Source organism: Rhipicephalus microplus, chromosome 7, assembly GCF_043290135.1.
Source record: "Rhipicephalus microplus isolate Deutch F79 chromosome 7, USDA_Rmic, whole genome shotgun sequence".
Classification (NCBI taxonomy): domain Eukaryota; kingdom Metazoa; phylum Arthropoda; class Arachnida; order Ixodida; family Ixodidae; genus Rhipicephalus; species Rhipicephalus microplus.
Window position 1 is genome coordinate 26,947,246 of NC_134706.1, and position 144,179 is coordinate 27,091,424.

The window sequence follows — 144,179 nt, forward strand, 5'->3', positions numbered from 1 at the left end:
GCTTAACAGCTGGATGGTTTGTGGAAGACGAGCTGCATCGTCGTCTTCTGCGCTGAAGGCTCCAAACAGCACTTGTAGACGTTCTGAACTTGCTTTGAAGACCGCTTCATCGTCCTCACCAACAATGGTGACACTCCACCGCAAAGCCGCACGTAGTGACATCACTTACTTTGCCAGGACAGTCCCACATAAATAAAAAACAGAAATCAATGAGGACTTTTGCAGATCCATCCTTATGTGCCTTGTCATCAAATGGTCTGGAATGGCCAGTGCAACCCTGTAAGTGGCGGATGACGTCGGCAGCAGCTACTACGACAGTGCCCCGAGTTTTGTGACATGCCATCTGGACAGGAAAACGTCTCTCGTTCTGAAAACCAAAATACTGAATGCGGCACGCGATACTAGCGATTAGCACAACTCTTCTTCCTTTTTCTAGATAACTCATCCATGGCTCAACGAAATTCACCGTTGAACTTGTGACCACACATTATTTGCCATCCATGCCGTTGCACGACAAAGGGCCAATGACCGTCTGTTCCCACAAACACACGTTTGCCTGATTTTGCACTTTAAGAATTCTCCATTGCCTCTGTTGCTTTGAGGCCAAGGCACACAGGAGTCATCAGTTAAGTCGTCTGTTCAGTTGTCAGTTCAGCCGTCTGCTTCGCCATTGGAAAGGCTTCAATACTGGTTTGAACAGTCCTAGAGCAATCGTGCAAGAGGCCTGGTACACTGCCTTTGAATTTTAGGTGACCCTCAACTTCAAAGCGAGTTATATCTCGCTTCTTTTAGGAAAACCTCGACTGCATTCCATTTGCGGGCGTAGTTTCGGGTAACACCCTTCCATCTCCATAGTATGCATATACTGTAGCACAATCTCACACAGGTGCAGCCTCAATTGCTGCCGAATGGCTTTGTCATAGGTCTATTTGTCCGAGGCTCATCAGTGCCATCCTACGTTCCCGCGTAGAATGCGTCGATTGCGCTTAACTTCTACAGTAAATACTACCAGAAGTTGCAGCAATGCGCAGTGAAGCCTCCAACGGGGTACCTAAATGTCCCATGACTGTGTAGTTTGACGACCATTTGACAACTGTTTTGTGCAAAACCGACATTCGTCTATCCATGAATAGTAACGACTCATTGGCTTTTGTCACTGCTCCACTGATCTCTCGTGTGCACACAGAGCAAAACTTCAAGCTGCTCCACTTCGCCACTGTCGCTCATGACCTAAGCCTCGCATCTGATTTTCTCTGTTCCTTGAAACGCGCCTCGACATCACGTATTGCTGCGTCCAACGTCTTGCATTAGCAAATTGACGTAACTGCCTTCGCTCTTCAACGCGCATGCATGGTTGCTCGACTGTCACAGGCACTGCTCGGATGTTGAGGCAAGCCTCGCTTCTCAACTTTGTTTCTCTCAAGAACACGTCGGCAACGACGAACGCTCGAGCCACGACATTTTTCGTTGCGGCGGCGGCGACGAAGCCGCGAGGGGTGAGGTGGTCACCGAAAGGGTGGTTGGTGACAACGGGAGGGGAGGAGGGGCCACGATCACGTGTCCTGGCGGGTGATGTTTATGCGGTGGCTATCGCACAGGTCCCGCGTGAGGGGCAGGCAGTTGAGATAGTGGCAGAAGGAGCACTCGTAGATGGGGTGCACGTAAAAGAGCAGCACAAGACCCACGAACAGGGCCACCGACACGATGAGGCAGGCCCAGATGAGGGCCACCTTGGCCGTCCGGTCGTAGCTGCCAAACGAGACGTATGGCAGCAGGGCGTACGACAGCAGGAAGCCGAACACAAAGCCAAACACGTGTGCGTAGTTGTCCACCCACGGCAGCAGGCCTAGCAGGAAGAGCACGGCGGCGCCCGTGCCGAGCTTGAGCAGGGCTGCGCTCGGCCGCTTCAGCATCTGCCAGCAGTGGATCACCTCGACGAACAGGCAGGCCAGCAGGCCGAACTGCGAACCCGCAGGACCCACCTGTGGGTAGGGAGGGGGGGATAAGGGAGAGGAGATATATACATTGTACGTGGAAGCAGTAATGCCAAGGTTCAAAGGGGTACCGACATGAGAACTCTCAATAGTAATTTTTCTTTGGGTCAAATGAAAGGCCAGTAGTCCCTCAGGAGCTCATAAAATGAACTGGTAAGCGTGAGCACACCCTGAAAACTTAATAACAATATGGTGGACTCTTATTAAACTCTTATTAAACGAAGCCTGAAGAGACTGGGAAAATGTATTCTGTTTAAAAGTAGTTTCGTTGACTGAGAGTTGAACAGGGGGGCAGAGTCTAAGCATGAAACTAACAATATCAGAGGCAGTTATTTCATTTAGGCTGCAGTTCCGTTTAAGAGATTTCCGTTTACTGAGAGTCTACTGTATGCTTCTAAAAGCTAGTTTTAATTGCTGCTGAACACTGATGTTATAAACCTGATGAGCTTTTTGTCACATGCTCACACAAGATATTGTGATGGTTCCATGGCCACTCCACTTCAACGCTCTGTTGGTGATGCACAAGAGGCCATTTGGAATGTTTAATTAGCTCATGCCATCATAATTAGGCATACTGACATACTGATGGCTGACACCGTGATAGCGGCGATGTCAGTAGGTGCACCACACACAAGTTAACTTTGATGTTGAAATAAAATGCCTTAGCAGCGTTATCAGCCAGCACATAACTGTCATGTGCAATTTGAGTAGGTCGTCAAATTCAGTTTACGAAGAAATACAACATGACTGACGATAATTACTTACACTGTAATCAGAAATGCTGTAAAACAGCACAGTGGTTTATTCTAACCATTCCACTCGCTTTAAATTTGGTCTACAACCTTATCACCAAATTATGTAAATTTAACACATTTGTAGACAGCCATACGAAGTGCACATGGCGAAGGGAAATGGCTGCTCTAGCTATCGAAGTTTAATTTTTCACTTCATGGGGCATATACAGTCAAACCCGTTCAGAGAAAAGTGCAAGCACTGGTTTTTTTCCTACTCCCCTATTTTCGCACTTGCAAAGCACTGTATTGGACATTGCGAAAATGGAATTCAGATTGATTGATTCCTTCATTCATTGATAAGGGACATACACCAAGAACCCTTCTTGCCTTTTATACGAGGTGGGTACAATATTCTCATTTACTGATAAATTATTTCGATGTGGGCATAACAGGGTCGCTTGTACCCAATTGTCTTTACATCAGTGACTCTTATAAAGGGGTACAACTTAATAAACAAAATCATAATCTTAATTAACAAAAACGTGCCATGACCGTGCTTTCCAAAACAGACGAAACGTATGTACCTCCGCCCTGTACGGAACAAATATGGCGCTGGCCAGGTTTCCAGCCACGCCGGAGCACATGTAGATCACCGCCGTGCGCACGGGACCCGCCAGCTTCTCCAAGTCGCGCATCACAAACAGCTGCACTATCACAGTAATCAACAGGTGGAAGATCCTGCGCAGAAAAGGGCGAGCAAAGGCGACACGCGTCAGTACAAGAACGTTTACGAACACGTTCAATGTGATGAGAAAAGCAAATCGACAAATGCCGACCAAGATGAAAAGGTTTGAAAATGGCAAAATGACATTCCAGCTTCCATATGGAAGCCTTGTTCACACAAAAGTGGCCCAGCTATATGGGCTTACGTCGGTTTTGGTACATGGCCGGGACACCTGGCCTACGCTGGTGAAAGATTGCCATCACTCAAGTTCAGCGGTTCTTTTTTCTTTTGCAGTTTAGATAAAAAGAGATTCCAGGTACTGACAAGAACACCAGTTCCTTTTGCTATCATTCTTTCCTTGGCCCAATCAGTGTCATGATTAGAAGTAGTCATGGGTTCTGCAAGTGCGTAGATGATGACCACATTCAATGTGATCTGACCTGACTTAACTGACCGCACATGTTTAGCCACACCACAATTGTACAATCTTTAGACATGGCTCGACGGTCGAAACAGTTCCAGGAAAAGCAGAAACAAACATTACACAGAGAGTAGTGCCACAGGTGTTTCTGTATTTGCAAAATTGTGAACCGACTGTACCGACACGCAGGAACAGGTGCTGTGGGACGTAACTTTAGTTTGAGGGTTAAGACAGTCCGTTAACTCAAACTTTGATATAACGAACCCAGATTTAAGTCATTATCGGTTATAATGAAGTAAATGAAGAACAGCTCTTTCATAGATACAGTGCTACAAATATATGTTTACAATGAATTTTCAGATATACCAAAGTACTTTCGTGGCTGGTGTGACATTGTTATAATAAGATTTGAGTGTACGTCAAAGCCTTTAGCATTTGTCTCTGGAATAAATATTGCAGAGCTCTAGTCTGCCTATCAACTTCCTGCCATGACAAGCACGCACGTGCACTTGCAGTCTCATTGAAATTAGGCAGTGCATTTGCGAATCAAAATATAAGATAAAGTGGTGAAGGTCGTAACGTGCACTGACAAACGAGTTTAGCTTCTTGCCCCCCCTTGTCATCTCCCTCCCAGCATAGCTTCAAGCACATTCGCTGTTTCGAAAGAATACAGAAAGTGCTTAAAGCGTGCAATAAGTCCCCGTCTCTTCGCCCATAATTAACGGCTTCCAAACATTCTTGCTGCGGTTGATTTCCGAGGCAATAAACTTTTTGAATGAGCCATTCGATGATCACACTCATACCCGATACAAAGCTGCATTTTACACGAAAATAGGTTCGTTACGTCTGAAAATTCGTTGTAAAGGTATGTTTCTAAAACTATATTCACTGCAAGACCACTCTTCATTTACTTCGTTATAACGATTATTTCATTGTATCCAGGTTCGTTATTTAGAGGTTTCAGTGTACTTAAAAAAGTGTTGCAGAGCCCTTTTAACTGCTGGTATACAGTAAAAGCTCGTTAATTCGGATTTCACGGGACAGGAAAAACTGTCCGAATTAACCGAATGCCGGATCAACGAATGAACAGGGAAAACAACATTTAAAATCAAGCTACAGAAGCATACCTTTATTTGTTGAAGTATTTTGTAATTGTCTTCTGCGTTTTCGCGCAGATTCCGGCTGACATCACAATTTTTCTTAACTGTTCCAAATGGCCAACAGCACGCAAGCTGTCGGGAGTGTTCAGGCAAGCGTCCTTTCATATTAACAGTGCCTCCGAGACTTCCCGTGAGGTGCGATGAGGTCCCGGCTGCATGATTCTTCGTCGAAATCGTGGTCTTCATGGGCGCCCGTGACATCATTAATAATCTCTTGATCGGTCAGGAGACCACTCGTGGCGACACCATGATCAATCGCGATGTAGTCCTGAAAGGTCACATCTGTGGGAAGGACAGCATCGAAAGTCAGGCAGTCATCGTCGCTGAACTCTGCTGACACCTCCTCGATGCCATCGTCAGCTACTGCTGCATGCTCGGGCCTCACAAAACCGCTGTGCCGAAAACATGGCGATGACTTGCGGCGGAGTGTTTTTCCACACGTGGGCGATGATGTGCATTGCGCCGAGTAATTGATTGATATGGGGGGTTTAACGTCCCAAAGCTGCGCCGAGTAAGTCCACTTGATACAACTTTCCAGCTTTTGAGCATAGGATCATTCGCTCTAGCAGGTGCTTGCGGTACTTCGACTTCACGTAGTGAACGATACCCTGGTCCATCGGCTGAAGAGCAGACGTAGTGTTGGGCGGCAAAAAAAAACTACTTTGCTGCTGTTCAGTTCGACTGTACAGTTATGGGCACTGCAGTTGTCAACTACCATAATTATCTTGCGGTCCTTCGACGTGAAGTGCCGGTCCAACTGCTGCAGCCAGCCGCGAAAAATGTCCGATGTCATCCATGCCTTTCTGTTCGCTGTGTACTCGACAGGAAGGCTTTTGACGTTCTTAAAACAACGTGGCTTAAGCGCCTTCCCGACGACAAGTAGTGGCAAGCGCTCAGTGCCAGTCACATTGGCGGCAAGAAGCACAGTTATCCTTTGCTTGCACTTCTTGCCACCAATGCACGCGTCCCCTTTGAAAGTCACCATCTTGTCGGGCAGAGCTCTGAAAAATAGAGCACTTTCATCTGCATTGAACACGTCACGTGGTTAATATGCGGCGATGTGCTCCGGCAGCCTCACATTTCTCCACTCGGTGGTCACGCTTTCGTCAACACTGGCCTTTTCGCCGCACACACTCCTGAAGACAAGTTCGTGTCTCTCTCGAAACCTCGCAAACCACCCTTCTGACGCTTTGAACGATTCAATGTTCATTGTGAGGAATAAGAGGGAGTGCCGGTAGGCTGGGTGTGAATCTCTGAGGCTGTGCGTGGTTGACGGTGGAGGAACAAGGTGGCGTGCGCGAGTGTCACGTGAACAGTGAAGGGGTCTCTGAGGCTGTGCGTGGTTGACAGTGGAGGAACGAGGTGGCGTGCGCGATTGTCACGTGAACAGTGAGGGGGCGCACGGAAAGAGGGAGAAGGGGACGGGGCGGTCGAAGTCGGGACGGGTGCGGTCGGAGTATGGCACGAGAAATAAATGGTTGTGTGAGCGTGGTTGCCTGTCGTGAAGTGTATCGTCGTGCGTGATAAGTGGGGGCTCGTCCGGGATCGACATGGCAACCGGAATGGACAGCGTGAATGTGCCGGAAGAGCTGCTGCAGCACTTGCTGGGACAAACAAACGGATCCGCCATACAGCGCGAGCAAATCGCGGCTGCCGTCAGACAAAGGCTTATGACGGCCGAGCCCATGCCTGCAGGCGCCATGACAGCAGCGGCGGCGGCGGCGATCCAGCCGGCGATTGACTGCGCTCCCCGGGCCTCGGGAAGTCAGCCCCCGCGGTTCGCTGGATTCGGTGATGCGCAGTCACCCGAAGAATTCCTGGACCGCCTCGAGACCTTTTGCTTGGTGACTGGTGTCGCCGCCGACAAGAGGCTCACGCATATCGTGCCCGCTGCGCTGGAGGGGAGCGCGAAGTTGTGGCTGCGCTTCGTCAAATCATTTGCATCCTGGGATGACTTCAAGGCGGCGTTCGTTGCGGAATTTTCGTCTATTGATGCGAAGCGGCGCCTGAGGCAGGAGTTGGAGCTCCGCACTCAGCACCCCGAAGAAAATTTAAAAGAATTTATCTACACGATCGCGGAATTCTATGACAGGATCGGCGGCGAAGTGTCGGACACAGAAAAAGTCGACCGTGTGTTGCGGCAGATGCACCCGCAGCTCCAGGATTTGGTGGAGGGCAAGCAGTTTGCAACTCTCGCGGAGCTGGCAAGGGCCGCTGACGGCCTCATGGAGCGGTATTGGAGGCGATTCCAGTACAAACCACCGCCACCCCCAACCGATCAAGTTGCGAGGGACCTTGCCTTCCGGCCTGCTGGGAATACGGCTGGCCTCAGTGGCCTGTCAGGAGCGCAGCCCGGAGTAATGGCGGCGGCTGCGGCGCCGTTCCAGCATCCGTCGGCAGCATCATACTGGCCGTTGCACCCCGCTGCGATACAGCCGTCCTACTACCGGGACCAGCTGCACAGATCACCTGCTCCACATGTTCCCACGCCACCACAGCCGCAGCGATACCAACTGCTCGACGGCGGGGCAATTACGTGCCACCGCTGCGGAGGCATAGGCCACATGGGTCGCGAGTGCCCTTCGGGTCGGCGTAACGGTCCGCCCCGCTGCTATCAGTGCAACAGAATCGGGCATATCCGCTCCCAGTGCCCGGGAAACGGGAGACGGTAGGTGCTACTCCGGCGAGCACCTACGAGACAGCGCTGCGGATAGCGGCTGTGGCCGGCAACAGGGAGCCTCTCCTGGAGGTGCGGATTGGGCGGACCACATTCCTGGCCCTGCTAGATACAGGGTCCAGTGTGAGTTTGCTTGGTACGCCAGCGGCAAGGGTAGCGGAGGCGACGGGCGCCAAACACCGGGTACAAGAAAGAGCTCTTCGACTGGCCACAGGTTGGTCACAGTCAAGCACATCCTTAAAGTGCAAGATACATTGGGCCTCAAGCAACCGCATCCAACGCTTCCTGTGTGTGCCAGATTTGTGTCGGGACATTGTGCTTGGCAGAGACTTTTTGACTGCAACAGGCATGTCCCTACATGTGGCGTTGTCGGGGTGGACTATTGGAACTGATCCGCAGTGCATTGTGCCATTTGCTAAGCGCGACAAGGATATAACCGCCGCGCTCGCGATAGAAAATAGTGAATCTTATTGCTTGCAGGGCCTATTTGAGGAAGTGCTTCTGGTCCCGGGCATTGGGCACACTATTCCAGCTGAAGGCATACCAACCATGAATAAGGTGCTCGATGACTTCTCTCATTTGTTCACTACCATTCCTGGATGTACCGCCCTCGCTCAGCACTGCATTGACACTGGAGATAGTGCACCTGTGAGATGCAAGCTGCGCCCAGTAAATGCAAAAAAGCAGAAGATCATTGAAGACTGCGTAAATGACCTTTTGGAGCAGCGCCTTATAAGACATAGCACCAGCCCTTGGACTAGTGCCCCAGTGCTTGTTGCCAAGAAATCCGGTGGCTACCGGCTTGCTGTGGACTATCGGCCGTTAAATGCACGCACCCGCATACCTGCCTACCCAATGCCACGAACGGACTGGCTGCTAGCACAATTGGGTCGTGCAAGGTGGTTTTCGAGCTTCGACCTTTCCCAGGGTTTCTTTCAGATCCCTGTGTCTGAGGCCGACATAGAAAAAACAGCCTTCATCTGCCACCAGGGCACATATGAGTTCACGAGAATGCCCTTCGGGGTGGCAGGTGGCCCGGCAACTTTTCAAACCCTGATGGACCGGTTGTTGCACGGCATCAATCACAGCTTCGCCATGGCTTTTCTGGATGATGTTCTCGTCTACTCTGAAGATCTGGAGAGTCATGTTGAGCATGTTAGGGAAGTGTTGCAGCGCATTGGCAATGCTGGCCTTACGATTAACCCTGATAAAATGCAAGTCTGCCGTCAGTCCCTTAAGTTCTTGGGCCACGTCATCTCCCCTGGGCAGTGCAGACCAGATGAAGAGAAAGTGCGGGCGGTGCTGGATTATCCGCGACCTAGCACGATTAAACAGTTGCAGGCTTTCCTGGGACTTGCTGGTTATTACCGCAGCTTCATACCGCATTTCTCACTGACGGCACATCCACTCACTGTCCTTCTGAAGAAAAGCGAGCCATGGCGGTGGGATGAGCGTCAAGAGGAAGCCTTCACTGCGCTCAAGCAGTCCTTGGCTCATGATGCAGTTATGAGCCTTCCAGATCTCAATCGACCCTTCGTGGTTGAAACGGATGCAAGCGGCATTGGCATTGCAGCTGTCCTACTGCAGGCTGGCCCCGACGGACTGCAGCCCATTTCCTTCATCAGCAGGGTTCTCACAGAAGCCGAAGGCCACTATACTGTCCAGGAGTGGGAATGCCTTGCAGTGGTGTGGGCTGTGGACAAATTCAGGGCGTATCTCGAGTTTACAAACTTTGAGATACACTGCGACCACTCTTCCCTGTCGTGGATGTTCAGCACCGACCAAGCTTCGCCCAGGGTCAAACGCTGGGTCCTCCGGTTGCAGGGTTTCAACTGCCGAATCAGGCACAGACGGGGGCTGGCAAATATACCTGCAGATGCCCTGAGTAGAGCCCCCCTTCAATGTGAGGACCGTCCCAGCGACAGCTTGCACGAGAAACTGCTTCCTATTGCTGCACAAGAACCTGAAGGGAAAATTACATTTGAGCAAGTGGCAGTTGCCTTGGAAGATGATATGACTGCCTTAAGTGACACCGCGCAACTCGTACAAGAGCAGGCTCGTGACAGTCGTCTGTCAAAACTGAAAACTGTGGTCCAGGGGGTTATGCTTCCAAATTCAGACCCTGATCATCGCCTTCTCCATGATCTGGCGGAAACAACAGAACTAGAGCCAAGTGGCCTGCTTGTTCAGCAAAGAGGCAACAAGAAGGTACCATGGCTGCCCTCTCACCTCCGGCACCTGGCATTGAAAATGGCGCATGACCATCCCACTGCGGCCCACGCTGGATTTTTCAAAACCTTGAGACGTGTAGCAGCACGATTCGTCTGGCTGGGCATGCGGGCGGACATATCAAGGTATGTGCAGGGCTGTGCTATATGTCAGCGCACAAAACCCAGGCGCAAAAAGCCTGAAGGCCTGATGAGCAGTCAGTGGGCAACAGCACCGATGGAGGAGCTTAGCGTTGACATTATTGGACCCTTGCCGCCTACACCTCGTGGCCACAAATACTTGCTCGTAGTCATTGACAAGTTTACTAAATTCCCAGAGCTATTCCCTCTACGAGCAGCCACCAGTGCAAAAGTACTTGAGTGCATGCTTCAGGTCTTCTGCCGCCATGGGACACCAGTGGCAATCACCAGTGACAATGGGAAGCCCTTTGTCAGCACATTATGGCGCAACCTCCTGAAACACTGGGGAATCAGAGATCGGCATACTGTGCCTTACCGGCCGGCTGGACAGATGGTGGAGCGTCATAATGGCACAATTAAGCAATGTCTACGAGCCTACTGCACTAACCACAAAGACTGGGACCGTCATATACCCGAGATCAGCCTTGCCATGCGTACTGCAGAGAGCGTAGTCACCGGATATACTCCGGCATTGCTTTGCTATGGTCGAGAGTTGCGCACTCCGTGGGAACCTGCAGGGGACAAGGAGGACACGGAACCTCCAGAGGCAGCGCACCATGCCCTTGTTGCAGAACTCCAGCAGTGCCTTGGAGAAGCCCTGAAGTACACCAAGAAGCATCAAGCAGCTGCCTGGCAGACCCAGAGGTCAACTTATGACCGTCATCGGCAGTCAACAACCATCAGAGAGGGTGACCTCGTGCTCTTGGACACTCATACCTTGAGTAATGCAGCCAAAGGTGTTTCGGCCAAGTTGGCACCACGGCGAGGTGGACCTTATCGTGTGGTCAGGCAGGTTGGTGAAAATGACTTCATCCTGGGTGACCCAGTTACGAGGCGTCGTCGAACCATTGCCCATGCTGATCAGTTGGTACTGTACCATGAACCACTGCTTCTCCCTTCCGCCCCGAATTCACGATTCGAGGGGGGGGAGAGTTGTGAGGAATAAGAGGGAGTGCCGGTAGGCTGGGTGTGAATCTCTGAGGCTGTGCGTGGTTGACGGTGGAGGAACAAGGTGGCGTGCGCGAGTGTCACGTGAACAGTGAAGGGGTCTCTGAGGCTGTGCGTGGTTGACAGTGGAGGAACGAGGTGGCGTGCGCGATTGTCACGTGAACAGTGAGGGGGCGCACGGAAAGAGGGAGAAGGGGACGGGGCGGTCGAAGTCGGGACGGGTGCGGTCGGAGTATGGCACGAGAAATAAATGGTTGTGTGAGCGTGGTTGCCTGTCGTGAAGTGTATCGTCGTGCGTGATATCATCATTGCAGCGTATTTCTCACCTTGCGCCATGATGAGAGGTCCGTCCAAAGGCAGATGCGCGTTGCGACAGTTAGTAATCCACCGGAGCAAAGCTTCTTCGAGCTGGGGATGAGCTGCGGTTCGCAACTGTTTTCTAGAGGCATGAAACTTCTCGCTTTCGAAGGCTTGTCGAATCTGTTGTTCATTTTTCACGTACGTTCCCAACGTGCTCCGCTTCACGTTGTACTTGGTCATAACCTGCTGTCGCGATTCGCCGTTCTTCAGTGCTTCCAAAATTTCCACTTTAGTCGCCAAGTTCTTCGCGTCGTAGTTCTGCCGCTTTTTCGGCGTTGCCATCACTGTAGCGCACGATGGTGGTGGCATGCAAATACGGTCACAATGGAAGAAAAAGAGAACTCCGCAAGAAGAGATGGTTCCGACACGACAACACAAGGGAAAATGGCGTCGGAGACGCTGAGTGGAGAAGAAAGAAGACGCCGACATTCGGTGACGCTGCGATCGCCCCCACTAGTTCATGATGATGGCGATGCCACTCAGGTTTCGGTTTAACTCCAGTGGTGCCAGCGCTGCTTTATCACTTTTGTGTAGCAGCAGCCGTCAGCATTTGTCCGAATTAAGCGGTGCGGAGCCGAATCGCGACGAAATAACGAAGGTTTGGTCCCATAGATTAACATGCACTTTGGCCGGGACCAATAGAGCGGTCCAAATTATCCGAATTTCTGAATTAACTTGTGTCGAATTAACGAGCTTTTACTGCATAAAGCTGCTAGCTGTGAGATAATCAATAATGCATAGCATGGTGACGACTTTTCATGACACAAAATTATTGCCTTCAAACACAGCAGGAAAAACGCCTATGAGATGCCGTCGCCACCTCAACATGGGTCTCGGTGACTTCGTTAACCTGGTAATCCACGACCGACAAGAAGTTCACAGACAAACTGGTAGAATTCTGCTGCAAAAGGGAGAGTTGGGGGAGGAGTTGGTTTACGTTCATTTTGAAACAGCGCAAAAGATGAAAGACACAGAAAGACATGATGCACTGCCACATTTTTTCGTGTTCTCTGTCTTTTGCCCTGTTTCAAAATGGTAGAATTCTCTAGCCCTGTACTAGGTACTCCTAGCATCAAACATTTGCGAAATGTGCAGGTTATTTCTTGTTTTCATTGCAAGCCTGTCCACTGCTCCGCCAGGACGCGAAATGCCTTGACGAGAAAAAACACACTGCAGGTATACAGTTCCAGTCGTCAATATAATATATAACGTCAATATAACAGACATCGATACAACAAAATATTGGTTATAACAAAGTAAATAAAAATAGTGTTGCAATAAATACAGTTAGGAATAATCTTTATAATGAATTCTTGGATACAAATTACTTATTTGCTTATAAGATGCAACTTCTTTATAGCGAAGTTTGAGCATAATTTCTGTGACATAGACGGAAGGGAGCAACCTCCGCAAAGAGGCAGGCAAAGGGCGACGAACAAGAGTGCCTACCCTGCGTGCAGGAACAGCGAAGTCCACAACCGGTAGAACTGGTCAGGCACTTCAGGGTTGACAAATGGAATCATGCCGCACACGTCGTTTAGGCAGGAGACCTGCAAACGAACAACCTTATAAACACAAACACGAGTGACCCGTACGAATACATAAGACTTGGGTCTATGCAGCGCAGTGCATGTGAAAACCTAGTCTAAAAAGTATGACACGTTGCAATAAAACTGAATTCTGCAGTTCTACAAGTGCAAATGACAAGAATACGAAGCACGCTACAATGGAGGGTTCCATATTAGTTTCTGACAACTTGGAGATTCTTCGATGTACAACTAAATCTAAATATAAATGTTTTTGTGCGCCATGCTCTCGTCGCATTAATAGCCACTAGGTTTCATGTGGAAAAAATCGCGAGGTTATTACAAGGCGTGTCATAACGAGGGGACTCCCCAACAATTTCGACCACTTAAGAATTCTTAAACATGTACCGGGCCACTCAAACGGGAACACCGACGCCGGCTCCTCGCAGTACCTGTGCCAGAAGTGAAATCTCTGTGTAACAGCCTTCAATGACATGAAATTGAAGCAAAACTGTGATTCGGCCTAGTTGGAACATATTCATCTTAGCACATATCTAAGCACAAAGGCATTCTTTTCATTTCGATCAAGGCAAAACGCAGGGGACACCGCAGGGAATCAAACTCGCATCTTGGAGCTCATTAACATGTCACCTAATACGCTATTTCGATCAAGGCAAAACACAGAGGACACCACAGGGAATCAAACTCGCATCTTGGAGCACATTAACGCGTCACCTAATACGCTATGCGAGTGACCGACCAGCAGTGACTGCTGCAAACGATTCCAACTCAGAGGAGGAGTTACTATACTTTCTTTTTCTAGAAATAGTTCGATGGTCAGTTGAGTGATCCCTCAGCAAAGCTAATAAAGTTAACAGAAGAAGCGCTACGATGTGCTCAATCAAGCTGTTTTGAGCTTAGTCAAGGTGCTACACTCTGAGAAAAAATATGGTATTTGACGAGTGTTTCTGCCACACAGCTACAATAGTCATCAACCTCGTGCACTTGCATTATCACCGCCGTCCCAGCACGCACCGATAGTGACCGGTGTGCGCACTATCAGTGTTACGTGATGTAGCATTATGGGTGGAAAGTGGAGACAGCAGGGTGTTTGAGACACGAAAACCATGCAAGTCAGGCGACGATTTTAGTTGCATGGCAGAAACAGCCCCAAAGCACCAGATTTCCTTCTTAGAATGTAGAGAAAGGTCTCTGAAGAGGGCATGGCCCGACCTGTGAGCAGAGGGCGGCCTCCTCGTGGAAGAACCCGCCGACAAAGTCGCAGTAGTCGCGGGTGGTGATGTGGCACTCGCCGTACACGCCAATGCAGCAGGGACGGCCGACCACCTCGCACGACATGTGCGCGTCGGGCACCTTGCGGCTGGCGTGCGAGCGACGGCACACGGGCCACTTTGTGATGTCGTCGGGCCACTCAAACGGGAACACCGACGCCGGCTCCTCGCAGTACCTGTGCCAGAAGTGAAATCTCTGTGTAACAGCCTTCAATGACATGAAATTGAAGCAAAACTGTCATTCGGCCTAGTTGGAACATATTCATCTTGAAGTTTTTGCGCATGCACACAGGGACAAAGATGAGAAACTTAAATGGGCATCCGTTTGTGTTTCTCATTTTAGTCCGTGTGCTTGCGCAAAAACCTCAAGATGAGCAATTGAATTTTCTATTTAACAAAGCATGCAAATTTTCATAACTTCATCTTCACAGAACGTCACATACTCCTGATGCTAACGAGATGGAGATCATTCACTACCAATAAGAAAAACACAGGCAGTGAACTGAAACCAGTGTTGAGTGGCGCCACCCGTGGATAAACGATAACGCAAAGGTACTTTGATTGATAATTGGTAGCCTAATTTATAGTGCAATGCAGCTAACTTGTAGCACAACTAAAAAACTAATTAGTAGCATACATGGAAACCTGGTTGGTAATGGACGGCTTAATTGATAATGCAATGCAGCTAATTGGCAATGCTTTGAATTATGCACAGAATTACGCCGAGGACAAAGCGTAAATTTCAAAGTGCATAGTGTATGCACTGCCTGCTCGATGCTTTTCACACTGCATTCATCTGAAAGCTGTCTAGGAGTGCTGAATTTCCTTTGTTTTTTTATCTAGTCTTAATTTGGAATTTTGTCCAAATTTAGGAGTGCTGAATTACCTTTATTTTTTTGTGTTGTCTGATTTTGGGATTTCGCCTATAATTATGAGTATTGAATTATTTTTCTTTTGTATGTTGTCTGCTTTCGGCTATTGCCTTCCTTTTCCTGCTTTCTTTAGTTATATTTCTTAAATTGACCTTTTCCCAGCTTGCGATGTATTATTTTGCTTATTTGCTGTACTGCTGTTTTGCTACTTCAGTCATTTTTTTTTCTGTATCCATTGCTCTAGGAGGTCCCAATTCGGTCTCTGACTATGGAACCTCCTTCCGTATACAAACAATTTGTAATGCTCCTAATGACAAAATAAAACCATTTCTGATTCTGAATCTCATCAAATAGAACAGGTAGCACACTGTAGCTAAATGGTAGCACTGATTAAAAATGATTGGCAGTTCAATGGCACGCTTTTTGGTTCATAGATATTCGTTTGGCAGGTGCTTACATCTCACCCACACTGTTCCTCGGAATCTTCTCACAAGAAAGATAACAAATGTGGTGCCACATTACTATAATTGAATGCAGCTTAAGAAGGCAGGAAAGGTGCAAACGGGTGACCGAAGCATGGCAGCTGTTTACCTCCATGAATAAAGAACGTTTCACTCATGTACTCGGCAACTTTTTCCAACGGCAAAGTCACTGACCGTCCAGCTTATTAAGTCGCTCTAGAGTGTATGCCCACTGATGCAGGCTTGTGTGCGTCCACCTTTCAGCTGCAAATGCCACCGCCTTTTAAGGTTGCAGACGACTATCAACTTCGTCAAACCTTACACAGGCTCGTTGTCCCCCAAAGAGTGAGGAAGAGGTCACCGTCTTTTTCTTCCAGATATACTGACCTTGGGTCTTGACCGCAGACTGAGCCTGACAGGCGGCGCTGAGTCATGCCCCGGTCCTGACCGACAGCCGACGGGTCGGCGACCCATCGCGGTGGTCCCGGTTGGCTCACGTTCCATTTCCTCCACGTCGAGATGACCTCCTAACCGGCCGGAAGGCAAGCGCCAACTCCAAAGTGTTATTGAGGCACGTATCGTATCAACCACACTCACTCACGCAAAGAAGAAATGTGCTCGCGTGGTCATCGTTTTACACGGACCACATGATGCTGTTCAAATTCTGTATTCTGTATTGTTGGGCTAGAAAGAGTAATTCAGAGGATGCATGAATTCGGATTATGCCGAGGACAAAGTGCAACTTACAAAGTGCTCAGTGTATGCGCTGACTGCACGACGCAGTTCCGGGTTCATTTTCTGAAGTGCCCATGCAAGAGTGTAAATGCAAACCTACAAATTTGGAGCCCTTTTAATGAAAACGGCTAATAAAGTTAAACTTCATCGGTTCAGTGCTTGATCAGTCTCCTGGAAACTGAGTCAAAGCATGGCTAGACAAGATGACTACCAGCACTTCCGGCAACTTCAATCGGGTGGCCAATAGCAACGAAGGCTCACAGCTCCCTTTCTAAGTTTCACTGTCAATAAAAGTCAAACCAGACATAGCTGGCAATGCTTGAAATTAGGTCAGGTTGCACCTCACATGGCCAAGGTGGCCCTAGTGATAACATTAAGTATAGATAATGACTATTGTCATACAGAATTTGCAGTGCCAATTCAAAAGCTTACAGGCTAAAGTATGTGCAACCAGAATTGTCGTTGCACCTTGCTGATATAAAAGCTTGCAGGCTAAAGAATGTGCGACCAAAACTGTAGCCAGGTCTTAGGCTCATTCAAAAGCTACACGACTAAAGCATGTTCAACCAGAACTATTACTGACCTTATGTTAATTCAAATGCTCACAGGCTAAAGCAAGTGCAACCAAACTGTCAATAAGCCTTACGATGATTAAAAAGCTTACAGGCTAAAGAATGAGCAACGAGAACTGTTATGGAGCCCTACACTGATTTAAAAGCCTGTATGCCAATCAGAACTGTTGCTGGGCCTAATGCTGATCCAAATGATTGCAGGCCACAGCACCTGCAATTAAATTTGTTGCTGAACTTAATGCTGTAGTGTATTCTAGGTTAGCTGCATTTTGAAGCTTTGTTAGCGAGAGCCCTGTGCTTATTACACAGCCTGTCAACAAATGAGATCGTGTACAAAGAACAAATGATAAATTCAGAAATAGACAGCGACAAAAAAGTACACCCACACCTCATTATAACAAAGTTGAATTTTACGCGAAAATAAGTTCCTCATATCCGAAAATTTATTATAAATATTTATTCTCAACACTATATTTATTGCAAGACTATTTTTCACTTACTTCATTAAAACAGTTATTTCATCATATCCGGGTTCGTTATAATGCGGTTTGAGTGTACTATTATCACATACCCCTGCTACACCAGCAAAAAAAATGATGTCAAGTATCCCTAACATCGCATAAACATCACTTTTTTACGCATGTGCGGCAGGGGCGTGACAACGCATGTTCATATTATGTTGATCATGCTTCAACATCAAACACTGAACTATCATTCAACAAGCAAAACTCTCGGCCAATGCACGTTTGCTGTCGCACTGAAAAAAAAGAAAGAAAAAAAAAGCAAGCACATCTAAGCAGCCAAATAACACATCACACCATGTTCATACAGCTTGCTACACCAGAAAGGTGCTTCATGCTAACAATATAACAATACGGAAAAGACAAACACGAGATCTTCCAAGCAGCTTCAGCAAGCGCAGCACGCAAGTCAGTCTTTGTAGCAGTCGTGCAAGGACACGGCACACACGTCGACGCAAACCAAATTGCACGCAGTCAAATCGCACGGTTGGAAAAGTTGCCTTGTGCTATTGATTCAACACAAGGAACCAAACAGAAAGGTCAAATAAATGGGTCAGTGATCAGGAACCACGACAAAAAAAAAAAAAGTGAAACGAACAAGTTGTTTCTTGAAAAACATAAATACAATGACTCTAACAGCCATAAATTGAATGAGCATATTCAAGAACACAGAAAACTCAACCTGTGCCTTGGCAAAGTGAGACTCACAAATATGTGAAAATTTTTTAATATTAAAGACATAACTGAGAATGCAAAATGGTGAAGATGGCGCATGAAGAAGGGGTCTCTCAGAATACCGCCTAATGCTTTAATTTTTTGCGCACAAGCCTGAAAAGGAAAAAAAAAATCCCCACAGAAGATAGCACGCACCTCCCTAAATGCAGTTGAACTACTACTCCTTTGAGAGTTAGAACTTACCTACAACCAATGAAAACTTATTGCTACTATAAAACGATGAAATCGTTACCACGCACGGTTACAATGTGCGGATAAACTTAAGCCATCGCCAACATATAGTTTCCTAATATTAACTTGAGGGGACTGCGGTGCTACGATCGTTCAGCGACCATGGGAATGATGGTAGTACATGGATTTGCCCAGTCTTCGTACTAAAGGGCCTCGAACGCACTTGTGGCTTCGTTAATTGCTGTGTTTTGGTTTTCTTTCGAATGAGAGAACGGACAGTTATAAGCTTCGTGAGCCGATTCAAAATGGTGAACCTAAAAGGTTAAAGTAGTGGAGTGCAACTGCTGAGTACTTTATGACTGTCGTTTCGTGACAAAGGAACTACAAGTCATGCAAAGCCAACCGGAGCCGGAAGTACGAAAATTAGACAAATCTGTGTACCACCCATCATTACCATGCTCGCTGAAGTGATGCGCATTGCAGCTCCCATAGACACTAGCGCCAGGGCCCCTTCTAGTGTACTTATAGGAAACTATGAACGCCATGGCCTGAGAACTAAGATTCGCACTGCGATTTCCACACATTTTTGGATTCTTCAGATAAAATTATTTAGGTGTAGCCCATGTGATAATCTATTAATAGATTTCAGAAATGCAGCAAATCTGAGGAAGCATTTATATGGTCAGACATAAAAATATGACCTAGAGCTTATTCTCTTAATTCCATGTTAAATAATCCACAACCCACCTAAGCTACAATCTGATTTGAGAACCCCTAAATTTATTCTTTAACATTTAGGTTGCCTCAAAACAAGACTGCGCATGGTGCTTCAGCCACTGTAGATACTGTAACAAGCTAACCCCGCTTGGACCGGGACATAAGCGTAAGTATGACGCGAAAAATATCGGTATTGGCAAATCATGTCGACTTGTACGTACTGGCTCTTGCTTAGTGGCATCAAGACAAAGCAGGACAGTCAAGTAAATCAGAGCATGTGCGCAAGCGCCAGTGCAACACCACTACAAGCACATGCGAGTAAGTGAACGCCGGTGTTAGTACAAAAACGCGTGCAGAAGAAAGGCAGGCAGGTTCGGAATCACACACCACGGCAGCCATGTTTTGAACTGTCAACGCGGAGGTAACAACACGACCGAGGGAAGCCCACAAAAGTGCACAGATGCTGTATGAAAGCTCACCACCTAAGCTGAAGCAAGGCTGAAGCTGAGCTAAAGCTAAGCAGGTAAAGCAACGAGATTTTAAATACTGTAGTATAGATTGCGGAAACTGCGTGCACTGCTCTCAACGGTGGGCCACATGTTAATGACAGCAGTCATAACCTTATCATAATTTCATGAATAATTTGATTCACGCAGCTGAGTTTTGAAATAGAGTGATGTCGCATGTTACCACTTCCACCCCTGTTGCGATTGAGTGCACATTATGCAATAGAATGTTTGTTCTCGCTGCACGTGATCAGTTGGGACCGATGTGAACGTCATGAATGGGGGATGTAGTACGTGTGAGCCTAGGTGAATCGCGTGCAGCAAGGATGAACGTTCTATTATGAAACACGTACAAGATCATGCCCCGGCTGTGAAGGTTATATATCTGTTTCAAATACTAGACAGGTCTCGCGTAACTCGTGTGATATTCTTGAAGTTTCTTGTACCGCAACCAAGAAACAGAAGGCTTGCAAACGCATCTGTGCAACCTTTGGAGCTATGTAAGAGAGGGGCCAAACTGAGCCAGACAATAAAGAAAAAAGGTTTGCGTACCCCAGCCATAATTCCTCGTGTCTTTGTGACCAGCAGCGTGGGAGAGATTTAATGAGTGGGAAGGGTGTCAGCGAGTTTGGCGGGAAAGGTGAGAGAGAGAGAGAGAAAAAAACAGAGATGCACAGTGAGTTGACACAACATTAAATGCCACACTAAAAAAGTATTCGCGCGACAGGACCAATCACGATCCGAACCTATGGATTGCATAGCATATGACTACATGCCACCACTTCGCACCGTCTATAGGGCAGTGCGAAGTGGTGAAGTAGCTTATATTGTCTATAGGGCATGGGGATCATCGGCCATAAGCAGGCGTATGAGCGGAAATTGGCTGGTTGACACAAATAGCGATAAGAATAAAATGAGAAGAAAAGGAATCTTTGCAAGAGGTGCCCACAGAGATTACACTCGAACCTCATTATAACTGGCATCTTGCATGAAAATAAGTTCTTTATATCCGAAAACTCGTTATAATGGTTCATTAGTAACACTAAATTTATTGCGAGACTATTTTTCATTTACTTCGTTATATCTGGATTCATTATACCAAGGCTTGGGTGTATTTCAGAATCCTTTGCAAATGATTATTGCAGCTTTGTCTGCCAGGCCACGCCGTTTGAAAGGCAGCCATTTATTGTCACAATGTCTAAAAACAATCAGAAGGGTGTTCACTTCTAACATCGAATCAAATGAATCAAGTGTCAATTAAACCGAACCAATTTCTACACAGCACATCTCATCGAGATGCTGAAATGCTAGTCCTGGGAGATAAGAGCGAGCTCTGGTACTTGGTACAGAAGCGTTCACAATGACTTTGCACGCACAAAAATGCTGTGCATTGGGAAGCTGTTCTCGATGCGTCCACCTCATGGACTGTCCCTCCTGATTGGTTGGAGCTCAGCGAGTGGCGCGTCTCCTATTTGCAGTTCTTCTACTGCAATGTCGCTTTGACATCACTGAGCTTTCACAACTTTAAACATTATTGACAGGGACAGAATGCACTTCCGATGCAATGAACGCAGTCCCCAGGCGTCCACTTCTGGAGGCACAAATTTCGGAGCCCCTGCCAGAACTCCCAACTCTGTGATTGCGTTAGCCCTCGAATTAGGTTTAATTCTGCCACCCATGCATCTGTCAAGATCAGTACGGATACATGCAAAGGGACCTGTCAAGTTTGTTTCATGTTCTGTTACTGCAGATTTCGCCTCCTTTCTTCTTACACTGGAAATGTGCTCTGCGCGTTCCGTGTGCTGACACGGTCAAGAAAGAGCACAGTGATGTCACGGCTCGTAGATTTTTCAACTAAGCACGCTCTGCTGCGATGCACATGTCCATTAGATGGGCACACCAAGAATAGCTTCCTTGTAAAACGTGCACAGCCAAAGTTTCGTGCATGCCGCAACATACAAACACAGCATCGAAACTCGCTAATGGCTCTGCCAGCATCTCTACTGCTCCTCAGACGACCACCACTTGTCAAGGTGGCTCTGCACTTATCTGCTGAATGGGTTAGTCTACAGCATGCACTAGAGCACAGCCATATGTAAGAATAGGACTCTTTTCATTTTCTTGATGTACGAATGTATTTCTGCATTACAAGGTTCTCAATTATGAACTGAACAGCATTAAAATTTAATTAAAAAAAGAGACATTTTGCTCTCAACATGTTTTTAGACTAAAGGTCTAGCACTTCTATAGTACCATGACTGCAAGAGACATCAAAATGACCCGATTACGCCTCACGAAGCAGTCATGCAGCCCTTGCTAAACGAAGTTAACGGATTTAAAAGCCCTGCTTTTGATTAGAATTTGTTTATTTGCTTTCATTAAGCCTACCCGAACATTTAGACATGCCAGCCTACATGTGCTCCCAAGTCAACTACTCCTACAAAGCAAAAAGCACAGGATAAAAAAAGAGGAAAAAGAGGGAAAAGAAAGAGTCATTGCTGTGACCTTCAGTTTTTGACCTTTCTGTTGGGTGCCCGAGCTGCTTCTCGCAGAATGTGTTGCTTATGTTACAAAGATGAGTTCAATTTAAAAAAATAAGTGAACAAAGCAAAAAACAAACAGAAACCGCAGGTATACACCTCAGAGGTTTTCCCCTTGCGAGCGAGATCTTTCCAAGTAAAAAGCATATACCATGTATCAATACAGGGATTTAGGCCACTGGCAAAGCAATAATCAATCTATGGAATAAAGAAATACAGAAGGAATAAATGCGGAAATTAAAGATGGCAATTCCATCACGCGACGCTTACGTTAACCAGAGCTGCAGGACTGCAGCGGTCATTATACTGTCCTGTACTGCTGCGTGTGTTACTGGACTGCTGTACATGTTACTGCACTGCTGGTGAAAAGCCTTAGGCAGTAACAGTCACTACAGTTTAACATATTTAACTTTGTAGCTGTTTTTACTTGCTTGCACCACAAAAAATCAATAACAAAATAAATGTTCATAACAGGGTGTGTGGTTGAAACAAATTATCACAAGGTGGTCCCTGCTCACACCAATGCGACCGTTGACGCCTCCCGTGTTGCAGTGTCATTCCGTAAACTACAATAGTGCACTGTATTCTGTGAATGATGATACAAGAACGAAATATCGTTAGAACAATCTTGCTCTAGAATCAGTGCTATGGTAGCGTTTCCTTCCTCTGATCTTCTGGTATTATTCCGTTAGGTGCAGCAGTTCATGGACAGTCTATGTGGCAGGCAGGAAATTGGATGCCTTTAACGTGTCAGACTTCACACAACCATTACGAAAGACTAGAGCCTTGAAAAAAAAAAATTAACGTAAGCCACGGCGCTCATCGAGCCATCTTGTAAGGCTGAGCTGAGCTGTAACAGTGGTACTCACATGACAACTTATACAGTACCAAGCTACTGTTTCGAGCGGTTAGTTCGTAACAATCACCAATACATGAAGCACATCTTCTATAACCTCTATAATGATGGGTCATGCAGCATGAGAACACTTACATTGAGTTAGGATTGACAATATATGGTGTAAGATGGTGCCACAAATGCTAAATAACTTCACCTCTGGTCTCCTGTGTTCCAGTATTCCATAAACTGCTATGTGTTTCACACTTTGCTGGTTCTGTTTCAACACACAAACTGCAACTTCCAGGAAAGCAGCAATCTTAAAATAGGCGGAGCAGGAATTGAACGTTCACTTGAACAAGAAAAGCAAAAGCACCAGGAAGAAATGAAGACAGTACGCTCACTTCAAAGTCCGGAAAAATGTACGACTTGGGTGCGGCAGTGAAAAGCGAAAAGCACCAGCACGGAGAAAAGAGAGCGATGGCACACGCAGCAAGGAATTCGAGTCGGCGACTCACCGAGCATTTGTCGCGCGAAGTCTGCACGCAACCCGACCGGTCGTTGCGTACGCAACAGGCCGTGTTGCGTTCTTTCCGCCGGTCCTTTGCTATACTGTCGTGTATCCGACGGTCTCTCCTCATGCACGGCGTGAACTTGGCCCCTAAGTGGACCAGGTCCGCCTGCACATGGCAAAAAAAAAAAGAACATTTTATATTTGCAAGACGTTACAGGACTGTCTATGCCTTCGCATGGAGCCGTATTCCAAGACGATCACTTTTAAAGACTGCGTCACCTTACGTGACGTACAATCTCATGTATCCGGCAATTGGGGCGACTCCTAGCGTGCCTTACCTTAACTAGCTGATCAACAAGCGTTATATTATGTTAACGTCTCTAAAAGTGATCATCTCATAATACGTTTTACGCTTCATCATAATGATGATGCTTACTTCTTATGAAGCTTATGCTGGCTAGACTGGTATTCCCCAATGTGTCCCTGTTCGAGCCACAGACCTTCCAGCAGCTGTCATCGCAATTAGAAACGCTTTGAACTGCGCTACCTTGTACTTATTGAATAATCAGTCCACTATTATTAAGTCAGTTCATATTTCATAATTATCACATCATAATCAGCACACATCATAATTCATATTTATCATCATATTCTCTCATACTTCCTTACCACACAGTTACTTTTCACGCAGCTTGATTAGAATGCATGTCGTACACGTGCCCCTAAATGTTGCGTAACTTACGAGATGAAAAATGCAGCTCAATTAAAGTTAGTTCATTTAGGGGGTCTTACGTGCCAAAACCACAATACATTTGTCAGGGTGCACTGTAGTGAAAAACTCCAGACCAATTCTGACCATCTGCATCAAATTCTGATCACCTGCACCAATTCTGAAGATCAACAACAAAATTTGGAAACTCGAGACCTTAGTGTAGTTTGATACCATGTGTGGGCCCTTCTGACCGATTATGACTAATGGATGTTGCCTTTAATTTTGGCCTTGAAGTAAGCATCAGGGCTCATTAGTTTTCAGCATCTTGTGACATCGCCGCTGATATGACGTAGATGAAGGCCCCGTGTGACGTTCCACACACAACAGCAAGTATTGTCGTCACTGCAAAACATTCACAGGGCGCACACGAAACCCCGACTGGCACCCGAGGACTATTGCATGTTGCCCCTCTCGTTCTGTTGTCCGGCTGCTCTCAAGGCAAGGTTTTGGCTGCTTACACCAGCAATGCTTTTCTTTTTCCCAACGAGGGCACGCTCAAAGCATCCCACATCATTTCGTTTTTCACAGCACGTGGGTCTCCCGATTTCAAAACTGTGTGTTGAGCATAACCGAAGCTTGAGCACATGTGGTCTCAGGCGCTCACCCGTAGTGGGGTGCTAGTTTCTTACGATTTTAGGCGGACGTTTCGAAGAGACGCTAAAATTGGTCACAACTAACGGTACCAGCATTAATTACATGATAAATTAGAACATTTACGATGCAATTCTGGCACTACCATATGCAACGCTACAAATTACAGTAAAAATAGTAACAAACAAAAATTTCGCTGTCAGGGGTTCTTCAAGCTTGCATTGAAATATGAACCTACATGGGTGCTTTTGCATTTCGTCCCGATTGAAATGCAGCTGCTGCGAAAAGTAATCAAACCCGCATCCTCAGTCTAAGCAGAATGACATTTTGGTTTTTTAACAAGACAACATTTTACATTTTAACAAGACAACATTTTAACAAGACCGGTGCATGTTGTGACAATGAGCGTAAAGCAGAAGTTCGTTTGCTCACCGCTCTGGGCCCGATCCAGAAGTTGTCCGGTTCGTAGAAGTCTACCTGCTGTAGCGTTAGCGTCGTCACCATTACCTGCGGAGGAAAACAGACCAAGGGAGTCAGTCGATGACAGCTACAGACATCGTAAAAACGTGATTCCCTTCGCCGCAAAGCAGCCAACAGGACAACAAAAATACTTCATCCACACAAGCACTTCCAAGGATGATCGCGCATGATATAGATCGAATTAATTGATTGTGACTGGCTTTCATCCAAAACTTGAGCCAAAGAGCCAATGGCGGGCGATAAGTTTTAACTGGAATGGGGTCCTTTACAATTGAAAGTAGCTCAGTCAACGCCGGTACAAGGTGCACGAACATCCATCGGGAAGTGAGAGCGCATGGTTGTGGACATGTACAAAGTTATTTTTATCTTTGTCAATATGCATACTGTTAGTATGGTCTCAGCAAGCAGGCTTAGTGCTGTGATGTGATGTGATAATTATGATTAATAATTAGCCACTGCATGATTATGGCACGAGACTGCGATGTCTAGTTACAGCTGGTGAAGGATGTTGTGCTTTACAATGTCCTGTGTGCTTATCATTTCTCCGAGACTTCAGAGTGCACTGAATCTTGAAAGGCAAAATGAAACGTGAAGAAGTTTAGTTTGACAAAGTGCTTTTTGAGTCTCGTGCATAAGCATGTTTGTCGATTCAGGTGCGAGTTAACGCTTGTTCTTTGAGTCCCGCAGTCTATCGTATTGTGGTGATGTTTATATGCAATGATGGACTCTAATCCAGCAACACATTCTGCTTGACAGCACGATGGCATGCGCGTGTGCCCGAGGCGGATTGTCTCACCAGGCTTGTCCTCTGCGTCTTGTGAAATCCGACGGGCCCGAAGCCGTACACGGCCAGGGAGATGATGGTGATCAGCACCTGGACCGTGGTCACCCAGTAAGTGAAGTACGGCCTGCACGACAAGTAGAGACGTGAATGTCACACGAATGCAAGTTTGTTCTTTCGGGGGGACAAGAAACGTACGCGCCACCTTTCACAGTCAAGCGCGCAGGTTTCGGAGGAGATTGCAGCCAGATCGCCACAGAGTTTTTTAGACAGCGATGTGCAATATAACAATATCCGGGGTTTTACGTCCCAAAACCACAATGCGGTAATGTGAGACGTTACAGTGGAGGGCTCTGGCAATTTTCACCATCCGATGGTGATGATGAGTGGTATTGGCGCAAGGGCCAATTGATAGCCAATTTTTGACCATCTGGTGTTCTTTAAAGCGCGCCGGCATCACACTGTAAATGGGCCTTTATCGCTTTACACCCATCAAAACCCAACCACTGTGGCGAGGATTGAACCCACGACCTTCGGGTAAGTTATAGATAGTGACTGGCTACTTCAACTAGGCTGTTGAAAGGGGGTTCAACGGGTACTAAGAAATTCAGTCCCAATTAAATCACAACGATCATGATCGAAACTGCTCATGGGGAAGGTGGTACTAGAGAGGAGTGGAGACAAAAGGTAACATGCCCTTCACATGCACAAGGAAAGAAAAATCTGGAAGGGGGTAGCGTGAAGTACGAAAAGTAAAAAAAAAAAGAAATGATTATCAGCCCAACACGTGATCTTTACGTCAGGGCAAATACAGCGCAGGCAAAGTTATGGCAGTGTACATACGCTAACGTACTGGCTTGCTAACGTCTCGTACTACATACATGCGCTGCGTCTTACAAGCCACGTATTAGACTGATGTAGCAAGAAAAAGAGGCGTTGTAGAGCATTCGCTTGCCAAGGCAGCACTCTCTTCTAGTTCATTCCTTCCTTACACTCTCACATTTCAGTCAGGGGGAGGGGGGACATGCATGAACGCGCACATCAGTGAGGAGGAAGGAAGTACAACAGACTGGTAGAAGTGCAGGGTAACACTGATCTAAGTGACCTGTCGCGTGGATAAATAGCGAAATGATGAAATAATAAAGAATAGAAATGAAAGACGAAAAGAGAGCATGAACGAAGAGATGCACGCACCTGTGGTCCTCAATGTCGTCCAGCTGCTGGCGCACGTCGTGCGTGATGCGGTCGCGCCGGAAGCTCCTCTGCAGCACCTTGCCCACCAGGCCCATCCCGTACTGGCGCCTGTTGGAGTTCTCCAGGCACCAGTCCAGCACCTGGGGTGACGACAGCAGCATTATAAGAACGCGGCAAAATTTCGACCATCATACCGTATACGGGTGCAAGAATATTCAAAAGTTTCAAATAATGGTTCGAATAGTATTCGACCAAGTTGTCAAACCGAATAGCGTATACTCCAATTACCACATACTTTTCGAAAGGTTTTCCAGTAACAAAAAGCCCAAAGGAACAACACGTTGAAAGAGCAAAGTATTATTCCTTTCTCTTTTTTAAATAAGTGGATTGCCGAAATGCATGTAGTTTAATATCTAACCTTTACTTATCCCACGATAAAGAAATTTCGAATGAACAGTTAATCGAACTTTCAAATAAAATGTTACTCAATATCACGCAATACTTCTTGAACTTCCCAAATTACACATATGCACTGTACTAAACTTTTGTCACGAGCACCAGCAAAATGAAGCGAGCACTTGTTTATTAGGAAGCAGGTCTAGATTTGCGATTACTTCTGTGCAATAATCACTTTTGCAACATAAAAGAAGAGACCTGACCTTACATCCGCTTACATAATAAACTTATCACTTGTAGGTAGTTAGTTTTCTCTTGCACACGACACAATTTCTCGGTTATAAATGTAAGCAGTAAGCAAAACTACCCCAGCGCTAGAAGCATCACCCACTAAATAAGGAATAGTGACGGTGGTAGAGTCATCATAGGTTGGCCGATGCTCTCACGAATTGATTCACTCAGACGTGGACTGAGCTTCACAAAATTTTTTTCTAGGGCTAGTTTGTTCAAGGCTTCTCGAAGGAAAAATATTTTAGCACAAAGCAAAAACACAGACAGACAAAGGGGATGGGACTGGCAGTTGCACAGACAAAGGATATGAGATAGCACCAGTCTTGTCCTCTTTGTACGTCCATGTGTTGCTTTGTGCTAAAATATTTTTCCTTCAACTACACTGAGCCTTGTGTCTGAGTGAGTCCATTTGAGAAAAATTTTAGTCTGATGAAAGTATACGGTACGGTAAGTATGGTAAATACGAAAAGAACTGTAGATGAAAATATCCGTGAGGATGAGCCTGAGTGGGCCCAGGCGAGTAATATTTTCACGAGTTTGAGCTCGAACGAGTGTGGTTCAGAATAATTTTAGTTAATGAGCCCAAACGAGCTCCACTTTCTTTGTCGACCTACGCATGTCGTACCTTATCACCGATGCGGTTCATGCCTACGGAGAGGCGGCCGTCCGTGACATCATCGTGGACAGAGGCAGGCCTCTTCCACCTGGTGGACTCCTTCCGCTGACCGTGCAATGACGTCGCGGCTGCGGTTCGGTGCATCGCGGAATGTGGAGCCGGCTCCACGGGGGTGCGAGGCATCGGCCAGACAGGCGCTGCCGCCGCCGCCAGTACAGATGGCGTGGCGCTCGGCGTGTTGTCAAAGAACACGTCGTCCACCAGCATATCGGAGGCGGGCAGCTGCAATGAGGGTGGGGGGAAGTTTTTTTTAGGTGAATCCTGTCAACAAACGGTCAAGGGTGGCGAGCTACTATAATTCGAAACGGAAGTAACAACATTTGGATAGTATAACCTATTAACTACCTGCCCCACAATCGTGGACATGATTTCCTAAGTGAACTAAACAAAGCAAACTGCTTGGTATCATTGAAAACTTGCGCCTTCATCATCAGAGTATCCCTTACCCACACTCCTAGAGAGCGAGCAATGAGCTTTGACGTCTGGTGTTAGGCCTAAGCAGCACACGGCTGCTTAGGCCTAACAAGGCAAAATTTTGCAATTCATACTTCATACAAAGCAATGCGAACAAAAGTTATGCTATCGGTCGCTGGAAATTGTATAAAAAAAGTATATAAAGATTCCAGAAGCCAGAATCCGCACTTATCGGGATTGCTCTTGTCATTTTTTGTAACTAATGTCCTCGTTCGTTCACCCTGTTTTTGCTTCTTTGAAAATCGAATTTCTGCCGCACTGTTTTTTTTTTCTTTGCAGTTATGAAACAATATGAAATGATGTTATGCAAACTATGTTTGGCCTTTGCCTGCTTAGTGTGAACAAAGATAGCGTATGGGTTCTAAAACGTCTCCGTTTCTTTTTCACCTTGAGTTGATCAGCGACCGCGTCTGTACCCTCGTGAAGTGCAATGAGCAGGAGAACAAAAGAAGAGGCACACAGGTCAAAGCGCTTCGTCCCGTGTGTCTCTCCTTTTGTTGTCCCGCTCATTCCACTTCTTTCGTCAAGTGCGCACGCACCACCAACTGGCCCGAACAGCCAGTCTTTAAGGGGGGATTCCGCCCTTGAAAACCGAAAAATCGCGAAAAAGTCTGTTTTTGAAAAACTAAATTGTAAGGTTGTATGTCACATAAACAACCTATTCTGTACATATCGGCGCCTAATTCAACCTCGAAGTGCAAAAAAAGAAATGCTATTTTCGAGGCCGCCGCAGCACCCAAAACACGCTCAAAAGCCAAAATCAAACCTAACTTCGCGCACGCCATTCCGAGACCATGCGGCCATCCCGCACCATCTTGGTCTTGTTTTGACCGTGAATTCTTTCTCTTTCGTTTGCCACCTTTTAAAATGGTGTCAATGGCACGGTAGAGATGCTATCGGCATTTCCCCAAGATGCAATGGGGAGCGCTGATTGGCCAGAGTAGCTCATTCAAGCAGGGGCGGTCCCTCACGGCGATAACACGTGCGACGCGCTCGTCTCGCTTTCGCACTCTGCTTTGTCAGCCTCGATAGACATTTGCTTACGAGCCGCTTTTTGCCTTGCTCTGTATTTTCAATCAGTTTCTTTTCTTTTTTTTCTTTTCACACAAGTTTTGCGCCCCTTATCTTTGTTGCTGTGCGTGATGCCGGCAACGAAGCCAAAGACGGTGCACTAATTCGAAGCACAGAAACGCGTTACGTGGCTTCTACAAGAACGAACTTCCACTTTTCTGCTGCAAGTGCTCAGTCCTTAGATGCTTGCGGCCGCGAAACTGTGCTGTCGGCTGCCACCAGTCCAGAATACGACAAACCGTGTGTACCTGGAGCCACGCATGCATTGAGCGTGTCCGAGATCGCCGGATCCAGCACGTGCTCTGAATCGGTGCCGTCGAGCGTGACACCGAGTGTTGCTAAGATCGCCAGACGCAGCACTTTGTCTGAATCGGGTCTAATAGCGTGCATGGGCCGTCGACCCTTCATCTGCAGACGCATCTCCTAACTAAAAGAAATTGATGCGAGTCGTCGAGAGCCGTTCGCGCTGAACTCACATCTACGCCAGCGATGCAGAAAAAATTTCAACCAATGCAGCCAGCTCTTGAGAGAGATGCCCTACGCCTGAAAAAAATTCCCAACGGCACTTAGAGAAGATGGAGGGAAGCCAAAAGAGGAAAAAAGTGCACAAGGTCATTTCAAGCTACTCTGCTGGAGCTTTTTGGAGAAAACACATGTGCTGAACATTCAAAGCCCGTTTTCTCAAAATTGATTTTTTTATCTAGTTGTGGTGCCGAGGAAAGCGATTTCTCAAGAACTGCTTATCAGATTTATGTGCCGCTTCTTTCATTTTCCCCTGGATGATTTTGCCGGGGTATAACAAGCTTGTTTTTTTGAATATTGGTGCCAATAGTTATTATAAACAATTAATTTTCGATAAATGTCATACCTTCTGGCTACATCAAATTCAAAGTTGCATAAAATTTTTTGGAGGGTAAATAGAAAAAAGCGGCTCTTTAGTGCCCTAGGATATCTATCCATGCATGACCACAAACAATTTCAGCTTTCTGGTATGTCCTGGGATTTCTTTCAGGTATTCCTCAGGCACACAAGTGAACCACTCAGTGAGACCTCAGTAACTCTAGAACCCCTGAACATAATTGCATGAAACTTAGCAGTTTTTTTTAATTTAATATAGAGAATATATCTTGAAGTTTCATTAAGATATCTTAAAAAATAAAAAAATTTGGTTTCTGGGGTAGCCTCCCTCCTTAAGCAAGAAGCAGACAGTGTTCAATGCCTGGTACGGTTTCGTTTGGTGTGCCCTTCGAGTGCACTGCTTGTAAAGACAATATCACACTCACCTGAGAGATGCTGCCGAGGCTGCTGCCCTCGGGCACGGCCTCAGGGACGTTGACGTCTTCCGCCGAAGGCATGAAGCTGCGGCGGAGGGAACCCCGCCTGGCCAGCTGTGCACTTCCCGACAGCCGCTTCCGCACCTCCTGATAAAACGGGAATTGTGCCGTTTTAGGGGATTCCGCGACAAATCGCCCAACACCCGGCAAGCACACGGAGACTGAGCTTTTGGAAACGTACACACACGAAGCAGAAAAAATAGTTGGACGACAGACACTGTTTCTTTTGATGTTTACTATGAGCTCACACCTGGGCGTTGAATAAGCATTTAATTAAATAACCACTTAATTGGAACTGATTAAGCTTTAGTGCTGCTTCAACACTGAAAAAAAAAAAACAATGTTTACCCTGAGCTCGTACGTCCTGGGCGATACATATCCCCTATCAGCAACATTGCATGCAACTGTACACATCAACTCTAGGGGCACATTGTGCACCGCGCGAGTCTTCAAATGGCTTGGAACACAGTGCACACATTTCTGCAGGCTTCCTGAGTAAAGAACTAGCCTCATTTGACCTTGTTGTGCTGCGTATTGCTGCAGAGGATCACTTTGCTGGAGACACTACCATGTTTTACAATCGTTCGACATGCCGTGCTCTAAGACCGATGTCCACAGTATTATTTTTCTTTGCTTGAAACGAATGCAACCGAAAAACAAACAGGGCATTTGTCTTGAACCTAACACTCATTCTTTTTTGGTGAAAAAAGTAAATCTGACTGCTTGCAGAGTAAATATATAATTAATTGCTGGCTAATTACAATTACTGAAACTTGTACAAAACAAAATATTATCTAATTATCTTTTTCTTGTGGACCTCATTTGAATGCCTTGGAAATGTGTTTTAGGAGTTTGATGCATTTCTAGATAGTCAATCAATTAATCAATCAATCATTTTATTTCCTTTAGATAAGGTGGAGTACAGGACTAAAAGCTCAAGAGCTTGACGAGGTCCTGACCCCGTTCACAAGTTGACAAAGCAGCAGGAATGGCAGTCAATCATGTACAACAAATATGAAATAAACATACAGGTATAACATCACAAAAAAGTAATACAAAAAGTTTATGAAAATAGTGCTAAGATAAAAGAGAGTCGATCATAATTAGCACACAAAGTAGATATGCACCTAATTAAGAATCTCTTAATTAATACTGATTTAGCTTTGGTGCCCATCATGATATGTTGGTGAAGCAGCAAACAAGAGGCAAGAAAACAGTGGAACACATAGATGTCACAGAGCTGTTGTGTGCAGTGCCTTGCCCTACCACAGGAGGGAGATGCGCATTACTGCACTTAAACCTTGATATAAAAAACCATATATAACAAAATATCGGCTATAACGAAGCGAATCAAGAATAGTCTTGCAACAAATATAGCGCTAGGAATACACCTTTATGGCAAATTTTTAGATATGACAAAGTTATTTTTGCGACATATGCATCTTTGTTATAGTGGGATCTGAATGTATTTCAAGTATTGGTGCAAGGCTTTTTTCAGCAATGTTCAATCACCAAATTACCTATCGAACATCCAAAAATAGATGCCCATTACATCGAACAAACTGCATCACACCAGTGAATCAACGTTTTCCTTCCCATGGTACGTCTGTACATCATGTTCACCTGGTGACTCACCAAAAACAATGAAAAATAAAAGTCTCGAGTAAAGGTGTGCTACACCGTTGCTTGCTAATTAATAAGTACTACAGTGATTCAGTCTCTAAACGAACTTGGGAGTAGTTATTTCAACGCTACGTGATTTTATTCTGATGAGTGTTTCAGTGCAAGATTTTATAACACATTGTATAATGTGCCGCATGTTGTTGTATAACACTGTACAATACTTGTGTAATTTTACGCTGCAAACGCAGATGTCTGAACTACCGTCTTTACCAGGTGTATCGAAACACCTTTATACCGATTTTCCTCGGTTCGCAGTGCACTCTGTAAACCCAATCAAGCTTTCTGTATTTTGTGATTGCCCGAATGAATGGCCACTGTTGCCTTCTTCACCGGCCAAATCTCTACAAGGTAGATCATTTACGAGTAATTAAGAACCACTGATGATGTCTCATCCTCTCAAAAAACAAGATAGTGGGAAAAAAAACAGACTTTCGACTCATCTCAAACTCATTAAGCTAAAAGCGGGTACTAACACCGAAACTGCTCACCCGCACTGGAAAGTATTCAACATATTGTCTAGCCAAGTCTGTATCTGCCAAAGCGTGGTTCCCCTCACCGTCGTGAGAAAGGTAAGGCCATCCCAGGTCATCTTGTAGACGGGGTCCCGGTGAAACGGCTCAGCCGCGGTCTCCCTCGCAGAGACGGACCTCCGCACGACCGCGTCCTGGGTGTCGTCCGCGCGGAGAGGTTGAAGGTGCGATAGGTGCCAGTCTTTGGATCGCATGTACTGCTCCTGTGATAGTCATTGGAAAAAAAAAAAAGAATTAATACGACCCCATTTAGAAAATACCGCAAAACTTTGCTAATCCACACTCATTTTGAATTAACAAATGCCTAAAACATGTATGCAAAGCAAAAAAGCCCCAGGACAATGTTCATAAAGCACAATAATTTGGCACGCCACTTCAGGTCATGCTGGCTAGTCGTGTGCACACCGGTTAGCTTCTACTGTAGCTTATTTATTTATTTAGTTATTTAGTTAGTTACATACTGCCGGACTTCTATGGAGGCCTAGGCAAGAGTAGGGCATAAATACACAACACAGCAACACAACACAAGCGCGAAGTTACGAATGACATTACACATAAAAAGAGAGAGAGAAAAAAAGAAAGAAATAATATGAAGTAACATTCAATGCAACAAGCAATGAAATTTGCAATAATGTGCACGCAAAGAAAGGGAACAAATTCTGCGGCAGTCACTACTCACGACCATAGTACAAATATGCGGAAGATAACAATGTTCACCACATTCACTTCTTAAACGTACATGTGCATAGTGTGAAATCCACCAGTTCAGCAAGCTTAAAGAAAAGGAGATAAACGATTCTTTACCTGCCACACCGTGTACTTCTTTAAACTTGCAAGCATTGTCATGCTACACCAAAAACTGCGCTCCTTCACATCAACAGCTAGTTCAAATTAAAAGCCGAGAAGCCGGAAAATCACTTCAAAGTGCCACAGCACGCCTTGAAAGATAGACTTAATCGAACAACAGCGGTCAACACAGCCGAACGAGTCTTCATAATATCCAAGATTGGCAAGTTGCGAGAGCGAATATTGCGAAGAAGAATAAACGGCAATTTCGCCTAGCTCGAGGCACCGACGCGAGCTTGCCATACCAACAAAGCGACCATGCAGCTGTAAGAGCGACATGTGTGCTAGCTTTCCGGAAATAAAGTGCGGGCCCCCATGACCCAGATGCATGGTGCATCACAAACCAAAACAAGAAAAAAACATCGGCCTAGAGCAAAAGCCCAGTGACGCATAAAACACAGATGTGCGTGCGAAACACAGCAACAAATGTTTTTTTTTTTAAATCCCAGGCCACTTGCTGATTTCAACATAACGATTTACATCCTGCAATAGCCTACTGTGGACAGAATTATCATTGCTATAATTATGATTACTAGTTAGTATTTGTATTTACTCTGTTGTAACAAACCCTGGATTAAACCATGAATCAGGCTTTTCAGTGTTCTGGAGATTCCGGAGCAGGAAAAATGGTGCTTTGGAGCAGCCTATATTGTTTTTTGGCGCCAAAAAAAATCATTACCTGGAGCAGCTATAGGCGTTTTCGGAGCAGATAGCAAAATATTCCTAACGACTCCTGGACTTTAATGCATCAGTTCAGTCTCCTATATATTATTATTTATTATTAAACATATTGCAGATATAATAACCACTGCAAATCACAAGAATCAGTTACGTGATGGATGAACTACCAACACCAAGTAAGCGTTCTTTTCGTATTTTGCAAAAGTAGCCAGCATTTAAAATTTCAAGAATCAAATAAGCTAAATGAATTAACATTTAAAACGCTTGTTCTTGTGACATAAACAAGGTCAAAGCTGATGAAAGAGTTAAATTTAATCAGTCACATATCAAAGTTTTTACCGCAGGGACAAGTACGGCTCAGAAATCTTGCACGCATTTCCCCAAAATATGTAGTATGCTTGCAAGGTACAAATTATGCCTCTATTAGATATATAGAGTAAATGCAAGTATGTGTAGCATTGTCAATATTTAGTATACAGTTATTATACAAGCTGCATACTCGATGACAGTATGCAGCTTCTTGTTTTCATTCAGGCTTGCTGGCTGGTCACACGGTTCAATCTCACTGTTTTTAGTTTCGCGAACGCCATTTCGGAGCTGTTTACAAGCAGTTTCAAAAAAATGCAGCACTTTGGAGCAATTGGAGCAGCACTTTCATCACCGCATCCCAACACACATTCGCTTTACAAACAGCAGACAGTGAATCTGCAAGGCATAATGAAGTAGGATGATTTCTGAGAATGGCACCAGCGTCAAGATGTGAGCATCATGCTTTCAGCAAAGCTGCCCTGCGGTTCCCCTTGCTTTGTAAACAAAACTGGCGTTGAAGTTAATGCTGAAGGTCCGGCTAGTTGGTTTTGACTGCAGTGCATTTTAGCAGCAAGAATAAGACAAAGACGAAAGAAGATGCACGCGGGACGACCTCTAGGCTTCAACTGGTGTTGGATTTACTTTTCAGCCGGGTACAGTAAAGTAACAAGTCTGAAATATAATCTCAGCATTACATCACTATCACTAGTTTCACACCGTGTGCCATGGTTACCACTTTACGCCAAACCTAAAATTGCACGCTAAAGTTATGGAAGCAGACTCACCTTGATCTCGCCGTAGCGTTTGCTTAGCAGTCTCTTTCGCCGCAGCGTCCATCGTTGGCAGCTCTCGGGTGCCGACTCCTCATCGAGACCGAAAAACGAAGCAGTGTTTTTCCTCACGTATCTGCGAATGTGGAAAAGTAGAGAGGAAGATGAAAACTTTCACTTAAACATATTGTAAAAGTGTTGGACTAGAGCCAGAGCGAATCCCTAATCCACTACGCCACCATCAATAACTCATGCACTGGCAAGACATTTCACCAAAGGAAACAAAAAAGTTTTTGAAGGGATCTTAATGTAACCAATGAATAACATCGGTATTGAAGTTTTATCGACTCACAAATAGATTGCTGCTAATATTTTGTGAGCCCGCCAAGTACAAGCAAAGTTGCAGGAATTTGTTATACGTTCCAAACACTTTGTTTTTTTCTTGCACCCTGATGGGCGGAAGATACTTTCACACATGCTATTTTCATTCTCTTTTCACGTTAGCACCCCATTACAATGTAACTTTTCTGTAGCACAAAGCGCACCCAAATGACAGGGAACTAGCAAGATAATCTTAGAACCTTCTGAAGAGATTATGTGATCAACACAAACTTTAGAGTTAGTTCTAGAACTTGAGCAGCCGCTAGCGACAACGCTGCAGTCTTCGATGATACGTGTATAAAAGCCGGCACGCTTGGCTGCTCATAGAATTAATCGACGGCCAACGCTCTCTTCGTCGTTATCAGTGTACAGTGTGTACTGCAGTTTTCTTTCTATTTCCCGGCCACAAGTTCGGCCAAATAAAAAGTTTCAATTCAAACCCACCAACTTCTGCTTTCTTTAACCTAACGATTCTATTTCTATACAAAGGAAGAGATGACATAGCGGAAAGAAGCTAATTTATGTGCCTATCATGAAATACGTTCACTTACTCCCAGTGTAAATCCTACGTGTTCTAATGTTGCTCCAGTGTAAATCAGTGTTGCTACTGTGTAGTGTAAAAGAGAAGGCAGGATAGGGCACCAGCTCCGTAGTACTATATCATGATAGCTGGCACCATATCCAGTCTTTTCAGTGTTTTCTTTTTCTTCCTTGTTCTCAGTTTGCCCGACAAATCTTTCATTAAAAGGGTACTGACACAGAAATTTTCAGTGTTTTGTTTTGTCAAATGAAAGGAAGCCATCAATACCCTTGATAATGTACTAGTAAGGGTGAGCGCAGACTGAGTAATTATCTACAACACGTATTTAAAAGCTAGTTTCGCTTACTACAGTGCCTTGCACTCGCAACACAGCGTGAGCTACTCGCCACATGCTTGTGCAAAGTTTTGCGAAGTTTCCACGGTGGCTACGCTGCACGACTCCATTGATGGTGCATAAGTGGCCATTTTCAATGTTTTTGGTGATGTGCGAATGCCCACTGTGCATGTTTTCATACCTGACAACATCACAACCACTGATGTCGGTTACCAGAATCAACACTGTAGCCTGACGTCATGCTAGTTTCGACACCAGTAAAAGAACCATGCGAACATCGACTTCAATTCCGAAATTAAATCCCTCATCAGCATTCACTGAGCATCAAACTTGCTCAGAGTGATTTTTGTATGCAGCAGATTTGGGAATAGGTGTACACCCACTATCGGATATTGGTGCCAGCACCCCTTTAAGCCACGCACCAACTTGCCCAACATAACACTCTATCAGATGCAATTACGCATTGTCTCACAGCGACATGTGAAATTTGGCTCTTTAACATGACAGGCACAGCGGTGATCGAATGTTCAACTCACCTCTTGATGGTCTCACTTCGCGACAGCTTGGGCCTTCGTCGGACTTCGACGTCATCGTCTGCCGGCGCTACGGCCGTCGGCACCACGGCAGACGACAGTGAAGACTGCGCAGACGACCCCCGCGGGCCACCGTATGGCTGCTGCGATGTTGGCGGGTAGGTATGATGCATGGCTGCTGGTTGATGAGTCTTCTTTGGCTGTTGCTGTTGTTGCTGCTGCTGCTGCTGTGTCCGCGCCGGTGGAAGTGTACGCGGTGCGGGTACGGGAGACTGTCCTTCGGCCTCGTACAGCGGGTTCTCTATGAGGTCTAGCGTCGGCGGTCGGCCCCCTAGAACGAGACGGCCCCTCCGGAGGCCCCGCGGGGGGCACTCCATGTCAAGGGGACCGCGCAAGTCGCCGCGCCGTCAATGGTGACCCCGGATTCCTGGCCTCCTGATCAGTCAACAGGCAAGAGAGCGAAATAAGAAAGAAATGAGCAATCAGAAGATTCAGCAGCTGAATCATCATTGGAATAGCAAAAAAAATTGTCAAGCACGCGCAATAGAAGTCTCAATTACTAAACTCCATCGTCAAACTACACATCTAAATTTTTACTTACACAGAGAAGGTCTGGCAGCTTCTGCCGATAGTGGCTTTTGCAGAGTCCATCATACAACATAGTATTACCTCATTTCCTGTAATAGGCACTACTGCCAAGTCTTACTACTACCGCTATAACTAGTATTGCTGCTGGTACTAATGCTACAACTGCTATTGTTACCACTGACTACTACTACTACTACTACTACTACTACTACTACTACTACTACTACTACTACTACTACTACTACTACTACTACCACTTCTACTACTACTACTACTGAGATAAACTTCCAATAGAAATTTATCTCACTAGAGCAGCACTCACAGTGGGGTGTCACAGTACGAGAGCTCGAGAAACACTCTGCCCAAAAAAGGCAGTGCCGTACACGTATCTCCTTCAAGAGCACCGGCAGTGTCACAAGCGAGTGGCAACCTCCAAAGTCGCACTGATAAAATGCGCAGATAAGAAGAGCGGATGATTGTATGCCGCCAGCCGCCACCTATTCGAAGAGCAGCCTTTAGAAGTGTGTCAACGTGTGCACAACTTCCTTGTTGAGTACTAAAATGGTCAAACGCATTGTGACACAATGTGAAGCAACTCTGCAGCTTTCCCTTCTTACCACAAAGCTGTGCTTAGTCAGCCTTGTCCTGTCACTGTTGTCGACATGAGTAGTAGTAGTAGTAGTAGTAGTAGTAGTAGTAGTAGTAGTAGTAGTAGTAGTAGTAGTAGTAGTGGTAGTAGTAGTAGTGGTAGTAGTGGTAGTAGTAGTAGTAGTAGTTGTAGTAGTTGTAGTAGTAGTAGTAGTAGTAGTAGTAGTAGTAGTAGTAGTAGTAGTAGTAGTAGTAGTAGTTCGTAGCAAGCATTATGTAGGTCACGTGACCAGAGGAGGGAGTTAATAAATAAATAAATAAAACGAAATCAATTTCCTTCACAAGGCAGGGTATGAATCCGGGCCCAAACAGTCCAAAGAAAGGTCTCTTGATCACTGGAGGTCTTAACCACAGAAGACATACTTGCAGAATCAAGGTAAGCGCACATATTAAAAATCTAACAACGAATTTAAGACCCCACATGATTTCATTGGCGAATTGCATGCACTCAACTACGTATGGCATCTGTCTGGCACTTTTCTAGTTTCTTTTTCTTGGGGGAGGGGGGGATCCTACTACGGTATGAAAATTGCCCTAGGCTCGATCTCCGACACGTTTCAATGAAGCAAAATGCGAGAGACCCATGTAAACGCGAGAGGCCCAGATTTTTCTAAAGCGTTTGATGTAGTACCACACGATTTAATTACGAAACTGTCAACTATTGGTGTTGATCAGAACATTGTCCATTAGGTTGCATGCTATTTGTCATCACAGAAACAATATGTGATGGTCAATGACGGCATTTCTGACTCGTTAGATGTACACTCAGGAGTGCAGCAAGGATCCGTGCTTGCACCATTATTGTTTTTAGTGTACATAAATGATATTTATTTCTCAGTTCAATCACGTGTGAAAATCCGACTTTTTGCGGACAATTGTGTTATTTATGCCGACATTGTTCAGCATTCTGATCAAGCCAGATTCAATGATGCATTGCAATCCATCTGCACCTGGTGTGATAAGTGGGGCTTGAAGCTCAACGCATCAAAAACGGCATCCATCACAGTTACGAACAAACAAAACCCATTAGCATTCCAATATACCATTCATAACGGTTATGTTAAAAAGGCTACGCGAGTGAAATATCTAGGTGTCACGCTTACAAGCAATTTAAATTGGGAAACTCATATAGATAACATCTTTAGCAATGCGCTAAAGAAGTTAGCATTTTTAAAATGTAAACTGCGTCGCACTTCACCTTCTATAAAACTAACCGCTTACAAAGCGCTTATCATGCCTAAGTTAGAATAGGCAGACCTGGTCTAGGCACCGTATCAAAAATACTTAATTAAAAAATACAGAGGATCCAAAACCTGGCTCTGAGGTTCATTTATTCTAGCTACTCTCATTTTGCAAGCGTCTCTGCCCTTCATGAGAAGGCAAATCTGAAAAAACTCGCTCATCGTAGAATAATCTCTCGAATAAAATTCATCTATCAATTGTACCATGGTCCCTTCTAAATTCTAAATAGTATTTTCTAAAAATGGTCACTTCTAAATAGTATTTGTAAATAAATAAATAAATAGATAAATAAATAAATAGATTTAGGTGCATGTTAAAAAACCTTTGGCGATCGAAATTTCTGTAACCCTCCACTGTGGTATGCCCCACAATGATCGCATAATTTTAGCATGCAAAACCCCAGAAATTCCCCATAGCAAGAACAGAGTGAGCTGCCTTCCTATATTGGAGGTGAGTTGAATCAAAGATCAAATGCCAAAATCAACTAAGTCAATCAAATAATGAAATGCACTACATCTGCATCGCCCTTTCTTTTGTACCCCATCTGTCAAGTGTGTATATATTTGTGCAATACTAAGTCGCGTCCTCCATATAACTGTGCTGATCTATTGATGCCTGAAAAAATGTTGACAGAGCTGTATGTTCCCACCAAATTCACGCGAGGGTGCTTATTGCTACACATCCACTGCTGTGAAGCCAGCTCTAGTCGCTTAAAACACTATCCTCAAAAAAATAATTAGAATGCGCCCACCATTTAACAATACGGCACTTGCGATGAATTAAATGCCTTTTAAACCTTCCATAACCGAAAGGAAAGAAGAAAAATGTGGCAGAATTACCAAAACATTGTTAGCTTTCAACTTGTAGATCTGCTTTTTTTTCCTGAATAAAATGGTATCCTAATTTCAATGAAATAATGTTGCCTTATTTCGAGAATTGCGTCAAGTGGTGTTGCATGTGTGGTATCAGAGGTGGCAACGCAGTGAAAGCCAAGACACAGCTGGACTAGGAGAAAGAATACACTAAAAAGAATGGACAAGTGAGACAACTTAGCTTTGAAAATTACAACAGCAGTGGGTATAATCGTCATTGATTGATTGGGCTAAGGACATCTTGGTTCAAATAAAAAAAAAATGGGCCTGGACAGAGCATCTAGAGAGAAGGCAAGACAGCTGCTGCATAGAGTTTCCTAAATCTAGCTAAAAGGGGACTCTGGCACCACGATCGTTCAGCGACGGTGGGAACGATGGGTAGTAGACGGATTTGCCTAGTCTTCGTACTTGGGGGTGGCAAATCGCACTTGTTGCTTTGTTTATTGCTGTGCTTCGGTCTTGTTTCGAACTAAAGAATGAACTCTTTTGAACATTGTGGCCCGACTTGAAACGGTAAGCCTAAAGGATTAAGGCGGTGAAGCACAACTGCAAAACATTTGCCGGTTGTTGTTTCGTGACAAAGCAGCTTCGAGCCACGTGAAGCCAAAAGGAACGTAAAGTATGAGGACTAGGCAGATCCGTGTAATACCCATAATTCCTATGCTTGCTGAAGCGCTATGCGCTGCAGCTCCCATAGACACTAGCACCAGTGTTCCCTCTAGTGTATACTTAGGAAACTCTATGAGCTACGGGTCATTAACCTTTTGTGACACCGCATCCTCGTTTGGAGATGCGACTTACTCTTGCCATTTCTGTGCACTTTCGTCATGGAAGAGACTGCAAACGCCAAGTGAACGAAAGATTAGGCGTCCTTGTTATTTAGAGTTCCTTTATATCACTTCTGGTTGAATACCTTGCCACAAATGACCACTTTAGCGAAGACCATATTGCGCTTGGCCAGACATTGGATGTAGGAGTGTTTCCGCAGGATTTCAAAATGTTTCTTTCCCCTACCTTTGTGGAAGTGCTCGCGGCCCACCGATAACTGTAGCGTGTAATTCAGGTGGGTTGTTTAATTAGGTTAGCGAAGAAATATAGCATTAGTGATTGCACAAGACTTAGATAATTGTGTGTTACCATTTCAAGTAACCGCTGTAAAATACACTCTAAATTATTCTGACACTTCCACTTGCTTTAAGATTTTGTCTTTGAATTTTGGCATCAAATTATGCAAATTTCACACATTTATGGACAATCATAACTTACTCGTGTCCTTAAGTGTAAAGAGTAATCAGTGGATTCGAAGAGAAGCCAAGTGTGTGAGGGGGGAGACAAGATTAGGCGGGCAGATGAGATTAGGTTGTAATCTGTGGCAATAATGTGGCTGCTGCACCCACAGGACCGGGCAGATTGGTAAGATGGAAGAGATCTTTTCCTTGCTGTGGGTCTAGTCAGAATGACGAGGCTTCTGATGGCCGTGGCCTCGGCACCTTATTCTAATATAAGAGTGTGACTTGTTCTGTGCCGGTGTGGAAAAGTGGCGCCCGTGTGGCTGCCTGGTGTCGCAAGAGAGCTGATAAGAAACAGAGGCGTGCATTGATGACCTGCCTCCTTGGCTGCGACATTTCAAATGTTATCATCGGTCTGGAGGGGGGAAGTTGTCTGTTCACACCCACCCCGCTGCAAGCTGCTCTTTCATCTGTCTTCGTTGTCCGCTATCACGTAATAACTATGTCTTAAACGGACCTGTGCGAATAGTGAATCTGAGGCTCAAAGGAAATTTAAAGCCAATATTGATTTTAGTCAAATAAATTTCAAATGGAACTTGAATAGTATATTTGACATTCAAAGAAAAACGACCATATTAATCATTACCTAACTCACCTGCACAATATTTTTTTAAATTGAAATAGAGCCTCTATGTAAATTCCATTTTTTTTTTTTGTTTCCAAAGGAAGTCAAAACAACTTTGAGTAGTGGCAGAATCGCATTTTCGATAGTATGTGAGCGATAACCTGTAAAATACATAACATTTTAAAATTTATTACACTTATAGCATATAAGCAGTCATACCAATCTTTTAAGCTGAAAAAAATGATGAACTGATTTGAGGGCAATACATTCACTTAAAGGGGCCCAGAAACACTTTTTGAAATAGCCATGGAATGCATTCACTAGGAAGCTTATTGCCTCATGAATTCACTGCCGCAAAACTTTTTACAAGCCATCCAGTACGAGCGGAGTTGGAAAGATTTCTTGCACGCTGCAATTGCATCCTCTCTTCTCGTCCTCATAAAGGCTCTGGAAGCTAAGGAGGGAGAGATGGCATGGGCAAAGAAAATACGTCACCCTCACTTCGTGATGTTGAGCTTTTTTTTTTTCCTTATAATACGCGGGTTTCTAGTGCGATTGAGTGCTTATGCGTGAACAAGTGGTGGCCCCAGTAACGACTGAGCGCGCCATGCTCAAATCGGCCCATCACTTGATACATTGGCTGTGACGAGTGATTTTAGAGCTTGTCTAATTCTCGGTATGGAGGAAGGAAAAAAATAGGAAGGGGCGTTGTTCAGTGTGAACGAGAGAAAGAAATAAAGAAAAAAAACTAGAAGGTCTAACACGCGTGTGCCATGCTTAACTCATTCGCCCCAGAAAGCATTAAACTTATCGTCAGCTTACTCACACACACAAAAAAAAGAAATAAACACATACGACTTTACTCAACTACCAACTAGATTTGGTTGCAACTTAGAAGCACTCTTTACAAAGGCTTTAATGGTGTGGGTGACAGGCAAGTGAACAGACGGCACAATGCATGTGTCAACCGTACATTACTGCGTGTGTGTTGTGCTGCTCAGTGTACAATAAAACATTACATGAACCATCAATTGAAATGCAAACCAGTAACTCACTCCAAAGTTCAAGAGCATGGTGACCCAAAAGCATCACTGTTATTTGAGTCATTCTGCAACGTGTGCCCCGCCTGTAGCGGTGCCTGCCCAATTAGCACATTAAAAGGACACTTAAATCAAAACCGATCTGTATTGTTGAAACAGCCCGACAAAAACGTAGCAGTCTAGCTCCCTTGCCAGGACAATGCCTAGCTTGAAAGAAAATCACATTTTTAGTGGTCTGCATGTTGTGAGTATAATTCGAGCTGCTGGTTTATGGGAACGGCCTTCTGATGTAGCCATTTCCTCCTCTTTACTGCCCGAAAGCCAGCACAGCAGTGAAATGGAACAAGGGGCTTCAACAATGCACAGTCTGGAGAAAACGAAACTTTTGTTCGTCTGAAGAATAACGCTAACTTCTTTTCTGCATAAAACTTGAATGCACTAGTTGCATTTTATTTTACATAGTAATGGACTGAAGTGTTCTGTTTAGTAATGGAAGATTTGAGTACTTGTGACGAATGGTGCTGAGTTTCTACAATACTATCAGGCTTGTGTTCATAAGTGTCCCACTGGTGGGGCCATTCGTGTGCCACACTTACTGTAATTTCTCGAATGCCAAAGCAGCGCTGCGTATAATATCCGCATTTTAGACATTCTCAAGACGTTTCACTGCAACGTACATAGTTATATAGACTTAGCATCTCTATAAGGAATGCATTTATTTACTGACTCTCTTGTATCTGTGACAGATATTTGTTAAGTGTGTCAGTTTATGCTCGCAAGGAAGAATAATAACATCTGGGGGTTAAACATCCCTCACTCACGGTACGATTAAGAGGGAGGCCGTTGTGGAGGGCTTTGGAAATCTCGACCATCTCGTGTTTCTTTAACGTGCGCCGAAATCTCACAGCACACGGGCTGATAGCGTTTTGTCTCCACTGAAGTGAGAGTGGCATGGCCGAGACTCAACTCGCGACCTCCGAATTGGCAGCTAAGAGTCATAACCACTACAGAGCAAACAATTCTCTGTAGGGGTTATGACAGTTATAGCGGTAACAAAGCAAACAATTCCTGTTTCCCTTCAATGCCTTTCATCGTTTTTCATTCACTTCTTGTTGCAATTTGCAAGTAATGAATTGTAGACTTCAACAAGCAGCTCAGGCTTTCTAGGTTGTTTTTCTCTCTACCGAGAAGAATCGAAAACAAATGAAAAAATATATTAAAAGCGGTGTTTACGGTGCAAGTAAGCAGAATGAAACAATGTAAATCTAAAATAGAACATATTATGTCACATACGTACCCGTACAGCCACTTGCTTTCGTGATGAATAAGCCGATACAAAATGACGTTAGGCGAATTAAGTGTTTTGAAACAGTGAGTTATCACCTGCCTGTTGCTTGCCCTACCAGACAATCTCACTTAGTCAATGATAGGATGAAGAACAAAAATAGTAAATATCAGCCACGGTGCCGGATTTAAAAGGCGCAACAGTACCACCTTTGCACCTTGGAAACTTGAAAAAAAAAATAATAAGGCAGCAACACTAATCTTAAAATTTCGCATATGACATGACAGTAGTGTAAAAAAAATTTAGGGACCCTTAAACTTCATCTTTAAGAAGCGATATCCTGTCCCGAGTGCTTCAAACACTTAGTGTATGAAATCTTTTCGAACTTGCTACGCACCCACTATGTGGCCTTAAAGGGACACTAAAGTCAAAGAACAATTATGTCAGAGTAAAATCTAATTGTATGACAACATCTAAAACGACAATATTATCAACAGCAGTGCCCTACTGACTGAGAAATTAAGTTAAATGCACAAGAACCCATGCGCTACGATAGCATAGAGGTACCGCCTACAATTAATCGCTAGTAATCGAGCTAGCTGCACTAAAGAGCCTTCTGTGCATGAAGAGATGTAATAAAATGCTGCTTGTTCGTTTGTGTTTGACTTATAGAAAAAAGAACCGCGAGCATTACCTTGGGCATGGCGCGAATGGTTCAAAAGTTCATTTTTCACCTGATTAAACTGAACAAGTCGTGCCATCTAGCGGAGCCTGGTTGAACCAAGCAGGTCGGCCACCTCGCAAGCTATAGCAGGACAATTTTTCAATGGCCGTTGTTGCTGCGGTGGCTCCCACTACTTTTGTTCTGCTGCTACTAGTGGCGGCGGCCGCGCAGCAAGTCCGGGCAACGTTACTCACGGCAGCAGTGGCGTGACACGTTCCGCTTGAGGCAGGTAATTTGAATTGCGTTAGCCTAATGCAAACCACTAATATTTGACTTTCCACTAATATTTGACTTTATTTCAATATGAGCACTTCCTTGGCATAAGGGTACAATAACGTGTGTGCCTTTTGTAGTGGGCAACAGCCTTTAAACTGTGAAGCTATTGTGATGACGCCCGACTGCAATGTACACTTGTACCACGCATCATTACTGCAGTATTCCATGTTGTAGTGTGAAGCATGTATACAGGACGTACATGTTTGTAAAGCATGAAAGTTAGTTTCACCGAATTCCAAGCAGAGGAAGTTATGTTCAATGTATTCACAGGCAGAGGTGTGACTGTGCTGTAGGACAACCGCTTGCCATGCAACCGACGCGGGTTCGATCACGCAAAGATGATTTTTCGCTCACAACTAACAACGTCGACACCGACATTTCTGCAAAACGAGCTCCTTAATGCTATTGAATTAAAATACGCGTATTTGCATGCTTATCCCTTAGCTACAATTTCGGCAAACACGTGGCTTTTAAATGCGAAGCATTTCTTAGCGAACTTCGGCGACTTTGAGCGTATCTATCTATCTAGCCGCATACGTTTATAGGCGCTCTCGTGGTCACCCAATTTACTTGGCGTGAACCAAAATTAGCATGAGAGAGTAAGATGGCTTGACAAAGACGACGCCCTTGTCAAGACACGAATAATGTCCTAACCCCATCGTGTACATCGTAAAACACTTCCCGCCAGACAGTGGCACATACCCACGGGCGGGCATGTGCCACTGGTATGCTGGCATGTGCCACAGGTGATTAACACTTGGTATCTACCCAGGAACGACGAGAACACACATGGGCAATTTTAACGCGTGAGTGTTAAGAAAACCCAACGTCGGCAGCGTTGACCCGACGAGTCCCAGCTGGAATTGAACCCAAGAATTCTGGGTGCCAATGAAGCATTTTACCAAAGAGCTACGCCAGGTCTCAGAACTACTTTTCAAATAGACCCTAATCTTCGTGAAACGTCGATAGTGGTTGCAGTGCTGCCTATCCAATTTCATAAACATTACATATGTACCCCTTGATACAGCCGTCAGGTCCGGTTAACATCAGATGCGGTTAGTTGCCATGCGCTGAAGTTGATTTATGTAGCAGTGTCTGGGGCCAGCGTCCTCGCGAGCATCAGCGCTTCATATCAGCCTCTGGTGTTGCTAATGTGCATGTTCCAGTTGACATCGTTGTGCTAGAGCAAACAATTGGTTATATAAACATCTGCAGCTCTTCAACATATGTCCGTGCGTGCAACATTTGTAAAAATATTTAGCGTCGATTCATGACATGTCGCTCAATAAAAAAAAAATGCAACATGGTCACCTTTCCTCCGCATGCTTCGCATAACGTGGATTCCCAGGTAGGTGGGATCTGCCGAATTTTTTTTATTTTAATTTTGTACTTTTTTAAAGCTAGTGAATGAATTATAACGCAGTTGGCTCTAAATTGACAACCGAAAGCGAAAGCGGCAAATGGCGTTGTTCTGACGCAAACTACGAGAAAAGAATTGTTGAACGGAAGAAAAAAAAAGGGGGGTGGTGAAACCGCAAGCTGGCTTCGGTGCTTAGTACGCGCGCCCCGCAACAGAGCTATCTTTACAGGAGAATACTAGCCAGCGTGTCGGAAAGGTCAGGTGTGAGGACAAAAAGGATGAAAGCCACGTTCACGAACAGTCGCGAATGAAATAGACGAGGCAGGCACTTGACTTGAGAACGCTGTGCGATTTGAAAGATCCATATAGCTAACGAATCAATAATTGCGCGAACAAAACTGATACGCTGCACTACAAAAGCGCTTTCCGGGACGCGCATACAATCGCTACTAGAACTCGTCATTTCCATCACTAAATGATAATTCTAACCTTTTACGGTAGTCCGGAACGATCTTCTTGTAACAAAATGCCCCAAGAACCTAAAAGGTTATTTATATAAAAAATATTGCGCGATTATCAAGCCTGCCGCAAAGTCTACGGATTCACCGATAAGCCATTTAGTGAGCCCTTAAACGGTAAGCTCTTATCTGACTCTAAGCCCGAAACGCTCACTCGAAATGCAACGTCACGACGCCCAAAGAAACACAGTTCAACAAGTTATACCGGTACTACAGCTCCCGCGGGAGTATCGGCAATTCTCTTATCAAAGCGACGTTATCGGCTATCAAGTGCTTATAATCGACGAGTCGATAGCGACCCAGATTCACGACTCTCATGCTCCTTCTTTCTAGACTGGTTATCGAATCGGAGAGCTGTGCAAGTTTCCAACGCCGCGTCAAAGAAGATAACTACACGAAAAATAAAACCAAATTAACCCGCGGAACAAAAACTAACGCCGCGGGCCAGCCGCTCCTAAAATTAAACTGCAGACCTTCGCAACAACTTCCTCTAACCACTTCAAACAGTAAAGGACGAATTGGAGAACGGAGAAGCAAGCACGGCCCCAGCACGCACTTTGAAGCTTCGACCCAACACAGCCGAAAGCATAATTAACCGAACCGATCATTGTTCGTTTGTTTCTTTCATCTATCGTCGCGCAGCGTTAAGCAACAACCATAAAGATCTCCCCGCACCACTTTCCGTTTGTCAACAGCGACGAAAGGTGCAAGTAGATTGAAAAAAAAAAAAAATCGGGTCGAAAATATCGTTCCCGCGAACGAATCGACAAACCACCTAGGCCTAAAAGAATGTAGCCACCTCGGCTTCCCGTTACAACGCACCTTGGTAACACCTGTACCGATTAAATATGAAGCAAAAAAAAAGGGGGGGGGGGGGAACAGAGGACTGCCACATCGAAGGCGTGAAGAGCTTAGCTCGGTGTGTGTTTCGTGCAGTCGTCGGTTGTTTTTTCTTTCCTTTGGGCCGATTATGAGGATTTCGGTATCACAGAAAACACTCCGCGCGCAGCACATACCGAAATCCTTTTTCCGCAACCGAAAATGCATCGTTTTCGGGTTTGGATAGATCACGAAATAACGATGTTTCCAAGAGGCGATCGTCGAAACGTTAGGGGGCAAGCATTCCGTCAACGACTTGGCGAAAACGCAAACACGAGTCAGCAAAAAAAAAAAGAAAAAAAATAGCAAATCACGAGTCGTTCGGAGCAGCGTCAGGTGTTTTTTTCTGCATTGCTGACCGAAATGTGTAACGCAAAAACGTAGCATTTCTCGGAATAACGCGGACCGCATAGCTTTTCTACGCGTTAGGGCGAAGGAAGTAAAAAAAAAAGCTGTGATAAGAAAAAAAGAAATCAGGGCAATCTAAACGTCGCCTCGAGAGAAATAACCGTACAAAACTGCGGGACGGCGGAATACATAATCAACACGGTTGACCCTACGGGGCTGGCTTCGCCCGCAAACAGCTCAGCAAAGCCACGCCTCTTCGACGAAAAGAAACACTGTAGTTGCGTTTCACCGCAAGACTAGCATCGACGGTTCCTTTCCTAAACCGTCGACAATTATTAGCTCAGTCAAAAGAGCACGAACGGGGAGCGGGGGGGGGGGGGGGTGAAACGACACGCGAATTTCACGGATCTACAAAACAGGAAGTAAAAAAATAAGGAGGAAGAGGGGTTGCTACTTACCACGTTAGGCTTACGGTCCACGGGTCAGCTTTGGCGCGCTGCATTACTCGTTCGCGAAGCCTCCCAGCTCCGACGTTTTTCGAGTATCTCCTCTCGGCATTCAGGGCGCCAGTGTTTTCCAAAATGTCACCGATTCCACATCCACACACACACACGCACATACACACGGCACAGGAAACCGCGGTCGACGGGCTATTTGCGCCCTTATCCGTACCACCGTCCGTGCATCACCATGGCCACTTTTTTTTTAGAGGCAACGCAGCGGTGAGTTCTTCGTCTTCAACGACGATTCGGGGTGGCCTAGCATCCCGCTACGTCGTCCTTCGCTCGACGATACTCGGTGCATCCGAAAATCGTCCCTAGGCCGCACGGCAGCCATGATATTCCTGACGTTTTCGGATTGAAAAGGGAAACGTCGCGCCCTCTAAACGGATACCGCTGACACTACGCGGAAACCGGAAAATTGGCGTATCCAAGTGGAGCAGCTAGAAACCCGAGCGAGCATACGTTTTCTCGGTTTTTGTGAACTGTCGGAAGCCTGCTGTCATAATTTCAAACATTAATAATATGAAACTTCATGCCTCCTGCCTCTTTAAGCTGTCCCTACACCCGCTAAGGTACTCGGCTGCTGACCCGCAGGTCGCGGTATCGAATCCCAGCCGTTGCGGCTGCATCTTCGATGGAGGCGAAAATGCTGTATGCCCATGCGCTCTTATTTGGGTGCACGTTAAATAATCCCAGATAATCGACATTACCAGAGCCCTGCACTACGGCGTCTGCCATAATCATATGGTGGTTTTGGGACGTTAAACTGAATAAACCCCACATATCATCGTCATTTCCCTACACCCGTAAAATGAGGAGACAAAATGGTTTTCGTGGAAACCCATATGTGCGTGATTTAATTCGCTGCACCACAGATTTATTTTTTCTTCGCTGTTTTGCCATTAGGACATGATCAATCACGGAGGAAATCGTTATTTATTCCATCACGTTTTGAGCTGACAGTTCCTTTTCTGGTGGAATAGAGCTACAGGTCGTTTCTTTCACTTGTGTCAATCTCGCGTTATCTTAAATGTAAAAATAGCAGACTGGGCTTGTTGGTTTAACATATTTGCAGCTTAAGGCGCGAAAACGACACGGACGAAGAGAGACAGTACACACACACGGAGCGCCTTTATTTCGAAAGAGCACAGAACATATAGACACCGCGCGCGCCGTAACCGTGCCTTAATGCGCAGCCGCATTTAAGTAGCGTAACTCCTTTGGCGATAAAGAAATGGAGGCTACGCTGACGCACAGATCACCTAATTCGATTATTCTCTTGGCCTCAATGATTAGTCTTACTGATTTATCAGGGCTTCGGGCGACTACCGCGCAGGCGCTAAAGGTCGACTTTTTTGAGGTCGACTTTTGTAGAGTGGGACGGTAACCTATACCTGCAAAAGAGTGGCGTTTGTATAGGTTCCTGTTTAGCGCCATTTTTAAGTGACCTGTTTTTAGCTCGCGCAGGCAGGACCATTTCTAGCCTTCTCGAAGGTAGCGGTGTCATCAGGGTTTTTAGATTTGTAGATGATTTTTTAGTTCTCATAGACAAAAAGTTCATGGACACCGACCAGGTCGTTACTAACACCTTAACAATTTTTAGGCTTGTTTTATCGCCCTTAATAGTGACACACGAACTTTCGGTCGATTCGACTATAAGGTTTTTAGATCTTAGATTGTTTGTAACAACTGATCATACATGTTGGCAGTATGAGCCTCGTGCTAACAAACCATTACTACCTTTTAGCTCGTCCCATTCTAAGCTTGTCAAACGTAGCATCGCCAACATGTGCCTGCTGAATGCTTTCAAGAAATCCTGCCCACACAGAGCAGCAGACAGTTTCCTCAAGCAGGTTGACCGTCTTGAGCAGGCGGGCTATCCACAGCACACTTTGGTGTCAGTGGCGGAGAAGATTTTGAAGAAGTCGCGGAACTGCCACACAAGCGAAGGGTCACCCCAGGATAATGTTAAGCTTGCTGTGATTCCTTATATACACCGCGTATCCCATAATCTGAAAAAGATTGCCGAACAGGTTGATGTAAAGGTGGTCTTCTCTGCGCCGTTAAAACTTTCCAGGCTCTGCAAGTTGACTAACCCCTTTCTCAGGAAAGCTCCGGCCTGCAATGTGAACCACCAGAACAAGTATGTAATTTGTCAGAAGGGTGTGGTCTACGAGTTCCCCTGTTCGTGTGGTAGATGGTACGTAGGCCATACCGAGCAATGCCTGAATGATAGGCTAAGACAGCATAATAACAACGTCAGAAATGGCAGAGAGGGCCACCTCGCAATTCACTGCCGGGATTGTCATTGCGTTCCTAACTTTAGCGCCTGCGCGGTAGTCGCCCGAAGCCCTGATAAATCAGTAAGACTAATCATTGAGGCCAAGAGAATAATCGAATTAGGTGATCTGTGCGTCAGCGTAGCCTCCATTTCTTTATCGCCAAAGGAGTTACGCTACTTAAATGCGGCTGCGCATTAAGGCACGGTTACGGCGCGCGCGGTGTCTATATATGTTCTGTGCTCTTTCGAAATAAGGCGCTCCGTGTGTGTGTACTGTCTCTCTTCGTCCGTGTCGTTTTCGCGCCTTAAGCTGCAAATATCTTAAATGTAACAATCGGCCTGATCGAAACAACGGGTTCAAGAACAAGCAAGCTGACGCACCTTTATTTCTTTCTTTCTTTCTTTCTTTCTTTCTTTCTTTCTTTCTTTCTTCCTTCCTCTCTTTCTCTCTTTCTTTCTTTTCTTTCTTTCTTTCTGTGCCAGTGCAGAAAATGGGGCGAAATTAAACCTCTAGCCTGCTTTTTTGCTTTTGTGATAGGTGGAGAATAAAATGACGTGTCGAGGTAGTAATTATCGAGAGCGAAAATTCCAAAATAAGGGTGGTCACGACGCCGAATAAATTCAAGGATTTTATTAACACAAGTGTGAACACACGTAAGTTTTTATAGTTTCCCATAGTATGAAACTCTACAGTAAAAAGTTTCAACTGATAAACAACGAAGCTAAAACCGAAACTAATGTTGTTTACACTAAATAACGTTGATTTATACAGCGTTAACAAACAATAACAAATCTCACGTCTTAAACAAAAGCATTAGTATAAAATAGTTATGCTAATGAAGAACATTTAGGTTATTGAAGTGATAGTCTTGTCCGTTATTACTAAACATCACACAAACAGCCAAGCGCAAGGGGCGTTAAACCCTTAAAACTTACGAAACCGCATCGTCGTCAACATCAGCGTGAATCGCGAAAAAATTTTGCTTGTTGTTTTGCGGCGAGCGTGAGAGACAAAATGGCTGCCCCACCGTCGCTGGAAGACAAGTCCCTGTGGCAGGACGAAAATGACACCCTTGGCGAAGAAGTTCTCCGCATGTCCGCGGACGAAATCATCAGTCGCACGCGGCTTCTCGACAACGAGATCAAAATCATGCGGAGCGAGGTGATGCGCATCTCCCACGAACTCCAGGCCCAGAAAGAGAAGATCAAGGAGAACAACGAGAAGATCAAAGTGAACAAGACGCTGCCGTACCTGGTGTCGAACGTCATCGAGCTCCTTGACGTCGACCCTCAGGAGTTGGGTGAAGAGGACGGCGCCAACGTGGACCTCGACTCCCTCCGCAAGGGCAAGTGCGCCGTCATCAAGACCTCGACGCGACAGACCTACTTTCTGCCAGTCATCGGCCTCGTGGACGCCGAGAAACTCCGCCCGGGAGACCTGGTCGGAGTCAACAAGGACTCCTACCTCATCCTGGAGACGTTGCCCCAGGAGTACGACTCCCGCGTCAAGGCGATGGAAGTCGACGAGCGTCCTACCGAGCAGTACAGCGACATCGGAGGCCTCGACAAACAGATTCAAGAGTTGGTAGAGGCGGTGGTGCTGCCAATGACCCACAAGGAGAAGTTCATCAACCTGGGTATAAGTCCTCCCAAGGGAGTCCTCCTCTACGGTCCTCCTGGGACGGGAAAAACCTTAATGGCCAGGGCTTGTGCCGCCCAGACCAAGTCCACCTTCCTGAAGCTGGCGGGCCCTCAACTTGTCCAGATGTTCATCGGAGACGGAGCCAAGCTCGTTCGGGACGCCTTCGCACTGGCCAAGGAGAAAGCGCCCGCCATTATCTTCATCGACGAGTTAGACGCCATTGGTACCAAGCGTTTCGACTCCGAAAAAGCTGGAGACAGGGAAGTCCAGCGTACCATGCTGGAACTCCTAAACCAGCTGGACGGCTTCAGTTCCAGCGCCGACATCAAAGTCATTGCTGCCACCAATCGGGTCGACATCTTGGACCCTGCGTTGCTCAGGTCCGGACGGCTGGACAGGAAGATCGAGTTCCCACATCCCAACGAAGAAGCGCGCGCTCGCATCATGCAGATCCACTCTCGGAAGATGAACTTCCACAAGGACGTCAACTTTGAGGAGCTTGCCAGGTGCACGGACGACTTCAACGGGGCACAGTGCAAGGCCGTGTGCGTCGAAGCTGGCATGATAGCCCTGAGACGTGCTGGCGAAAAAGTCACGCACGAAGACTACATGGACGCCATCATGGAAGTGCAGGCCAAGAAGAAGGCAAACCTCAACTACTATGCATAGACTGGGGAGGGGGCTCAGAGATGATGGTTGCCGTTTTGTTTTTCTGGGCTTCATTAAAGCCACTTCTTTCATCCTACGTTCTGCTTCTGCTCCTTGTAATTGGGTGTTTTTGTGGATTCGTACACAAGTTCTGCAGGCTTGCATTGCTGTTGCGTTGCTGCGTGCATCTCGATTCAGGGCGTTTGCGGTTTTGGTGCATTTCTTGGAAACATTGCAAGGCCATACTTGTTTTTATGCCACTGCCTTATGAAGTCAAAATTTTGCTTTCTACGTTCATGAAACGGAGCCCCATCAACCTTACGCAAGTTCTTGAGTGCCATTAGCATCATGCTTGGCATTTATTTTGCAGCTCTACACAAATAGCCGTGATGCGTTTACAGAAATTCACGTTTCATGAATAAATTTATGTTTTATTTTGTTTATGAATGGAACATGCAGTTTCATCTACCTCGAGTGGGGTTCGATACACACGTATGTATTAACGATACTGGAACTTACAGTAAATCATTGGACACTGGAGTGTTGCTGGAGCAAACACATTAAAAAGTCGGCTTGTCTTCACTGGTTGCAGACCTAACAAAGACAACTCCGCTCCCTGTTCATTTTCAATCTTTTCGAGCCTCCATGTTCCCCTGAACTTTTGCCTTGTTCAGGTCAACACATGAACAGCAATGCATGTATTTCATATATCTGAATGAGTTACGGACACATCTTCATTTCATGCAGGTGTTCCGTGTTTGATAGTAAAACTTGCCATCAAATCAACCTTTGGAACCTTATTTTTATTGCACACCGAGTAATTGGTAACGTCTGTTCTGCAAAACTGCGATGTGTGCATCATTGATACTGAACTTCAGTATGTCTCTTTATAACATCCCTCACAGTTAAAGTATAACAAAGTGTTCCATGTGGGGGTAATTCTTGGCCTTGACGCAAATGGTATTGCGCACATTTCAGTGCTGTTTATATCCTCGACACATCAGAGTTGATTGACAAACATGCCTACAAGGAAGCGTAGTTCATAGCTTAATCAGCTTTACTTTAGTCATACGGTCAGATATCTAAGGTTAACTTTATTTATATTCCAACAGGCAGTGATCATTCTTAAACAAAAAAGTAAGTGGTTAATGTAGTGCTATTGTAGTTATTTTGTAGGTCGTGCTGTAGTTTAAACCCTGCTTTTAATGCAGGTCCAATACCACGAAACCTGTGGACGAGCGCAGCATGGGCAAACCAGCGATTTCCTTGGCAATAGCGCACTTGCCGAGGTGGTGGCGCCCACTATTGGCCGGCGCGAGAACAATTACTTACTTACTCCAAGGTGCATGTTTATTATGCAGAGGTTCTCGGCATTGTTAGCCTTGTTTGCGTGAACAAGGGACAAGAGGCGACGAATGGACGAAAATCCGGGTCCCTAAAGTGCTTCGCGCTTAGAACAATTCATTTTAATATGGTCCATGGTAAGATTTATGCGTCTAAGTCACACGACCATGGAGGAAGGAAACAAAGGACGCCCTGCGAAGCTAGCTACACCGCAGAGCTCCAGAGCGGACGTCGATATATTTTTTCCCCAATTATGACGTCACTCATTAGCGCGATTTTGGTTGCCGCGGTTTCCGAAGGCTTGTTGCGGCATAAAATGGCGTGGCTGTAAGTGACCCACGACTTGTAGATGTTCTCCCGCGCCTCAAGTCTTCAGCGATTCCTGTGAATGCCCGCCCGACACGATCCGAGATGAGCTCCTCGGACGCCTTCAAAATCCTCGTCGCCACCGATCTGCATCTCGGCTTCGAAGCGAAGGACGCCGAGAGAAGTAAGCGCGCGAAAGCCTGTGTCATCTTTGGCGACTCGTCGTGAACAAGCGGGCGACAGCTTTTCGACGCGCGTCTGATTACTTCGCAAGGCTGCGATCTTTTAGTAAAGAGTGTTAACATCAAGTGACGATGTCTCATCTCTGTGTGCTCGATTACCACGGACGGTGTTCTCGCGTCAGGCTTTTCAATGTCCATGTCGTTATGTTTTAATTATTACGGAGTGTTAACTTGAACGCACTTAAGTCATCACGCTTATAGTTTGCCTTCGTGTTCTGCGTGGCAAAAAAAAAAGGGAAGGGGGGTAAGCTATAACATGTGCTCTTCAACTGGAATGCGATCGTACTGGCGTTGTTGCGTGTTGACGAATGCATGACGTCCACTCGTCCCGGTTGGGACTGTCAAGGTGACTGCTCTGGGCATTGCGAAACCGAAAACGCGCAATCTTTACTCAAATTGCGCCTCACTGTACATTATGTGTGAGTGCAGTGATGGTCAATGAGTAGCGGTGAGCGATTCTAAACCATCGCGCTGCCACCGCGTATTTTCACGCACTTCTATTGTTATTTTTACTATCACTTATTGCAGAACAAGACTCGATCAGGACGTTCGAGGAGATACTGCAGATCGCGACGCAGCAGAATGTCGACTTCATACTCCTCGGCGGTGACATGTTCCACGAGAACAGGCCGCCGCGTTGGGTCGAGCACGAGACCTTACGGTAGGTTCACTTCTAGCCGGACTCGCAAAGCGCGAGTAAAGGTTTTAGAATCGCGCGTGTAATCAGCTTGAGCTTTGCACTAGCCGTGGCAGTAGTTTTGCCTTTACGAAAGGACTTCTTTTTCGGGTCACTCCTCTCCTCTTTGGGACCTCCCCTTTTTCACAAAATGTAATTTGCACCGCAGCCAAGCGTTGCGTAGCTAAGCAAAGTTCTGCCATTGACTGCCTGAAAAGTAGCCTTCAAAAGATTGCTTCAGGACATCGGGCCAAACGATCGGGTGTCCTGTGTGTATCATACCATGTAGAATGGACACGTATTAGCCTAGACTAGGAAACGAAGACTTTGAAGGCTCAAGAACCTAGAAAATGTTCCACTAACCGTGAAGGCAGCCTTAAAAAAAATTACAACTCGTTTCTGAAAGCTAGTTAAGTTACTATTGTATCGAGATGCACAACAGAGAACGGTTAGGTCCCTACTGTATTGTAACGTCACAACAGAGCCTCTTGTCATGGCCACTCCACAGCTCTGGCAGCGACGTGCAAGCAGCCAACTTGAGTGTTTTTGTACCTGATATCATCACAACCAGCCGTGCTGATGCTCGAAGTTTCCAGAATTTACACCGTAGCCTGACTTCACGCTTTTGTAGATGTTAGTAGGTTTCCCAACTGAAAATTGATTTTAATGTTAAAAGTAAAATATACATCTGCCTTGGTGGATTAGTAGCTAGGGTGCTTGGCTGCTGACCTGCAGGTTGCAGTATCGATCCCTGTCCCGGCTGTCGCATTTCGATGGAGGTGAAGTAGAGGGCCCACGTACTGTGCGATGGTAGTGCACGTTGAATAACACCAAATGGTGAAAACTTCTAGAGCCCTTCTCTACGGTGTCCCTCAAAATAATATTGTGGTTTTGGGACGTGGAAGCCCACATATTATATATTAAAGTGCAGCATATTTCAAGTTTCAAGTGTATCTCAAATATTAGCACAAAAGTAGAACATCGTACAGTATGAATATTCAGAAGGAGGTTTCTCCAAGCTCTATTTAGGCTTCAGGGCCACCTCTTGTCAGAGCTTGCAAAATAAAAATACCTAGTTAGCAGAAACAGCAATATTACAAGAAAACGTGTGATTTGATAGAACAACAGAGAGGGATAGAGCACCAAAAAAAGCTATGACAAACAATATTATTGAAGCAAAAAAATATACATCTGGTAGTTAAACAAATAGAAGTATAATTTTTTTTTTATTAGACTGATTGTAAAGGATTGTTTGATGTGACATGGTAATGAATTCCATAAAGATAAAGCAAAAAAAAAGCAGTGTGATGACCTTAAGTGGTAGACCATTTCCATTTGAAGCAAATCTAGTGGGGTTATGATTACTTATCAGCATTAACTGAGCCTCCAACTTGCTCTGGGCTATCCTGTGTTCAGGAGCCTTGTACGGCAGTGCGAACTCGACTTCAAAAGTTAGCCTAAGCACGCCCTTGGGGACGCTTTCGTTTGCTCGCCTCAGGTTGCTGCGTCAGTACTGTCTGGGCGACAAGCCAGTGCAGTTTGAGATCCTGAGTGACCAGGCAGAAAACTTTGGCTTCTGCGCTTTCCCCAACGTCAACTACGAGGACGCCAACCTCAACGTCTCGCTGCCTGTGTTCACCATTCACGGGAATCATGACGACCCGACTGGAAGCGAAAACCTCAGCATCATCGACGTACTCGCAACGTCGGGGCTCGTGAACTACTTTGGAAAGGTGGTCGCTCCTGTTTTTATTTATTTATTCTTGTCACAGTTTCGTGTTCTTTAAAGGAAATGCCAACCGTCGACTGCCCGTTTGTCAAACAACACTGCTTGGAATTCCGCACTTATTTTTCGAAAGAGAGCCATCCTGCCTGTCGAAAAATTCATCTTTGTCGTAAACGTGAATTGTGCTACATGAATAGATACAGTGATATGAATAACCTTTATAAGAAATTTTCGGATATAACGAATTTATTTTCTTCTAAGATGCAAGTTTGTTATGATGAAGTTTGAGTGCATAACTGCCCGTCGAGAATTTCTCTTTTTGGTGACCGTCATCGAGATTAAAAAGGGGAGGTGCGCTTGTCTGTTTGTTTCTATGCATCCTCTAACTTCTTCCATTTTCTTACAACTGACAAGTGTTTTCTGCTAACTTGTCTTCCATTTAGAAGCATTATGCCAACTTTATGTTTGCCGCATGGCAGGTGACAGACTTGACAAATGTGCGGCTGTCACCCGTGCTCCTCCGCAAGGGACGGCTGCTCCTGGCGCTCTATGGCTTGGGATGGATCCGAGACGAGCGACTGCATCGGCTGTTTCGCGAAAGCAAGGTCAGCATTTAGACTCGTTACAGCGTGGAGCATGATTGACCACGTAGAACAGTCAGTGATTCAATAGTTTCATATTGTTTGGTCAAATTCGCAGTGAGGGTGTTCATCCTGGCAGGTTTAACGCCTGTATTATTGTTTGGCTGCCAGTTCGTCAAAGGTCATGTGCTGTAGGATGTCATCTGGCCGAAACAAATGTTTCATGTCACCGCGGCATGCCTGCCAACTATCCCGAATTGTCCGGGAGATTCCCGAATTTCGACCTTATCTCCCGATTGTATGAGTGCTATTTCGAATCTGCCGAGAAGTCAACGTCATTGCAGAGCCGTTTAATTTTTATTCACGCTAGTAAGTCAGCCTTTACTGCTACGATAGTTGCGCTGCTGCTGAAGAGTACTCGCCTCTAAACTTATACTTCATTGTAATCATATCGTAGAGCACCGCTAAGTATATTTAGGCACTGTAGTACTGCACATCTGGGCGAAGGCCGGCGGCCGTGAGACCCTCTCACCAACCTACCGAAAGAAGGCGATCACAACTTTTGCATCTGTCTGCCTTGCCGGGTACGCTAGGCCTATGCCGCTTCTCTAGGTGTCAGTTCTGTTTGTTACGTGTTTTCGGGAGTTGCGTGTTTCCCCAAGTTCTGTTAGAAGGTCGATGGTGGTTTAAAAAGTAGAGGTATTTGCAAGTCTATCTGGACTCTCACACAGCTGGGTTTCAGCGCTTTGTGACTTGACGGAAAGGCGGCAAGTATGTATTCTGTATACCACAAGCGCGTGTGATGTAAGCGTTTGGCACAGTGGCAAGGTTGACAGATCGCTTCACAGAAGCATCAGAGGTATGTTGGTGGTACGGAAGGCCAGGCCACCATCATAAGTTTCTTCCAAAAGAGCTGCAAAAACAGTGCGATCAGCATAGAATGCTTATTCACAGGATTTCTTGTGGAACACAACTTTCCGCTGAGTGTGTGCAATCATGCAGGACCATTGTTTCGAGAAATTTTCCCGAAGTGCGAGGGTGTGGACGCACGAGAACAACTACCGTCGCCGGGCAAATGGCTGCAGGTGCCGAAAACACACTGCGTGAAGGTCCAGGCTGAACCATTGCGCTTCCGTAGTCGCAGCAGCGACAGCGCGTCGCAAATGTCTCAGTCCCAATAATGTCAGACATGCAAAAAAATATCACTCTTCCCTCACTGCGGTGTCCCAAATTTTCATTCTGGTAGGTTGGCAGGTATGCCATGGCAGTGTGTTATACTGGTGTCACACAGTCACTGTTGATCACCGTGGCAAACGCTTGTTTGAATACTTCATTGTAACTGGATTCTTCAAGCCAAGCCGCAGATGGTCATCAATCACTGCTAAGATATTTGAACCCTGTTGAAGTGTATTGTGACCTTATTCATGAAAAATATGAATGGGAGAAACGTTTAGATTGTTTAGTAGGCATTTTAGTGTCATATTACAAGTATATTTTCTTGGATAACCACACGGCGTGTTTGCTTCGACATGCTCACCCACTACATCATGGACGCTATGTTTACTTTAAAAAACAGGTGTGTTAAAATGGCTGTGTCGTCTAAGAAATGAAAAAAAAAAGGAAGGCGTTCTTGCAAAGTGAACGAGAACTGTATTGTACCTACGAATTCCCGCAAATTTTTTAAGTCTTATAATGAATGAAGCGAGATTTATTTCAGCAAGGCAATAGGGGAAACAACTTATGTTCACAGTCTCGTTAATTTCGACGTGGGGCTGCGTCTTTGCACTGCATGCGACGCAGGTGAAGATGCTGCGCCCCCGCGAGTGGACCGAGAAGTGGTTCAACCTGCTGGTGCTCCACCAGAACCGGGCCAAGCACGGCCTGACTGACTACATCCCCGAGGACTTCCTGGACGAGTTCCTCGACCTCGTCGTGTGGGGTCATGAGCACGAGTGCCTTATCGACCCAGAGTTCAATGGCAGGTGCGTGAAGTGTCTGTACTTTGTTTAAACAATTGTAAGTAGACTCAAATGTGTGTCAACCTTTATAAAATATCTTGGGGAAAAAGAAAAAGATAGGAACCGTGAGTGCCTTTGATAAACAAAACTAATTAACGCCTCAAAACTCAAAAAAAGAAAAAGGTACAGGGGTACTGGCTACAGGCCTTGTACATACCACAGTGTGAAGTTTGTGTATGCTTACCCATGCGGCTCTCCCTCATCTGGTTTGGCACAAAAAACTGCATCCCAGGGACTTACTGCCGAAAATTGTTAACTACTTTGTAATAATAGTAATAGTGTAGCGCCTTCATTTTCATCAACAATGGAAGATTCTGTGGGTAAAGGTCGCGTGAGGCACAAGCAACTTGATAGTTGCTCACAGCCATCTGTACAATGCAGCAGGCGACAGCCCACATATTCGGAGTATAAAATATCTAAAAGATTTAATGCATTTTCATTAAAAAACAATCCCTCAAAAAAGGCGCGACTGTCTTGCTAGCCGGGAGATTGTAGAAAGCTGCGTGAGGGTGCATTCCTCAGCAGAAGACGCAGACAAGTCTCCATTCGTGCAGCGCCTTATTTCCATATATGTTATCAGTGAATGCCCACGCTGCATACCTTATGTTGAATTCCAATGGCGGATTCAAAGCAGCCGGCTGACTCTGCGAGCGAGCACTCGACTATGGCGTAGAGCAACGCCTCCAAATCCACGATTGAAACACAATTTGCGCTATTCGAGCAAGTATGGGGAACAAGGTAGAAGCGGAAGGCCTTGAGTTACCCGAGTACCTTGCGTGTAGTATTTCATTCTGCAAATTCTACTGTCAAATTCTATTGAATTACTGCTCGTACGTAGTTGTTTCAGTGTGGCTGTCGCTCTGCGACGAACTAGTTTGGCCAGTGGGCCATGTCGTCCGTCCACCATTACTGTCAAAACACACCACAGCGGCGTCACCCTCAAGCGGGCAAACGTATTAGGGGTCATTCACAGAGCGGTCAAACAACCCGTCCCATCACCGTCACGGGAGTACGGCGCGCCGAGTTCCGGTCCACTAAGCCGATTTCAACGGAGCAACTTTTCATGCTCCTCGGAGTAACTACCACTCCGAATTTGCTCCAATTCTCTCATTGGAACACTTGACTCCGGTCCCAACTCTGCCATTGGAACCACTTGCTCAGACTCCACCATAGGAGTTCAACATTATTAATGACGTCATTGGCGACCTCACTACTGGGGCGCCGCAGAATCTGTAATCTCGTCACTGCCGTTCACTCCTTTTTGTGCTTTGTTTGCTGTGTGTCTGTTTTGCATCCTTTGCTGTGTTCTGTTTTGCATCCTTTGCTGTGCACCCTCTTTCGTCCTCATTCGCTCTGCTGGTTATGCCGATGTCGTTGAACGCAGGAACGGCCTTCTAAGAGCTGTGCTCTAAAGAGTCTACACTTGTACCTCTGTATATCGAAGTTGCACCTTATGCCAAAATAAGATTTATATCCAAAAATTTGTTATAAAAGTATATTCCTAATGCTATATATTTCTATAGTATTCTTCATTTCTTTGTTTAACCCATATTTTTTTTTATATCTAGGTTTGAGTTATTGCATTTTCTCTCCTGTAGGTTCCATGTGACTCAGCCCGGCAGCCCCGTAGCCACATCGCTGTGCCCGGGTGAGGCGGCTCCCAAGCACGTCGGCATCCTGGAGATAGCCATGGCTGACGGCAAGAAGTCTCACAAGCTCACCAAGGTACGACCCCGTCGCGGCATTGCCCGAGTGCTCGTTAACTGATGCACCACGCGTTGAAAAGAGTTGACTGTTGAGCGAGTTGGTGCTCTGACATAGAAACCGTCGTGAGAGCGCAACAAAACATGACACACAGGAAGAGACATACGTGGACAGGCGCAAACTACCAACCGCCAGTCCTCGTCTGTCTCTTGCTGTGTGTCGTGTTTTGCTGCGCTCTCGCGATGGTTTTTATGACAACAGGCTGTGATTGGTAGTTTCACAAATCCTGGCTTGCGGCATGTTTTTATGGGAACGATGTTAGACATGTTGAAGGCAGGGTGAGTCGGCCTGGCATGCTTCATGTAACATACAGAAGGCCCGCACTAGTCACCTAAATGGGGAGGGGCGTAAATTCAGCCCCACACATTGACATAATAGGGGGGGAGGGGCAAAGTTGCTCCATACATTGACATAATAGGAAGGGGGGCGCTGCAATGAACCTTCGTCCCCCTTGAAAAAGAAGCACGCTCACTACAGATCTGGTGTGACGTCACTACAACTTTCGCTGCCCTTCGTAGAGAGCTACGTCAGTGTTGGCTGTGCTAGCGATGGGCCTCGATCGTGAGGATGGGAATTCAGGCGCACTTTGGAAGGGAATCAAAGTAGGCTCTAAACGTTTGCTTTGTCCGACCGTTCGCGTGGAGTGTCCTTGCATACAGAGGAAACCAACAACAGGCTTGTTGTCGCCATGAAATTCAGTGGCACCACCCTAAATGGAACAACTGCCGCTGATATGACTGCTTTTGTACTTAAACTCTGCAACCCTGTTTGTCTCTCAGTAAACGAAACTCCTGTTAAATAAAACACATTTTTCTGGTCCTTTCATTTTTCGTTTAACCGGAGTCTACCTCCATCCGATTAGTTAGTTTGGCATACTTGAAGATCTATCTTGCTAAACTAAAGCGTCGTTGTCCATAAACCACACACTTAATCCGGGATGACTGCCTGCATTTTTCAGATCCCCTTGAAGACTGTGCGGCCCTTTTACATCAAGACGGTGTCGTTGTTTGACCTCGAGGAGAAGATTGCAGCCATGGGAAAACGGGCCAACATCAAGACCTTTTCAGAGCACGCTCTTGACTTCTGCACACGGCACATTGAGGACATGATTGAGGAGAGCATTCGGGATCACCCCTGTGAGTGCAGTGCATAGCTTATGTGTGCAAATATGCCATGTTTAGTATGTTTACATATGTGTTTACTATCTTTACTTGTGTGGTCATTATTGTTACATCATTTACATATGTGGTTACCATGGTTACTATGTTTAGGTATGTGCCGCCTGTGTAATAAATGTCACCTACCCTGTATTGGCCACTGAAAAGTGAAGTGTAACGGCCTTGTCCAATGCTACCAGATATGGTGAACAATGTCTGTATGCGGTGTTATTATTTTCGCAATCTTATAAGCTCATGGAAAGTCTTATAGAAGTTTACATCCTCATTGAACTGATAGACATAGAGGCTAGTAGCGTACTTACTTGCATAATTTGTGCACTTTTTTTTTCTCGGTTTCAAATCTTCGATAAGGGAGTGCACAAATTATGTGGAGATTTTGTGAATGCATACGGAATAGTGTGCAATAGTATATAGCCCTACCATGCGCAGTATATGCATTGAAAAGAAGAAAAAAAGCGAGTGCTTTAGAGCACAAGCAAAGTATACTTGATTTAATATTTAAGAGTATTAGTGCATGCTTCTCTCAAGCCTCATTATAACAAACTTGCATTTTACATGAAAATAAGTTAGTTTTATCTGAAAATTTGTTATAAAGGTTTTTTTTTTACACTATATCCATTGCAACACTATTTTTCATTTATTTCATTATAACCGATATTTTGTTATACCCGGTTTTGTTATAACGAGGTTTGAGTGTATCACCAGCCAGATCCAATCGTGCACGGTCCAGTTGGAATCACTGGCCGAGAGGTTCGCTTGGGAATCATCATCGGGGCAGCTGTCGACGCCCTCTTAAAGGGTGTCATCCTCTGTGCCGCCGAGCGCATTCGAATGCCCCATTTGCTTGAAGCTCTTCTCGGCAGTGCTGGCAGAAACCAGGTTTCACGACATGATGATACCGGAGGACCTAAGCTTTTGCACAGACAGTCAAACTTCCTTATAAAAAACACTAGTTTAAGAAACAAACGGGTATAATAGACACAAGTGTGCCTACAGTAAATTCGGGTTGATAAGAAAATGCGTACAAGGTACCCTACTTACAAGAGACATCTGAGAGACAAGAATTGCTGCCCGGAGCATGCATTTCATAAAGGGGTCCAACTGTAATTGAAAGAGTCTTTATCGATGGCGGGAAACTTGTATTAACAAGGGTACACTCTTCTGCTTTCTTCCGTACCAAATGTTACGTGTTGAAGAACTTCACGCCGGAGTGCTTCGCAGGGGAATGGTTCCCGTTTTCGTCGGCAAACATTATAACAGAGAGCTTAAATTTCGCACTATGTGTAATGATCGTAGCCCATCAGAAGGGAACAGAGACAAACACAATGGACGGCTGGGGAAACGGAAACTTTTGAAATCAACCAACGGTGCATTACAGCGCCAAGAGGGGGAGGGGGGGGGGGGGGGGTGCTCAGAGAATTTTCGTCGCAACTGGGCGTGTGACTTGCGGCGTTTGTTTTCCAACTCCTGTTTATCTTTGGAAAATATTGCTTTTGTACTGTTTGCCCGAGCCAAGAAGAGACGGGTCGTGTGACAAATGTGTCATATCTACGTATCCCTTGTCCTTCCAATAAAGAAATGAGGGGTAGTTTCGAGTGCTTCATGCCTTCAGCTTGTAGGCGAGGGATTATTGTTGGGCTGCCAGAAGAGTGGCTACGAGCGGCTACGAGCGGCCGAGTGGCTACGAGCGAGGCTGACTAACACTCCAGGGTTCACATGCATATATGTATAGTGAGTACCCCATAAAGTGCATGGAGGGGGACAAGCGCCACCGTTCCTCAGTTGACGAAGCATCAGACGCGTCATTCAAAGGTCGGAGGCTCAGTGCCTGCCGGCGGCTAATGCTATTTTCGTCCACTTTCTTTTTCTCACATTTATACAATGATTACGACAAATAACAACCCCTTTCTTGTCTGTTGGTTCTCATTGAATTTTTTCGTTCCAATGAATCATAGTTGCGAGTTAGTGCCTGGGTTCTTCTTTCTTTTTCCAGAGTCTGCGTTCGGGTGCGTGCCGTATTCTGTCAAATATTAACAAGCACCGACTAGCCCAACTATCGACGCTTCGTCATCATATGCGCTTGCATTTTACAATTTCTCGCAGGCGATGGGCCGCAGCCCAAGCTGCCTCTCATCCGTCTCCGCGTTGAGCACGGTGCCGAGCACGAGACGTTCAGTTCGCACCTGGTGGCCCGCATGTTTCCCGAACGCGTGGCCAACCCGCGGGACATCGTGTTGTTCACCAAGCGGCGTGGTGTCACTAAGAAGAACGACGGCGCACTCGACATGAACTTCCTGCGCGAGATTGCCAGCGCCGAGGCGTTGGCCCGGTCGCGCGTCGAAGACCTGGTGCGCGAGTACTTTGAGAAGGTGGACGACTCGATGCACATGACCGTCCTCACTGACGAAGCGATGCAGCAGGCCATGAACCTCTTTGTGGACAAGGACTGCACCGACGCCATCATGGGGGCAGTCAGGATGCAGGAGGTGAGCGAGAGTGTCGCGATCGGTCGCTCGGCCTCGCGGCTAATCTCAAGACATGTTTCAGTTCTCGCTGTAGACGGGGTAACGGACGAGATAGGTAGACAATGCGACAAGATGTTTTAAAGGCGTCCGGCCCCATTTTCGGAAGGCGAGTTTACTCTGCCATACAGATATCCTGTATATGAGACGACTCCGAGCAAGTGTGAAGCTGAGCAAATGCCGATAAGATATATTATTTTTATATTAAAATAATTTTTCCCGTGGCACATCTTCCGGAATTGAGACTAGCTCGACGTTGGACTACAGTACTGATTCTGGTGACTTCACGCAGCCATCTGGCTAGTTGCCATGACGTCAGGTACCGAAACTTCCAATGTGGCTGCTCGTCCGTCACCCACGGAGCCACCGTGCAGAGCAGCTGTGAAAATGTCATGATAACTTGTGCGTGCACGTGACTGGGAGCTCATATTATGTCGTTACGTCAGGATACAGTACGAACTGAAACTATCTTTTGGAGACACACCGTAATTGCGAATGAGTTCTGAGGAAACCCGCAAGGTGGTGCAAGGGTTAAAAAATAAAGAAAGAAGACAACCACCGTGTGGTTGTCTTCTTTTTCTTTCTTAACCCTTCTGCCACCCTGCGGGTTTGCACAGAACTCATTTGTAATACTTGTGTTCGTGTGCTTTGAGTTGTTGACGAATTCGCCCTCGCGCTGTCAATTTATAGCCTTCTGGTTAGGTCATTTGGTAGAGCAACTTCCCCAGAAAGGCATTGGTCCTGGGAGGATGAATTTTTTGGCTACTAAGAAGCTTTTATTTCTGAGAAATCCGTGCAGATTTTCTTGTGGCTTCGTGCTACATTCAGGTGGTTGTCTTTCTTAATTAACACACTGCAAATAGTAATTGCTTTTTCCAGGTACACTCATTCTTGGGGGTATCTTTTTAGGCTCTTAAGAACTGGCCTTTAATACGACGTAAAAAAAAACAAAAAAACGACAACTGAATATTTTCGTGTCAATATTTAAACACAGAGCCAATCGTAAGCGTGCTTCAATATCAGTAGATAATTGCATGCCGAATCTTACGATGGAACTGACTGAAAGAGACGGTCGATGTGATGAGTGTTTTTAGCTCACGGTAAACCTTGGGGTGTGTTTCAGTATCAATTTGATTTGCTTAATGGAGAGCTGGATGGGGAGGGAAATCAAAAGTCTCATTCTAGTTGTGACGAAGCATACAATGTTCCATAACAAGCGTATGACACCTTGAAACGATCTTAACTACCTTACTGTTCAAGCAACACGACTGCCTAAGCTACCTGCTTGTAAGCATGCTAGCGATTTCGACAGTGGACCAGAAAGTGTACTCAGTCTTTTTTTACTACATACAGTGTAGAACGCCTATTACGTACGTTGCCAGGGTCGTGAATGTCCTCACTATAACCAAAACGACCTTTTTCAAAGGCTGCGCTTGCGCAGTACGTGCTGAGCATGCAGCTGCTAATGTCCAAGAATAGAAGCATGCGGTGTGGGGTGCTTACAACCATTTACATTTTCGTTGTTAAAAAATTAACGCTCAAAAGACCTGTGTTGCCAATAAAATGGATGCTGGAAAAAAAAAAGATTACAGAAGAAAGTGCCGTCGCTGAAATTCGCAGACTACGTCTCTGACCACCTTGTTTATGCCCATTACGCAGAAACTATTCGTCGAATCAAGATCGCAATTCCGCACGCTGAACGGTATCGATTGATTTCATGTGTGTGCACCCGCTGTTCAATAAATTGAAATCTAATTGGAAGTCATCATACAAGTGTAAGGCGTGCCGCCCAAGCTCCCATTTTCAATAACAATGTGAGTCCTCTTCCCTTAACAAGAGTTTCGTTGATTCCGCACTAAACAGCAACGTTGATTGCCCACTACCGCTACCAAAACTCTATCCAATGATGCTTAGGCCTAGCCTGCAGGTTAGCGTGTTGCGGGAAGTTAGTCCGACACATCACGAAAATCGAGCGTCGAAAAGATCGCATTCGAGCACTGACCCGAACACAGCGCACATGATGCAGAGTTTTGGTTTGTGGCCAGCAGATCAACTTTGACGAAAGCCCACCAAGCCCGTTTACTGGCAACAAAGGCAAAAGCGTGCATTATAAAGCCATAAGTGCTTTTGAATTTGCGGACGAGGTAACAAGCACGATATTTGTTGCACTCTACGACGACGCTTTTTGCGACAGGAAACGATCGCACGTTCCATGTGGAAAAAATGCTGCTGCCAAGAAGCCAGCGCTGGTGCAAAGGCTTCTTCGTTGCCTAGGCAACCGCTCTCCTTCCTCACTCGACGCACCCGCAGAACCGCGCAGTGCTGCTGCTGTGGTTCTCTTAGAGAGCAGCTCTAAGGCGTCGATTACTGCATTGAGCAGTGTCATTGCAGTGGCATGATCGATAGACATGAAAAAGTAACCGACCGAGTTGAAGAAATAAAATGAGAAAAAAATCTCTAGGAGTGAATGAGCCTTGAGCTTAGACTATTCGCCCATCTCTTATTGTTCCAGCCTAAAACTCTGTTAAAATAAGTGCTAAATGAAGTTTAAGCACCTTAGTTCAATGCTTATACTTAGCTGTTTCGCACTGGCAGTGCTTAGAGCAAACGGCCTTGTAACTGCCATCTTTACTTGCTTGCTGATGCAGTAAATCTTACTATAATTAAATCGTTTCTAGCAGGAAAATGACCTTTTGTATCCGAAAATTTATTATAAACGTTTGTTTTTAACATTGCATTGACACATTCTCTGTCTACTTTTTTTAATAATTGGTAATTTCTTATTTGAGGTTGGACTGTAGACCATCGTCTCATTTTCGGTTTCACAGACTCGTGCAGTGGATGCTCTCAAAGAAGTTCCCGAGAGCAAACTGATCGAAGAGATATCCCAGCTCAAGACACGCTACGCCGACCAGCCGGACATAAGCGCCGAGGAGATCAAGCGGCGCGTGACACAGGTCTCAAACCGCACCGCGGAGCTCGGTGTTTCCGACGATGACGACAATGAAGAGGTCAGCCGGATTGAAGACGATGACGACGACGAAGACCTCAATGGAGCTTCAAGGTCGAAGCGCGGAAGGGGAAGAGGAGCACCGTCTACGAGAAGAGGCCGTGGCAGAGCCAGGGCTGCATCGTCTTCTGCAAACACGTCGAGAGGTCGAGGGAGGCAGAAGCGAGTCAACCTGTAGCTTTCACTGTGATAACTTCTTAAGTGCTAGACAACAAGGTGGCAGCGGTTTTGCCAAAAGTTTCCAGGAGCTGAAGCGAGATGACGGGTGCAGTGCATGGAATCTTTTGTTTCGTCCTGCTTTGAAAAAAGTGTGGTACAAATGGCAGAGGCTTGGATATGAGATGATGACGGCACCGCTCCCTTTTCACCCGCAGCTGAATCCTTTTTCTTTTTTTTTTTTTGAAGAAAAGGCTAGTCCATGTTAGCGTAGTGCTCATATGTGTCGGCCAGTGCTTAAATGCTAGTGCTTATATAAGGAACACTTCTTTTGAAAAAAGTTCGTCAGATACCTGCACTGACCATGGCTGTACAAATCAGCTTGTTGAGTACAAAACAACTTGGCCGTTCAATGTATAGTCGTGACCTCTAACCAGCATTGCATCTCCTGAAACAGGCATTAAATGTTTGTGTAACGACCCGCCAAGGTGCTCTGCTTGGCCGGTTCAGCATGCAATGCTGACTTAGGACGTTTCACGACGACGTCAAGATGGAGACGTACACGAGTGAACCAAACCTCTGATGTGTCACAGTAGCGATAGTTATTTTTTTACCAAATCTTTGTGTTTTACAAAGTCATTTTGCATTTGCAAGTTTTTGTTGAAGTGCTTACGTGTTAACGTTGCATTTGTGTGAACTGATGATGTGTCTGTCAATACATGATACAGCATCTTTATCTGTGTCTACATTAAAACCACACTTCATGCTTCTAGAGGCAGTTTTTTTTTTCTTTTTCCAGTTTTCACGATACCATCACATCTCTCTCATATGCCTGACAGTTCAGCTTCTTTTGATTGCTTCTTGATGACACAGCATACCATGCCCTCTTCTCCATCAGGGAGTGCCAAAAAATGTGTACACGTACGATTCTTGGACGACACTTTCAGGGTTTCCACTGACTTTCAAGTGAAATTCCCTAAAAGACGAGTAAAATGTCGCCAAAAGTCACCATTTTTCTTCAAATTTTGCCAGAAAAGTCCCCACTGTACATATGTGTGATGAGCCTAGTAATAAAACTTGTAAATTATGTATAGTTCGGTGGAGTAGGGTGGAGTACTGTGGCATCCATAAACCCTAAATTATATTGACATTCTTCAATGCCAATCGCATCACCTGCTTCATTTTGGAAGCACTGAGAAAGAGTATGCGTGCACTAGCAGCGTCCACGACTGCTAGCGGCTCATAACAAAAGTTTGCTATGGTTTCAGTTGTAGCGAATACAGAAGGAAGCCGTCGCTACAACATTAGTGGGACATCCTGCATAGCCGTACTGCAGAGTTAGAGAATTTTGCTGTGGTAGAATCTTGAGTCCGGTAAACAAAAAACTTAATTACAAAGCAACAGAAATAAATTAGAAAGCACTGCGTAACCGTGGCAATGCCTGCACCACGATCTTGGTGTGGTCATGCTTACATTCGCTTCACTGTAGTTTCTGAAGGCTGTCCAGAGAAGTCCGACTTTCTGGCCCACACGAAAAGTATGTTAATAGCAAATTTAAACTCAACATGCCAAATTAAGTGGTACTGTAGCAGTGAAAAAGTCGACAAGCCATTCACAAGAGTCAAAGCTGCGGTCCGAACATGCAGCCTAACCAATACCTGGCCACTTCAGATGAGAAACTTTGAAAACGCTTAAAGCCCTTAAAGTGCCTAAAAAATTTGCTAAAACACCACGTCCTTGCGGCATGTGAAGCAGTCCACTGATCTAAGTTTTGGGGAGGTAGCAGGCAGATGCACCAGTGCGCCAGTGCTTTCAGGATCTAGGCAAATTGGGAGATGCACAGGGGAAACAGGACAGACGTACTCAATTTCTCATTAAGTGCACCTTTACTGGTGGCCGTAAAACGAAAGAAAAATAGAAAAAATGCTGTCGCCCATTCGCTTTGAAGACACTAAGTATAAGCTCCACAACTCACTCAAGACCTAAGCCAAAAATCGCCAAATACTCGCCATGTTGCCAACATAATTTTATATTGCCACGGGCCTCTCAAGTTTGCCAATTTGCCAAAAAATAGCCACCAGTGGCAACCCTGTCATCCGCCATCTTTTGAATTTCTTTTCCCAATTTATAAGTATGCAGGCGATAGTTGTCAATCTAGTAACAATGGCCCTTTGTCGGCGACATGTGATTGTAGCCATTGCGACGCGATGGCGTGATGGGGAAAGTTTGCCGCTATCGATCGAAAATCGTTTGCGTGCGGTTCGCCCTTAAAATCTATTTTAACGTGCACACCACGCGACTGAACGAGATGCGGAGCCCCTCCAGATGCCGACATCAACGCAGTGGCAATGTAAACAAACCCACGTGACGACTTTGTGTTGGCTGGTTGCTGGCACGCCCCATGCACTTGTGACCAGCGATTTCGTCCTTCGTGCCTGCGGCTTCGCGTGTGCTGGCTGTCAGAGCGGGGCACGCACTGGCACGCGACGCCCGCGCCACAGTTTTGCGCGGTTTACCTTGCAACCGGAACTGCTACTGCTTTGAAACCGAAGCTGAGACTGGGTGCTCTAAAAATGCCTAAAATAAATAACCTTCACGCAAGCTAGGTTTGCAGCCGTAATAAGTGGGTCATAAGCTACCTATTGTAAAATATAACAAAAAGGTGCAAAATTTTTGTGTCACTGCTTCTCTAAGAATATGATAGATTGGAATTTCTTCCTCGTCTTTTTTTATCCGTGCCACGCCCGCCTGCTGCAACGCAAGGGTCACTTTTGGTCATCACAATATATGCGTACAACATTAAAAATTTTCATTGAGTAGGGGAGGGTGGAGAGAATGAACATCCCACCCCTTCTCCTCTTTGGCTAAGCCAATGACTTTTCCAGCCTCGATCCAAGCGTTTCTTCGTGGAATGGAACGCTCACATTGAGGTTCCATGATCTTAAAAAGCTTACACAGCTTTGGCTTACATGTAGTGAACTATAAAACCAATGGTTTTAGTTCACTAGAGGCCTACATGAAATATGTAAACACTGTCAATTGCCAGGCGTTGGTTCTCACACTCGCAACTCTTGAGGGCCCAGTCAACCACTTTAATGCTACAAGCTGGTGCTTACCCATCACCCTTAGTTTACAGTAAGTTTATTGACATCATAAAGCCTCTGCGCTCATTGCGATGCGAAACAATGCACGTTATCCTACATGCTCTGGCAGTTTATGGCGTTGTGCAATGGCGAGCCTCTCGGCACAGAAGACGCCTGGAGCACGGCAATCACTAACTAGCTTGGACTGGAACGTCCAAATCCGGGCTGTCCAGAGCTTAGTGTTTCCTTCAAGTAACTCTATGGTCCAGAGGGCCCTCAGTTTGGGGAAGGGACATGCCTGTCCCAACAGGGGTGCGGCCCGCAGCCGACCCGCCCTCTTTAGGGGCACAGAGGGGCATCGCCTCCTCAGGACAATTTATGAATAAAGTTCGTTGACTGACCGACTGACTGACCACGATGAGCGTCCCCTTTATAAGGGGCGGTGACATGTGTGCTACCAGGCTTGAAAGGAGAAAACAAATACGAAAAGAACATTTTTTTCGTGTTGGCCTTATGTGTTACGTACTTGGGTTTAATCAATCTTATAAGAAAGAAAAATATAAATGCGCAGTTATCTCTTTGCCTCTTCATGCGGAATGACCTCGTTTCCCATTATTTATGTCCTTTATATCTACTTTTCTGACACCAATACTCTGATGGTCTCTTACTTGCTTCTATGGTGGACATGTTAAGCTTTCCATGATAGTCCCTAAAATTAAAGGTCTCATGTATGTTTGTACCCACACATATACTTGGGTGAATATCGCCACATCCAATCAGAACAGGTTCTATCGTTTCCTCAGCTCCCCCACAGCAAGTACATCATTCTTCTTCCTTATTGAATCTTTCCTTATAACTGCGCATTTCAAGACAACCTGATCTTGCTTCAAACTGTAAAGCGCTTCCCCATGAATTTGATATCAAAGAACCTCTGCCACCTTATTTCGATCCTGCCATTTTGGCAGTTATACTGAGAGTTGGCTTCTTTTCTATCGCTGTCATGCAACAAATCTTCTCTGCTTCTCTGCCATATTGCCCACACTGCCAGTTATATATTTACTGGCGAGCCTCCTTTTCTCCACTTTGTGTCCACGCTCTTCCTATACAAATAACTGAACAGCTTCCCTGCTAGTCTACTCTCCTTCATTTTCCTAAGCCTCTCTTCAAATGTCTTTTTGCTCTGAGCATCCCTTACTTCGAACCCTGACTATCCCATATCCCTCTTTACAGCCCAAGGGCAGATCCAGCCACTCTTTTTTGGGGCTAATGGGATGGGGGGTGGGGGGGAGGGTCACTTGGAGTAACACTGGAGAGAAGAGTGTGGTCATTTTTTTTTGTTTTTAGTCGCACAAAAACTCTATCATAGCATAAGTACTGTTAAAAGGACACTAAAGTCAAACAACAATTTATCCCAGAGTGAAACTCAATGTATGACAACATGTAAAACGACAACATCATCAACAACAGTGCCCTACTTACCGAAAAATTAAATACACAAGAACCCAAGCGCTGCAGTAGGACATTTTCAAAATGATCGCGATGACGTCAGAGGGACCGCCTACAATTTATCACTAGTAATAAATCTAACTGCTATAAATAAAGAACGTTCCGTGCATTAGGAGACACAACAAAATGCTGCTTGTTCGTTTCTGTTTGATATATGAAAAAAAGAATCGCCGCATGTTGTTATAGAGAATGGCGCAAGTAGTTCAAAAATTCAATTTTCGCGTGATTACACGGGGCAGGTAGAGCCATCTAGCGAAGCGCGGTTGAAACAAAAACGTTGGAAATCTCGAAGCCAATGGTGGGAAATTGATGAATGGCTGTGGTTGCTGCTGTGGCTCCCGCTGCTCTCAGTCTCCTGCTACTAGCGCAGTAAAGCCGGGCAACGTTGTGCATGGCAACAGTGACGTGAGACGGTCCGGTTGGTCCGCTTCTTGAGGCGGGTAATTTAAAGTGCGGTAACCTGATGCGGAGCACTAAAACGTGATTTTATTTCAAAATAGGCCCTTCCTTGGCACAAAAATAACACTACGAGGTTTCTGGACCGCCATTTCAACAATCAACATAGACATAATAGGTGACTTTAGTGCCCCTTTAATGTGTGCTCAAAGGAATCTCCCTCCATCGTTTGTGCTCATTGGTGATAGCGGGTAGACGGTAGGCACTGAATAGAGGGGAATGGATGCTAAAGGCTTTGCCCCTCCCTCCCCCCACCTCCCCCCGGATCCGCCACTGTTACAGCCTCATTTTTTCTTCCCATAAGCGCTCAACGCGAGGCGTCCCACAGTCGTTTGATTTACACACATTCCTGATTGCACCTCTGACTTCATGCATGATCATATACCAACCTCCTGGAGGCGTTGGTCGCGTTGGTCATGCATAGCTTTAGGGTGCCTCGATGCGCGCGCCCCAGGCGGGTATCGAGGCGCTCTGCATGGATGGATCGATGGATATGGCTGTACCCTTTAGATCTGGCGGTGGCTTGCGCCACCAAGCCGTAATACTTAATGAACCAAAAACTAGATTTATTTTTTCCCTTTAAATAGTGAGGTTGAGGATTCGTACTTTGCAGTGAAGGGTTTAATTTTCACTCATGCCTTGACTTTAGCCACCAATCAGATAACCTTCTTCTAGTTAAATCTACCCGCTTAAAGTCTATTTTGCCCTCCCTGTCCCGAAACCCCAGTGCTTTGAAAAACTTTGTGCCATCATCCTGAACTATAGGGTGAAGCCCTTAACAGAACATTATCAAGTGTTCGGCAGTTTTCTTCTCCTCTCCACACGCACTGCATACCGTGTCTATCGCTTCGTATTTGGCCCGATAAGTCTTGGTTGGCAATACTCCCGTCCTGACCTCAAACAGTAGAGAATTACCCCGAGTATTATCATTCATCCTTTCCTTTGCAATTTCCTGCTTAAAAGTTCGATAGATCTCTAGTGAGGACTTCTTAATCATGCCAATTCTCCCCATATCGGTCTCAGCTTTCTTCACCTTCTTCTTAACCGATAATTCATTTTGGTTTGGCCCCCTGCTGTTTTCTAAGTATTTACCCATCAATTTCCTGGTTTTCTTCCTCCATTTTGTATCGACATTCCTCATGTACAAGCAGCTGAACACCTCCCTAGCCCTACGCTCCTCCCCTATTTATCTCAATCGCTTCTCAAATTTTATCTCGCTGCTAGCTTCCCTGCCCTTGAATGATGTCCATCCCATATCACCTTGTACTCCCTGATTTGGTGTATTCCCATGATCTCCTAAAGCAAGCCTACCTATCCAACGTTGCTTAATTTCTAATCTTGCTTGAACTTCTGATTGATTGATTTGTGGGGTTTAACGTCCCAGAACCACCATATTATTATGAGAGACGCCGTAGTGGAGGGCTCCGGTAATTTCGACTACCTGGGGTTCTTTAACGTGTGCGCAAATCTGAGCACACGGGCCTACAACATTTCCGCCTCCATCGGAAATGCAGCCGCTTGCTTGAACTTCTGATCTCATGCACAAGACCGCATTGCCGAACGTCAGACCAGAAACCATGGCCCCTTTCCATATTCCTCTCACAACACCATACCTTGTAATTCCACAGTGCACTGTTTTTCATTACCGCTGCATTCCTGTTACCTTTAGTCGTCACGTATATTTCGTGTTCCCTTAGGTACTCGGCCCCATTGCTTATCCATACGCCCAGATATTTGTATTTATCTGTTATCTCTAGCGTGACCTCCTGTATTCTAAGCTCACTGCCTTCATTGTCATTAAAAATCATGACTGCTGATTTTTCCTTACTGAATCTGAAATCTAACCTATCTCCCTCATTACCGCAGATGTCCACCAATCTTTGCAAATCTTCCTTGTTGTCGGCCATTAGCACTATATCATCTGCGTACATCAATGCTGGTAGTGCCTGTTCAATGAGTTTTCCTTGTTTGACGAAAGAGAGGTTGAAGCCCAGCCCACTTCCCTCTAATTTGGCCTGCAATCCTTGTAGGTACATCATGAATAATAAGGGTGGTTTTAGGGAGCTTTCATGTGCGCGCGTCTCCGTGTGGTTTCGTAGCGCAGCGCTCCAAGCGGCTGGCAGAGGCAGGCGGCTTTCGCGGTGCCTTATCGACGCCTGCGCTCAGCACAAAACGCATCATAGTAGAAGGAGAAGAAGAAATCGCAGCAGTCTGGAATTCGAATCGACGACGACCACAATCAACGCGAAGCAGCGCTCCAATTTTCGGTAAGCGGCAGCCGCATATCTATTCCCGGTAGAGTCAAAATGCGATAATAAAGGCGCTATATAGTGAGAATGTGTTCAGCAGGATTACATATATACTTGCGTGATGCTACGCGATCTAACGGTGCCTGTGTCTGACCCCTGGGATTTCCCTAACTCTAGCGATGGCATTTCATGCACTGGTTGTACGGATAGCCACTTTCTATTGCATACTGCATTTATTAGGCGATAATGAATAACCTGCGTCAATGACCTGCCTGACTAAACTACTGGGCCGCGTCCAAGCGAGCGAGGTTTTCCGCAACGATGATGGCTTCCCGAATAATTTTCTTCGTGCAACCCAAGAAACGCTTGGCGCACTTCCACAGTGCCGAGGTGCTATTGATCAAGTCACCCTTTTGTGAAACGTGGGTGCATAATTTTATTGTTGCGCACCACAGTACAAGAACCATGCTGCACACGTAGCATCCGTGACGGCGTTGCGTGTGTAAGATCGCTGCGTTTCGTAGAGTGCGCAAAGAAGTTTTACACATGCACTATGCGAAACGCAGCGTTCTTACGTAAGCAACGCCGTTACCGACGCTACGTATGCAGTGCAGGAGTGGGTAACCAACGCCTCCTCAAGAAATTATGCCTGGAACGTGGGCCGCGAACGAGCTGCCTTACCCTCTGATTTTACCCCCCCCCCTCATTCGGTACGGAAATGCTCGTTCCCTGCGAATGCTCTCGCAGTTGCCTCCAAGCAGCTGTTATGTCACGTGACAGAGCGTTACGGTTATGTCACGTGACTGAGCGGTCTCACGCGGCGGCCGGTCGCAACATAATGCATGGCCTCCGAGATTGCGTGCAGGCAGGAGGCTCCCAATTGAAAAGAGAGCGACGTTCTAGGCATAGTTTTTCTAGGAGGCGTTGGTTCAGGGTGCAAGACGCTGTGGCCTCTCGCCCTTACAATTTCTAAGCAATCACATGATGACGTTGGGGAACGAGGTTCTGCAAACCTGCGATGAACCAACGCTTCGTAGCCGCTGTGCCAACGCGTTCGAGACTGCGCAAGTGGCTGTGTAAGAGCCGCGCGGTGTGCAAACGCGGTGCGGACTCCCCGTGGTGCTTCGCATCACCTCATGGTCCCCTTTAGCAGGAAATGGTGTAATTTTAGGGGCGAAGCTTCTAAAGTCGCGGGCCTGTCTCAGCTCGTCGTGGTTCACGACCGCCTAATTGAATGACTAACTCAGCAGGTGCGGACAGACAGACAGATCGACGAACGACGGATAGAGATATGCATGGACGGATGGGCGCTTCGCCCCACTCATCATCATTCACTCCGTGGATATGCTGTGATATTTTTTGTTGACGCGTATCGTCGGTGTGAAGTTTTGGGCTCCTGCTTTCCTTTATATTTTGTTCATTGGTGTTGTCAGAACCTCTAGCGTTTTGTCCACCTTCTTTAATTGCTTCTTGATTATCAATCCCTCCAGATGCCCGTGCTCTTGGCGCTGGATCTGGGTCTCTTTCTTGCAGCATTACGCTTTCATCTTCGTTAGATTTCGTTGCCTGTACATTTCGCTCAGTATACCTAACTGCGCCGGCCTGTCCTCCTCCTACATAGCCTCATTTATTTAGGAGGTGGGGAGAGGGGGAGCATTGTTTATCTTAGCTTGCTCAGCACGTTGCAAAGCGACACCCCGTGTTCGAATGTATTAGTATCATAAGGCCTCACTCTTCTGAATTCCTGACCTTAATTGCCCTTCCAGGTCTAATGGCGTGCGGTGATAACAAAACGGTGCTCTCGACGAAGGCTAGTCTGAAAGACTCGTCTAAAGAGTCCGGCGTTTGCTTGACGGACCTGAACGAAATCACTGGCTTCTTTTCGGGTGGAACGATCGACTACGCCTCTCCTTGCTCCGCGACCGAGCAGCGGGCGTGCCACATCGTTCGGCAGCTGTCGCTGTGGAACGAGGTGCTTTCGCAGGCCAAGATGGAACTGAGGCAGAGCCCGCGGACGCGTACCGGTATGACGTTGATGAGCGTGGACAACCCTTACATCGTGGACCACTCGCTGTACATGCTGCACCAGGCAGCTAGCCTGCTCCACCACCTCATCAAGACGCATCGCTGCGTGACGCACTTCGACATCGCCATGGGAAGGCTCAACCTGTACGAGCAGCTTCTGTGCGACGCCCTCTGCGACAACGGGTCCGTGGAAACGCTGAAGCTGCAAGACACCTACAAGCAGAAGCATGGTCCTCATCGGAACTTCTGCGCGGTCATCCCGACTTTGCAGAACTTGAGACACTTCGAATGCGACAGCGACGCGGAGTGCCGACCACTGTTTTTGGAAACACTGACGGCGCTTCTGAAGACCAGGTCTCTAGAGTCGATCCGCGTTCCCGACTTGCGTATGACGCGCGAGCAGGCCGAGGCTTTCTTGACTGCACTCGCGACGTGTCCGTCCCTAAGCGAACTTTCGTTCAACTTTGGAATCGTCGCCCTCGCATCGCAAGAATGCTGCGCCGCATTCGCCGTATACCTGAAAAGTCACACTGCTTTGACGAATGTGACCTTCGCTGGACGGGACGACGTGTACAGCGACGGCATGCAGGTGGTACTGCGAGGAGTCTCGGAAAACAAAACCATCGCCAGGATAGAGTTCAGGACAGCGCTGATGCAGCAGGATGAGTACGTCGAAGCCGTGGGCGATGTTCTCCTGAGAAACGCGACGCTGCGCAGCGTTCACGTCATTCCTTGCCCTCCTCATTATGACATGGGCGCCCTCTACTTGCACACCTGGTTGACGGCTCTGGTCGGGAACGAGACGCTCCAGGAAATCACGCTGCCCTTCTACATTTGGTCGTCGCCTCAGTGGGCTCAGTTCTTCCAAGCGCTTTCGAGGAAACGCCATCTACGCAAGGTGCTCGTGGTCGGAGAAACGGAGGACGCCGTCTACTTGCGGGAAGTCTGCGACGCCCTTCGAGAGAGTGGCGCCGAAGACAAGGTCGTCTTCGGACCTTTCTTGGGTGCCTCATGCTACCAGTACGCTTTCCACCTTGTCAAGAGCAAGTGTTTCCGCGACGTGCTCGTCTCGGATGCCCACGGCGTCGCCAAAGCCCCGTCGCTTCGAAAGCTTCTGCACCAGCTTTGCTCGCTGAACCACGTGACATCGTTGACGGTGCACGTCGACCCCACCACTTGCAAGCGGAGCGTGACGTCCGCGCTTTCCGACTACGTCGGTACCACGACCGCGCTCAAGAAGTTGCGGCTGATATCCCTGTCTTTCGAGCACCCGAACAACGAGTCCGACCTGACTTGGACGGAGGTCTTTGAGTCCTTCTCAAGAAACAGGAGCCTGTCGGAGCTGTGCGTGAGGGTGACCTCCTTTGTCAAGGTCGACTCGGAGCTCTTGGCCGACGTTGTGAAATGCAGCGAGAATATACGAAGCTTCGGAGTTTCCGTCCGATGTTGGTGGCACGGTACGGAGTTTTTGAGTCGCTTGTCTCAAGGCATATACAACAACTACAGTCTGCTTAGCGTCCAGCTTCCAGACTACATGAACAGGGACTCGTTCGCTGTCTGGGACACGACTCGAAGAAACTTCGGTTTGGTGGCCAGCGCTTCGCAGTTTCTCGCTGGAGCGGAGTGCGACAGGTAAGTCCAAGACGACGGAGGACCGTGGATACAGCACTACTTAATCGCGGAACCCCCAGGTCGAAGTGATTAACGTGTGTGCCACAGGTTTATTCCTATTATTGGTGTTCGTTTTGTTGTTTAAACGACGAAAAGCGGGACGCTCTGCTCCCATATTTGAGGCAGAATTTTTTCCTGCACCGTGGGCGTTTGTGCCGATTCAACACGAAATTGGGAACCAATATGATCGCAGCCTAGATAAAAACTTGGCCTTTTCTTCCCAAACAGGTGGAAAGATTCATGCTTCAATTACTTTTTGTAAAATGAAGCGTTCGTGAAAATGAAGTAATTACTTGTAAAATGAAGCAATTACTTTCTTTGTAAAATGAACCCTAACCTTAACTTAACACTGCTGATGTACAATGGGGGCCGTTGGCTGTTTCCTGTACATACTTACAGATAGCCTTGCAAAAAATTTTCATTTGCAACTTGTATATGATGAGAGACGCGTTATTTATTTTCGGTAGACTATATATACTATAGAAGTATTTTAGCTTTGTCTCTGCAACAACCCAACAACTAATTTCTAAATTTTAACAGAATGTTTAGTAAGATAACCGTAGGTGTGTGCAGGGTTCTCCTCCTGGTGGAGTGGGTCTCTACCCCGCGGTTATTTCTATGTGACCTCCGAGATCCGCACCGGCGGGGCGACGGAGCACAAGTCAACCTCATGGATTTTTTTTTGAAGGGCTTACTGTCTTGTTAGACACCGCCAAATTAACAAGGGGCAATCAATTGGAAGAAATGTAGTGTAGCAGTAAAAAATGCATTCGAATGTTTCGGTAGGCGATTCCACCGACGGAAAAGCACGATTTGTGGTCCACTTTAGTTCATGTCTTTTAATGTCATTATTGATACTTTGCAGTAGAATACAACTATTAATGACCCGTGTGGTTTTCCTGGCCCAATTATTTCGGCAAAGTTAACTATGTAGAATTTGGTAATGTTATCCGGGCAATATTCAATTGGTAACGGTAAACCAAGAAGTCCAGTATAGGGCACGGGACGCCGACGTGTGACTGCGACTGCCAGGCATCAAGGGCAGTGGCAGTGGCGTATCGCAAGGGGAGGTGGGTGGTCGACGTTGTTTTAACACCTCCCAACCCCTTTGGGAAATTTTCAATTTTGCATATCTATATGCGCACGCACACATACAGCAACACGAACAAACATGCATGGAGTACAGTTGACACCCCTTCACCCACTTCCCTCGAAAATTTCTAACCGGATTGGGTGTTGCCATCAACTTATTTTTTTTTTGGGGGGGGGGGGGGGTGTCAATCATCTCTCAGGATTGTGCCGACAGTTGTATGTGGGCGTGTATATACAGAAATGCAGAAATGAAAATATTCAAATAATAAAAAGACCCCCCCTCCCCACTTCCACCTGGCTACGCCAGTACAGACATTCCAAGCCAGGGATCAGGGTCGTACCTAGCCAAGGCCACCATCCTCGAAAGCATAAGCCCAACATATCAATTTTCCGCTTCTGGTTTACGACTGTTCAACACATGGCTGTCCGTGCCACATTTGTACACATCTTTATCGTCATTCCGCAACGTTTTGCTCAATAGGAAAATACTCGCCTTCCCTCCGCGTACGTGGCTCGCGTAACGATTCTCATTGTACATGGTATCTGCTGAATTTTCTTCACGCATCCTTCTCTCTGAAAATTGTTAAACGATCACTGTCAGACTTTAGGCTTTCCTGACGCGTCTCGCCTCGTCGGCAGGATCATCGCGTCGTCCCTGGAGCGGGTGTACCGGCACCGTGCCCTGCTGCAGGAACTGGCCGAAGTCGAGGACGTCAGCGTGGATGAACTCGCGGCTAAACTCCGACCGCAAGTCAGGGCGCTCGAGGGCATGCACGACTTCATGCGCATCGCGGGAGTCGTCAACGTCCGGGTCACGTGCCACGACCGGGACGACGGACGCGCACAACTGGACGACCTCAATGAGCACTGCTGGATCGCCATCAGGCGCTACCTCACGCTGGACGACGTCGTGGACGAGAGCGCTGAACGAAACGAGGACTGAAGATCCCGCCGCTTGCCACAGTTCTGGCTTGAATCGACGCTATCCGCTGGTGGGTATAGACTGTCGAGGAAATAAAGAAGGCGGCAGTGATTTGTCCCCGCGTCAATTTATTGCTGGATCAACTTGTCGGCTAGTTGCTTAAACACATTTTGAGGAAACAGTGCGAAAGACCAGGACAATCAAGGTATATACACAACCACACGAAGCGCCGACTGGCAGCTGAAGTTAATTGCGGCGAAGAACGTGGATAAATGCATATATCCACAAATCAGCCCTCGTCAATATAATCAATAACTCGTAAAAGAAGGAAAATATACAAATGGACACCGTTGCGAGACGGTTTGGGCACGTGACGACAATGGCTAACATGATTCAGCAGTAGATAGGAACCCGATTTTCTTGTCTCACAATAACAACGGGAGTGCTTGCACATTTCAACTTTTGAAGGAACCGACAACTTGCCAGAACTTAGGTGCGAGTAGATCCTAGTAGAAATGAAAAGGCCATGAAATGTAGTCACAGATTCCAGCATTTGTTTCGCATTGTGAGTACGGATGGACAGACAGACAGACAGACAGACAGACAGACAGACAGACAGACAGACAGACAGACAGACAGACAGACAGATAGATAGATAGATAGATAGATAGATAGATAGATAGATAGATAGATAGATAGATAGATAGATAGATAGATAGATAGATAGATAGATATAAACGCGTATACATTTGGTTTGCTAAGAAATGCCTCAGATTTAATAACATATGGTATGCCTGACGCGTAAAGAATGAAACACTTTCGCACACTCACGTGTGACGCCTACAATGACAAGGTATGCAGGTATGCGTCACAGCTAGGCGATTCATAACCTGCATCACAACAACACAGTGGAACGTATGTACACTGAAAACTGTATAAGACATTTTGCGCAGATCAAACAAGACCATGTCGTTTCTTTTTTTTTTACAGTTGATTTTATTGCAGATCACAAACGCTGGAATATGCAATTCCGTGAATAAAACTGTAATCCAGTCCTGCTCGTTTCCGCACGGATACGCCTACGAACGCTAAGCATATAAACTTCGCTTTCCGTAAAAGTGACGTCTGTGCTGCATCGTCAGTAAACGATACGCGTAAGATGCTAAAACGGGGACATGTTAACAGCAAGTGCCTCCGTAGCTGGTGCGCGTCATACCATATATCAAAGCTTTGACTGACAGTCAAATATGTCATACGTATAAAAAAGAACAAAAAAACAGTTCCTTTCGCGCGAGCTTTATTTCGCGATCGTCCCAGAGATAAGAGAATGCAACAGCTATGGCAGCTGAACGAAATGGTGTTTGGCGAAGCTAGAAAACAACATTGGCTGTTGTAATCTTGGAGGTGCACTAAAGGGATGCAGTATGCACAACATCACAAGGCTTGCCTGAATTAACAGTAAACCTTTCATGCATGGGCTGAATGACTTCCGTGTTAGCGTGAAGACTCGTCCCATCCTTTGCAGGTGCGACTGTTGGTTGGAACTGTCTTTTTTTTGTTGGTGTGGATAATTTAAGGTTGTACACAGTGCCTAAACGAAGACTGTGACTACAGCGCCACTTCTTTTCGTAAAGGGAGTTCTATAGTTCCAGCACATCCGTTACCTTGACGTGCTCATGTAAGTGCATCCAGCAGTCGTATAGTTAGTACGGTGCAAATGCGGACCCTCGCCCTGCTGAACGTCGTCGCATTTCATACGCTCCTTGCCAACGCCGGCCCGTCTCGTGTTCGTGCACGTCGGCGACTCGCAGAAACCGCTGGGCGCTGCGTACTTTCGCGGCCGCATCTGCACCACCACCAGCACTCGACCTGCGTCGAACGTTGAAGACGAGCGCTGGCTCCTCCGTGACGACCTGGAAGGCGTGCGCGCAGTAAGGAACGTGCTCGCCCATCACGAACCTGGTGGCACGCTCGACGAGACTGCAGTTACGACGCACTATGTCCTGCACGTCGCGAAGCTTGTCGCGCGCATCGCAGGTCTGAACCCGCAGTAGAAGTAGGTTGTAGCACTGCGCCAGTCGCGACAGGAGACGATCGAGGAAAACGCGGACGCAACTCTCGCTCATGCAGTTGACGGAGAGTTCGTGTAGATGGCGGTTGTTCAGGGCGGCGTCCGCTAGCTCTTGGCAATCGTCGTTGCCTATTTCGATCATGGAGGTGAGATTAATGGCGGAGATTCCAGCGTTCGAAGACAGTGCCTTGCACAAGTTGGATATCGAACGTTGGCGCTCGTCGTCCCCTTCCGCGGCGTCTTCCTCGCCGTCGAGGTAGGCTATTTCGACTGCGAGATCGATCTCTTTCAAAGAGGACGCTCCTCTGACGTAAGCAGCCAAAGAGGCGTAAGCTTGCTCGTCATAGAATTCCAGGTATAGTCGAACGGACGTGACGTGGTCGCAAGCAGCGATTACCTTGAACACGTTCCTCAGTGCGGCCGCTTCATCGATGTAGAATGAACTGACCATGATGTCAGTCACTTGCCGACAAGAGGCAAACGTCTCGGAATCTTCGGGTACAATACAATAATTTTCAACGCGGGCTTTTCGCTCAAGGCCGTGTTTCTCTATGGTGAGACAGGCTTCCTGCACACCGCCGTCATTTGGAAAATTACGCAAGCTTAGGCTCTGAAGACCAGGTTTGTTCACCAGAGCTTCAAGTAACATGCAACACTCCCTGCTGGTGGCCCACGACGCGTTAAGAACTAGCTCCTCAAGCGAGCCGTTTTCCTTGAAAGCAGATACCCAGGGAACGTGTCGGACTTCTTTGCAGGGTTGAGGATCGATGACGTCGTCATCGCCGGCGGCGATCAGAAATCTCAGAACGCTTATGCACCGGCTCCTGCTACTGTTGTAAAGAGCAGGCTGCAGTCGGGGCTTGTGGCTTGGAACAGCAAGGTCAGGTCTTTCAACGTAGTCATTGCGCTGATAGCTTGAGCTAGCGCTTGCGACCCGGCCGATCCGAGCACGAAGCCGGCATCATTCAGCATGAGCTTCTGGAGCGTTGCATTTTTCTTGACCAGGTACTGAGCGAACCACATCGATGTCTCTTCGGTGGGACCGGAAGTGAAGACTTCGGCTCCCACGGCAAGTTCAGCAACACTGTTGTTCCTAATAAGCGCGTCGACTAAACTCTTCGCCATCGAAGGATTCATGCGCAGGGATTGATTGATTGATTGATATGTGGGGTTTAACGTCCCAAAACCACTATATGATTATGAGAGACGCCGTAGTGGAGGGCTCCGGAAATTTCGACCACCTGGGGTTCTTAACGTGCACCCAAATCTGAGCACACGGGCCTACAACATTTCCGCCTCCATCGGAAATGCAGCCGCCGCAGCCGGGATTTGAACCCGCGACCTGCGGGTCAGCAGCCGAGTACCTTAGCCACTAGACCACCGCGGCGGGGCTCATGCGCAGGGACGACATGTTCAGGGTGGCACCGTCTTTTTCCAGCAAACGAATAGGAATTTCTGTGCTGAAGGCGTGATCCTGCAGGAACAGCTGTAATTTGTCTCGTTGTTCGTCGCCAGCGTCTCGTTGTTCGGCAGCGTCTTGTTGTTCAGCAGCGTCTCGTTTGTCGCCAAAGAATGCTTCAATAAATTCTCGCCTGTCCTCCTCGATGTCGGTGACGGACAGCCTCTTAAGGTGCTGTGAAGAAGCGAGGGACTCTGTGAGCTCGGATGAGTTCAGTACGTCGTAAATCCCTTCCACCGAGACGATGCATCGGTGCGACGTGAGCAGTTCCTTGGCGAGAACCAGCGCCTGCTTTGTGTTGCGGGCGCAGCAAGCGTACATGCAGAAGATGCCTTGCACTGTCACCACGCTCAAGTATCCGGGATCGTCGCGACTATCTTCTCTGAGCTGAAGGCAGGCGTGACAAAGTACTTTGTTGCAGTCTGTCAGGTGTCGAACCAGTTGACAGGCGCCACCCGCGTCCGTCACCGTGCACGTCACACCGACTAGCCCCGCAGTGACGGAAAGTAGCTCATCTTCCATGTTTCCACGCTTCTGATGGCAAGGCTCAAGAAGTGCTCGCTTCGGTTCCGGTGAGTGTTCTATGCAATCGCTGTGCGGCTCCATTTCTCGCGCAAGCGCAGTGAATAGTCGCAACAACTACTCATACCTTCGTCTGAAAACTGGTATCTCTGCTCACAATGGTTGTTCTCAACATGGCGCCAACAAGAGCATCAAAGGGGCCCTTAAAAAATCTTCTTAAATTACAAAGAACCAGCGTGTTATTGCGCCTCCCGTTTTTTCTAGCACGATTCGTGACGCGATCGCGTGTTCATGTGACGTACTGATGAAGTGAGCTCTCGATTGTTCCATATGGGACAAGTTGCGAGTTGCCATTAACCGTGCTTTTTAATGCAGTCGCACGAGCTTCTGCATCGACTCACCTGACTATGTGCTATACGCAAGTAGGCTGATTTCACTTCGTGTTATGCGCATTCGGCTGCACAGGTGGAGATAACAGACTGCAGCTAAAAAATCGCAATATCTGATACGCTGAACGATTCGCGCTCGCGTTATCCGCGTGTTCTATGAAGATATGAGCGGCGAGGAGCAGATAGAGCCTGTCGGTTACAAATCACTTTTCGTATTCAAACTCGGAGTGACAGGGGGACTCTCTTTAAGAACGTCCTGTCGCTATCTGAGTTGTTCAGAATAATCGTTTTTTTTTTTGCAAGGTTCTCTTGGGCATTGTATCTCAGTTGCCAGACATTACGGTGGTTGTTGCCAGACTGCCGTCAGATTTGGCAGAGAAACTTGCCCCTGTAGTTGTGACTTCTCCGTGAGGGCTTCATGTCGTCCGTGGTGCATGTCGCCTGCCGGTCATTTCGCGAGTGCGTGTGCGACGTTGGCCGTTTCAATTAACTTAATGAACCACGTGTTGCAGAGTATACGGGGCGCGTTCTCTTGCTGTGCGCGGAGCTGTGCAAATAAGAGATCCTGTCGCAGTATTAGGGACGACGCTTATGAACGCTTGAGGAGAAGCGAATTTGTCGCACCCGTGTCGCCGAAGCCCGGAATATCTCCGTAGCTGGGCGTACCTAGTCGATTGCGCACAACGACACATCTGTGGAAACTGAACAGAGTCGCAGCAGGCGGCGTGCTTCCCTTTTCTGATCGTGTTTGATGATCATATCTAAGAAATAGGCTCTCTGCACAGCTGATCGTGCCGCGTCGACCACGCACGACGACGGGGACGCTACGCTTCCTATATAGCTGTGTCAGCACAAGACATCGTTCGGACTCTATTCAGTTTTCCCAGAAAACGCGTCGGTGTGCGCAGCCGACTAGGTACGCACAGCTACAGAGATATTTCATGCTTCGGCGACGCGACCCACGAATTCACTTCCCCGCATTCATACGCGTCGTCCCTAACACTGATCGAGACATGATCTCTTATTTGCACAGCGGCGCACACAGCAAGAGAAGCCGTCCCGACTTCTGCAACGCTTTCCGTTAATTAAAACGGCCAACGTCACTCGCACGCTCGCCAAATGCATCGCGGACGACACAAAGCCCTCACAAAGAAGTCACAACTACAGGGGCAAACATTTTCGGCCAAATTTGGCGACAGTCTGGCAACACTTACATGCCAAGTATGGCAACGGCTTATGCAACGCCAAACAGAACCTTGCCTCTTTTTTTTCCCCTTTTCGTCACGTTTGGTACCATTCAGTTTCCATTTCCACTCCCACTACGCGCTCGGAAGCAGCAGCTGCTGCCACAGTGTCCCGGGATCATAAAGGTTGGGGGCGAGCTTTGGGCTGGGCGGAGCCTGCGCGCCGAGACGTCTCTGTACAAGCGCCTCAGTATGCCGACGGCGTCTATACCCCAGTTCACAAACATGGACACCAGCATTTTTATCGCTTGCAGGGGCAGTCATATTTTTATTGAGAAGGTTGGGGATGCTGATCACAATGCAACGAATGACCGCGACAACGCCTGGCCTGTAAGTGTCATTAAGCCACCTTTCCGCTAGACAGACGCCGTCGAAGATGGCCATCACCGCCCGCAGGGGCTCCGGAGGTATATAAGAAGTGTGGGGTTGACGTTTGTACGCTTTGATTGATTTGAGGGGTTTAACGTCTCAAAACCACCTTATGATTATGAGAGACGCCGTAGTGGAGGACTCCGAAAATTTTGACCACATAGGGTTCTTTAACATGCACCCAAATCTGAGCACACGGGCCTACAACATTTCCGCCTCTATCGGAAATGCAGCCGCCACACCCATGGAGGCGGAAATATTTTAGGCCCGTGTGCTCATATTTGTGTGCAAGTTAAAGAACCCCAGGTGGTAGAAATTTCCGGAGTCCTCCACTACGGTGTCTCTCATAATCATATGGTGGTTTTGGAATGTTAAACCCAACATATAAATTAATCAATCAATGATACCTAGAGTTGCTGTATATATGCAGTAACTCTAATGCCTAGTTCACACTGAAACATCCGCTTTCTACAGCGACCGAAATTCCCCTGTCGCCGAAACGCAGCGTCGTTCGCACTGGACGCGCCCCGAGCCGCCGAATATGCCATCTACTACGGGGCGAACGGTGGGATGGATGCGCTGTCACCCGGTTGTTGTCGCGGCTCGCAAACGCTACTACGATATCCGGTGGTGTATGCTTCGATGATTCTCGTACGCAAGAAGCAAGAAAAGACAGTACTGCTTACTTTGCTGGCAAGTGGCTGTCTTGTAATGCACGAAGAGCAGAAAAACCACCGACGCCAGCAGCGTTGGTGGGTTCGTTTTGCTTTGCAAGACCGCAACAAGCTCGGTCACGCCAACAGCAAGCTCGGTCACCTCTTCCACGAAATACGGACGCGAAGTAGGCACAGAGTAGGTTAAACTCCCGTTGGTTTCAACATTCAGTTACGTGCACTGCGGCATAACAAGTGAGTAGGGCTTGGCCGACATTTTTCAAAATTCCTTGACTAGCGCTCCTATTGGTCCGCGGTGACCGATTCGGCGGCAGACGCCGTAAAAATCGGTCCGAGAGCGATCGGCGTGGAGAGGGCCCTTTCGGCGGATCTCGCCGCCGCCGAACCGGATTCGGAGCACTTTCGGCGGCCAAGTGGACGTGGCCGCAAACTGTACGAGGGAGAAAACAGCGAGGTTTAAAAACAATGGTTTAAAAAGTAGTGCCACTTTAGGCAACAGCGTATTTCTGTGCAAGCCATTGATACCGAGGCTACACACTTCGTCGCAGCTCGTGAGGAACACACTTGCCGGCAAGTGTACTTTGCAGCGAGCGACGCAAAACTTTCTCATGTGACAGGGCGGAAATGACACTCGCGGCGAAGTGCACTCGCTCAAACTGTACACTGTCCTTCTTTATGAAAGGGAACACGCGGACGCGTGGCCTGCGTTTTGCGGTGGCTGCCTACAGCACCATCAAACGGCAAGTGAAAAAAACACGTTCGCTTTTCGCGTCATATATGGCCAAGCAAAATAACGAGTTATACCCGGTAGACAAGCGCTGCTAGATTACGTTCCCTGATCACTCACGCGGCGAGTGATATCAGGTGATTACTGCAGCTTGCGCCGTGGTCGCGAACAGCGGTTAATAGGTTGGCAGTGGACGAACTTCAGGCGTGAGCAGAGAGAGAGTGCAATCTGGCTAATGAACAGCAATTAGAGTCAGTAACGAAGTTAGGGCACGAGTAATCAATTACACTTTCTGGAGCCGAAACCACGAATTACTTCACCAGATTATATTGAAAGCACCATGGAACGACTGCAGAAAAAGCAAGCCACTTTTCGACAAGCCATGGACGCCGCGAAATCACCGTACCACCGAGTCAGGGGCGGAAATATATTTCCCATGTATTCGTTCTCGGTAGCAGCAGCGCCGCTTTTACTACTGGCGGTTGTCGGGCATCGTACCAGAAATAAATAACGAACAGAAAATTGTTTTCATGACGTCACTGATGAGGTTCCTAAGTAGAGGGAAAGAATGAAAATTCGAGAGGAGGAGGGTTGCCGTGGAAACCCTCCTTTCCCACTTCGCGTGCAAGCGGAATGCGCTCACGCCGTCTTTCAGGTCCGCTGGCCGCTTGGGCAATGTGGCCATAAAATTTTGTTAATCTTTTTTTTTTAAGTTTTGTCCATGTTTTCTGAAGAGGCGAAAATTAAGCTGACTGATGTCTCAGTACGACGAAAATCGATCGAAACCAATGAAAAGCACTTTTTATTGCATGTTTCGTATGTAAAGAAAACAGATACATTTGGTGTGAAAATGTCGACATATAAACACAGCTTTGATTTACAACTGGCATATGGAAATAATGAGCAAACGTTGAAGCCAGAGTATTCGAACCAATGCGAATATTATCCACAATCGCGAGTATAGGACACGCCGTATTTCACTCGACCACGTTTGTTATGACGGCGTGCATAGTTTTATTACAAGACTTAAGTACCACGTGAGGCTGAAGTTCAGAGGCAAAGAAAGCCTTGAATCGATCAGAAGTTTTTTTTTTTTTTTTTCAAAAAAGTATGTTGCCGGAAATATTGTTTCGGCAAGTTGATTTGTCTTCGTCAGGGCAACAGTCGTTACCTTGCCGAAGAAAAGTTCGCTTAAAGTTTGGCTCCATCGACATTCTCTGTAATAGTTTTTAGAAGCATTTAGTTCATCACGTGTACTCGAGTGACACTATCAGAAGTGAAGACTCACAAATATCGAAACCGCAGCTACAATAACTTCAAGAGCAGGACGCAGCCTATCATTACAACATTTGACCTACACGTCGAAAGTAAAAGAAACTAAAACTATGTAGCCGACCAAACTCCAATTCAAGCCTTTCAATAAACGCATTTTCCCAACAGGAGCTTGGCTGTCTTCTACACCAACTACTCAAGCGACACTGCACTTCCGTGAGTCCAGTCAGGCTTGCAGAAATCTGGGTTTGCTGATATACTCATGCAAAATGAAGACCTGTTAAAATAATGTGTCCAAATTCTTGTGCTCACCCGTTGCCTTTAGGAAACGTTGAACAAGCTTCGCGGAACTAGACATCTCCGGGTTAGCACACCACAGAGCCGCGAAAAAAAACACGCGTTGCCCGATTAAGCCATCTTCGATAGTGAACTTGTTCGGCGTAGCTCACTGCGGTTTCCGTTCTCTGCCCGCCACAACTTGCTGTCTTTATCTTTCCCGTAGTTTACACGCCGCCTGAGCGTGATCCAACTTTTGATATCGCTGAGCAAGGGGTGATAAGGAGCGGAGGCAAGCGGTACAAAACGCAAGTCAGTCATTTCCCGCGCTTCGCCTTATCTGAAACTCACGAAGTAAGGAATAAAACATACCTATAAACAGAAGAGAAGCTCTTTACAAGGGTATCAAATCTTTTTTATTTGTAAGAGCTTATGAAAGCCAATGAATGCGAACATTCATATCAACCTCAACCCGTTCAACCGGATCTTATGATGCCCGGCAACCGCTACGAGCGTGCATGTTCTTTGAAACCGAGGGCATTTTCTTCCCTGCACGGTCACCCCTGCCAGCCCTGCGGGCTTTCCTGGAGCTTACGGGACCCGCTAAGCCCCAGCACATTTAATTGGGATGCGTCGGCCTCCTGCTCGTGCCAGGGTGGACGACCTCGTCTCTCAGTAGCCTGTCTCCTACCCTCCTCACTTTCTTTCTTTCTGTACCCTTCAAGTCCCCTTCCCTTTCCTCCCCTGCAAGGCGAACGTGTCCCCGATAGAGAAAGAAGAGCATTCTTTCCTCTCCTACTCCAAATAAATATCCACTTATGGTCGGGCGGCTTTTGGGAAAGAATGGAGAGAACCATCAAAGCCAGTACTCGCCGAGTGCTCGGAAAAAAGCTGCCTCGAGTACAACCACCTCTTTACAGTTCCGACATCGACAGAGGCTAATTTATTTTCCGTCTTTTCAGACGCGGGGAAACTTAAGCCCTTGAAAACTACACATTTCCTGGTCGGCTGCAAATTAAACACGCTTGTCACCTCTCCGAGAGACCACGGAAGTGAAAGCAACCTCATACACTCAGATCTGAAGATGGAAGAAGGGCAGTACCCTTGAAAGTAGGGTGCCTTGATGCCCGCGCGCTCCGCTGAGGGTGAGGACAGCCGCGTCGTCTGCTACGACCGCCGCCATTGCGCCTCCCCACCACAACTCGACCGTATGCGAAGCCCGCTACGCAACGCTCGTGTGGTGCCCTGATACGCCCGGAAACATGTGCAAGCTAGCGAGCTTTTCTTCTTATTGAAGCTTGGACATCTTTTAGAGTTAATTTTGCCTGAATGCATGCAGGGAGCGCATATTTAATGTAAGCTGACGGCTTGCGCATGATTTATGCGCTAGAGGCAGACGCTGACTCTTTCATGTTGAAAACAAATCCCTACGCCGGTTACCACAGAGGGGATTCTAAATCTATATCGGTGGTGCCGTTTATATGCTTTCTTTGTTAGTGTTAATTATTATCTGAGGCTTTTACGTTCTAAAATGACACCTGATTGCAGGACTGCAGCAATTTTGACAATCAATTTTTTTTTTGCCTGCACTGACACAGTACATGGGTGTCCTCTGGTGTTTTACGTTATTCAAAATGAGACCGCCGTGGCATAGATCGAAAGCGTGAGCCTCGCGTCAGCAACCGAGCACCGTGCCCACGGTACCACTGAGGCGTACGCCTTTCTTATTGCATTAACTATTTCTCCACGATCTTCTCATCGCACAACTTGACTTGTTTTTTTTTTGTTTTTTTGCGACATAGCGTGTTCATTCTACACAGTGGTGCCCCGTCTTGTCTTTATGCATCTTCTTTGTATGGACGCTTCGCGAGTACAGTTTGCATAAGCACTTGCGTATGATCCCTGATAGCTCACAGTATTAATAAATAAATTATTTACTTAAATAATAATGCGTGCTGAAAGAGTTTCAATACTGACGGTGTGTGTGTGTGCGTGTGTACACGCCTGCCGTTTCCTCTATTATCATCCAGTGTAGAAATAATTTATTTTTGTGCATTAATGCAGCGCTGCCAGAAGCAATTCAAATTATACGCTCTATGGCAGAATTCACTGAGTACTGTCACTAGTTGCTTCGCAGTGGTCGTAAATGATTAAAAAACAACATCTATTGCGTAATGATTCGAGACAGGACGAAAAGAAAACTTGAAGTACAGGAACAATGAAAAAAATTTGAACTGCACACATTCTTACAAGGGTCATCACACCAGCATAGAAGGCATACCTAAACCGAGGAAAAGATCGTAGAAAGAAAGAACCTGTGTGGCTTTGTAATGGTTTGGGCGCTTGAACGGTCGGTAATCGAATTCCGGCCGCAGTGGCCCCACTTCGATGGAGATTAAATGCCGGAGTTCTTAAACTTACGTCAAGTTACATAAAAACCTCGTTCAAAATTTCCGAAGTCCTCCAATGTATACCGCGTCTCTCGTGATCGTATGGTGATTCCGGAACGTACACACACTCTTTAAACTTCAGTGGGTACGACACCGCCGCTGCGCAAAGCTTTATTCCCACAAATGAATATTACGAAAAAAAAACAAGGATATCATCTGCAAAAAAACACGTGTAATGTATATTTAATAATAAAGTTCTCATCGCACATAGTGAAACCAAGAATGAAGGGCAGATACAGTACCAACCAAGAGCAGCAAGCAATGTTTATGAAGTGAAATACGCGATTCATGCACACGAGAATCAAGCATACAGCCGTCAGCGTGTCTGTTCATTACACGAAATTGGTGCCGGTACAAATTATGCATGCGGAATACCGGCTGGAAACTTACGCTGTGAATGGATGATCTGTTTGTCGGATGCCACTTGTCATGTTTGATTTTCACTGTTGAAAAAAGGCCTTCATTTTGGGTCTCTTAGGAAACGATACAGCTTCCAGAGTTTTTGCAATGATTAGTGTCCTGCGGCACGCAATACCCGCTACGGTGACGGTAGCGAGCGCATTATACCGGAGAAAAGCGAGCGCCAGCACAATTATTCGGGCGCAGCAAACACGCAGAAGTGACTGAGTGGAGTCAAAATGGCGGCCATGCCGCCGCTAAGGCCGAGGAGGCGGCACCTGCCCTTACAAAGGCTGACACCACTCTTAGCGGGGGCGCGCGCATCGAGGCACTCTACTTGAAAGAAGGGCACTACCCTTGTTGACTCATTCTGGAGACGTTGACGGCTCATATATATCCGGCAACCGGGTTCTACATGCGTATGCAGTAAGCCACGGAAAGGAGGACCGAATTCCTCACCGTCTAGATGTGGAAGCTGTGCCTTGTGAAAACTTCCCCGGGAAGAGACGGCCGAACAAGCACCTGCAAAATACTTTCGGCACACAAAAGGGAGCCCATCGAGAATGGGACAAAGAAGGGCAGGAATGAGCGCGGGCTCATTTAGGGGGAGGATATTGAGAATTCCGAAGGCCTCTGTGACCCATCCGCTCGACAGACGCCCTCAAAGAAGACAAACGATCGCCGCCCGACTACTCGGGTCACGAGGGGGCCATCGACCGGCCACCAACACAATGCCGACGGGACCGAAGTGGTTGCCCCCGCACCCTTTCGATGGTGCACCTGTGGGATCGGCCCTGACCTCTCTTCCTTCATGTCCTCCCTTTCTTTCGTTTCCGACCTACTATAGTCTTTGTTTACAATAAGCCAATCTAATCTTGAAAAGAATACCAACTTTCGAGTCGCCTTGCTTTCCAAGTTTCTCCGCGTGCGGCCCTAGCCATCCGGCTTGCTTAGCTAACGCAGAGCGAGAATAAGCCATTCGTTTACCACCTGATAATAATTAAAGTCAGTTAATTACCTACAGAAGGAGATGTACGTGGGCAACGGCTCCACATTAGTTATGACGCACGAGTGACGCAAGCAAACCAGCAAACCCTAGCTTTGGGTGCGCGGACTAATGATAGCTGCGGGTCAAGATTGTGGGTTCTAGCTCTAAACGTGCGATGGTACAAATATTCTGCTCTATTGACCAAACCGTTTCTACTTTCGCACTGACGTTTAAATAAGCGTACGTACATGATCATGCACTCAGCTATTACGGTTCGGCATGCTCAATGCTATAGATATGTGCTGGGTTGCTTTATAGTCGATGGCGAGCCAACATTCGCGACCAGCACAACAGCCAGCATTCGGGAAGAACGTTCTCAGCCTTCATCAAAGGTGCCTGCTCCCCTGCCAACGAAGAAAATTCTGATCTATAAACGTTTTCTTATTGTTTATTATATTCAGGCAGAATTGTCTGCAATCAAGGTTGAAAATTCAGTGCGCACCTAAAATTTGTCTGAACGTCAAATAAAGTTGTTTTCTTTTAACCAAAGTTGTTTCTCTTTTCGTCTGAACGTCACCATGGCGAAGACTATGAAGGCGGCTTGAACTCTCGGTTGAATGGTTTGGCAAGTCCTATGAACGTCGCAGTCGAGCAACACTGGAAGCAGGGAGCGTTGCGAAGCAGGACACCTCCGTCCTCAGGATCGTCCTTGCGACGCGTGTACGTGAGACTCCGGTCCACGCCGTTCAAGGACAGGTAATGATAATGGAGAAACCGCAGGCGAGGAAAGGTAGCCGTCAGCGCGAGGAAGCAGGACTCGGCGACTTCGTCAGGATAGGCGACCGTTGACAGCAGGTACAAGTACGATAGGCTGCGGATACTGGAAAGCTTGCCCTGCATTGAAACGATAACGATCGATTTCCCATTAGCACAATTAAGGTTTCATGAAATGCGTAAAGCTAAAAGTGTGGAACGCTCGTCAAATGTCTCGCACCTTTTTTTTTTCGGTCAGGTAGCAGCTGGGTAGAGCGTGTACAGTGCGATCATATTGACAAGAAAAAAAAAACAGACCTTTTCAAGAACGATAAAGTGAGCAAAATGCATTGCCGTGCAAGTCACATTGTGTCATATAGTAAGCATTATACCAAGCTACGAGGGAAGCCCCGCCGAGGTGGTATAGTAAGTAAGGTACTCGGCTGCTGACCCGCAGGTCGCGGTATCGAATCCCGGCTGCGGCGGCTGCATTTTCGATGGAGGCAAAAATGCTGTGCTCAGATTCGGGTGCGCGTCAAAAAACCCCAGGTGGTCGAAATTTCCGGAACCCTCCACTATACTGCGTCTCTCATAATCATATGGTGTTTATGGGACGTTAAACCTCACAAATCAATCAATCATCTACGAGGGAAGAAAACGCAGAATTTACGTTCGTAGGCACTTAGCCACATCACAAAAACAGAACCACGCCGACAAGTTTCGACACATTAAGCGTCTAGCGGGGCCAGTTGATAAGAGATTTGTAGGATGTGGGATATGTTACCAGGCAGTGCACACTATCATCGCACGAATGCTTCGGGGGGTAGGTCAAGTAAAAAAAAAATCCTTCAGCCATGAATGAATGAAAGTGTCTATTTTAGACGCTCGTCTTCTTTGTTAGACACAACATCAATCAGAACAGACAATAGTGCGAGGGAAGGTGTAGAGGATGCTATTAGGAGTAATTTCAACGTAAATGGCAAAGATCTGTTAGGCCGGTTGCGAAAGTCCGCTGCCTGATTTTGGGGTCAGTGTTGCCAGAATGCCGCCGGATTTGGTGGATAAAGTTGCCCCACTAGCTGTGCCTTTCCCATGAGGGCTCTGTGTGGTCCGCGTTGCATTCCACGAGTGTTTGTGCGACGTTGGCCGTTTTAATTAACTAAACGAACATAGAACGCACGTTGCGGAAGCTGGGACGCGTTCTCTCGCTCTGTGTGCAGCTGCGCGATATGCAGGTCGGACTCGATCATGACCCTCGACCCCTGCAGCTCGCTGGTTCGAGAACGCTTCTGAGAAACAGGCGTATACTTTATCTAGCATCATTGTCTGTTAGTTCTCGTTATTGTTGTATCTAACAAAAGAAAAAAACGAGCCTTTGAATTTTACACTTTCCTTCATTCCTAGCGGGGCTCTAGTTCCGGCAGGCTTGATGCCTTTCAGGTGGTATGCGAGGGATTATCAGTCAGCTGCCATCTCGTAATACGATCACGTACTACGTGACGCCTAACAGGCGGGAAGTGTGTTCTACACTCGCCGCCATGGCAAAAGGTGGCGCTGACTTACGCTCCTAACATCATCATCATCATCATCGTCCACATCATCATCCCGTAATGTCACTGTGTATGCTACCTTTGGGTAGCATATACCTAGAGGTAGCATATACAGAAACTCTACTCACAAATTTAAATTGCAAATTTATACCCTATAAAAAGATGGTGGGATAACCGCCACTGTAGCTCAGTGCTAGAGCATCGAACGCGTTAATCGAAGGTTGCAGGTTCGGTTCCTGCCCACGGCAAGCCATCTTTTCCCCCCACTTTTCTTTCTTCACATTGACATTGCAGTTACTTCTAATTATTTCATTTCGCTTGGGAATTGAACAACAGCTATGGGCAGTCCGCTGGGCCCGCGGCGCAGCAGAGAGGCTTGGTCTTTCTGTTCCGACGTGGGAGTGGCCCACAACGTGCAAAAGCAGGTTCCGAAGGACCAAATAAAGTTCATTGATTCATCCATCTATCCATCAATTAATTGTACTCTAAGAGCCGAAGCATTAAAGAGGGGAGTGGTTAAAAACAGTAATATACAAAAAATAACAATGAACAACAAAAAATATGCGATACAAAAGTATTATACCAAAAAATCATGAACAACAACAACAACAACAACAACACAATATTGTCTCTTAGTTTTGATTAATCCCTCAGCCAGGTAAACGCCAGGAAAAGCGTCGGACATAAACGAAAACGGAAGTTGCTGCGCGAGGAGAAGGAAGACGGGAAAAAGCATATACTGTGCTCACTCCTGTCTCCCTTCTCGTTTTCTTTCGGCTTGGGCAGCGACTCCAGTGTTTTGAGTAGGAACCGAGTAGTCTGCAAAAAAGGACTGCTTCAACGAATTTCTGGTTCTGCGGGCGCTTCGCTACGCTTCCTGAAGATGTCACCGGCTGCCATGGCTTGCGTGGACCTTGTCGCACAGTCCATTTGCATGTCTCGTTTCTGCGCTCTTCCCCGTCTCCCTTCTCGTTTTCCTTCGGCTTGCGCAGCGAGTAAAGTTTTCGAGTAAGCTACGACGATGACTGGTCGTAGGGAAACGTCACGTGGAGCTTCCCCATTTAATTTTATTCATTGCAAGAAAAGCAGCGTTGTTTCATTTTTAAGCATTTTTTTGTACATCATCCGTCCTGGTCGCCTGACGCCTGCTACAACTATACGATGAGACCGGGTAGTCTAAAGCAGCGTTGCAAAAAAAAAAAGGAAAAAAAAGGAGGAAGGGACGGAGGGAGTACAGCTGTGTACATTTACGCCTCCAAACTGGTGGTGGTGACCATATTATGACGTACCAGGTATAGAGAAGCTCCGAAAGTTACCTTATCATGGGACTCCTTATCACGTGACTAATGTAATGTGTTTAAATATCTCGATTGCTCGCGCAGCTGAACGCAGAACAAATACGTTTGCCGGAACACGAAAGCTCCCTCCATAAACAGCTTGTTACGTCACAACTCACGAGTTTGTCAGCGTGGTCCGACATCTCAGGCCAATCGCGTGTTCACAAAAATATTCAATTGCAAGTTAGATGCAAGTGCCGTAGTGTAGAAGAGAAATTTTCGCCACCTTGTTTGTGAACGTACTTGAATTAACCAACATTACAGATTGAGGGCGTTAAAAAAAAATGGCAGATCCCACGTATACGGTGGGAATCGATGATATGCGAAGCACGAATGAGGATGGTATCCCGGCTGCGGCGGCTGCATTTCCGATGGAGGCGGAAATGTTGTAGGCCCGTGTGCTCAGATTTGGGTGCACGTTAAAAAAAACCCAGGTGGTCGAAATTTCCGAAGCCCTTCACTAAGGCGTCTCTCATAATCATATGGGGGTTTCGGGACGTTAAACCCTACATATCAATCAAATCAACGAATGAGTATGGTTGTTGTAGCACCGAAAGGCGGGCGAGTTGGAACTTATCCATAGTGGGCAGCGCACAAAAGGAAACACACAAGAGAAGGAATCAGGACAAGCGCTGGTCTAACAACTGAAAGTTTTATTTGAAAGAAAGCATATATATACATGTGTACACAGAAAATCAAGTGCTACGCAAGATTACTTCCGATCAATGAAACCAATCTCCTGTTCAGATAAAGAAACAGATGGCTGGCTAACGCAAATGCCAACACTCTTCGCCATGTGGTAAGCCTCAGCAATCTCACGTGTCCTTTGATTATGATGGCGGTCGATGATTGCGGTTTGCTCAAAAGAAGGAATACAACCGCAATCGCGGCAATGGCTGGCGAGGTGAGACAGAACCCCACCCTTTAAAGAATTTTCATGCTCCCGTAGCCTAATATTAATACATCTACCGGTCTGTCCTATGCAGACACTCCCGCACGAGCAAGGAATTTTATAGACTACCCCGGTCGAACATGCGGTATACTTCTTAACGTGCTTGATTGAACAAGTGTTATCAACCGCCCTCGTAATTCCCTTAACGCGTCTATGAATCTTGCCACATAAGCTACCCAATTTATTCCCACTTGAAAAAACAACGTCAACCCCATACTGCCCCCCAACTTTCTTTAATCTATGTGAAATGGAATGTACATAGGGAATCACTGCAAAACGCTTTTGCTCGCGTTGAGAGGTTGCTGGTTGGTTGGTGGGCTGCGCGTTACTATTTACTTTCTTTAGCAAACGCTCGGAAGCAGAAACGAGAAAGGCGGTGGGAAAACCCGCTGTCTTAAGCCGATCACACTGATTACGAAAGCTTTCCTCTGTGGCATGGAAACAAGATTTTGCGAGCGTTTGCTAAAGAAAGTAAATAGTAACGCGCAGCCCACCAACCAACCAGCAACCTCTCAACGCGAGCAAAAGCGTTTTGCAGTGATTCCCTATGTACATTCCATTTCACATAGATTAAAGAAAGTTGGGGGGCAGTATGGGGTTGACGTTGTTTTTTCAAGTGGGAATAAATTGGGTAGCTTATGTGGCAAGATTCATAGACGCGTTAAGGGAATTACGAGGGCGGTTGATAACACTTGTTCAATCAAGCACGTTAAGAAGTATACCGCATGTTCGACCGGGGTAGTCTATAAAATTCCTTGCTCGTGCGGGAGTGTCTGCATAGGACAGACCGGTAGATGTATTAATATTAGGCTACGGGAGCATGAAAATTCTTTAAAGGGTGGGGTTCTGTCTCACCTCGCCAGCCATTGCCGCGATTGCGGTTGTATTCCTTCTTTTGAGCAAACCGCAATCATCGACCGCCATCATAATCAAAGGACACGTGAGATTGCTGAGGCTTACCACATGGCGAAGAGTGTTGGCATTTGCGTTAGCCAGCCATCTGTTTCTTTATCAGAACAGGAGATTGGTTTCATTGATCGGAAGTAATCTTGCGTAGCACTTGATTTTCTGTGTACACATGTATATATATGCTTTCTTTCAAATAAAACTTTCAGTTGTTAGACCAGCGCTTGTCCTGATTCCTTCTCTTGTGTGTTTCCTTTTGTGCGCTGCCCACTATGGAGTATGGTTGATATGTCACTCTAAAATCAGCACAATGTTACGACGCGGACGTAAATGATGCCATACATGACTTACGTGTGATGATTATCATGTTTGTATGTGTCGTTTACCTTCGTGATCTATTCACGTCACGTGGTACCAAATTTAGAATATGTGGAGGTAGCGAAACGGCCACGAGCCCGCTATGAGCGTGGTATGTTGTCATGTTCGTACATGACACGCGTGTCAGCGTTATCATGTTTGCACCGGTTTTATACTTTCGTCATCCATTGACGTCACGTAACACCAAATTTGGTATATGTGGAGTTTGTAAAACGGCCGCGAGAAAAACAAGAAGGACCCATTATACTACTATGTAGCGTTGACGCGCGCGCACGCTTGGCACAGTGACTCTACGTTATATAGCAAAACCTGAGCACTCTATAGTCTGACGCAAGGCGCGACCAGCGTCCGTCGGCGCGGCCTGACGGCAACCGGCGCGAAATGCGACATTTCGCGCCCATGCGTTACCTAGACAACACTGCGTCTCCCTCATCTCCCTGTTTTTGTGACGGAGGGACACCGGAAACGATGCAACGCGCGTGCGTCAAAACAACGCAGCGTGGCGCGAGTCTGCGAGTATATGGCAAGACTGGCGCCTGGCGTGGCAACACCGGCGAGACGCGACGAAATGAACGCCGGCGAGCACGCGTACCGCGTCACGTCGAAATGTATTGGCGCCTTGACTGTGGTATGTAGTCATGTTCTCACATGACACGTCTCTCATGATTGTCATGTTTGCGCCAGTCACATATCTTTGTCATCCATTGACTTCACGTAATACAAAATTTGGCATGTGAAGCTAGCGAAACGGCTGCGAGCGCATCATGAGTGTGGCATGTAGTCATGTTACATGACACACATGTCATGATTATCATGTTTGGATGTGTCATTTCCTATGTCGTCCGTTCGAGTCACGTAATACCAAGTTTGGTACTTGTGAAGCTACCGAAACGGCCGCGAGCGCATCGTGAGCGTCGCATGTAGTCAGGCTGTTACATGACACGCATCTCACAATTATCATGTTTGTACCTGTCACATACCTTCGTCATCCATTCACGTACCGTAATACCAAATTTGGTATATGTGACGCTAGCGAAACGGGCGCGAGCGCATCATGAGCGTGGCATGTAGTCATGGTGTTACATGACACGCATGTCATGATTTTCAATGTTTGGGTCGGTCGTTTGTGTTCGGCATGCAATTATGTCATACCATACCAGCTTTACAACATGCTATGTGAACGAATCCACCACAAGAGCTGCAGGACCATGAAATGTAAATCATGACATTCATGACATACATGTGATGCTTTTCAAGTTATGACTAGTGAAACATGTTCTGCATACAGTCATGTTATGCTATACCAAGTTTGGTATTGATACCATATTCGAAACGGCCAGGAAAGCTAAAAGTCGTAGGTGGCTAGATAGATAGATAGATAGATAGATAGATAGATAGATAGATAGATAGATAGATAGATAGATAGATAGATAGATAGATAGATAGATAGATAGATAGATAGATAGATAGATAGATAGATAGATAGATAGATAGATAGATAGATAGATAGATAGATAGATAGATAGACAGACAGACAGACAGACAGACAGACAGACAGACAGACAGATAGATAGATAGATAGATAGATAGATAGATAGATAGATAGATAGATAGATAGATAGATAGATAGATAGATAGATAGATAGATAGATAGATAGATAGAGTCAAAGTCGCCGAAGTTCGCTAAGAAATGCCTCGCATTCTATAACACAAAAATAGAAACTCACCACGAAAGAAGGGTCGCGAATTTGTAGACATTCGTGCCGAAGGACGAGGCAGACGGTCGAGCTTGTTTCGGATAGGACCTTAGCCAGATGCGTGTAGTGCTCGTTCGACGCGTCGGCGCAGCCGGACAGTCGCACCGTCGTGGTCGGGCCGCAGCACTCGATGAAGTGCAGCCCCACAGGGAACCTGACGCCGCACAGGGTGAGCCGACGGAGCCGCATCCGAAAGCCGGCCGTGCCTCCGGGAACCCTGGTCGGCGCATCAGGGTCCAGTGGGACGTCTGCTTCACAGCCGGGACAGCGGACCACACCACGCTTCTCGTAGCGGACGTCCAGTTCCTCAAAGTATGGACAGCGTTGAGCCAGAAGGCGCAGCGCCGACAGGCGACGCAGACCGCAAGGGGTCGCTGAGAGCGACTGCAGGTGCCGTAGCTTCGCCAGTGCAGCATCCTGAAGCAGTTCTTTCACGTCGAGGTCGGCACCAAAATGAAAGGAGCTGATGTTGAGCTCTAGGAGGTAGCTGAATGTATGGGTAAAGAAAAAGAGAAGGCTGTCGCGGTACGCCAGGCCCGCCTGCGGGTAAACGAGGCTCGAAGCGTCTTCCGGGAGCAACACAAAGCATACTTGACACAACCACGACCAGTCGTGTCTACTGAAAGCCACTCGCATCATTTCAGGGGCGAGGTTTCCGCGTTTGGTGTGAACGGCAACCATGGTCGCCTGATTCGGCATGCAGCGCGGCTTGCCCCAGTCCTCCGCCAGGTCGTGGAACGCGAAGACGGACATAAAGCCGCTCGGCTGGCGGCGTTCGACGTTGGCGCACACAGAGATGCAGTTGAACAACTTCAATGGCGAGCAGAGCCGTTGACAGTACGGCGGCTGTTCGGAGGTGAATCTGAATTTCTCCAGAGGTGTTGCTTTCTCGTAGAGGGCCTTGCATGCGACGAGGGCGTTCTGGAAGCTGCCACGCAGGAAGTGCACGTGAAGATAGTTCAGGTTCACGCTCTCTCGCAGAATCTTGGCTAAAAGTTGGAAACTCGCGTCGTAGGCCATCTCGACGTAGATGCTTTGCAGGTCGGGAAGAATGTACCGGTTCACCCACACGTCCTTGTCGGGATACTCGCCCACCTCCTCGTCCGTCTCGCACACGAGGGTGAGCTCTAGTTGCGTAAGGTGCCGCATGTGCCCCATTATCAACGTCACCAGGGCACTCGGTCGGATTGAGCAGCTTAGGCATAAAAGTGAAGTCGTGAACTCGCATTTCTTGATGATGGGAATCACTTCTTCGGTCTCGAGATGAATGCAGTTCGTTAGGTCCAGTGTTTTCACGTCCAATGGCGTCTGGAATTTTTCGATTTCTTCTACCAGGCTGTCGATACCTTGGTCGGGGGCCAGACGAGCGCACATTTTCGGCAGTCCGTTCTAGAGCCTCTAGAACGGGGCGAATAGCTCACACTAGCAAAACAACGTCGGCTCCAGCGCTGGCTGCTAAGCTGGATGTAGGAACAGTGCAACCCAGAAGTAGTTACTTCGTAACTACGGAAGCAAAAAAACAAGGACAGAAAAGAGCGCTGTTGGGCGTCGTGACACGCAGCCATCGATTAATCACGTTTCTGGCGGTCATAGTATGCGGTAGCGGTACATGTGCGAGTCAAATGTTATGATGCCACAAAGGAGCAGCGGCAATATCGTGCTGCTGGACTCGGGCAGAAATAAGGAAACACGTGTAGATTCGGTGTGGAATCTCGTACAGGTGACTCACGGTAGCCGGAATTTCTATTGTCACTCGTCAAGGGCCCTTGCAAGGTCGTGCCCGGCGTGACCCCTACTTCACCGAGGCAAGGTGCACCGAAGAATGCTCGAGTCCTACATGTCCGTCAGGTTGAACTCACCCCCCCCCCCCCCGATTCTTCCACGAAACTGCCTGTCTGGTCTTAGCCGGTGTCCATGACCGAAGGCAAAAATGTGAGGGGTTAAAAGGGGAGTGCTACAAAGCAGGGACGTCTCTGGCTGCTACGAAAGCTTACCGGCTAGACACCGGTACTGTTTCTTTAGGCCCCAGAGTGGGCGCTTATCTTTTTTTTTTTGCTTTGTAAATAGTTTTGTGCATAATATTTGTGTTCACGTCTAGCGGTGAAGGCTTCTTTCTCCGGGACAGCGTTTCGAAAATGACAACGGCCTCCATCTCAAAGCTCGGGCGGGTGTTTCTTTGCCGAAAAGAATGTTCGAAAGAAGTGTATTGTCAATTTTTTTCGACTGGACAACACTCGCTAATGAGAAAAACAGACAAAATAGTCAGGTGGGTAGCAAAGAGCGGATTCACCAACTGCGTCAGTGACTATAAACTGCGCGATTGATTATGGTGCTTTCTGCTACACATGCCTTCAATTCCACAAATACATAATATCCTACCTTCTAATAAGTGTCGTTGGAAATCAGCGCTGTGTGTCTGTCTTCTTCTCCAGCTTTTGTCTTTGGCGTCGTTGCTACATTTATTACGTTCTTTCACAATATTTCAAACTTTGTAGTTTTTCGTATCATTATCGCATCGTAGTTTAGCCCTCTAACATTACACGCTCGTTTTCAACACAGAGCCGCACGGAACATCGCAGCCATGCGAAGACTGCATAAGATTAGGTTCTTTCCCGATCGTGTTTGCGGGATCAGCGCATCCGACCTTTCGAAGACGTCTGGCACACGTGACGTGTGTTATATACGTTAGTTTAAAGTAATTCAATCGGAAGCGAAAAAAACAAACTTGCCCACTTGGCACTCACTCGCGACAGGCAGAGCCGAGATGGTGGGCACTGGGCAGGACCTAGCTTGATCGGGCGCACGTTTATTTGCCCCCCCACCCCCCGATGCACAAATTCACCTTGTACAAAATCAACGCGAATAGGACAGAACACGAGTCTAGATTGACAAAATACGAGCGCTGTCTAGCAACTGAAGTTTAATGAAACAAAAATGAACAACACATGCGTGTGCAGAAGAAAAAACTGAGATGACGTCAAAGAAATGGTTGAGCTTGCGTACCTGGCAGTCTAAGTAGACAAACAGATAGTTGAGATATACAATCAATACTCTCGTTTCTGATAAAAGAACACTCGAGCAAGTTCACGCGCCTTTTTCTCATCGTTTAAGCATAAAGAAGAAACGGCTTGTGCCCACACAATCTACAATGTGTCGAAAGGTGTGACGTCGGCGTTCCTTTTAGTCTTACTGCGCTGACGAAGTTTTTTGTTGATGCATCTGCCGGACAGGTTTATATACGCATTTCCACATGAGAGTGGGATCCTTCAGACCACACCAACGGCACAAAAAAAAACAAAAAAACGGCGGGATTAATGGCGGGATTAAGATATTTCGACATGCGACCATCCACTGTTCCTTGTTCCTGTAGCCCTCTTTTCAATCGCCCACGTTTCAATAGTATCGGCTATATATTCTTACCGATATTCTCCTTTCTCCACAACTTGGCGAAATGGTTTGTCAGAGAGTGATAGATAGCGTCGAGTCCGGCTTCCGATCTGCTAAAGAGACCTTGGAGGGGGGCTCGTATACATCACCCTCGGGGAAATTGAGGTCCATCTCCTCGCAGCGTGCTCGGGAGTAAAAAAAAAGAAAAAAAACACAGCAAACGAAGAAGTAGCTCGATCTGCTTCAAATATTAGGAGAAAAGTAAAACTTACAAAAAAATATTTCTCGTCGGCAAATGACCAACCATAAAACAAAACAAAAACCCATTTCCAAAACCAAATACAACATAAATTCTTAGCATTGATCATTATTGTCAGCTTAAGGAAGGGGTGTTCGTAAATGAGCCTTTTTAGAGGAGCTCGGAAGAGTGGCGCGTCTCACAGTTTTTGAGGGGCCCGGTCTTGACAAAGGCACAAAGAACTAATCTGTTGGATGCACTCGGTAGCGGCGACTTTGGAACCGCAGCCGCCGAACTCGGAGAAACAGCGACGGTTTGGCTCCCCGCTAGTCCCGGTCAAACAGTTTACCTTTCGCCACGGTGGGGGACAGCCTCTTTAACTCCTAAGCCATGCGCGACGTTCCCCCCATGTTCTTGCCAGTGAAAAAGAAGAGACGAGACGTAGGCTTCGGCGTCTGAATTAACCTAAAAATAATTTCTTCCCGATGCACTTGATCTAGATCTCAGTAACAGTAACCTAGTGGGCCCTTTTGTGATCTCAGGTGTCACGAGAGGTGATGTGTCATGGCGTTTACGGCGTGCTCGGTGTTACTAAGTTCATTTGCGTTCCCATTCCGTTTCCAGCGACGCATCTTCCTGTCGGAACTGCTCACAATGCTCGGAGCACTGGTGTTCGTACTCTTCAAGATCGCCGTCTTCGATGTGCAGTGCGAAAGCTCCAGGTGGCTCAACTAGCTTATTCTCGATGCCACTGCAAGGTGTCTGCGCTTCTGATGCAATAGGCTATCAGACTCTCTCTAAGCTAGCCGGCTAGCCTTCAACTGTCTCAATTCCTAGGGGTTCCTCTCTGTCCTGGATAGCGCCTGTTTTTAAGCCTGGCCTCCTGCTCGCTATGATGCGCCTCGGTGTCCTAGTTTGCCGGCGTGCCTCGTCAACTGGCGCAGTGCTCAACGCTTTTCGATGCGACTCCACCTCTTGCGCTTTTAATTAGCCTCCGTCGCTCTGCGACGCGCCTCGTTAAGTCACTGTCTCCGAAGCACTTCGGCATCCTTCGCTCTGTGATGGGCCTCAGCCTCTAGTGCCTCGACGCTGTACCTATCCTACCAAAAAATGTAACGTTCGCTGTATGATCCACGTGCGAAACCGCAAGTACATGTTGAATGCGCTGGCGAAACCGAAACCTAAATCGACCGCAAACGGACTACTTGGCGCAGTAACACATGCATAAGCTCCGCCCACGTAAGTTTGGCCGTGCTGCCATAGAAATCTGTCGCCGAGAATAGTGAGTACGAACGTTCCTTGTGTTTTCCCTTCTGACGCCGAGGAAGGGCGCTCAGAGACGCGCGCAGGCTAAGGTCCCTAGATGAAACAAGGTAGCGTCACTCATTGTTCTCGAGCCGTCCTCCTCACTCTCTCGATTACTCCTCTTTTTTCTCTGTCATCCGCGTCTGTAATTGGTGCATCACTTGCACGTGATCTTGCAAATGGCTGGTGGTGTTATTTATTATTATGCAAAAGGTCCAAAACGAGTACGCATGCGCATATGGCTCCAGCCGGATTCTCGCCGTGACCAAAGACAAAATTGTAGCCAGAACATAAACTGTAGAGGAGGAGCGTTTCGGTGTGCGCTAAGTCGACCAAGATTGTTTCGCCATGCTCGTTCAATGCAACATCTGCGTTTTTAAGCAATGCTGCGTTGCCGTAAACAACAGAAAATGGTTTCGCTCTCTTCAACTTACCTCGTGCTTTCCGAGATGAAGCGCACCATGAAGTGCAACTATGAACCATTTCACGCGAATGCTTTCGTGCAACTCCGTCAACGTATGTCGACGCGGATCTGCGAAGCGAGTTCACTTGTCGGTTTTTATTGAAACGCCAGGCGCGCGTCTAATGCGTGTCTAGTCGTCACCCCCGGAAGCTTTTCAGGCCTGCGCGTCACGTGACGTGACGTCGACGACGTCACATCGCGCCGGCCGGCCGGCCGCCCTTCGCTGGGTGGCTGCGCCAGCCGCGAGCGCCCTTCACGCCTACCGACTCGGGCGAGGTTCCTTGACACCATGTCCGCACGATTTATCAAGGTATCCATTGATTGTATGGTTTAACGCGCCGACGCAACGCAGGCGATGAAGCGCGCCGTAGGGGATTTTCCGGGGGTGACGGTCTAGTGCATGCCAGTTGGTACAAATACATGTGGGTATGCACGTATACAGAACAGCTGTAGGTTGTAATCAACGCAACTTCAGAAACATTTCACTCTTGACCAGTTCCCGCTTGAGCCGAAACGCGCTGCTTCGAGACACCTCACCAGTAGAACTCTCACTTTTCAGGAAGTCCCAGCACCGCATCAGAATCACTTGGCATCACGATTGTCCAAATGGGCACATTTAAAAAAAAAACGTCATCGCAGTGCTGCTGGACGAGTGTTCGTACCAGTCTGGTCGTAGTTTTTTTTTTCTTGCGTGTGCACAAGCCGGTTGTAATCAATCGTCACAACGTCACGCCCTGTGGCCACTTACAGGATCCAGCAAGAAGCACGTTCACTGTGTCACAGCACGAACAAAACACAATCGGAGAAGTGGACTAGTTAGAAGTGGACGAAATACCACGGCCGTGGAACTAAAATGTACTACGCGAGACGCCATGGCTAGTGGTGTAAAGTATAGAACTGCCCAACGTTGCCGGTTGAGTAACGCACATCCCGCTTGTTCTTGTGTTTAGCCGTTTATGTTCATAAAGGTAACTGTTTATTCTACGTCTTATTTTGTTCCATTTTGTTTCATTTACATCTATTCACCGTAGCAACAGAACCAAAACATTCGCTTTTGGATGAAAGTTTTAAACCTTTCAGGGGGCGCTTCAGGCAAATGAGCGAGAAGGAAAAGGGAGGGTGTCGCTACCTTGGAAACTTGTTTCATCTATAGGGACCTTACACGCAGGCAAGGCGATGAACGCAACGTAGCCAAGGAAAGAGAAACAAGCGAACGCGCGCAATATGAGCGTTCGCTGTAGACACGTCCACAGCCGCAACGCCACAACTGAATTCGAACTTTTGGTTGGTTTATGCTACGCCTCTTCCATAAAGATGCCGGCGACATCACACGCTTTCCCACGGAGACGAAAGTTTCCTGGTAGTTCAGTGCTTTCTCAGCAAGGAGCGCTCAAAGCCGACACCACTACTTCTACTGGATTCGAAAGTGACGCCATCACAAAGACACAATTGTGTTGCCTCCGAAACGGCACTAGACATAGCTTTTATCTCAGAGGTTTAGGCGGCCGCCGAAGTGAGGGGGGGGGGTTAGAAAAAGAGGGTAACGATTTAGAGTTACTCTACTATGGGAGAGCTTAAAGCCGTCCCGAGCACTCGCAGCCGAAACTGTTTGGGGGGGTGGAGGAGGAGAGAACAGAAGAGGGCCGGGAACCGGCTTTACCACTCAAGTCGCAAGCATCTTTCTAGAGGAGGCATTGTTTTAGGGGTCATTTAAAATTTACAGCCGCCTGTATTAAACTCCAACCGTTAATACTTTAACCGTTCATGTTCTGACTACACTGATCGAACCTTAATTTATTGCTCCAATCATCGATTCTTTTAAAATCTGATTTACGAAAACTAGATAAAAACTGTATCTCTTAGTTGGTTTCCATGCTGGCCTCACAGTCACGATTGAGCGGCTTGACGAGTCCAATGAATGTTTCCGTCGAGCAGCACGCGAAGCAGGGTCCTCCTTGAAACAGCACCTGGCCTTGGGGTCGATGTAACCCCGTGAATCGTTGCTGTAACCAACAGTTGTGGCGCCTGTAGTGTACGTGCACGCACTTCAGCTGAGCCGAGTGGGCGATGTAGTCACGGATACATTTCGATACATCGGCTTCCGAAACCCACAACGACGTCAGAAGGCAGAGGTGCTGGAGGTTGGGCATCACGGACACGCTTGCCTGGAACGAGAGAAGCGATGCACACGATATCGACAGATAAGTAAATCTGCGTAGGCGTCCACTTCCGGGCATGGTTCGACCGTAAAAAGCAAAATAACGTGGGCTACACCCTACAATGTGTTAACGAGCAAACAACATGCGCGCCACACAGCTCAAAAGGTTACGCCCGTTATAGAAAGAAGCGTAAAACAAATTAAAACGATACACGCACGAAGACTTCCACAAAAGGTGGGAGCATGGTTACAAACAACAACTTATGTCGTTAGCGATTTTCAAAAGAAAGAAAAAAGAAAGTTTCATGTACGACACGCTGACCTCGCCGCGTATCGAGAATCAACGCCAGCGCAATGTACACGCCGTGGGGTGCGGAACACTCCACCAAGCTTTTGTGCGCGATGTTCCCTCGTAATACGCTAACTTCGAGAATACTGATGTTATTAATATCTGACCGAAGAGACATGCGTATATTTGCCGTGAAATCGAATAAAGAGACCAGCATCGGCAGCTTGAAATATTCGAATTTTATATCAGCGCTGCTTTGAGCGGTGTCACAGTGGTGCCAACGAGAACAAAACATTAACTTCCACGGGGATTGCAAGAGCGGAACCCACGAAAAAAAAAATTAAGAGGTGCACCCTGGTGGGACAATCGGAGTTTACCGCTTGTCCCTGTACCATCTGTTCCGAGTCCTTGTCTTTAATTTGCGCACACCAGTTTATCTTGACATGTGAACCAACTCGCCCAGCTGCAAGTTTTATTGTTATATTCAACTTTGCAGCACCTGTAATTTTTCAAAGGGGTGCCAAGAAAAATTACGCGCGCATTCGGAATCGTCGCCTCTATCAAACGCTACCGCCGTGGTCGCAAGCCCGCTACCTTCAAGTGAGTGACAGTACCATCGTACCACACGCCACGACATTGTCGGCGAATAACCTACGCGTCCTTAACTGCCGCCCTTCATAGAGATATGATCACTCGCCATAAGACGCCGATGGTTGAGTGGCAGGTCCTTATTCTGCAGCACGAGGCAGCGAAGAGCCATGAACTGGCCAAGATGTCGGAAAAAACTGTCGTAGTGCGTCATCCCGACGGGGCACCACCCCGCAAGTCGAAGCGTTGCAGCTGCTCTGTAGTGCTCGAAGTACAAGGGGAGTATCCGATAATTGACGTCACACAAGGTGAGCCTGGTGATGCTGAAAGACAACAAGGGCACGTCTGATGATACCTGAGCAGGCAGTGCTGTGTTGGCAGTATCACAGGAACTACAGTATAAGTGATTTCCTCGGGCTACTACACGCACGTCCAGGTCTCTGAGGATGGGGCAAGACAACAGCAGTCTGCGTACGGAAGACTTCGTCGGAAACCAACACGGCGGCACTGAGAGCGCCAGCAGGCGGCTCCCCAGCTGGCTATCATGCAGAAGAGTGTCCGGAATCACGTCCTGGTGAAAGTGAAATGAACTCACGTTCAGCTCGACGACGTTCTCCAGCGCGAAGAAGAAACCTCCCAGGTGGTTTTTGGACAACAGTGTCGCCCTCGGGTAGGTAGCACTAGTGGACCATTGCGGCAGAAGCAGTAGGCAGAGTTTGCGGACGCGTGTCCAATTGTGTCGAATGCTTGCGTCCAATAGGGAAGCATCCGACTTTAAGTCACCACAGGCAAAAACGACCAGCTGCGAGGGAAGAATGTGGGATGGACCACTCCTTGCGAGGCGATCGAGTTCGACGCAACTCCACCAATGGTGCGGCTTGTCGTGACAGACGTTTCCGCAGACGGCCGCGTAGTTCTGGAACCTAAATATTGGATTCGGGCTGTCAAAAATCGGAACGGAGTCCGGCACTTCGGAGGTGAACGTGAAAGTTTCCAGCTGACCAAGGTGCTCGTGAAGCTGCTGACACTTCACCAGACACTCCATGAACGTTCCACGCACACAGTGAACGTGAAGTTCGGTTAGGTTTGGGCAGCAGACCAGAAGCTCCAGTAGAAGCTCGAAGTTGCGGTCGTCGCCGACCTCGACGTACAAGCGACGCAGGCTGTGGTACCGGATGACGTCACACATTTGCAGCGCTATTAGGCGCATATTGCCGATCTCGGAATCAACGACCGCCTTGAAATCTTGAACTAGCGATAACTCGAGCTTCTGCAGATACCTGAGTTGTTCCAGCACCAATTTGAGCAGAGTGCTTGGCTTGAGCGCGCAGGAAACACAGCTCAGTCGTCGGAGTCTCGCGCAGCGGCCGATTTGCGCATACAACTCTGGCGTTTCGAAGTTGCCGCGGTTTCTGATAACCAGTTCCCTGACGGCGTACAGGTTTTCTGCGTTCAGTCGCTGGACCAAGTCAGAGAGCACCTCGTTCATTCTCAGGTGCACGGTGACATCGCTTGCGTTCACCGCGGTCATCGCTCGTGGAAGCGGCCGCCTCTTGTCCAAGGGTCCTGCGGACATGCTCGACCGGCACGAAAAAAGTGGTGAATGGCCAGGTGACCCTCTTGTGCGAACGCGCTTTCGAAATAGATGTGTTAAAATGTACCTCGTGCCTCACGGCCCTGACGTCATGAACCTGATTCATTCGAAGTTAACGTGCCCAGTTATCTGTGTATCGATACGCGGAAATCGTCTTATGCGTGGAGCTGACAATGTGTGGCTTTTGAGGCAACGTTGAGCCTCGAACTGCTCTTATCGTAACTGAGAAGATCCACGGCCGCAACGCTGCCGGTCAACCCGCAGAGCTCTCGGATTTCATCTGTGCTGCGTCAGAACTGTAGTCAAAACGCAAGTATATATTGCTGACTAGTAGTGCCCCGCACCAAAAGAGAAACGCTTGCGCGCATGGGCGAACTTAAAAGGGCCCTGAAACACTTTTTTGAGAAGCCATGAAATTAATTCACTGGAAAAGCGTATTGCGTCGCAAATTCAACGCCGCAAAAATTTTTGAGAATCCGCCCAGTGTGAGTGGAGTTGCAAAGACTTGTCGCGTGTTGACTCTCTCGTTAAGACGAAAGCGCTGGAACCTAATCAAGGAGGTACGCAAGGGGCAATGAAAATACCTCGCCTGTGCCTCGTGGCCTTGAGAACTTTTTTTTTCTTTTTCGAATGCGTCACTTTTCAGTGTGATCGCGCGCACACGTGCGAACAAGTAGCATCCTCCCTCGGCGATATCTGTAATGACCGAGCGCGCCAAGTTCAAATCAGCCAATGGCTGATAGATGGGCTTACTACGAGTGATTTTATGGCTTATTGCATTATTTTTTAAGAGAAGTGAAAGCGATATTTAGCTGAATTTGATCATTTACGGTGAATTCCAGGCCGCGTGCTGCGCTATAATATTTGGCTCACGTGTTGTCGGGAGCCTCTACTACCAATCGGCAACATTTTCTGACCATGCTCAAAAAGTGTTGCAGGGCCCCTTTAAAAGGACACTAAAGTCAAATAACAATTTACGTCAGAGTGAAAGCTCAGTGTATGACAACATCTTGTGGGAATCGAGGCTAGCCCACCGCTTTTGCGTGGGCTTTGCCGCCTCTTTCTCCATTCTCATGTCCTGACATGACTACCCTCCTCCATGGTCTGCCGCACTGGGAGAATGGAGAGAAACGTTTAACCCCTCTCACCCGCATTTCTTAGTGAACTTTGGCTACTTTGAGCGTAATTAAATTTTGGTTTATATGTGGGGTTTAACGTCCCAAAACCACCACATGAGTATGACAGACGCGTAGTTTGGGGCTTCGGAAATTTCGACCACCTGCGGTTCTTCAACGTATAGCCAAAGATCCCTAAGAAATGCGGGTTAGAGGGGTTAAACGTTTCTTTCCGCTCTCCCAGCGCGGCAGACCACGGATGAGGGTAGTCATGTCGGGACATGAGAATAGAGAAAGAGGCGGCAAAGCCCACGCAAAAGCGGCGGGCTAGCCTCGATTCCCACAAGGTGTTGCAAGTGATAGTTTGTCTGTATCTCTTCCGGTAACATCGGGTGTACCGCAAGGCTCTGTCATTGGTCCTCTTTTATTTCTAATCTACATTAAAGACCTTCCGATGCACGTATCTTCAAATTGCCGCATGTTTGCTGACGACTGTATCATTTATCGTACCGTCACTGACCCTTCTGACCAAATGTTATTACAAGAAGACCTCAACCATATCCTACAGTGGTGTGATGACTGGCTTATGACCTTAAACCCTACTAAATGCAAACTGATCTCATTCACTCGCCGTCTAAACCCTCTTCGCTTTTCTTATAACATAGCTAACGTCCCTGTCGAATCAGTAACCGCTTACAAATACCTTGGAGTCACTCTATCCTACAATTTTTCATGGAACACTCACATTAATAAAATCGTATCAACATCTAACAGAACCCTGGGCTTCTTAAAACGCCAGTTACGCAGCGCTCCGTGTCATGTAAAACTACTTGCTTATACATCATTAGTTAGATCTAAGTTAGAATATGCACCTCGCATTTGGAACCCGCCTGAAGTTGGTCTTACAAATTCCCTTGAATCCATTCAAAATCGTGCGGCTAGATTAATTCATGCTTCGTAATCATACGACATCAGTGTTTCATCCCTCAAAGCCGCGTGTAACTTATCCCCTTTATCATGTCGCCGACGCATCGCAACCCTCTCATTATTTCGCAAGTTTCTTCACTCTCCACTTAACCGCCCTCCTTACATTATCCCTGCAGCTCACATATCTCGTCGCACCGGCCATGCGCTTCAAGTTTTTCGCCCGCGTGTCCATACTAAAACATTTTCTGCTTCTTTTTTTCCCAGAGCAGCAAAAGACTGGAATGGCCTTTCCCACGATATCGCCACAATCACCTCTCTATCAAGCTTCATGCATAATATTTCAAATGTAACTTCACATTTATCATTGTGATAAAAATATCGATTGTATGTTACCCACCCCTTATTTAATACCCTCTCGGGGGTCTTTAAGGAAATAAAAATGAAATGAAATGAAATGAAACGTTCGCCAAAATTTGAGCACACAGGCCTACAGCATTTCCGCCTCCATCAAAAATGCAGCCGCCGAAGCCGGGATTCAATCCCGTGACCTGTGTGTCAGCAGCCGAATACCTTAGCCAGATACCACCGTGGTGGGCGTATCTATCTATCTATCTATCTATCTATCTATCTATCTATCTATCTATCTATCTATCTATCTATCTATCTATCTATCTATCTATCTATCTATCTATCTATCTATCTATCTATCTATCTATCTAGCCACCTACGACTTTCAGCTTTTTGGTGGTTTCGATAATGGTATGGATACCAAAATTGGTATGGAATAACATGGCAGTATGACGAACATAAGTGATTAGTCATAACATAAAAATCATGAGATATATGTTATGTAAGTCATGATTTACATTTCATGGTCTTGCTGCTCTTGTGATAGTGTCGTTCACATGACGTATTGCAAAACTGGTATGGTGTGACATGACTGCACGGCGAACATAAGTGACAGACTCTAACGTGGAAAGTATGACATGCATGTCATGTAAGTCATGACTACATTCCACACTCATGATGCACTCGCGGTGGTTTCGCTAGCTTCACATACACCAGATTTGGTATTACGTGACGCGAACGGACGACGAAGGTAAATGACACGTCCAAACATGAAAATCATGACATTCGTGTATTGTAAAACACGACTACGTGCTACGCTCATAGTGCACTCACGGTCGTTTCGCTAGCTCCACATACACTAAATTTGGTGTAACGTGACATTAATGGACGACGAAGGTATATGACTGATCCAAACATGATAGTCATGACATGCGTGTTATGACCGAACATGACAACATACCACGCTTATGATACGTTTGCGGCCGTTTTGCTGGCTTCAATTACACCAAATTTGGTATCACGTGACGTGAATAGAGGACGAAGGCAGATGACACGTCTAAACATGATAATAATGATATTCGCGTCGTGTAAAACACGACTACATGCAACGTAGTACGCTCATAGCGTGCTCGGGATCGTTTTGCTAGCTCCACATAACCAAATTTGGTATTACGTTGCGTGAATGGACGACAAAAGTAAATGACATCCAAACATTATAATCAAGATATGCTTGTCATGTAAAACATGACCACATCTTACGCTTGTTGCGCGGTCGCAGTTGTTTCAGCTCAACGTACACAAAATTTCGTACCGCGTGACGTGAGTAGACAACAAAGATAAATGACACGTCCAAAAATTAAAATCTTGACATGCATATCATGTAAAACATGACTACAAAAGCATGCTTGCGGCCGTTTCGGTATATATTTCATCATCATCATCAGCCTGACTACGTCCACTGCAGGACAAAGACCTCTCCCATGTTCCGCCAGTCAACTCGGTCCTGTGCTTGCGGCTTCCAATTTATACCCGCAAGCTTCTTAATCTCATCTGCCCACCTAATTTTCTATCTCCCCATAACCCGCCTCCCATCTCTGGGAATCCAGCTAGTTACCTTTAATGACCAGCGGCTATCCTGTCCACGCACGGCCCATGTCGGTTTCCTCTTCTTGATTTCAACTATGATATCCTTAACCCCCGTTTGTCCCCTAATCCACTCTGCTCTCGTCTTGTCTCTTAAGGTTACACTTATCCTTTTTCTTTTCATTGCTCGCTGCGTCGTCCTCAATTTAAACTGAACACTCTTTGTAAGTCTCCAGGTTTCTACTCCGTAGCTAAGTACCGGCAAGATACAGCTGTAATATACCTTCCTCTTAAGGGATAGTGGCAATCTATCTGTCATAATTTGAGAGTTCTTGCCAAATGCGCTCCACCCGATTCTTATTCTTCTAGTTACTTCAATCTCGTGGTTTGGCTCCGCGGTTATTACCTGCCCTAAGTAGACATAGTCTTCTACATTTGTAGTGTGCTATTACCCGTCTCGAAGCGCTGCTCTCTTCCGAGGTTGTCGTACATTACTTTTGTTTTCTGCAGATTAATTTTAAGGCCCTCCTTTCTACTCTCCTAGTATAACTCCGGAATCATGAGCTGCAATTCGTCACCCTGAATTACTCAGCAATGCAATGTCATCGGCGAAGCGCAGGTTACTATAAGATACTCTCCATTAACTCTTATCCGTAACAGTTCCCATGCTAGGCCTCTGAAAACCTCCAGTAAGCACGCGGTAAGTAGCATTGGGGAGATTGTATCCCCTTGCCTTACACCCTTCTGGATTGGTATTCTGTTACTTTCTTTGTGGAGCAATATGATAGCAGTTGATCCCCTGAAGATTACTTCCAGGATGTTTATATATACTTCAACGCGAAGCCCTGATTCCGCAGTGTCTGCATGATCGACTGCTGGTATTTCTACTGAATCAAACGCCTTCTCGTCATCAATGAATGCTATGTATAGTGGTTGGCTATATTCTGAGCATTTATCTATTACCGGTATATATTTAGTTCCACATATACCAAATTCGGTATCACGTGACGTGAATAGACGACGAAGGTAAACGACACGTCCAAACATGATATGGAAGTCATGTACGCACAATTTACGTCCGCCTCGTAACGTTGCACCGATTTTTATCAACCTACCTTATTCGTGCTTCTCATATAATCGATTTTCACTGTACGTTAGAACTGCCAATTTTTTTTACTCGATCATTTACGGCCAACGCTTATAGAAGTTCTATGAACGTTGGCTACGGCCCCCGTGTGCCCATCAGCCCCGAGAAGTTGGAGTGGCGCCGCCTGGCGGATGACGTCACGGCATGGACTCTTCGATGTGAGCCGCAGCGTGCCTACATAATGATGCGCTTGCTTCGTGCGCTGTTCCAATGTATGCGTTCGCTTTTTGCTTGTTTCAAGCTGCAGATGAAAGAAGAAAGCAGATTTAGTAATGTTGGAGGTAAAACAATAAAAAGTTTAAATTGCTACTGCACAATCACGCGCAGGATCTTATAGCAATGTGAGATGATTAAAAATGTCTGTGCCGCGCTGCCAATCCTGATGATGCATTTCATTCCTGGCGACGACGACCGAATTCTGATGGATGTAAAGATCAATTGATTGATATGTGGGGTTTAACGTCCCAAAACCACTATATGATTATGAGAGACACCGTAGTGGAGGGCTCCGGAAATTTAGACCACCTGGGGTTCTTCCACGTGCACCCAAATCTGAGCACATGGGCCTACAACATTTCCGCCTCCATCGGAAATGCAGCCGCCGCAGCCGGGATTCGATCCCATGACCTGTGTGTCAGCAGCCGAGTACCTTAGCCACTAGACCACCGCGGCGGGGCGGATGTGAAGATGAAGAACATGTTGCTGTTTGGATACAACAAACTCATTCATGCATAGTCATGTGATTTTTAGAAGGAAGTAAGGCACCATATTTACATTATAAGATGTGCATGGGTGATTCCTTTCCGGGATATCAGAGCTTCTCTTCCCCTAGAATAATTTGCACTGGAGGAATCTACGTATCAACGGACCTTGGGTAGTAGGCCGGCATTCGCTATGCTATTTTTTTGTCATTCTTCTAAGAAGCGTGGTATCCGCTATACCCTTGCAAGAAATTTTATGCCATTTGTCCATGAACTGGCTGACGACGATGAGGAATTATGGCTGAAGTAGGTATGGGCTGTAGAGTTCCTCTGTTAAATTTTTATCTCAACAAATCAGGATTTTCATGAACTAACCTATGTGTAGTTTGCAATGAACCGAAACAATAGATCACTTTCTTCTCACATGCCGCCGCTTCGCCTCACTGCGCCGAATAATTCTTGAAAGACTGATTGGTATGCTCGGATTGCCAGTCAATACATCCACCCTATTATCGTGTCGAGCCAGTCAGTTGGGTGTGGGCCACAGTGCTATTCTTTCAGCGCTACATAATTTCATTCAGGCAACCGGAAGGATACGCTGCTAGTGGTACTGCCAGATATATCCAATTCTTTCTTCCCCTTCCCCATTCTTGTTAATTTGTTTTATATATATTCTGGTTTATCGTATTCTTCTGCAATTTTTTCACGTTTTTTCAAAGGAACATTAATATTGTTTCTATCTAATTTCTCTTTATTTTTTTAGCAAGCGTTATAAAAAATGATCTATCAAGAGGTACAGTGTGGCCAATCCTCCATGTGGGTATGAGCCAAAATCTCCTAGGAGACAAGACAAGACAAGACAAGGTATGGGCCACATTTATTAAAGGAACAAGCTTTTGTAATGGTTTGGATCATTGGACGGCCCACACGTTACGCTATTCGCATTGTGCGACGACTGGTTGTTCTTTCGCTGTTGTGAAACGCTTTAGAAGTTTATTAACGCGATTGCTTTTCCGACACCAAGCCTGCCTAAGGTAAGTTTGAACCATGTCGCAAGCTTCGCTGCTTGGGAGCTTTTTAAACAAGAAGTTCGTGCTATAGCTTTAGAAATCGGAGCTGTTAAGTCTTTCTATAGAAAGAATGATGAAAAGATACTTCTTAAATGACTTTGCAATCTTTATGAGAGGGAATGCGAAATGCCGGGAAAGTACATCAAAGACATTGAGAATATTAAGTGCCAACTACAGAGATATGATGCTGCTCGCTACCAAGGAGCACGTATTAGACCTCGGAACCAGCGCACCTTAGATTCTGAGCAACCGACGCGCCAAGCTTTACTTGATGAGCAACGCCATGCGATTTCTAAAGTTATTCTAGACTTGTACTCTAACGATGCGCTCATAAAAGATAATAGAGACATTACTTTGGCGTTCGAAAAGTACTATAACAGTTTATTTAGTTCTCCCTCTGATGAACCTGACGCTCACCTCAAGGCTAGTTTTGTTTCTCTTGTGAACCCCTTGAAGGAGAATGATTGTGCAGCCATTAATGGACCCATTACTATACAGTAAATCGAGCAAGCAATCGACAACTTGCCTTTATTGAAAACCGTGACCGGGCCCTGATGGCATCCCAGGTGAATTTTACAAAGCTTTCAAGAAAACTCTTGCTCATATATTGCTGAATATTTTTCAAATAAGTTATGACATGGATACACTCCCACAATCCTTTTGCAAAAGTCACACTGTGTTAATACCGAAAACAACTGACCAGGAAAAACTTCGCTTCGTAGAGGGCTACAGACTAATATCGCTGTCAAACGTGGACTACGAAATTTTCGCAAAAGTACTAGCAAATAGGTTGCAGTTTGCTATGTCAAGCCTCATTGGGTCTCATCAGACATGTGGGATCAGAGGTCGATCCATACAAACCAATACACATGTCGCTCGAACAGTGCTTCAATACTGTCATGGTTTTTAAGAACATCTTGCAATGCTACAGGTACACCTTGCAAAAGCTTTTGATCGTGTTCGACACTCCTTCCTTTTTTCTCTTCTCGAAGAAGCCAATGTTGGCCAGGTTGTTCTTAAAGGCGTTAAACTATGCTATAATAAATGCTCAACTCGTCTGATAGTTAATGGTCAACTCTCCAAGCCTGTTTCTATTCGCTCTTCTGTAAAACAGGGATGCCCGATGTCACCTCTCCTATTTGCACTTTATCTAGAACCACTGTGTTTAAGCATAATACAGTCGAGTTGCATTCGTGGCGTCAGTATATTAGGCAGTGAGGTTAATGTATTAGCTTATGCAGACGATGTCGCATTCTTTTGCACAGATAAGCCAAGTGTCGAAAATGTGGTATATACCATTGAAAAGTTTGGCGTAGTATCAGGAGCTCGTTTAAATGCCTCTAAAAGTTTAGGACTGTGCTTTGGCTTGTGGGGTAGCAAACCGAACCACTTTGCAGGGATTAATTGGACAAGAACTCCTCCAGGATACCTCGGTGTACCATTGCATGCATATAGTTTCAGTGCACATTACTGGAAGGAATGCGTCCCTAAGCTTAAATGACAGGCCCAAACATTTGTTCCCTATCGACTTTCAATCCTTGGGAGAGCTGAAGCTTGCAATACTTTTTTGCAACAAAGCTCTACTATGTATAGCAACTTATTCATTGCGCAAGATTCTATATACAACGCTTTCATCGAATTTTTGCTACTTTCATGTGGTCTTCGACTTTTGAGTCCATGCGTCGTGATAATATATTCAAGCCTATTAGTGAGGGTGGGTTAGGATTAAAACACCTTTATCTATGGCAATCGGTGTCACGATTCTTCTTTTTTCGAGACGATTCTCATCTAGTAATCCGTTCCTTCTTGCAGGTTACACTCGTTGATTACTTACCAGATTTAATTCTTTCATCAAACTTCTCCGAACACCCATGCTTGTCGGGATTCATGCAGGAAGTTTACCTCGCAGTTCAGTTTCTTAAAGCTCGCTTTTCTGTGGAATACCTGTACACAGTATCGCGCAAGGTGCTGTATAAGGATCTACTGAGTACACTCTTCCCACCTCCGTTGTACTGCTCACTGTACTCCAATCTTCCAGGCCACGATGTGTTGAAGCGAGTGCGCAAAATGTACATACCACCAAATTCAAGAACATTCTTCTATAAACTTCACTCTGAAACATTGGCGGTAAACACATGGTTAAAAAGAAAGGGTATTTTCGTTCCGTCTGTTAACTGCCGTCTATGTGATGTGCCGGAAACGATTGAACATTGCCTTGCTAGCTGCAAAGATGCCATACTGTTTAGGGATGTCCTTCAGTGAGCACTGAAAAAAAACGTTTCGTCATTAATTTTCACACAATACGTTATCTTCTACCAGCAGCGTTCGATGAAGTACCACATGACATGTTTTTCCTCATGGGTATGCACAGCTTGTGGAAGACACGAATGCAAGACCGCAATGCAGAGCCCACCACTTCTTCAAGCACACACTTCATTCAAATGGCTATCCACCTCAAAAACATTTACGAGGAGCTAGACTTTAGACCGGACTGGTACTCCATCTTAGGGAACTGTTTGACCTCCCCCCTTTTTTTGTTTCCATAACACGATGTGAAGAACTCTCCATGTGAGGAACTCGCGCCGTGTTAGCCATTGAGTGTTTATGACTAACGCTTGAGCGCTTATTTTCGCGATATGATTGTACTTTTGTTCGATATATTTCTCTTTATTGCGCAAATACTTTAATAAATACCATAAAAAAACCAGTGTAGCTCAGTGGTGGAATACTGGGCTGGCACCCAGCGGACCCGGGTACGAGCCTCACTGTGCAAGTTTTTTTTTCTTTTTCATTTACGCACGACGTGGTTACGGACACCAGTGGCAGTGGCGGACAACAACTACTTCGCGTCACCCGAAAGTGGATCTCATAACAGCTTTCGCTGTAAAAAGCCGACAAGCGCCGGCGGAGCAGGCGAGTCCGTGCCGTGACGTCACATCGCCGCGATCGCAGCGGCACCAGTGTTCGTTCTCGGAGCTGATTGCGTTGGCTAAGGCAACTGGTTGGGAGAAGGCCAGTGACAGTCACGTGATCAAACATGGCAGCGCCCGTGCGCCACTGTGGGAAATCGTTTATAGTTCGAATTTCTGTACCGTTTCACCCCGTTCGGCCATAGCCCGCGTGCTTCATTTCACTCATGGGGCATATCTATACACAGTACGCAAGCGGCTTCCCTTGATCCTATGGGCTATACGCTGTGTGGCGTGTGTGTGGGATTTGACTTGCTTCCCCTGCAGGGTGTGGGACGAGGGCAGAGCGGAAGCAAGCAGCGGCGGAAAAACTGGCGAGACGCACGGAAATCTTGCGGATCGGCGTGGTATACCACCACGGTGCCTTTCTCCTGAAGCCTCATCATGCCTCATCACAGCAAAGAAAAGCTAGAGTAAAAAAAAGGTCGTCTTTTTGTATTACAAAAATAATTGTCATCAATCTTGTGTTCATTTCTGTGCTCTATTTCCGTGCTGTATTTACAGGCCACAAACGACTTGAGCATTATTAGTGCGACATACCTTTCTTGGCCAGCGCCAAGTTTTGAAGAAATGAAGTGCAAGCAAGCCGGACGATGATCATTGTTGTGGGACGAAAATACACCCTTCTTTCCGAATGATATGTGGGGTTTAACTTCCCAAAACTACCATACGATTTTGAGTGACGTACGCCGTAGCGGAGCGTTCCGGAAATTTCGACCACCTGGGGTTCTTCAAGGTGCACGCAAATCAGAGCACACGGGCCCGCAGCATTTTCACCTCCATCGAAAATGCAGCCGCCGCAGCCGGGATTCGAACCCGCGACCTGTGGGTCAGCATCCGAGTACCTTAGCCACTAACCAGCACGGCGGGTCCACCCTTCTTACTAGATCTTTTTTTAGAGTGAACAGGCACTGTCGAGTGTATAGTTCCTTGTCCGCGGTATTTTCGGTGGTGTGAATAGGGTAACACCGAGTCAGATGGGTAAACCTCGGCGAAAAAAAAAGTCTCGTTTCCGCCAGGTTGTAAAACTGGTGTGGTCCTTCGTACCCGTCACAAGATTTGTACACTGCTGAACAGTTTAATCCTTTATTTACACACGTCCAACCACATTAAGGGGCCCCTAAACCAATCAAAACACATTGCTAAGGCTGGCACGCTCTTCTCACTGCATTCCCGGTATAAGCAGCTCAACTGCCGTCGTGGGGTTTTGATTAGGTGGCGTCACGAGCAACAGACGCTGTCATTTGGGTGACTAAGAAGCAGTTTTCGGCTATAGGAGCGCAAAGGCCTTTTTTTCAGCGCAGTCACGCAGGAGAGGCGGACAGTCGATCCCACGAACACAGCAGAGTGAAGGAAAGAGCGAAACGAGCTAACGCGTGGATAATCACATTCACTGCAGACGCAACGCCACAGCCAAATTTAGAACTCTGGGCGATTGAGGGGCCACTTAATGCATACAAACGGAAACACTCTACAGGCTACAACGTCTTATGCTGTAATATTAGGTTAAGGAAAACTTTTCTAACACGCCTTTGCATCACTCGATCAGGCTTTACATGCCCAGCTCACAGTCGCGATTGATCGGCTTGACGAGACCGATGAACGTCGCCGTGGAGCAACACGCAAAGCAGGGACCTCTTCGTAACAGCACCACGCCTCTGGGTCCGTTCAGCGCCGTGATTCGTCGCTGCGCGGCGTCGGGGAGCCCGTAGTGCACGTGCGCGCACTTCAGCTGCGCTGAGCGGCCGATGTAGGCACGGACACATTGCGATGCCTCGGCGTCCGAGATCAGCGTCGACGTCAGGAGGCACAGATGCTCCAAGATGGGCATCAGGGACAAGCTGGCCTGGAGCGAGATAAACGGTGCTCGGGATATAAATAAAGAATAAATAAGCATAGATGTCCATTTGCGAGCATGGTTAGATCGCAGAATACTATATAAGGTGTTTCCAAAGCTAATGCGCACCTCACAGTTTAACGCGTTACTCCCGCTATTGAAAGAAGCATAAAACGAATCAAAGAGATCTTCAAGCGAAGACTTGAAACATCCATGGCTACCGAAAAAAAAACATCGCTTATGTTTCTAGCGATCTTCAAAAGAAAAAGAAAAGTAGTGTCAGGAATGACGGAGCAGCGCATTGAGCAACCACTTCAGATCGCTATCCATGTCGTGGGGTGCCGAACGCCCTCGCGAGCTTTTATACGCAGGTTTCCCTCGTAATAAGACAACGTCGAGGATACTGATGTCATTTATATTTGGCCGAAAAGACATCCCCGCGTACCGCGAAATATAATAAAGGAACCAGCATCTCTAGCTTGATATGTCACCGCTGCTTTGAGCTGTGTTAGATAGGGCCAACATGGAAATAACATTGAGTGCTGGGATTGAACGAGCGAAGGCCACGATAAAATTATGAGGCACACCGCGGTGGGATAACCCGAGTATAAAGTTCAGGACTTGGCATTCTTGACAGGGCAGCTAAAGCAGATTACACGCACCTTCGAAATCATCGCCCATATCGAAAAATCAACCGGAGTGGTCGAGCCCACGACCTTCAAGTGAGTGACCCTATCATCGTACCAGACGCCACAATGGTCGACAAATAATCTACGCGTACAGAACTACCGCCATTCGCAAAGATGCGATGACTCACCATAAAATGCTGATCGTTGAGTGGCAGGTCTTCATTCTGCAGCACGAGGCAGCGAAGAGCTATGAACTGGCCAAGATGTCGGAAAAAACTGTCGTAGTGCGTCATCCCGAAGGGGCGCCACCCGGCAAGTCGAAGCGTTGAAGCTGCTCTGTAGTGCTCGAAGTACAAGGGGAGTACCCGATAATTGACGTCACACAGGGTCAGCCTGGTGATGCTGCAAGACAACAAGGGCGCGTCTGATGATCCCTGGGCAGGCAGTGCTATGTTGGTAGCATCGCAGGAAGCACAGTGGTATTGATCTTCTCGGGTTACTACACGCACGTCCAAGTCTCTGAGGATGGGGCAAGACAACAGCAGTCTGCGCACGGAAGACTGCGTCGGAAACCAACAAGGGGGCACTGAGAGTGCCAGCAGGCGGCTCCCCAGCCGGCTGTCATGCAGAAGAGTGTCCGGAATCACGTCCTGGTGACAGTGAAAGGAACTGACGTTCAGCTCGACGACGTTCTCCAGCGTGGAGAAGAAACCCCCCAGGTGGTGTCCGGACACCAGTGTCGCCCTCGGGTACGTTACCTTAGAGTACCATTGGGGCAGAAGCAGGAGGCAGAGTTTGCGGACGCGTGTCCAACTGTGTCGGATTCTTGCGTTCAATAAGGAACTACCCGACTCTGAGTCACCACCGGAAAAAACGACCAGCTGTGACGGAAGACTATGGGACGGACCACCGCGTCGTGCGAGGCGACCGAGTTCGACGCAACTCCACCAATGGTGCGACTTGTCGTGACAGACATTTCCGCAGATGGCCGCGTAGTTCGCGAACGTCAACAATGGATCCGGCTGGTTAGGAAGCGGAACGGAGTCCGGCACTTCGGAGGTGAACGTGAATGTTTCCAGTCGGCCGAACTGTTCGTGAAGCTGCTGACACTTTGCCAGACCATTCGAGAACGTTCCACGCACGAAGTGAACGTGAAGTTCGGTTATGTTCGGGCAGAAGACCAGAAGCACCGAGAGAAGCTCGAAGTTGTGGTCGCCGCCGACCTCGACGTACAAGCGACGCAGGCTGTGGTACCGGATGACGTCACACATTTGCGGCCCTATGAGACATATATTGTCGATCTCGTAATCGACACTCGCCTGGGTGTCTTGGACGAGCGATAACTCTAGCTGCTGCAGATACTTGAGTCGTTCCAGCATCAACTTGAGCAGAGCGCTAGGTTGGAGCGCGCAGTCAACGCAGCTCAGGCGCCGGAGTCTCGCACAGCGGCTGATTTGCTTGTACAGCTCAGCCGGTTTGCATAGGAGGCAGTTGCTCAGGACCAATTCGCTGACGTCATCCGGGTTTAGTGAGTCTAGTTGCTGGACCAAGTCAGACAGCTCTCCATTCATAGTCAGACGCACCGTGCCACCGTTCGCGTTCACGGCCATCGTTCTTGGAAACGGCTGCCTGTTGTTCGAATGTCCTGTGGATGCGCTGTGGACCGGTACGAAACAATCGCTGAATCAGTAGGTGATTCCTGTGGCGAATGCGCCTGCGAAAGAGATGCGCTAAGCTATAGCCGTGCTCCACGGCCCCGACGTCACAAAGGGACGGCGGCGCTCCGGTCGAATCGCGCGGTTCGTCTCAAGTTAACGTGCGCCAGTTATCTGCGTGTCGGTACACGGAAATCATATTACGTGACGCTGAGAACAGGTGGCTTCCGAGGCAACGTCGAGCGGCGGCGGCGGCACCGCTCTCATCGTATAGCTGAGCAATTCCGCCGTGCTCCCTTCGTCCCGACACTGGCGCCTTCACGTCCGTTCATGTGCAGAGCTCTCGGATTTCGTCTGTGGTGCGTCACAGCGCAAGTATTGCCGACTATAGCTGTGCTCCGGGCCGAAAGAGGAGCGCGTGGGTGCTCGGGTCCTTGCCGCCGTCATTGCCGAATGCGGCGACAAACTGCTTTTGCCGGCAAACGTCTATCCCGGGTAACGCATACCTTGGTCACTAGGAGGCATGATGAAATTGTAGGGTCCGTTTGTGCGTGAAGGAAAAGAAGCCAGTGATGAAGGGAAATACAGACGGCAGGATGGACGGTAAACTTAACTTTTGTTTATTTCATGAGCCTACAACGCATTATATAGCTCACCTGGTTGAACAGATGTACCCCGCACATTGCATCGTTTAGTGAGGTCGCACAATTTTTCATCTGCACCACAGTATACTTAACGAAAACTTAGAGAGTTGCATTGATGAAGCTGGAACACACTCGTGTACCCGAAGTGTCTCAAAAAACCAAATACGTCCTCTATTTCGTTTAAGTCGCTTCTAATGGTCCCGCGCCTTCGAAAGCTTTGGTCACCTAACGTGGTTTCTTGTTGCCTCCTGGATCAGATGCATTGCAAGCTTTACGACGTTTCCCCGAGATCGGCGCACAAAAAAAACTGTCACGTCACGTCATGACGTCATCACACGAGGTCGGAGCAACTTCGTGCACTGTGGCGTCATGATGACGTCTTAAATTTTGACCATCGGGGTCGTAGTAGCATTAGGGGGGTCTCTTGCATTACTCGTGTTGACGCAGAGTTTTCGTGTTCGATGAAGAATCTACGGCTTTGAAATAAAAAAAAACACGCTACGTGTCTCCTCCCACACACTGAACAACAAAAATAGTTCGAGAGCCCCTCCTGTAAGAATGCGTCGAGTGATCGTCCTAAATCACCCCTATACCACCTCAGGTCCTCCACGACACCCAATTCGTATACGTGTCTAGCGTACGCACAGAACTGGACTACTCGATGCACTTGTACACAGTAATTTTTACACCCTTATGGGTGTAAAAAGGGTGTTTTACAGATTTACACCTTTTTCGAATGAATGTAACACCCTTTTCTTTGCTGGTACACCCTCAGAGAAGGGTGTAAGGGGCATAAGGGTGTTATTATGCCCTTCGTGAGGGTGTTGAAGAACAGAAGGGTGTACACCTACATAATATATATAAATATATATATATATATATATATATATATATATATATATATATATATATATATATATATATTGTGAGACGACGTCAGGTACGAAGGAGCGACCGTTTTATTGTCAACCCAGACGCGCGAGCCAGCAACCGAACAAGCAGCGAGCCGCTACGATGATGATGATCACGGTGCTTTGTATGCGCAGGTGAAAGTGAAAATGATGAGCAACACAATCAGCGCTCACACTATTTCCCCCCTACACGAAAGCGGTCTGCAAGACGTTCATTTAGTAAGTGTATGAGCGCTGGATATAAGGTTTCAGGCGAGACACATGGACGATCTCGGTCCCGCGACGACGGCGATCAGAAGCCGAAGTAACCGGCGCGACGCGATAATTTACGGCCGATGTTCGTTCAAGCACGGTGTAAGGACCCAGGTATCTGTGAATGAATTTTTCACAGAGGCCGGGTGTGCGAACAGGTGTCCAGAGGAGCACTTCGTCGCCTGGGTAGAATGACACAACTCGACGTGTCGCATCACAACGAACTTTTCGCTGGGCCTGAATGGTAGAGGTGTTGGCGCGGGCGATTGTGCGGCAGTGGTTGACACGGGCAGCGAATTCTTCCGGAAGGGACGCAGATGGGACAGAAGGCGTGGACAAAAAGCTGGTGTCTAGAACAAAAGATGGTGCACGGCCATACACAAGAAAAAACGGGCTGTAACTTGTAGTGCGTTGTATGGCAGTGTTATAGGCAAACGTGACGAAAGGTAGTATTGTGTCCCAGTTCTTGTGATCGGGTTGGACATACATAGAGATCATGTCTGACAAAGTTCTATGAAAACGCTCAGTAAGACCATTGGTTTGCGGATGATATGCCGAGGTGGTCTTATGGATTGTGTCAGAGGCCTGTAAAACTTCAGCGAGCACACGAGAAAGAAATGTCTTGCCACGGTCACTCAGGAGAACACGAGGGGCGCCGTGGCGCAGGATAATGGCACGCAGAACAAAGTCGGCTACTTCGCTGGCAGCTCCAGTAGGAAGAGCTGCCGTCTCAGCGTAGCGAGTAAGATGGTCTACGGCAGTAACAATCCAGCGGTGACCGGCGGCGGTAAGCGGAAGGGGTCCGTATAAGTCTATGCCGACGAACTCGAAGGGAGCGGATGGGCACGGGAGAGGCTGTAGAGGGCCGGCGGGAAGAGATGTCGAACGTTTTCGGTGTTGACATGATGAACAGGAAGTGACGTACCTGGAAACACTAGTGGAGAGGCCAGGCCAGAAGCAGCGAGTCTTAATGCGATCGTAGGTTTTATGAAAACCCAAGTGGCCAGCCGTCGGGTCGTCATGAAAGGCTTCTAAGACTTGGAGTCGAAGTGAGCGAGGTATGACCGGGACCCATCGGCTACCGAGAGGATGGTAAGTTTGTCGAAGTAGCGTTCCGTCATGAAGTTTGAAACGCGTGAGTTGTCGTCGCAAGCGGCTGTTGGGAGCACGAGATGAGCCGGTGAGCCGATCGATGATTGTACGGCAGTATGTGTCTGCACGTTGGAGCGAGGTGAGGTCTGCGGATTGAAGGAAGTCATCCGGTGCAGTGGGCTCGATGGGACTAAGACTGGTCATCTGCGTGGTCTCTTGGCTGGGAGGTGCTGCGCAGCAGGTAGATGCGTCATGATTTTGCAACAGCGGACAGCGTGACAAAGCGTCGGCATCTTGGTGTTTGCGGCCCGACCGGTATGTGACACTGTAGTCATACTCCTGCAGTCGGAGCACCCAACGACCGAGGCGTCCTGACAAGTTTTTTAATGATGACAACCAACAGAGCGCATGATGATCCGTGACGATCGTGAAGCGGCGGCCATACAAATAGGGGCGAAATTTTTGCACGGACCATACGATAGCGAGACATTCCTGTTCAGTGATGCTGTAATTGCGTTCCGCTGGGGAGAGAGTACGGCTCGCGTAAGCCACGACTTGCTCTTGTGAAGCCTGGTCACGCTGCAGCAGAACAGCGCCGATTCCGTGCCCACTTGCGTCAGTGTGTAATATAGTAGGGGCTGTGGGATCAAAATGGCGAAGAACTGGCCCTGACGTGAGGCATCGCTTCAGGGTCTGGAAAGCAGCTTCACAGTCATCTGTCCAAAGAAATGATGCACTTGTGGTCAGGAGTTTGTGAAGAGGAGCCGCGATAGTGGCAAAATCACGGACAAAACGGCGGAAGTAAGAGGCTAAGCCGAGGAAGCTGCGAAGGTCTTTGAGCGTGGTGGGCTTAGGAAAGTGCAGCACAGCGGCCACTTTGTCGGGATCAGGTTCGATGCCAAGCTTGCTGACAACGTGGCCTAACACTTTGATGCTGCGGCTCGCAAACCGACACTTCTTGGTATTTAGCTGGAGACCGGCTTTGGCTAGACATGTGAGCACCTCGTCTAGACGTTCTAGGTGTTGCGAGAAGCTGGATGAAAAGATGACGATGTCATCCAGGTAACAAAGACAGGTCTTCCATTTTAGGCCACGCAGCACCGTATCGATCATCCGCTCAAATGTGGCTGGGGCATTGCAGAGCCCAAAAGGCATCACATTGAATTCGAAGAGACCATCAGGAGTAGCAAACGCTGTCTTCTCTTTATCAGACTCATGCATCGGGATCTGCCAATACCCAGATCGTAGGTCGAGACTTGAGAAATATTCTGCACCCTGTAAGGTGTCAAGTGCATCGTCAATTCGAGGCATAGGATATACATCCTTGCGCGTAATTTTGTTTAGTGCCCTGTAATCAACGCAAAATCGCACTGATCCGTCCCTTTTCTTAACTAGGACAACAGGAGAAGACCAAGAGCTTGTGGAAGGTCTGATAACGTTGCGTGCGAGCATGTCATTGACTTGTTCCTCGATGACCTTGCGTTCTGAAGACGACACGCGGTAAGGGCGACGGCGGATAATACGAGAACCGTCTGTGGCGATGTGATGAGAGGTCACCGTAGTTTGACCTAAGCCATCCGAACAAACGTCAAAACAAGTCTTGTGTTTTGTTAAAAGGGCCATTAAGTCATTAGTTTGCGTTGGAGTGAGATATGGACTCAAAGTGGCTTTAAGCGCATTAGATGAGCCTCCTGGTGGCGTACACTTAGCGACTGACGGCGGAGACGATACAGTGACGACACATACCGGTGCTATGTCGATAAGGCTGGCAACAGTGGACCCCTCTGGCAGTAGTTGTGGCTCTGTTGTCGTGTTGTAGGCGGTGAGACTGGCATGACCACGCGAAAACCGCACTAGACAACATGCGATGGCGATTCCTCGGAAAATGCAGCGCTGATCGGGGACAACCACTGCGTCACCGTCAATGGTATCGCTGGATCTAATGGTGAGGATACGTTCTTGGGCCGGGGGCAGTACAAAGTCTGCAGCTGCAACAAGGTGAGGCGACGAAAAATCGTAAGCACTAGAATTTTCAGTGTCCGTAATGCGAATAACGGGCGGACCACACGAAATGACAGCGGAAGCGGCTGACAGGAAGTCCCAGCCCAATATAATCGGATGAGCACATGAAGAAAGCACAGCCAATTGTATATGGTGACGAATTCCGTCGATCAGAACACGAACAGTGCATTGTCCAATAGGGTAAATTCTATTTTCATTAGCACCACATAACACCGGACCAACATATGGAGTTTGCACTTTTCGTAGACGATGACATAGTTCGCGATCAATGACCGAAATGGCTGCTCCAGTGTCCACGAGTGCGTCAACCGAAATGCCTTCTACACAAACAGTTAGTAAATTTGCAGGGCGCGCAGGAGGAATTGGGACACTTCGACGACAGGCAGTTTCTCCTCCAAAAACTGCAGCTGCTAGTTTTCCGAGTGGCTGTCGAGGGGCATCAGGGCAGAACGTAAAGGCGAAGTAGTACGGCGGAAGGGCGATGGTGAACGACGGCGGGGTGAGCGGGAAGAACGAGGTTCACCGTGGGACAAAGGAGGCGAAGGCGAACGTCGTGACGAGGGAATGTAGGTTCCTGGAACGTAGGGGTCAGACCTCGCAGCCCGGTCACTCTCGTACGAAGAATAACCTCGTCGTTCATCTTGCTGGCGCCGACGGCAAAAGCGGGAGATATGTCCTCTTATGCCACAGTAGTAACAGACGGGGCGCGTAGGGCGCCAGGCAGGGAAGTGTGGTTGTGGTGGTGCCTTGGCTGCCATCGCGGCCAAATGGTCGTATACGACGTCCGTAGTTACAGGTGGAGTAGGTGGAGGAGGCCGTGACACGACTTCGGCATACGTAGGCACATGTAAGGGCACAGGAGGCGGGGCACGTGCGACGCTCGTCATCGACGCCAATTCGTCCTTTATAATTTCCCGCAGGTTAGGAGGGGGTGAGCGGGCAGGTGAAGTCGGTGCGCTGGCAGGAACAAGGCTGTGAAGTTCCTCTCTCACTATGGTGCGAATTAGAGCTCGCAGCTCATGCTCGCCAGTAAGACGAGTGTCATAGGAGGCGTGTGGAAGGCGCATTGAGTAAAGTGCGTCCAGGCGCTGGCAGGTGGTAATAATGTCCTGAACTGTTGTCGGGCTCTGCATGACAAGAGCATTAAAGGCGACGGAGTTGATGCCTTTCATTACTTGCCGAATACGATCGGCCTCCGGCATGTCCTTTTGGGCGCGGCGGCAGAGGGCCAGAACGTCTTCAATGTACGATGTGTACGATTCGTCAGGCCCCTGGATGCGGGTAGCGAGCTTCTGTTTAGCTACCTCAGAGCGTCCTGTAGAAGTGCCGAATATTTGACGCAGCTGCACCGTGAATGCTGACCAATCAGGAAAGTCGCGTTCGTGGTTATGATACCACGTCTTAGCAACCTCCTTCAGATAAAAGGGTACATAGCGCAGCTTATGTGCCTCATCCCAGTAATTGCAAGCACTGGTACGGTCGTAACTGTCCAGCCATTCTTCTACGTCCTCACCGCGAAGGCCAGAAAACACTGGAGGGTCTCGTTGCGAGGTACTCACGGTGTGGTGAGGCCCAGCAGGCTGAGCGGGTGAAGAAGGCGGTAGGGGGTGGGTCGTTTTGCGCCATCACTGTTGGCAAGCACAGCCGTCGACCTGATCGGAGCTCCAGGGGTGACCGGTAGTGCAGGAGGACTTGGGAATCACAGCACGCTCCACCACTTGTGAGACGACGTCAGGTACGAAGGAGCGACCGTTTTATTGTCAACCCAGACGCGCGAGCCAGCAACCGAACAAGCAGCGAGCCGCTACGATGATGATGATCACGGTGCTTTGTATGCGCAGGTGAAAGTGAAAATGATGAGCAACACAATCAGCGCTCACAATATATATATATATATATATATATATATATATCTGTCCACACCCTCTCCGCGACTTTATATAGTGGCCGTCCTGTGCCCGCCGTCAAACCGGCTTTAAGATATCACACCGCACGCAATGTCCGTACTTGACATAAGCTTACTACAACTGATTCGCCCCGTTCTGGGGGACACGCGTGTAAAACCAAACCTCCCATTGCCGAACTCTCTTCTAGTCGGTTATTGCTTACCTTTAGTCTTAACGCTGACAGCTCTGGTGAAAGTCGTGGAGAGAAATCGGGTATTTACATCGCCACATACCTTTTCACACATATGGTTCCAGGTGCCGGCTAAACTGAGCCCCTTGCGCACTTTCATATGACAATTCGAAGGCGAAAGCCGCTTTCCTCGCTTGGTGGCGATTCAAGGTCGAGGCTCGTCCGTTGGCTGCCGCTGATGGCGATGAAGAACAAGCGTGTTCAAGACCACACATTATTGTTGTTGTTGTTGTTCTCCTACTGTTAGTGGCGCATACCCATTGTGGGGCATTGGCCAAGAATCGAGTGGTTTCAAAATTTACTGTTCAGATTTGGAATGATGGAGGTTTAACAGAAAGATTACCGATAGTCTATGAAAGTGTGGTGCTTAATGTAATGCATACAAATATTTACACGAACGAATTTATTCTTAGAATAGAGCAATAATCTGATTTTATACGTATATAATTATGTGGACCTGTTAGGATAATGAAACTGGTTAATTAGTCAGCCTATTAGTTTCATCAACATAGTCCCGGACAGCCGCGCATACTGTCGCATTAGAGAAACCAGAAATGGAAGCTCAAAAAGACAAAATGACAGGCAGAGATAAGTCCATACAAATGCCACGCAAAGGTATTTCTAATAGGGTTTTTCGTAATGTGTTAAACTGCCTGCAGGTCAAAAAGAAATGGTCTCTTGTTTCCAGTTCATCACAGAATGCACACAGTGGCGAAGGTGCCTGAGCAGACCTGTGTTTATAGAAATTTAGATTTGGTACCCGGCAACGCAGCCTTGTGATAGCTACTTCTTGTTTTCGAGTGCGGCAAAAGTCTCTTCGCCAGGGATATAATAACTGGCGATATTCTGTAGAGTTTGTTAATGCTGAACCTTTAGAGACTTGCATAAGCGTACGTCTGCGTAATCAAGCAGCGGTCACATAAGCGGATGATGGACAGAGCGGTAGAATTGGTTCGCTGATTGACGACTTAGCTAAGAAATCGGCTATTTCATGTAAAAACAAACCTTTGTGTCCAGGAACCCAAACTAATCGTACTTTTCTCAAATGCGCAGGTACTAGAGCCCGGAACGCCTTTGTTACGTGATTATCAGCACCAACAGAAAGTGCCGCACAGAGAGATGGGGAATCTGTTATTATGACAGCTGATGTAATTGCTGTATCTAACTTGCCCAAGGCGAGCACTACTGCCAAAAACTCAGCCACAAAAACGGGTATGAAATCGGGTAGTCGAAGGGAATAAATCCAATTTAAAATCTGGCTGAAAATACCAACCCCTGACTTTTCGTCGTATTGCGATGCGTCTGTAGCAATAATAACGTTCGTTGTAATACGGCGCAGGTGATCTTGTAGTAAACCATCCAAAATATTATGGGGAAGTTATTTGACATTATTAGGAAAAATGTCGTCGAATTGAATTTCCACCGGGGCTAAATTATCACGACTCGGCATAATGTCGCATGATACGTACGTTTAGAGGCTCCAGTAAATTTTGCACAAATATAATTTGTGGCGTGTGAAATCGCGGCCATCTAGCAGCAAAAAATGATTCCGGGGTGGAAATAAAGGCTGTTTCTGAATGTCGTAATGGTGATTCATAAATTCTTAAGAATGTCTGAACAGTCAGACGGCGAATTTACAAGAAAGCGGAGGGACCCTCGATTCAAGATAAAACACATTGTTGGCAACTGTTTTCGGAAGGCCAAGGCATAAGCGCAAAGCTTCTTTTTCCAGAAGAATTAGAGGCCGCAGCTTGTAAGCTGGAACTCCAGAGAAAAGTACACAACCAAATTTCAAAATGGGACGAAATTACATGCGATATATTATTACCAATGGGTCTCTTCTCATACCTATGTGGTAGTTGCTTAGCCTACGTATTATGCCAATGGCCCGCACACCTTTTCCGGCGATATATTCGATATGAGGTCGCCAGTTAAGCGATGCTGGATAAATTACTCCAAGGTATTTAACAGATTCCACCTGTGGTATATCCTCATGATGATAAGACAGAGAGATGTTCACAGGGTATTACAGCGGGAAAACAAGGAGGGCACATTTACTCGGATTAAGTAAAAAGCTGTTGCCATCGAGCCAGCTCTCCAATATATTAAGGTAAGTCTGCAGCCGTTCATATAAGGTCTGAATGTTATCTGTCATTGCAAAAAATGCGATATCGTCTGCATAAACATAAGTTGTTATATCCTGTTTACGTTGAATGGTGCTCATTAGTAAATTAAATAGCACCGGGTAAAGCACCAAGCCTTGCGGTACTCCCCTCGTTTGGGTATGAGTAGTTGATGAAAACCCATCTTTAATAGAATAAAATTTTCTGTCAGCAAGAAAATTGTGAACCCACGCTACTATGTATGATGGAAAATCAAGGTGTTCTAACCGATATATCACAATACAGTGCTCCACGGTATCATATGCTTTAGCGATGTCTAAGGTAACTAAAGCTGCATATTTTTTATGTAGCCGAGCTAATTAAAGCCGACTTTCTAAGTCAATGTGGGCATCCCACATTGAACAACCAGCCCTGAACCCAATTTGACAGGGACTTAGAATTGACCTCGTGGTAATAAGTTCATTAATTCGTACTTTAATGATTCTCTCAACCAATTTCACTAAGTTTGATGTCAGTGCGATCGGCCTTATGTTATCCAACGTGTATGCATCATTTTCTTTTTTTAGCAACAATACAATTTTGGCAAGTTTCCATTCTGGAGGTATCCATGCGTTCCCTAACGAATAATTCACTAGTTCTAGCAAAAGATTAGGCGATTCCTGGAGTAAACATTTCAACATAGAGTTCGTAATCCCAACTGGTCCGGGAGCCGTCCTCGGTAAGCATAATACTGTCTGACTCAATTCAGCTAAAGAAACTTCTGTAAATTCATGCAAGTTTACCAGAACGGACTGAATATCCAAAAATTTAGCAGTGAAGCGGCGTTCTAAACTTTGCGCTATGTCTTCTAGAGAGGTGTTCATTTCTTCCGGCGTCAAGACACATGACTTCAACGTTAAAGGTGGTGGCAGTACTTTTCTTGTCCGAAGATAAGCGAACAAAGCACGCTTATTTTTAGATTTTGAAAGATAATAAAAACGTCTACTGTCGTATTCTTCTTTCGCGCGGTTCACTGTACGCTTAAGTACGCCAGCAAGGAATTTATAGTCCTCCCAGTTTGTTGGGCTCTGATTAAGAAGTTTTTTCCAAGCGGCTTTTCGTCTTCTATAATCACGCGTACACTCATCATTCCACCAACGAGAGGAGGATCGTTTATTGGATGGAATAGAAAATTCGAAATTTTTTATAGATCCCTCCAGCATTGAACCAATCGTATAGATGCAATCTCCTTAGTACTGGCATTTCCAAGCTTGGAAATGGCAGAACGGAGGCAGGTTTGAAATTTCCTATGGTTGATGTATGTGCGTTTTGGCTGATCCAAAGTTATTGTTGGACAAGTAATGTCAAAAACTACAGAAAGATGGTCGCTGTTAGTTGCCGAATCCAGAACAGCCCATGACGAAACCTTGATTGCACTGGAGCAAAACTTTAAATCCAATACTGAGCTAGTTTGACCTCGGACCTTTATTCAGACAGGAGAGGTTGTGATCAATAGTCCATTCCCACAGTCGCCTACCACAAGAATCTGTCCTTATCCCCCAAGACAAATGATGTGGATTGAAGTCTCCTGTGAGTACGATTTCCTTTCTACATGCTACCAAAACGCTGTCAAGATAACGCTTACTTTGCACGCCGGAGGGGAAGTAACAATTATCTTTCTGCCGTCATGCAAGATACTCGCTATATCCCATGACGATAACGCTGAAGACAATGATAAACACGGACAACGACTGGCTTGTGCAGTGGTCAGTAGATGAAGTTTCCATATGCTCTACTATAAACTTATTGGTATGACTGGACATGACCAACAACCACAAGGGTGACGCTCCCAGACCTATAGTCTTTGCCAACTTCAGGCTGTATACGACACCGCAAAGCAGTACTGCGGAAGACAAAACGAAATTAGCAACTGAACGCAACATTCCAGTTATTACCAAGAAACATTGCATACGACAGTACACCACTTTGTCAATCATTTACATGTGTGAGTATGTCATGAGTAATTTACAGTAACACCAAACGATCCCATTGCTTCACCCACTCATCATTATTCACTTGGTAAATAATAATAATAATAATAATAATAATAATAATAATAATAATAATAATAATAATAATAATAATAATAATAATAATAATATAATAAGCCTGACTACGTCCTTTGAAGGACAAAGGCCTCTCCCATGTTCCGCCAGTCCACTCAGTCTTGTGCTTGCTGCTGCCATGCTGCTAATAAACATGGCATATCCACTTCAGGGATATGCCATGTTCATTAGTAGCATTTACTGAGAGTCGTGTGGCACGTGGCGCGTAGGCGGGAATAATTAGGCTGGCAATTACTTAAGGGTGACTGACCTAATTCCGAGAGAAGGCAAATGTACGAGAGGAAGGAAGAAAATTGGGTGGGCAGATGTTAAGAAGTTTACAGGCATAAAAAAAAACGTCCAGGACTGGGTTATTTGGCGGAAACATGGGAGAGGCCATTGCCATGCAGCGGGTAACGTTAATAGGTTTATACAGAGTTGCTCAGAGTGGTTCCCGTATATTCTGCGAACGGTTATGTGCATGTTTGTTTACGCGTGATGAATGTTGTGTGCTTCGAAGCTAATTTAATTGAACATTCGTTTGCGCATGACACGGCTACAGATATTTTCTTTAGTGGGTGTAAAAATTTACCCACATACTTACTTGAATAAGCTCCCCCATAGATGTAAAAAGATACTCCCCTAAATCCATCCAGAAAGGCCGTTTGTTAGGAGAAGTAATTTCAGTGTTCCATATGTAAGGAGTATATAAAAACAACATCGGGGGAGTGCGCTAAATGACAGGTCAGTAACTCCCACGTCGGCTTATTTTTGCTAAGAGTGTACCCGTTTAATCATCCTGCCTCGCAGTTCTTGGCCTCTCATTTCGCTGGCTAGTGCCGCGAAGGGAGAATATCGTTTCCGCCAGCTTACGTATTCATCATTTATTTTTTATTCGTTAAGGCATGCTTCAACCCTTCTTTTTATTTTCAAGACACTAATCCTAAAGAAAGACTTCATACAAAACGAGAAATGAATATTTTTTTCCAGCATTTAAATATTGCTTCTAGGCTACCCGATTCTGTGCCAATGCCTCAACGTGGGTCAAAGTTTGAATGAAAAAAATGAACTTTATTTAAAGTCCAACAGTTTATCTCAGGCGAAGCGAGGGAAAGATGTGGTCCACCCCTGTTGAGCCAAAGTTTTAGGATCTACATCAGCCTTTCTGGGTGAGCGCCATTCCTGAGAGGTGATCATCATCATCATCATCATCATCATCATCATCATCATCATCATCATCATATCTATATGAGCTCTGGCGATAGTGAGTAGAAGAACAAGAAGAAGAAGCCTGCCGTGCTGGTTGAACTACCTGGCCCCTTTCTTCAACGTGCACTGCGACGACCGTGGCAACTGTACCAGGCGGGCCACCGCTTAATAAATCGGGATGATCCCACCTCACCTGGCCACCTTGAGAGAGGGCGCGCGCGCGGCGCGGCAGCCATCAATAAACAGTCCCTTGCTAGCTAGCGTCTCGTGTGGTTGTGTCATTGTTGAGCGCGTAAAGTAGAACATGGTGTCAGAAGTGTAACAGTCGAACCCTGCGCTGAAGATGGACTGCCTACCACCACCCGAGCCACTTGTACTGACAAATACTCCGGCCGACAACTGGAAAAAGTTCCGCCAACGAATCGAACTCTACTTCAAAGCTACTGAGACCAACAAGAAACGGACGCCAGCACAGAAGGCTGCCATCTTTCTACACGTCGCGGGCCCAGAGGCAATTGAAGTGTTTAACACCCTACCTCTATCAGCAGAACAACGAGAGGACTATGACTCGATCGTCAAAGCCTTCGAAGACTACTGCACGCCTCGGTGCAACGAGACATTCGAGAGGTACGTTCTGCGCAGTCGGCAACAACAGGATGGTGAACCTTTCGAACAGTTTTTGCGCGACATTCAGTTGAAAGCACAGACTTGTAATTTTGGCGAACTTAGGGACTCGATGGTGAGGGACCAGATAGTGTGCGGTATCGTCGACAAGAAGCTACGTGCACGCCTGCTTCAGGAGAAGGACTTAACCCTAGAATCAGCTGTAGAAATCTGCAAAGCCGCGGAACTGGCAGCAACGCAGAACCGGGCTCTTGAAAGCGAAGCGAAAGTGCAGAGAGTCGAAAAAATTGCAAACGCTGCCGGACAGTCTCGTACGAGCGGACAACGTCGACGCTGTGGCTACTGTGGCAAGATTCACGGACCAAGACGCTGCCCAGCGTTTGGAAAAACGTGCACGCTGTGCAACAAAAGAAACCATTTTGCAGCTTGCTGCAGGAGTAGACGCGGCGTTCATGAGTTAGGCGTCGCTGCAACAGAAGATGCACCGGAGGAGTCCTCGGACGCTACCGATGAAGACATTCAAGTTCTCACGGTACAAATCAGAAACGTGTCCAAAAATCAGGATTGGACGGTGGCAGGGGACCTTGCCGGGCACCCGACAGAACTGAAAGTGGATACAGGAGCGCAAGCGAACATATTGCCGTACTCGTACTTTCGCAGGATGCGTTTGCCGACCATGGTGCGGCCATCGACCACAGTACTTACTAACTACGAAGGAAGCAAAATACATCATTTGGGCGTTATCAGTCTGCCACTACGTCTAGGAGAGCAGCAAGAGAATATCAGTTTTTTTGTGGTCAAGAGAGGCAAGCAAGTCCTACTCGGATTGAATGCAGCAGAACGTTTCGGGCTGATTTCCCGCGTTCACGATGTATCTTCAAGAAGTGACGTTAGCACCGACTGGGTCACCGAGTTCCCGGAGTTATTCCACGGTCTGGGCTGCATCCGTAGACCATATTCGCTGGCAATGAAGGATGATGCGCGCCCCACGATCATGCCGCCGAGGAAAGTGCCACACGCACTGCGAGCGCCACTTAAGCAGGAGTTGGCCCGGATGGTCTCGCAGGGCATCATATGCAAAATGGAAGAGCCGTCAGACTGGGTGAGTCCACTTGTTCTTATTATGAAGAAGAATGGCCGCATGCGAATATGCCTAGACCCGCGGTACATTAATCGAAGCCTTAAACGCGAGCATTATCAGCTACCCTCACGTGAAGAAATAGAAGCAGAGCTGGCAGGAGCGGTGATGTTCACCAAGCTTGATGCCAATAGCGGGTTTCACCAGATCCCCTTAGACGAAGACACTTCAAAGATCTGCACCTTTAGCACGCCGTTCGGAAGATACCGATTTTTGCGCCTGCCATTTGGTATCGCGTCCGCCCCCGAAGTATTTCAGAAGGCAATGACGGAAGTGTTTGAAAACCTGCCGGGCACACGCGTATATGTCGATGATATTTTAATTTGGGGTGCATCAAAAGAGCAGCATGATCAACGCCTGCGTGCAGCACTGATGGCAGCGAGAAAGGCTGGCCTGACACTGAACAAAGAAAAGTGTCTGTTCGCGAAGGCCGAAGTTAAATTCCTGGGAGATTGTATCAGCAAAGAAGGAATAAAACCCGATGCTAGTCTCATTGAATGCGTTGCCAACATGCAAAAGCCGTCGAGTAAACAGGAAGTTCAAAGGTTTTTAGGTATTATGAATTACTTTGGCAAATTCATACCTAATCTCTCAAAAAGAACTGACGCCCTTAGGTCATTGATAAAGAATGATGTTGAATTCATATGGGAAGTTCACCATGACAAAGAATGGAAAGATCTTATTAAGGCTTTGACATCGGCTCCAGTGATCGCAGTTTTTGACCCATTGAAGCAAACGAAACTCTCAGCTGATGCATCAAGCTTTGCAGTAGGTGCTGCTCTTCTTCAACTCCATGACCAAGATTGGCGCCCAGTGGGTTATGCTTCAAGGGTGCTCTCAAAGGCTGAAACAAAATATGCCCAAATTGAAAAGGAAGCGCTGGCCGTGACGTTTGCTTGTGAGCGTTTCCGGGAGTTCGTACTGGGGTTATCAGTGACAGTCGAAACAGACCACCGACCTTTGCTTGCTATTTCACAAAAGAACCTGAGTGAAATGCCGCCACGATTGCAGCGCTATTTCTTGAGGCTAATGCCTTTTGATATCAAATTGCAATATGTTCCTGGGAAGCATCTGCTAGTGGCGGACACACTGTCCCGAATTCCAGGAACCCAACCGAGTGACGGAGAAAGCGAACAAGACGTATGCATCCATGCGACTCGCGTGCTAGCCAGCATCGTAAGTGAGAACACGAAGACTGAACTGACCTCTGCAATCCTGGCGGACCCATACCTCAAGCAAGTGGTGGAGGCACTCCAGGAAGGACGACCAGTCTCAGGCGAACTAGCTCCATGTTTGTCAGAACTGTCATATGTTGATGGAGTGCTTTTGCGGGGCAGCAGGGTGGTAATCCCAAAGAGTCTGAGGCGATCCATGCTGCAACGTCTTCATGAAGGCCATTTGGGAATGAGCAAGTGCAAAGCCAGAGCACGCCTTCTGATGTACTGGCCTGGGATGAATGCTGACATCAAGTCACTCATTAGCAAGTGTGCCACATGTCAGCACTTTGCCTACCGGCAACCTTCAGAGCCACTGTTATCGAGGGAAATCCCAACGCGGCCGTGGCAGCGAATTGGTGTCGACCTATTTGACCATGGGGGCAAGCGTTACCTGGTTGCGTACTGTGCCTACTCCAACTACCCAGAAGTGGAACAGTTGCCTCAGTCAACAAGTCAGGTCGTAGTGGACACACTAGGGACCATGTTTGCTCGCCACGGTATACCCATTGAAGTCTGTACCGATGGAGGACCACAGTTCACATCGCGAGAGTTTAGACAGTTTGCAGTAAAATACGATTTTACTCATACCATATCCAGTCCACACTTCCCCAGGGCCAATGGTCTAGCTGAGAAAGGGGTACAGGTCGTAAAGCGCCTCTTGAAGAAAAGTGAGTACGCTGGCGAGGAGTTTTGGGTTGCACTGCTCAATTATCGAATCTCGCCCCTGATAGACGGACGCACACCAAGTCAGCTCCTTATGGGACGGATGCTTCGGGGACGACTTCCAGACTTCTCATCGGCTTCGACATCGTCAGTGCGGAAACATCCACAGGATCACGGCAAAGGCATACCTCTCACACCTCTCTCCGAAGGGGACGTCGTCAGAATAAGAAACGACAAGGGGTGGTTTCCGAAAGCCCGAGT

At 46.8% G+C, this 144,179-nt stretch overlaps 6 protein-coding genes across 8 annotated transcripts; 3 read left to right on the top strand and 3 right to left on the bottom strand.

Moving 5' to 3' along the window:
* Window positions 1–1,162: 1,162 nt before the first annotated feature.
* rho-5 (rhomboid-5) lies at window positions 1,163–50,430 on the bottom strand. Of its 2 annotated transcripts, none has more exons than XM_037430558.2 (15): window positions 50,184–50,430; window positions 38,095–38,526; window positions 36,318–36,438; window positions 33,723–33,899; window positions 31,433–31,570; window positions 28,554–28,826; window positions 27,242–27,381; window positions 26,063–26,174; window positions 25,219–25,293; window positions 23,428–23,589; window positions 15,965–16,104; window positions 14,186–14,420; window positions 12,876–12,976; window positions 3,313–3,466; window positions 1,163–1,982 (listed from the first exon to the last, which is right to left on the bottom strand). In XM_037430558.2, exons 2-15 carry the CDS (start codon window positions 38,466–38,468, stop codon window positions 1,554–1,556), a joined length of 2,631 nt encoding a protein of 876 aa, XP_037286455.2. In that variant the 5' UTR covers window positions 38,469–38,526; window positions 50,184–50,430; the 3' UTR covers window positions 1,163–1,553. The 2 variants fall into 2 exon arrangements, with proteins under 2 accessions (XP_037286455.2, XP_075724986.1); XM_075868871.1 differs by lacking the exon at window positions 50,184–50,430 and adding an exon at window positions 38,693–38,828.
* Window positions 50,431–53,494: 3,064 nt separating this feature from the next.
* Rpt5 (26S proteasome regulatory subunit Rpt5) lies at window positions 53,495–54,896 on the top strand. The gene has a single exon (XM_037430600.2). The coding sequence runs from the start codon at window positions 53,525–53,527 to the stop codon at window positions 54,818–54,820; it is 1,296 nt and encodes a 431-aa protein (XP_037286497.1). The 5' UTR covers window positions 53,495–53,524; the 3' UTR covers window positions 54,821–54,896.
* Window positions 54,897–56,394: 1,498 nt separating this feature from the next.
* On the top strand, window positions 56,395–71,094 carry mre11 (double strand break repair nuclease mre11). The gene is made up of 9 exons (XM_037430892.2): window positions 56,395–56,633; window positions 57,220–57,352; window positions 58,866–59,100; window positions 59,573–59,698; window positions 61,475–61,656; window positions 63,291–63,417; window positions 64,415–64,592; window positions 66,738–67,120; window positions 69,985–71,094. Exons 1-9 carry the CDS (start codon window positions 56,555–56,557, stop codon window positions 70,342–70,344), a joined length of 1,803 nt encoding a protein of 600 aa, XP_037286789.2. The 5' UTR covers window positions 56,395–56,554; the 3' UTR covers window positions 70,345–71,094.
* Window positions 71,095–77,569: 6,475 nt separating this feature from the next.
* Window positions 77,570–83,347, top strand: LOC142767724 (uncharacterized). The gene is made up of 3 exons (XM_075869937.1): window positions 77,570–77,634; window positions 79,383–81,273; window positions 83,044–83,347. The coding sequence occupies exons 2-3, from the start codon at window positions 79,388–79,390 to the stop codon at window positions 83,345–83,347; spliced, it is 2,190 nt and encodes a 729-aa protein (XP_075726052.1). The 5' UTR covers window positions 77,570–77,634; window positions 79,383–79,387.
* Window positions 83,348–96,669: 13,322 nt separating this feature from the next.
* LOC142766884 (uncharacterized) lies at window positions 96,670–107,525 on the bottom strand. Of its 2 annotated transcripts, none has more exons than XM_075868086.1 (2): window positions 103,770–104,604; window positions 96,670–97,060 (listed from the first exon to the last, which is right to left on the bottom strand). In XM_075868086.1, exons 1-2 carry the CDS (start codon window positions 104,550–104,552, stop codon window positions 96,755–96,757), a joined length of 1,089 nt encoding a protein of 362 aa, XP_075724201.1. In that variant the 5' UTR covers window positions 104,553–104,604; the 3' UTR covers window positions 96,670–96,754. The 2 variants fall into 2 exon arrangements, 1 of the variants encoding a protein (XP_075724201.1); XR_012884643.1 differs by lacking the exon at window positions 103,770–104,604 and adding an exon at window positions 107,220–107,525 and having other exon boundaries at window positions 96,934–97,060.
* Window positions 107,526–110,773: 3,248 nt separating this feature from the next.
* On the bottom strand, window positions 110,774–113,932 carry LOC142767362 (uncharacterized). Its single transcript, XM_075868873.1, has 2 exons — window positions 112,823–113,932; window positions 110,774–111,357 (listed from the first exon to the last, which is right to left on the bottom strand). Exons 1-2 carry the CDS (start codon window positions 113,801–113,803, stop codon window positions 111,052–111,054), a joined length of 1,287 nt encoding a protein of 428 aa, XP_075724988.1. The 5' UTR covers window positions 113,804–113,932; the 3' UTR covers window positions 110,774–111,051.
* Window positions 113,933–144,179: the final 30,247 nt, after the last annotated feature.

Coding starts and splice junctions, on each gene's coding strand:
- rho-5 (XM_037430558.2), bottom strand. CDS start 38,468: ATGGAGTGCCCCCCGCGGGGCCTCCGGAGGGGCCGTCTCGTTCTAGGG. Junction 26,175..27,241: donor GACGACATTGAGGACCACAG/GTGCGTGCATCT, acceptor CTTGTCGTGCAG/GCCGTACTTCACTTACTGGG. Junction 25,294..26,062: donor AGACGCAGAGGACAAGCCTG/GTGAGACAATCC, acceptor TTTCCTCCGCAG/GTAATGGTGACGACGCTAAC.
- Rpt5 (XM_037430600.2), top strand. CDS start 53,525: ATGGCTGCCCCACCGTCGCTGGAAGACAAGTCCCTGTGGCAGGACGAA.
- mre11 (XM_037430892.2), top strand. CDS start 56,555: ATGAGCTCCTCGGACGCCTTCAAAATCCTCGTCGCCACCGATCTGCAT. Junction 57,353..58,865: donor GTCGAGCACGAGACCTTACG/GTAGGTTCACTT, acceptor TGCTCGCCTCAG/GTTGCTGCGTCAGTACTGTC. Junction 67,121..69,984: donor GGGCAGTCAGGATGCAGGAG/GTGAGCGAGAGT, acceptor TCGGTTTCACAG/ACTCGTGCAGTGGATGCTCT.
- LOC142767724 (XM_075869937.1), top strand. CDS start 79,388: ATGGCGTGCGGTGATAACAAAACGGTGCTCTCGACGAAGGCTAGTCTG. Junction 81,274..83,043: donor GCTGGAGCGGAGTGCGACAG/GTAAGTCCAAGA, acceptor CCTCGTCGGCAG/GATCATCGCGTCGTCCCTGG.
- LOC142766884 (XM_075868086.1), bottom strand. CDS start 104,552: ATGTCCGTCTTCGCGTTCCACGACCTGGCGGAGGACTGGGGCAAGCCG. Junction 97,061..103,769: donor TTCGCGACCCTTCTTTCGTG/GTGAGTTTCTAT, acceptor GTTTCAATGCAG/GGCAAGCTTTCCAGTATCCG.
- LOC142767362 (XM_075868873.1), bottom strand. CDS start 113,803: ATGTCCGCAGGACCCTTGGACAAGAGGCGGCCGCTTCCACGAGCGATG. Junction 111,358..112,822: donor AGAACGTCGTCGAGCTGAAC/GTGAGTTCATTT, acceptor CTCTCGTTCCAG/GCAAGCGTGTCCGTGATGCC.